General features: G+C 43.6%; 4 protein-coding genes across 7 annotated transcripts; 2 read left to right on the top strand and 2 right to left on the bottom strand.

The window, feature by feature from the left end:
* Window positions 1-779: 779 nt before the first annotated feature.
* Window positions 780-36,163, bottom strand: SLC31A1 (solute carrier family 31 member 1). Its single transcript, XM_028107893.2, has 5 exons — window positions 36,038-36,163; window positions 8,364-8,521; window positions 7,740-7,812; window positions 5,312-5,480; window positions 780-4,145 (listed from the first exon to the last, which is right to left on the bottom strand). Exons 2-5 carry the CDS (start codon window positions 8,454-8,456, stop codon window positions 3,944-3,946), a joined length of 537 nt encoding a protein of 178 aa, XP_027963694.1. The 5' UTR covers window positions 8,457-8,521; window positions 36,038-36,163; the 3' UTR covers window positions 780-3,943.
* A 205-nt stretch (window positions 36,164-36,368) lies between these two features.
* On the top strand, window positions 36,369-103,231 carry FKBP15 (FKBP prolyl isomerase family member 15). Of its 2 annotated transcripts, XR_003610045.2 has the most exons (30): window positions 36,369-36,537; window positions 47,586-47,701; window positions 53,328-53,412; window positions 53,865-53,934; window positions 57,848-57,922; window positions 58,255-58,353; window positions 59,965-60,114; window positions 61,114-61,182; window positions 62,367-62,513; window positions 65,063-65,205; window positions 65,690-65,747; window positions 68,887-68,994; window positions 71,146-71,248; window positions 71,714-71,820; window positions 73,722-73,836; window positions 75,130-75,239; window positions 75,541-75,648; window positions 76,247-76,341; window positions 77,200-77,302; window positions 82,414-82,585; window positions 84,777-84,913; window positions 86,457-86,612; window positions 87,168-87,320; window positions 88,281-88,403; window positions 88,982-89,089; window positions 89,363-90,051; window positions 91,091-91,187; window positions 93,442-93,622; window positions 96,465-102,151; window positions 103,049-103,231. XR_003610045.2 is itself a non-coding variant. In XM_028107695.2 (28 exons), the coding sequence occupies exons 1-28, from the start codon at window positions 36,485-36,487 to the stop codon at window positions 93,517-93,519; spliced, it is 3,627 nt and encodes a 1,208-aa protein (XP_027963496.2). In that variant the 5' UTR covers window positions 36,369-36,484; the 3' UTR covers window positions 93,520-94,063. The 2 variants fall into 2 exon arrangements, 1 of the variants encoding a protein (XP_027963496.2); XM_028107695.2 differs by lacking the exons at window positions 96,465-102,151; window positions 103,049-103,231 and having other exon boundaries at window positions 93,442-94,063.
* SLC31A2 (solute carrier family 31 member 2) lies at window positions 96,412-104,768 on the bottom strand. 2 transcript variants are annotated; one of them, XM_028107696.2, is made up of 4 exons: window positions 104,693-104,768; window positions 101,092-101,158; window positions 98,810-98,996; window positions 96,412-97,809 (listed from the first exon to the last, which is right to left on the bottom strand). In XM_028107696.2, the coding sequence occupies exons 2-4, from the start codon at window positions 101,156-101,158 to the stop codon at window positions 97,641-97,643; spliced, it is 423 nt and encodes a 140-aa protein (XP_027963497.1). In that variant the 5' UTR covers window positions 104,693-104,768; the 3' UTR covers window positions 96,412-97,640. The 2 variants fall into 2 exon arrangements, with proteins under 2 accessions (XP_027963497.1, XP_087874873.1); XM_088018747.1 differs by lacking the exon at window positions 104,693-104,768 and adding an exon at window positions 101,718-104,363.
* A 6,870-nt stretch (window positions 104,769-111,638) lies between these two features.
* On the top strand, window positions 111,639-112,196 carry LOC114212851 (chromobox protein homolog 3-like). 2 transcript variants are annotated; one of them, XM_088018850.1, is made up of 2 exons: window positions 111,639-111,804; window positions 111,878-112,109. In XM_088018850.1, the coding sequence occupies exons 1-2, from the start codon at window positions 111,639-111,641 to the stop codon at window positions 112,015-112,017; spliced, it is 306 nt and encodes a 101-aa protein (XP_087874976.1). In that variant the 3' UTR covers window positions 112,018-112,109. The 2 variants fall into 2 exon arrangements, with proteins under 2 accessions (XP_087874976.1, XP_087874975.1); XM_088018849.1 differs by having other exon boundaries at window positions 111,639-112,196.
* The last annotated feature ends 9,700 nt before the right edge of the window (window positions 112,197-121,896 follow it).

The raw sequence follows: 121,896 nt of genomic DNA, 5'->3' as shown, positions 1-121,896 counted from the left end.
CAAGCAGGGGGAGTGGGAGAGGGAGAAGCAGGCTTCCCACCGAGCAGGGAGCCCAGTGCAGGACTCGATCCCAGGACCCTGGGACCATGACCTGAGCTGAAGGCAGACGCTTAACCACTGAGCCACCCAGGCACCCCCTATAATATATATATATATATTTATGTATGTGCAAAAAGGTGGTTTTATTGAAGCACAGGGACAGAACCTGTGGGCAGAAAGCTGCTGCTTGTCATTTTTATTTTCAAATATTTATTTGACAGAGAGAGACACAGCAAGTGAGGGAACACAAGCAGGGTGAGTGGGAGAGGGAGAAGCAGGCTTCCCACCGAGTTGGGAGCCCAATGCGGGGCTCGATCCCAGGATCCTGGGATCATGACCAGAGCCGAAGGCAGACGCTTAACGACTGAGCCACGCAGGTGCCCCATTTTTATTTTTATATTTTTTAAAGATTTATTTGAAAGAGAAAGAAGGTGAGCAGGGGGAGGGGCAGAGGGAGAGGGAGAGAGAATCTTCAAGCAGATTTTCTGCTGAGCATGGAGCCCCACACCAGGCTTGACCCCTGAGATCATGACCTGAGCTGAAACCAAAAGTCGGACGCTCAACCGACTGAGCCACCCAGGTGTCCCAAGCTTGTCATTTTAAGTGGACAGGAGAGTGAGATGAAAACGATAAAGGGATCTTGCCATTTAAAAGACTGACATCTTAAAAACTTGTGGTAATCACCAATGGAGAGACCACTTATCCTGATGATCACTCTGCATGAAAGACATGCAATAGAATCACAAAATCAAAATATTTATTTTGTTCTTTTACATATGACACTGTTAACACATTCCTACTACAGCAATACTGCTCTCCAGGAGCTTACAATCTAAAACGGTCAACATTAATTGTAGACTCAGTGATTAAGGCATTATATCAAATGCAGACTTTGTATCTTTAGATGTATCTTCTGAAAGAAACATATGGAGAGAGCAGGATCAAAATGAAATGACATGAACGTGTAACCCCTGCCCCCTCCCCTTCCAGCTCCTTATAAGAAACCCCTTGTGGCTAGATTCCAAGCCCAGAGCCTCACAGTCTGAAATAGAATTCCAGACAGCCCTACCATAGAAGTAGTGAACAAACCTTAATTTCTAATTCCCTGGTGGACACAGAGCATTCCCCGTTTGTAGGCAATGAGGGGCTAAGTGTTCCTCCAAGTTCCTCCTTAGACAGCACCTAAGATTCTGTAACTGCTGATGTACCAGTAGGTAGGTACCCCTTCTAGCAATTCCAATAGGGCAATTTCTCCTCAAAATGTGCGTCAGGTCTCTACTAAGCTTTACAACTTCTGGTTGGTATCTCCACTGCCTCGGGAGGGCTAGGGAGATTTCATCAACTGGATACATGGGATTAAAGACTGAAAGAAAGGGAAAGGAAAGCAGAATAAGGGGCCAAAGAAATGGGGATACAGGCTTCTCAGAGATGTGAACAGGGAAGGAGGAAAAGAGAAATTTGGATCCAAAAGAACAAAAGTCAGGCACTAAATTCCAAATCAACAGGGATACAGAAATGAAAGTCAATGAGATCATTATCACAATCTAAGAGCTCAAAGAAAGATGGAATTTAAGCTTTAAATTTTTTCTCCTTCACTAGCTTCCTCCTTTGGCAACCTAATCTAAGAATTGCTGGAATTCAGGTTTTTCAGGACACTCTACCTTGAATACCTGAAGACCTATCCCAGACTGATGTTTCTCCATTGAGTTTCAAATTCACAGCACTTTATCTTAACTGGCCTTGATTTTTGTTACCTTACTGATATGGTCCCGTTTCTGAAAGGGTATTTTATAGCAGCTCAGGCCAAGATTTCTAGAGAGCACCAGGGTCACTTTTACATGGAGTCTTATTTTATTTCTCACAGTTTTATTATTCCTTGGCTACTGAGACAATAATTGGCTATTACACCTTCATTTTGGACTCTCTCACTACCTGTCATTCACTCCGCTCATGCAAAATATCAGTACCGCAAGGGGTTGGAATGAGAGAAAAGCACAAAACTCTAAATGTTGGTTCTCAGATTTTACCCTCGATCCAGTAAGCTCGTAACCTTCTCTTGGTTTAAAGCCATGAAAGTACACATTCCTTGCTCTCCAATATTTAACTGGCACCCATAGAGAAAGTACAAACTTCAAAACCACAACAGAAGCCAACAGAATAGTTGCGTGTTGTCTCATGTGCCCTGAGGCACGACTGGAGTCTAGCACCATGGTGGGCAGGATTTAACAGACCAGCACGGGAAGAGTCACTTCACATAGGGAGTCTGGACTGAGGACCAGACTGTAGTGTAAACTAACTGAACAGAATAAAAATACAATATGATTCTTCACTGAGAAAAAGAGGTTTTGGCCACATGTGATCTATCGAAACCCCCAAGAGTAACAAAGAAGTCACATAGAGAACGAGGATCTGCTTGGTGTGGACATGGATACTGGGGGCTGAGGAAAATCTGGTCATCAGCAGACCATACACTAAACCTCTCCGAAGCGAGGGTTGGGCTTTTGCCCTCCTGACCCATGACTGGCTGGTTTTACACTGCAGATCAAAGGTCTTCCTTAATCTTGGAGCTACTTCCAAGAAACCACAGACCTTTAAAAATAAAGACTGGTGATTTCATACATACTGATGAAAGTTACTTTGGCTACAGCCCTTGGGCACACGTACACACAGCTGGAGCTGAATACATGTTTGTGGAACGATTAAGTATTGACCAGCAGCATTTAGTACACGAATTAAGCTTAGACATACCACCTACCAATTGCCAATTCAAATTCCTGTGCCCAGTACCAGGTAGCTCACCCCACCAGGTGACACTTCCTTAGTTTAAAGCAGAGATTCTCAAAGCATGGTCCCCTGACCATCAGCAGGGACATCACCTGGGAACTTGTTAGAAATGCCAATTTTGGGGCTCCGGGTTGAGGCCCAGAAACTAGTGTTTTACCACTAGTTTTAACACTTGTTTTAACCAGCCCTCCAGGTGATTCTGATGCAGGCTAAAGTTTGAAAACGGGTTTAGAGGCCAACACCTGAAAACAATAACGAAAGAAAACAATTCACACTCTTGCTTCATTCAGCTGTGACAATCCAAGGTACCGAAAGTAAAGTATCAATGGTTTTATTTTAAAATATCTATTTCTATTTTTCTCAAATTGATTGTCATCTTTTCTTTTTTTGATTGACAAGTTCATTCTGATCAAAATGTTAAGTAGGAACACAAGTTGATGAGTCAGCCACCCAAGAATGCACACACACTTCTGCAAGCTCCAGGCTCATATTTAGTCTCAAACCACCTTTCTGCAAACTACCGCGGTTTCGGTACCACACATCACACTGAAAGGCACCATGTACCTCATACTCCTCGCATCCAAAGACTGCAGCTCACTTTTCAATGTTAGGTTTGGGTTCTGGGTTTAGTTGGGCAAGAATTTCCCTCAGCTGCCATCAATCCTAGCTGAAGTGACTCACTCTCCATCACCGGCCCAAGAAAAAACCCCACCAAAGTCACATAGTGTCTGTTAACCAAATAAAAACAGAAGACTACAAAAGGAAGCAGTGATCAAGTCATTGAACAGAAAGCGACCTGACTTGGACAAGAACATATAATTTGGATCTAGGATGATGGGGGAGGAGAGGACATCCCCTTAGGGAATCTCAGCTCATTAGAAACAAACGGGGAGGTTCTCACTTAGCTCAGAGACTGTAGGCTAAACCTGTGTTGGGGGGGGAGGAGAGAGAGAGAGAGAGAGAGAGTGTGTAAGGACATAAGGAGCTAAACCTCTGTTGAGCAGGGGTGTGTGTGTAAGGAGATAAGGAGCAAGAAGGGAAGATTGGAGTAGGAATCACATCTTTCAGTCTTGAACTGCTTCCCACTGCAATAGATAAGGCCGCACCAGGGAGTTTAACGTTAATGGCAATGCTCTGTGATGTCCACGACCACTGCCTTCTTCCAGCTGAAGAGGAAATATCCAGTGCCGGCCCCAGCGGCTACTGCAATGCAGAGGTAGCCGTTGTAGGTCATGAAGATGAGCATGAGGAAGTAGCTGATGACCACCTGGATGATATGCAGCACTGTCTGCAGGAGGTGAGGAAAGCTCAGCATCTGTTGCCTGGAGAGTAAACAGGGACACAACCATCAGGGACCCTTAGGAGTGTTCAGGCAGCTCTGCAGATCAGGATAAAGGGGGAGCAGTTGTGCTTGGGAGCTCAGCTTGAACTGGACTCCTTCACAGCCATCCTGGCAACTCATGGCTACTTGTGTGTATGTATGTTGTTTACGGTCCCTGGAAATTCAACTTGATAGGGCTGCCTGGATAATCGGCATTGGCCAGATACAGTTCTATGTCAGCAGGAGGAACCCTCTTTGAGAGGAGAGGAGAGGAGAGGAGGAAGGACTAATCCCCTAACTTACCTCTACCTTGGCTCCTATAAAAGGGAAGCCCTAAACCCTCCCCTACTTTATTTAAACATGTTCAGGCCTTCCACCTTGGCAACGTTCACATTCTAAAGAATGGAAATAGAATTGACGGTTGGGTGGTATAGTACAAAGTACTTAACCAGGGGTCAGGAGCCTTGGCTAGCCCCTCTGTCGCTCACTAGTTCTGTCACCTTAGGTTAAGTCAAACATGTTTGGGCTTTAATAAGCTCATCAGTTACAATGGGAATAAATAACATTGTGGTTACTTGAAAGTAGCATATTGATCTATAGGATTCCTTGAACTCTAATTTAGTTTAAGACCTACATTTCTATTAAAACTCAAAAATCTCAAAAAGTATTTGCCCATCTGTGGGAAAGCCAGTAGTCATCCAAATACTTGCATTGACAGAATACAGACATCCGTACATCTTATATTGTAAAACAAAATTAAAATAGAGCTGGGAGCATACAATTTGTTATAGGAAAGAATCAACTGGATTCTGTCATTCTTTTATACCTGACCTGAATTTCTTTTAATCTGCATATTATTATTTTGGCAAACATATTTTTTTCCTTTTTCAATTTGGGCAAATATTTTTAAAATATAGATTCCTTACCTTCTTACAGTGACCAAGGCTTACAATTTAGAACAAATGTTCATGCTCAGAAGCGTTCCTATCATTCCTTCTTTGGCCTGCTCATGATTCACAACCTTAGCCTCCAGAGACAGTTTTCATCAAGGTCATATAGAATCACTACGAACTCAAGAAGAGGACTGTTGCTAATAAAACAGCTGCTTTGCAGCTTAACTCATCCAGCTCTCCAGAACTTCTGTCTAGATCTGTTCAGTCTTCTTACCCAACGGTTTTGTGTGTCTCCATGAGGATGGTTCCATTTGGTCCTGGGACGGGCATGGAATTGTAGCGGATGCTGACTTGTGACTTGCGCAGCAGGCTTTCTCGGGCTATCTTGAGTCCTTCATAGAACATTGCTAGTAAAAACACTGCCACAAAAGCTCCAGCCATTTCTAAGTAGGGAAGGAAAAGATGGTGGTACAGTCACACATGCAAAATCACTAGCTGGTGTGCTGTCCAAGCGAGAGAGACAACATAGAAGAGAGCTACTCTCAATTTCCAAATACATTATATTGCTACCTCTCTACTTGCACAGGCAGACAGACAGACAGAGAGGGAAAAGAGTGAAGATGGTTTTCAATTAGTGAAAACCATTGTCTCCACTGGAGAACATACTCATTTTCTGATTATGACACAAAAAATCATCTGAACAACAATCACCTGGCTACCTGGTATCATAAATCAGCTTGTTATGACACAATGTAGAATATGCAAAAGGGGAATAAAACAACATTTTTGTTTGTTTTTATTTTTTTGTGACTGTGGTGATAGATAGATATATATATATGTTAAAGATTTTATTTATTTGACAGATAGAGAGCACAGCAGGGGGAGTGGCAGGCAGAGGGAGAGGGAGAAGCAGGCTCCTCGCTGAGCAGGGAGTCCTACGTGGGGCTCGATCCCAGGACCCTGGGATCATACCCTGGGCCGAAGGCAGACGCTTAATGACTGAGCCACCCAGGTGCCCATAAAACAACATTTTAAAGTGTTGACTACTTCCTTGAGCAAAGAGGAAAAAACTAGAGAGATAAATCAAGAAACACTCTTACAGAGAACACACTGATGGTTACCAGAGGGGAGGGGAGTGGGGGGGGATGAGTGAAATAGGTGATGGGGATTAAGGAGGGCACTTGTGATAAGCAAAGGGTAATGTATGGAATTGTTAAATCACTGTATGTTAAATCACTAAATACACCTGAAACTAACACAACACTATGTTAACTAACTAGAATTAAAATAAAAACTTAAAAAAAAATAAAGTGCTATTTCTTGAAAAGACATTTCAGGTTTTTTTTTAAGATTTATGTATTTTTAGGACGCCTGGGTGGCTCAGTCGGTTAAGCGGCTGCCTTCGGCCTAGGTCATGATCCCAGGGTCCTGGGATCGAGTCCCACATCAGGCTCCTTGCTCAGCAGGGAACCTGCTTCTCCCTCTCTCTCCCTCTGCTTGTGCTCTCCCTGTCAAATAAATAAAATCTTAAAAAAAAAAAGATTTATGTATTTTTATTTGAGAGAGAGAAAGAGCGAGAGCCAGGGGGTAGGAGAGAATCCTTAAGCCGACTCCAATGCAGCGCTCAGTCCTAGGACCCTGAGATCAAGACCTGAGCCAAAATCAAGAGTTGGACGCTTAACCGACTGCACCACCCAGACAGACGTAGTCTTTCACACTGTGAAGTGTTGGTAATGATATGAATATACTCAAACTGCTGATTTAACACACTACCTGAACTAAATGCTACCTCTTTCCCCAAATTGATTTGTGTGGCTCCAAAGATATACCTGATACTTAAAGCAGTCCAACTGACCACTGAGCTTGTGCAATTTGAATTTAAGGCATGCCCCCTCAACATTACAGACATACAAAAATGGGTATTAGTTACCCCAAAAGTAGGATTGACACTAAGATGAGCCATGTGAAGAATCAGGAATGATGTAGACCAGTTTGATATGCTAGACAGATCACTGGAGTAGGCAGGTCTAGAAAGTCTGGGTCCCTGTCCAATCTCTGACACACTCACACTGTGTGATTTAGGGCTAATCATTTCCGTATTTGAGACTTAATTTATCTGTAAAATGGAAGGATTGTACTGGATGATTAGCTCTCCACCTAGGGTTATTTTGTGGTCTGTTTACAAAATGCTTCTTATATCATTTTAACCTGACTATAGCCTTATGTCCAGGATCAATAACTTATCAAATAAGGAAGCACTCTGGAAAAGGATGAAAGGAAATGGATTTGCGAAAGACTCCTATCTGGTTTCTAAATTATTTTTCAGAAACTCTGAAACACACGCAAGTTATTATTATTTTTTAAGTAGGCTCCACACCCAGCATGGAGTGCAATGCAGGGCTTGAACTCATGATCCTGAGATCAAGACCTGAGCTGAGATCAAGGGTCAGATGCTTAACCAACTGAGCCACCCAGGCACCCCATAACATACATATATTATTCAAGGGAGGTTTACTGTAGGACCAAAGTAATTATTGTGTATCCTTACCTTCTAGGTAGTTAAGAGGAAGATGATTATGTATCACAACCATAAGCATTCAGTACTTATGGCAGGAAGAGGTGCTGGGTTTCCAGATTCTTTGTCACTGTCTCTCATGTGAGTGTCACCTCTGAATACCACCTGATGAGGGTGGCTTACTCACCTCCAGCTGTATTGATGACCAAACCAGAAAACAATAGCTCCACATTCTTGAAGCCGAAGTAGAAGGTCATATGCTGCCGGTAAACCAAAAACAAGTCAATTAGAGAGGATTGAAGATTCTAAATAAGAGACATTCACTGAAGTGGGAGACTTTCTCCTTCATTACTACCATACACACTCTCCACAAGTGTCTCCCTTGCTTTCCTTCCAACCTTTTCTCTCTCTCTTTTTAATTTTAATTCCAGTATAGTCAACATACAGTGTTATGTACATTTCAGGTGCACAATGTAGTGATTCAACAATTCTATACATTCCTCAGGGCTTATCATGGTAAGTGTACTGTCTTTTTCTCTTTTCTATACAAAGCATGAATACCAGAACTTAATTCAGAAAAGGGTCAATCCTGAAAGGAAAGAATACAGAAGAGTTCTAGAAATCATGATTCTGGTGGGACTCTGAAATTAACCTGCCACATGATCTTGGGCAAATCACTTGTCTTGTCTTTGTCTGTGCTTTTCCTCCTGGGTAAACTGACCTTTAAAGATAATAACCTGCCAGACCTAAAACTTGATTATTTCTATTACTCAAGTGGGTGTAAAAGGGTAGCCTCTCCTGTAGCACTCACCATCATCATGTTGCCCATCCCCCCGCCATGGGAGTGGGAGGCCGAAGTGGTTGGATGATGGTGATGAGGTATTGTTGTACTGTTGTAAGCCATGTGGCTTGTCTCTTTATGGTGGGAATGGTCCAGGTTTCCAGGAAAAGTTGAGTCAGCAGGAGATTCTTTTAAGAAAAAGAATTATACATAATAACTTCATGATATAAAACCTTGATTTTTTTTTAAGATTTTTTATTTATTTGTTAGAGCATGGGTGAGAGAGTGAGCAAGGGTACAAGCAGGAGGGGCTGCAGGCAGAGGGAGAAGCAGGATCCCTGCTGAGCAAGGAACCTGATGCGGGACTCGATTCCAGGGCACTGGGATCATGACCTGAGCCAAAGGCAGATGCTTAACCGACTGAGCCACCCAGGCATCCCTGCCTTGATTCTTTTTGAAAAACATTTTTTAAGTAAGCTCTACGCCCAACATGGGGCTTGAACTCATGACCCCGAGATCAAGAGTCACATGTTCTACCAACTGAGCCAGCCAGGTGCCCCTAAAATCTTGATTCTTTTTTTTTTAAGGTTTTATTTATTTGAGAGAGAGAATGGGGGGAGGGTCAGAGGGAGAAGCACACTCCCTGCTGAGCAGGGAGCCCGATGCGGGACTTGATCCCAGGACTCCAGAATCATGACCCGAGCCGAAGGCAGTCGCTTAACCAACTGAGCCACCCAGGCGCCCTAAAATCTTGATTCTTGGTAACTATTTATGTGGGATTTCATCCAATACGGATTACCTTTGGAGATTGTGGCACAAGGGATTTGCATCTAGGGTTTCAGAGACCTAAGCCTTGTTCTGCAAAGTAGTTCCTTTAATAGATATGTTCAATGTATGTTCAAATTTAAATCTAAGATAAGGAGAAGAAAAGTAGTTTCTTTGGGTTGCAGGAAACAATTTGTAATAGTGGACAAATTGATGCCATTAATGAAATTTAACTGCTCTAAGGCTTTCTAATCGTAAATGTCAGTAGATAAAATGCAAGTGCTTCAAATAATTCACCTAATTGGATGGTCTGTGTTCAATCAAGATATTAAGAATACATTTTCACATACAGGACAACCAGCCTACGGCTAATCTAAACTTGAATTGAAGGTCTATTACTGCCCTGGGCAAGCAGTGTGCTGAGAGGATACAATTTCAGTCCTAGCTCAGCATTAGCGCTAAGAACACTGAAAACAAGGTATAAATTGAATATTCTATATTAAATTAAGTCCAGACAACTGTATATATTCAGCCTTGTGTCTTTACTACCACATCACTGCTTTATTGCAAAAGTCCATCTGGGACATAAACCAAGGAGCAAAAACTCCTGTAGCTGGGGTGGGGGTGGGGAGTGGGAAGCCGAAGAGAGGTGTTGGTGGATTCTCTTTATGTGTCTTTTGACTCCAGTTTGTGGGGGAAAGAGTGCTTTAGAAATTCCCAGTAGGGGAGGGTGCCTGGGTGGCTAGTTGGTTAAGCTTCTGACTCTTGATCTCAGCTCAGGTCTTGATCTCAGGGTCATGAGTTCAAGCCCTGAGTTGGACTCCATGCTAGGTGTACAGTTTACTTAAAAAAGAAAAAAAAAATTCCAAGTAGGTATTCATGTTCATGAGCCTGAGTGTGCCTCTCACTCAATCAATAAATATTTATCAAGCTCCTACTATGTGCCAAACTCTGAGCTAAGTGCTAGTAATTCAGTGAGGAAGACAAACAAGGTACCTCATGGAAAGAGAAACAAGGAAGTAAACAGAACGATTTCATGGTCCATGAGTAGTGAGATGAAGGAAACAAACAGGGTGAAATGGCAACATTACTAAGAGGTGGAGAAGAGGCATACCTTAGTTAGGAAATCTATATAGATCCAAGGAGTCATGTATAACTTAAAAGCACAATTATTCAGCCATCTATTTTTCCCTTCTCAAACTCCCATCTCATGATTCTATGAGAGCAAGCTCAAGAAATAGGCTTGAATTTCCAGCAAAGGACAAGGCAAAGCATCAGTTAGGGATAATCAAAGTTCAACTGTGAATGTAAATAACTTTCATGCCAGACACTATATTACTTCGTAATTATAGAGCTTGACAATCTGGCATTATTAATACCATGGACATAAAGGACATATATAATAGGGTCCTTGTCCATAAAGTTTTTATAGCAAAGAATAAAAAACAACACACAAAAATAATCAACACGACAGCACCCATAAAATTTTAATGATGGGAAAAATGGTAAGTGGGCAGCAGTTTTCAGTTAAAGAATCATGGTAGAATGGAGAGATCCCCAGGATCTGAGTGATGATAGATTATGGTTTTTAAGCTAAGCAAATACAGCGAAATAAGTTAGCCAGGCGCCCCCATGAGCTCTGCTCTTTTGTCTTTTGTCTTTGCTTTTCAAGCCTCTCTAGACTTCACAGCCAACTTTGACCACTTGCTGCTGTCCAAGAGTTTTCTTTAACGTAGCTCCAGGTCACTGTCTCTAAGAACTGGGGTCAAGGTCTACAAAGTAGCTGTACTATACTTCTTATGGAATCAAGTTTCTTGATTTTTAAAGCAACTGCAATTAATGGAAACTGTGAGTTAGTAATGATGAGTGACAGGTGGAACCTCGGCAAAATTTTTATATTTACTGATTCACTGGATTTCTGGTTTTAGGACAAACTATGTGCACATGTTAATCCCAGGCTAATCTTCCTCTTCTTGTTTAAAACCTCCACTGTTCACTTCTCTTCTTATCCTTAGCCTTCTACTTCATCAAATTTACAAATTATTTATAAAGAAGAATGCAAACCAAAAAAAATCTGAATATATCACTCAGGGATAAAACTGGAAAACAACAACAAAAAAAATCTTAGGATTCCTGACTTTCAATCTACCAATAAAATCCACCCCCAATATTTAGTTACCAAGTTGAGTTTAGAGCTAGGTGGAAAAATTAGGAATATGGTATTTTCATTTACATTTTTGCCAGTTCAAAGGCAAACTGTTCTAACAGAATTTAAGAGGGACCCATACTGGAGAAGCACCTTTATATTGGAGAATGGAGTGAGGAGCTCAACAACATAGCTGGAAAACATCTGTCGAGGACTTTTGAAGGTGCTCCAGTTGTACAACCCGGGAAAGTCCCTCACCCTCTCTGGAGCTAGTAGATCATGGAGGATGCTGGGAGCATGAAGGAGATAAAAGGCTTAAGAAGCATCCAGCTGAGTGCATGGCAAATGGTAGTGTTATCATTATGTGGAATATGAGGGGATAAAAGACCTTAGATAAGGAAATTCCAATGAATAAACCCTGTGGGAGAAGACATAATCAAAATATTAGCTGTTTGCTTCTCTCCCACAAAGTCTTCAAGCCAAGACCATTTTCAGGGCCCTTTCCACTTATCCTGTCTCCTGAGACCACAAGGTGGCTATCCACACTCACATGGATAGTTCAGGACAGCTCTAGATCATAATGGCTCCTTCTTCTAGCATAGGAAACTTCCTGGAAATACAAGAGAAATAATCTAGGAATTGACTACAGAAAAAAAAAAAATCAAGCATGAGTGTCTTTTTTTTTTAAAAGATTTTATTTTATTTATTTGACAGAGAGAACGCAAGAGAGGGAGCACAAGCAGGGGGAGTGGGAGAGGGAGCAGCAGGCTTCCTGTGGAGCAGGGAGCCCAAGACGGGGGTCGATCCCAGGACCCTGGGATGAATGACCTGAGCCGAAGGCAGACGCTTAATGACTGAGCCACCCAGGCACCCCTCAAGCTTGAGTTTCTATGGAATTTAGTTCACATAGAATAGCCAAGAAGTTGATTTCTCAGGAAGGCTTTACACTCTTCGGTTCCTAGGGAATAATTTATCTCATCTTCAGTTGGGTACTTACGTCGGCTACATGTCAAGTTGTTTCTCTTGCCTTGAACACTATTAGATCTGGAAAACGGATGGCACATTCTTCAGTGCATGCCATGTAGCTTTGCATTTCATTCTCTCTCCTCCTTCCCCTCACTTAGTAAGAATTGTGCGGCATTTATACAAATAGGTCCCCAAACTTCCCTGTATTAATGGGTCTAATTCCTTCTCCGCTTACTTCTGAGGCTCATCAAAAAAGAAGTTTCCTCTATTCCTGTCCACCTCCCACCTCCCAACACAGGCACACTATAAAGCTTAACTAGAGGACCGGATTGTTTGTAGTCTAGCATCTTTACCAAAATAAACATGAGTTTATGAACAGAAGTTAGGAAATTGGCAAGAAGGCTGAATGCTGATGCCCATCCTGAGTCTTAACACTGACCTTACTTTTAATAGTTTATTCGAAACATCCAATTCTTTTTTATTTTCCTGGTGTTGCACAATGATGGATAAGAAACAGTAATCCATGGGGACTATGGAGATTAGACCCCCACAAAAAGACTACACAGAAGTGGTCAGACATCTGCCACGTGGTCCCTCTTCTCCAGCACAGACAGATAAAATCTAGAGCTTTACACAATTCTTTTGGAGACTACCTACAGTGTTTCCTGATAAAGAAGATTAGGAAGAAAGTTTTTCTTCTTACAATGATTAAGGTCAGGTTCCTTTTTAGATTTGTAAAACCATTAAACAAAGGCAAATCTGGGGGTTCCTGGGTGGCTCAGTCCTTGAGCGTTTGCCTTCGGCTCAGGTCATGATCCCAGGATCCTGGAATCGAGCCCCGCGTCAGGCTCCCTGCCCAGCGGGGAGTCTGCTTCTCCCTCTCTCACTCCCCCTGCTTGTGTGTTCCCTCTCTCGCTGTGTTTCTCTCTGTCGGATAAATAAAATCTTTAAAAAACAAAAACCAAAAAACAAAAACAAAGGCAAATCTATCTGGTTGCTCTTCTGCTCTCTGCAGTCATTACTTTTATTGGTGACATAAGCTTTAGGCAGGCACAGATAGGGAAAATTCAAGGTCACAGACAGTATACTACCATAAACACGGATTCATGCTTATGGACTATGTTCTCATGATCAAGCAACCAGTTCAACTGGACTAATCCTGCCTTTTGATGACCTGCGCAGGGTCAGCAGATATTCTGAGAAATAGCTCTGGCCTTGTTTCAAGTGTCCCTGTAGGTGAACTTTAAAATTCTCTTGATGGCTTTATGAATGCCACACTTATATTGTCCTTTGGGGAGGGAGGCAGTAAAGGAGATGAAGAAGTAAAGAGATATAATGCATTAATAAAATAGGGCTTAGGTGTCCCTCCGTCACTTGGCATTCCAACCCAATATACTTGAGTTGTTTAGAAAAAAAATAAAAAATAGAAAGTAGTAGCTCCCGGTAAATGGGAGGGGGAATATAATATGATGAACAGATAGGGGGAAGACCCTTCCCCTTGAAGGCTATGATGTTGTTCCACTCGACCCCTCTGCCCTGGCCTCACTCTGGTACTCCAAATTGACTGGCAGAAATTTGATAATAATTGTATGAATGTAACCACACAACTCTGGATATTGTAGCTGCCTTTCTTTGGCCTGTGTCTTTCTTGAGGTACAGTGATCATAAAGATACGTAATGTTACCAATTGTATTTACAAAAGGTAGTAGGTTTAGGCTTACATCGGTTCTCAGCCAGAATTGTCAAAAACTTAGGAAGTTCTGCCCCATTGATGTAAAGTCAGTAAAATGATGCAGTAGAGGTAGAGGGAAAATAGGTCAAGTCAATAAGAAAAAGAAGTGTAAAAGACCCTAAAATCACACACACACACACACACACACACACACACACTTCCCCCCAGATTAACTTTGGCAGGTGATGGGAGATGACAGGGCACTTGCTATGACTGCAGATTTATAAAGACAGTCAGAACTTTAATGGCCAGAACCCCACCACCATCACTACTACCACTACCATGACAAAAACAAAAACACTTAGATTTTTATCCTTTTCAAAATTCTTCGGAATGCCTGGGTGGCTCAGTCAGTTAAGCGTCTGCCTTCAGCTCAGGTCATGATCCCGGGGTTCTGGGATCGAACCCCACGTCTGGCTTCCTGCTCATTGGAGAGCCTGCCTCTCCCTCTTCCTTCTGCCCCTCTCCCAGCACGTTCTCTCTCTCTCACAAATAAATAAAAATCTTAAAAAAAAAAAATTCTTCAGTAAAACAAAGGCCACTGTTTTCCTTCTAACTTTTTGCCTTTGTTGATAATAAAAATAACTCCCACAATGAATTCTCACTTGTTTTTCTTCACGGCCATGGCGGGGCTGATACGAGAAAATGTTGATAGAACTGGTGAAGAATTAATGTTGTGATTATTTGCTGGTTTCAATATTATTTTCTTTTTCTTCACCATCTACCAAAGTGAGCTCCACTGCTTTGGACAGTCTGAGCACGATTCCCTGAAAGCACTTTTCATGGAAAGAAACCAAACTAGGCACGGTCTACACCCTCAAACAATAGCAGAGTCTATGTGACTGACTTACTCATATTATCAGACTGATGGGCTCCACCACAAGTAGCCAACAGTCATAAAGGAGAAAACTACTTCAAACAATTACATTTAAAACTTAAAGAGCCTTCATTTATGAGTGGCCAGTGATCTAGGCAAACAAGAAATGTGGCATGGACTGACAAGTTTTTAGAAAAATAAAAGAGCAGCTATGATTTAGTGAGAGTAGCTCTTTCACTGAGAAGTTCCTGACTAAGAATATCTATGTTAGTAAGAAAGGAGGGTAACTCAGGAGCTGCCCTGAGTTCATTCTAACTATCCACAGAAAAGACAGCAAACTTGTAATTTGATTCTAATCAGATTAAGACAAGCAGTTTGTTTCCAGATGCGGGTTCAAGGTCACCCCTATCATAAATTTCATCTTTCCACGTGTCCAGTCCACCTCATTAAGCTGCTCAGACTGAGCAAGGTAGATAAGAAGCCTGATGGGGCAAGACAGGTCCTGGAGAAACCCATTACATGGAGAATTATCCAGGCAGGGAGGCCTATCATTTTCAAGAGAGAGCACACTAAAGACAAACTTTAATTTTTTAAAAAGATTATTTATTTATTTGACAGAGAGAGAGAGAGAGAGCACAAGCAGGGGGAGCTGCCAGCAGAGGGAGAGGGAGAAGCAGACTCCCCTGCTGAGCAGAGAGCCCGATGCGGGGCTCAATCCCAGGACCCTGGGATCATGACCTGAGCCGAAGGCAGATGCTTTACCAACTGAGCCACCCAGGTGCCCCAACAAACTTAATTTTTAAAATGCCATTGTCCAATCTGTAGATCACTTATGCCTGTGGGCAAACATGAATGGACAATGCTATTACCATGTAAGCAACAAAATATAAAGGAAAGAGAACAAGTTTAAACATGAAAGGGATACAGGTGATAAATGCTATATTGGGCATTTATATTTTATAGCTTCATTTTCCTTAACTGTATAAACACTGAATTATATGATTAGTCAAGTTTCACCTAGAGCTAAAACTTAATTCTACATTTTTTCAGGTCAGGTTCCCTGAGAATAGAATGCTTCTCTATTCCGATCCTTACTACTGGATTGTAAGTTCTAAGTTTTAAGATGTTATTCATTTGAGAGCGAGCAAGCAAGAGCACAAGCAGAGGGGAGAGGCAGAGGGAGACGGAGCAGCAGACTCCCCACTGAGCAGGGAGACGGAGGTGGGGCTCCATCCCAGGATCCTGAGATCATGACCTGAGCTGAAGGTAGACGCTTAACCATCTGAGCCCCCCGCACGCCCTGACCCTGTCTTACTTATCGATGAATCACCTACATTTTCTAACATCCTGCACACAGTAGTAAGTGCTTGCCGAAATGAATTGTTTTTCTCTGCATTTCTTTCCTGGCAACTTAGACATAAGACAGACAAATCAATTCCTTAATCTGTTAATGAGACACTGGACAAACTTCAATTTTCTCTCTGCCACCTTAGTGAGTCTGAAATGCTCTATAATAATATTTGACGGATATGCTTAGAAATTATTCAATAGCTCTATATTAGAAGTAGCAAAACGTAGTTGATATAGAAGTAACATAGACAAGTTGAACTTTTTAAGACTTGGAAAGGAATTACAAATTCATCTAGTTCTACTTATTCATTTCATGGAAACCTAGAGTATGAAACCACAAAGTGCTTGGGATTATCTAACATTTACATGTTCTGGCCTCATTTGCCTTCATAGATACTTTTATGAAATATTTGTTTGGTGATGAGTGTGAAGAGATTGTAAACAAAACTCAGATCTGTTTTAAAAATGGACAAAAGGAAAAAAATATGGAAGAAAGGAATACATTGTTGACCCCAAGTGACCTGAAATGCCAAATCTAGATCCTTTATATGAACCAAGTCTCTAGGGCACTGAACCTAGAGTCTAGATCCTTTATATGAATCAAGTCTCTAGGGCCACTTTCTAGAAAGGGACAGTAGAGAAAACAGACCAAACTGTGGATAAGCCCAACCTGAAAATAATTTTATTCTGTGCAATCTACCGAATGAATAACTGTGTGGGACCTGAACAAATGATGGGGGACGAAGCAATGGCGCCTCCTTCCTATAAACCCAGCTGTTATCTTTTTTTTTTTTTGTAAGATTTTTATTTATTTATTTGACAGAGAGAGCACAAGCAGGGGGAGTTGCAGAGGGAGAGGGAGAAGCAGGCCGAGCAGTGAGCCCGATGTGGGACTCGATCCCCAGACTCTGGGATCATGAAGGACTCTGGGATTATGACCTAAGCTGAAGGCAGACGCTTAACAGACTGAGCCATCCAGGTTAACTCTGTTAACCTTATTTTATCTCCACAGTCTCTCTTCTCAGAACCAGAGGCACAGGGAGCTTAAGCAATCTGTCCAGTGTTATTCTAGAAAGCTGTGGAGGTAGCTTCGCTAGAACTTACCTATCCTCACTCCCCGCCCAGGACGTATTCTCTGTTAAACTTGCCTTGCTATTTACCCAGCGTCAGTTTTGTGTCCATTAAAGGTCACGGTTTTGATCACTTTTCCTATTCCCAAGTACATGAGAAGTTCACCCAGTTTGCCTGTGGTTTTTGCCATCAGCAATTCTAGTACAAACATGGGTTTTCCTTTTTTTTTTTTTTAAAGATTTTATTTATTTACTTATTTGAGAGAGAGAGAGAGAGAGAGACAGCATGAGAGGGGAGAGCCACCCAGGCGTCCCTACAAACATGGGTTTTCCTAACAGTACCCTCCACCCCATTTATCCCATGTGATACACTGAAGACAAATTAACCTACCGAAGGCATGGCTCTACTTATCTGCTCAAAAAATACCACTGCTTACCAATCTCTCCCTTGTCTATTAACTTCCTTGTTCTGAGATCACAGATCTCTAAAATAAAGGCCTCAACCTACCTTCCCGCCTGCACATACTTAGAGTTCCAGTCAAATGAGTCCAATAGCCAAAACCTGCACTGGACAAACCCCACGCTTTTCTGTCTGGTATCTTTGCTTACATTGTTTCTTCAATATCTATCTCCAAGGAGCCAGGTGCAAAAAGGCAAGATTCTTGCCTTTGTGGGGCTTATTCTAGGAAGAGGAAGCCCTCATTAAGTATGTAAACAAATAAATATGTGTAAGTATATACAATTACCAATCGTGATAAGTGGTACCAGGAAGTAAACGTGGTACTGTGGCAGAGAATAACAGAGAAATAACTAATTTAGATGCGGGGGGAGGAAAAAGAAAGAAGCACTCTAAGGAGGTAACTTCTTTTTTTTTTTTTAAGATTTTATTTATTTATTTGACAGAGAGACACAGCGAGAGAGGGAACACAAGTAGGGTGGAGTGGGAGAGGGAGAAGCAGGCTTCCCGCCGTGAAAGGAGCCTGATGCGGGGCTCGATCCCAGGATCCTGAGATCATGACCCGAGCCAAAGGCAGACGCTTAACGACTGAGCCACCCATGTGCCCCTAAGGAGGTAACTTCAAACAGACCGATGAATTATTGGAGCTGGGTGGAAAGGTAAGGGAACAGCATCCCTAGGCAAGAAAAGAACCAAGGGCATTCAAAGTCAGTATGAATAGAACACAGAGTCATTTTAAGGAGACTAAATTTTATTCTAAGGGCAACTGGCTGCTATTTAAGGGTAAGAAGCAGGGAAGTGATATGATCAGATTTATCTTTTAATTAAGTACTTTTGTTGCTATATAGAGTGGCCTTTATTTGCTCTTCTGCTCAAGTTCTTCTGTGAGGCATTCACAGAAAAAAAAAAATCCTTATGGAACCATGGGCTATAGTTCTTTAATTTGCCAGAAACCATAAAGGTATCTGTTAAAACTTTAGAAGCAAAAGAACCTTCTAATTTCTGGGTTATAAAATGGTTTGAGGGGCAAAACTGAAGAATATTCTACAAGAACTATCCTGGATTGTAAGAGCTTTTCAAATCCCATGGCACCCTTTGTAGGTGAGAGTTAAACTTACAGAATATTACTAAGAGCATGAGTTTGGAGTCAAATGGTATTCAAATCCTGGCTCTGCTAATTTCCAGCTGAGTGTCCTGGTGACACTTCCTATAAAAATTCTATGAGTCTTTAGGTTATCAGTAGGTACTGTGTATAGAGACTGCTAATGGGGCTGTGTCCAGATTTCAAAAGTATCTGGATAGATGATTCAAATTTGGTATTTACTCAATAAATAGAAAAATATGATAAAGGTAGACTAAGCTCCCTGAAGGACAAGAACAGCAGACTGTGAGACACACAGCAAGTGCTTAGTAGATTTTTACTGGATTATGCAATCTGTACCATGGAAACCTTCAACAGTGATATAAACAAACCCCACTTCTTACTTGTACCTCCTCAAAACAGTAGCAATAAAATCCAGAAGTTATGTGACTCTAGTCTTTATTCTCAAGTGTTTTGAGGACAGTGGAGAAGACATTAGACTGAGTCTAAGATCTGGATTCTGGTTCATCCAACTCTTTTGCTTTGTGTTCTTGTGGATAAAACACCTATCTCAGAGTTTCTCAATTTTGGCATTACTGACATTTGAAGCTGAATAACTCGTTGTTGTATGAGCTGTCCTGTCCATTGTAGTATATTTAACAATACCTGAAGCCTTTACCCGCCAAATGCCAGTAGCACCGTCCCAGTTGTGACAATTAAAAATGTCTCCAGACATTGCCAAAAGTCCCCTGGAGGGCAAAAATCACCCTACCTCTTTGAGAACTACTTTTGATCTTTGAGTTTCAGTATCTTATCTAAAACTCAGGGAAACGGATAACATCAGTCTTTCTCTCCTTCACGGTCATTATATGATCCAAATGAAATAATGAATGGGAAGAAATACTGAGGGGAAAAAAAGACCACATAACATATGTAAAAGCATTATTACTCAGTGAGTTATTATTTAAAGAGTTTATTTATTTATTTGAGCAAGAGAGAGAGAGAGAGCACAATAATGAGCAGGGGGGGAGGGTAGGCAGAGGGAGAAGCACACTCCCTGCTGAGCGGGGAGCCCGATGTGGGACTTGATCCCAGGGTCCTGGGATCATGAACTGACCCGAAGACAAGCTGCTTAACCGACTGAGCCACCCAGGCGCCCCTCACTGAGTTATTATTATTTAAAAATTTTTATTTAGATCCCACTCAGTTAACATATTGTGTAATACCAGTTCAGATGCACAATTCAGCAACTCAACACCCACACAGGACACCAGTGCTCATCACAGCAAGGACCCTTCTTAATCCCCATCACCCACTTAACCCATCCTCCCACCGACCGCCCCTCCGGCATCAGTGAGTTATCATTATGCTCTGTGAGTGCTCAATAATGAGGCTGAAGAAAACTACTCACATCTTGTTTATAGAATGCGTCGTCAGCCTTAAGTTAAGGCTATGTGCAGTCTAATATACCTTTCAGGCATTCAGTATTTGTGATTCTAAGTCTGGGCCCAGTAATTACCTCATTCACTTTTGTGGCATGTTCTCAGGCTATTTTCTGCTGAGCTACAACAATGTAGTGTGTTTCCAAACTTAATGGCATTTGAAAGATGGGCCTGGGTTAAACAGGAATGGCTACTCATTTTACAGACGGAAAACTGAGGTATACAAGGTTAACAGACAAGCTAAGGTCATGTGGCAGTCAGCCTAGTGGCAGTCTGAAATTAGAATCCAGATTCTGACCTCAAGTCTAGTGCTCTTTCTTTTACTTGTATCATGGTACTTTCATCCAATTATCTTGTGTCCCTGTCTCTTAGCACAAAGTCAGATATTTTGCTTTCTGGGTGCAATCTAGGAAAGCTGAGATAAGGAAATGGAGAGTGGCTTAGAAGAAATGTGGACCTATTTCTATGGGGAGGCACGTGTGGCTATTCCCTACTTTTGGGGTAAACTGATGTCCAGTTATCCAAGGCACTGCCAAGTCTTGAAGTCCCTGCCCACTAAGCTGTCCAGGAGGAACTAAGTCTAGCTGTTACCTACCTGCAGAGCAGGTGTGTCTTCCGATGCTTTCTACTGTGCTGTGGCATACAATTTGGGCTAAAATGGTTATCCTTTTTTTTTTTAAGATTTAATTAATTTATTTGACAGAGAGAGAGAGATCACAAGTAGGCAGACAAGCAGGCAGAGGTAGAGGGAGAAGCAGGCTCCCTGCTGAGCACGGAGCCCGATGCGGGGGGCTCGATCCCAGGACGCCAGGATCATGACCTGAGCCAAAGGCAGCCGCCTAACTGACTGAGCCACCCAGGCACCCCTACCTGCAGTATTCTTGACAGCTTGACTTCGACATGGCTCTTTAAAGTGAGAAAACACTCCATGTGGCCCGAGCTCCAGCCTGAGCTCTGATTCTTGAATCAGAATCACTTGAGATGCTTGGTGAAAAATGAAAATTACAGACCCCACTCCAGACCAGTGAATCTCCTTGCAGGGAAGGGGCCTCAGAATCTAGCTATTTATAAAGCTATATAGGCAATTCTTACACACTCTAAACTTTGAGAACCATAGTTCTGAATTATTGAGATGTACAACATAGATATATAGTACCCAGAATCTAAGGATTCGATGTTTAACAAGTGAGAGCTTAAAAAAAGAAAAAAGAAAAAAAGGAAGTCAAGATTCAGCCACGAACTAAAATAAAGCATTTGTTTATTGTGATATTCCAAAAGGGCAGAGAGCTAACCTAGCCTCACTTAAAATTTATCACCTGATAATCAAAGAAACTTCCGGGCTGACACTGAATTTAATACCAAACAGCTCATCTTTGGGATCTGAGGGGTTTTTGTTTTTGTTTTTTTACCTACTATGTAAATAAAATCTCTGGGTTCCAGATGAAGGGGAATGTATACATCTCCTGTAGTCTTACTTTTCTAGACTAGGTATGAACTACAGTAACTCAACTACCAGGAAGACAGACCTCAAGTAGGAAATGCATGAACAAAAAAACCAAACTATTGTATGAAGAAATTGTTGGATATATTTCCCAACATGATTAATGAAAGTAAGATTTGCTCCCAGGGTCTGTCCCTAACCATTAACTCCTGCATTTCTGAGGTTGGAAGGTCTGTCTGAGATCCTGAACAATCCCCCAAAAGCAAACAAAAAGCCACAAGTAGGAAGCTGTGGGCAGAAAAGGTATTTTCTTTCTTTTTTATGGCAGCTCTCCAAGTACGCCAGGCAGTATATTCATTCTCTAACTGGTAAAACTGTACCTACTGGTTATAGGCCCTTGGGCAAATTACTTAATATCTCTGTGCCTCAGCTCTAAAAATCAGAGTAATAAAAGTAGCTACCTCATAGGATTGTTTTCGGGACTGTTACAAGGAGCTCACTAAGGTGATAGCATAGTAGCTAAGAGGGCAAGTTAGTTTCCTCAAAGCTAGGGCTACCTGTAGCGCCAATCTCATGATGGTGTACGCAAATAGAGTGACCCTGGAATGCCGTAGTACACTGTTATTTCTTCATCTACTGTTGTCTCTAACCTTCGGTTCTCTGTCTTTGATTCGTCTTTTACCGCCTGCTCCATAGCTAACCTTTCTTTCTAACCTTTGCTGTTCTCATTTTGGGAGTGTTCGGGGTGAGCTAGCGAATCCCAGCCACTTAACTTCACCCACAGGGACGTCCTTCACCTATGCTGAATCGGGTGGTCAGTAATTTGCTTTAATTGGATTCCAATCTGCATCCATATTCTTTGAGATGTCTCAAAAGTTTCAGGCTTCTCTCTCCCTGTCTTCTAATTATAAAAATTGTGTTTTATGGGTAGTTTCCCCACCACCAAGAAATTCTCCAAGACCAGCTTGGTGTCGTACAGTTCAACTGAATTCTGACACTATCCAGAGACAGCAGCAGAGTCCACAGGTTAAGGGCTGAGTCCTAGAAGGCTGACCTTCACTTCAGATGCTAATTACAGACTCACTGCACTTCTGACTGGATATAAAATCAGAAGTCTCCACAACCCCTTCTCTTTGGGTTCAAGCAATTTGTCAGAGCAGCCCACAGAACTAAGGAAACCCACTTACTCAATAGATTACTGATTTATTACAAAGTATATTAAACAGTATGAATTAATAGCCTGATGAAGAGAGGGCAAGGTCCTGAACAAAGGAGTTTCTATCCTGGTGTTTGGGACTTGGCACAGTGGTACACGGAAGTGTTCTGGTTCCCCAAGCTGAAAGCTTTTTTTTTTTTAATGGAGATTCATAGGCACATACATAGGCCTATGTAAATAAGACACTCAAGGGAAATGCAAACACAAACTGGATGCTTGAAGATATTAAGGAATTATTGTTAATTCTTCAGGTGAGTTAATGGTATTGTATTTTGTTTTGTTTCTTCTAAAGTCCCCTTCTTTTAGAGATACAGACATGCATACAAATAAAATGTTTTAATATCTGAATTTGCATTAAAATTAGGCAGGCCATGGGAATGAATGGGGTATAGACAAGACAAGGCTGGCCTTGAGTTGATAATTGTAGAAGTTGAGCGATGAATACATTTGGTCTACTTATTTACATTACATAGGCACAGTTGATTAAATTATTGGCCATTGGTAACTAAACTCAATCTTCAGCCCTATTCTCCTCCTGGGAGGCTGGGTACTGAAAGTTCCAATTCTCCAATCACATTGGTTGGCTTTACTGGCAACCAACCTTAGAGGATGTCGGGGCTTTCTAAAAGTCACCTCATTATAGTTGGATAGAGGCCATGGAGGAAAGGGCAGGCAGGCTCACTGGGTAGGATATGAAGGTGGAGAGAGTATAATATAGTGTATGGTGGATCATTGAGGCCCCAGGCATATTTAGTGTTTTGATTTTACAACTGAAGAAAAACTAAATAAGATAACATACTTTATTATAAAAATTTTCAAATATATACAAAAGTAGACCGAATGTACTCATTGCTCAACTTCTACAATTATCAACTCAAGGCCAGCCTTGTCTTGTCTATACCCCATTCATTCCCATGGCCAGCCTAATTTTAATGCAAATTTCAGATATTAAAACATTTTATTTGTATGCATGTCTATATCTCTAAAAGAGGGGGACTTTAGAAGAAACAAAACAAAATACAATACCATTAACTCACCTGAAAAATTAACAATAATTCTTTAATATCTTCAAGCATCCAGTTTGTGTTTGCATTTCCCTTGAGTGTCTCATACATTTTTTAAGAATATAAACTTTACTTAAAAGGTTAATTGACTCAGGTTTATGTTCTTGATTTCCAACTAAATTAAAAACTGCTAAAAAAAAAAAGTCACCTCATTATAACATAACAAAAGACACCTTTATAGCTCACATCAATTAGGAAATCTCAAAGGTTTTAGGAGTTCTATGCCAGAAATGGGATGCAGACCAAATATATATTTATTATAAATCACAATGTCACACTTAAAAAAAAATGTTTAGATTTCTATAGTCATTTTACTAGGATTTTGGAAAGGAAAAGGGATTTGCTCACAACGCCATCTTGAGGGGCACCTGAGTGGCTCAGTGGGTTAAGCGTCTGCCCTCAGCTCAGGACATGAGCCCAGGGTCCTGAGATGGAGCCCTGAGTCCAGCTCCCTGGTGGGCGGGGAGTCTGCTTCTCCCTCTTCTTCTGTCCCTCTCCCCCAACTCACGCATGCATGCGCTCTCTCTCAATAAATAAAATCTTAAAAAAAAAAACCCACCATCTTGAAATGGAAATATGATACATTATGTTTTTGCCTATCCCATCTTTTCTACATCCTCGTTTATTTTTTTCATCTTTTTATTGTTATGTTAATCACCATACATTACATCATTAGTTTTTGATGTAGTGTTCCATGATTCATTGTTTGTGCATAACACCCAGTGCTCCACGCAGAATGTGCCCTCTTTAATACCCATCACCAGGCTAACCCATCCCCCCACCCCTACATCCTCGTTTATTAAGAGTAGGGAAGGGGTATTAATTCTGCCCCTTAATTCTAGGTTATAACATAGCACCATACACCCTGTGGTATTTCTGAAACCATAATAAAGGAAACTCTCTTCATGGTTAGTTGCTAGAAAGCTTATGGCCCTTTTACAAGTTGTCTAAATAACAGGCAGAAAGAAGCCTAGTGAAGCATCTACCTTAAGCTACCCAAAAGTAATCTTCCTTGGGAGCCTGGCATTAAAGTTTATATTTGAAAAGATGGGACCTACCAGATTAAGCTGCACGTTGAGGCCCTGTCATCCTCTTATCTGTGTAACTTGAGGAGTTATAGTGCACAAGGGAGCCGGGCGATCTCCTATCCCACAGAGTGTCTAAGTGCTTAAAGCATGGCCCATAGACAAGGTTCTTTATTCTAAAATTAGAAAAGTCAACACTAATCCAATGGTCTCTTCTAAATGTACAACTTTATTTATAAGCCAGAGTTTGTATTCATCTAGTTTTCCCTTTTCCCTTTATGATTTCATATACATGAGATTTGTGGGAATAAAAAGATACATGTTTATTTTGAGCTGAATATTCCTGGGTTATTCCTACTGAGTATGTCTAACTCCACAGCCACCACTAGCATGTAGCTAAGTAAGTGAGGTCCAAATTTTTAACTGCAGCACAAAGAATGGCAGTGGGAGCCAAAAGGAATGTGAGTGTACACTTACTTACACACACACACACACCCACACACACACACACCCTTCTTGAAGGCAGTTTACTTGGCCTTTTGTCCCTTCCTGCATTGTATTAGGTGTGCAGAGGAGTGGGTTAGAAGGTGTTCACGCTATTCCGGGAAAAGGAAAGATATGGCACCTTGAGAGGGTAGACAAATAGAGGCCAGATCACTCTGACTTCTACCCAATCTCAATTCAACGAGTATTTATTAAATACCCTCTACCCCAGGGGCTAGAGGAAATTTAGAGATGAAGAAGATAGAGGCTCTGATTGAAAGCTATCTACAGAACAAATTTCACGAATGGCTTAAGGCACCTAGAGAGAGAATGATGGAGGTGAGAAACGGAAGGAAGGAAGGTTAGTAGGTCTGGTCAAGAGGTACGAGGGGATGACAGAATTCTGATCTGCTTTGTGGTCCCTAGCTCCTCAGAAAGACATCTGATTGTTGTGGTACCACTCATTTCACAAAACCATCACATTCCACCATCGTCAAAAACCTGGGAAGCCAGTGAAAGACACACACAAACAGACATCTAAGTTATGCTCTTTTTCTTGATTTTTCCACTTTTATTCCCTACATGGATGGACTGAATCCTCTATGTGATAAGTACTGGTAAAAGTAGTTAGGAGCCAGTCCCACTTTGTCCTGAATTTATACCATTCACCTTACAAATTAACTCCTGAGTAATAGCACACTGAACAGCACTAGAAACATCTACAGGATAGTGACGTAGTAGGTGACTTGTCAAATCTGCAATTCAACAGCATTTTGGTGAGTTTGCCTATACTTGGCCCTTACTTAAGATGTAGTTTCCGAATAACAAGAGATAAAAATGAAGATGTTTCAGGGGTGCCTGGGGGGCTCAGTAGGTTAAGTGTCTTACTCTTGATTTTGGCTCAGGTTTTGATCTCAGGGTCATGGGGTCGAGCCCTATGTCAGGCTCTGCACTCAGCGGGGCGTCTCCTTGAGATTCTCTCTCCTTCTCCCTCTGCCCCTCCCACACACTCTCATTCTCTCAAATAAATTTTAAAGATTAAGATGTTTCAAGAAAATGATACCTTCTCATTTCTTGCTGTTCATTCACATTTAAAATCTCATAGAATACCAGAACTAGAAGAGTGTTTAATTATCCGTCTGATGTACATACCCTTTGAGCCAGTAATTCCACCTCTAAATACAGCTGACCGTTGAACAACACAGGGGTTGGGGAACCGAGCTCCAAGCAGTCAAAAATCTGTGTAGAACTTTTGACTCCCTAAAACTTAACTACTGTTAAGCCGACTGTTGACCAGAAACCTTGCTGATGACATAGTCGATTAACGTGCTTTGTATCTTATATGTATTATATGCTCTATCCTTACAATAAAGTAAGCTAGAGGGACACCTGGGTGGCTCAGTCAGTTAAGCATCCACCTTCGGCTCAGGGCATGATCTCAGGGTCCTGGGATCGAGTCCTGCATTGGGCTCCCTGCTCAGTGGGGAGCCTGCTTCTCCCTCTGACTCTCTCCCTGCTGGTACTTGTGCTCGCTCACTCTCTCAAAAATAAATAAATAAACTCTTAAAAAAAAAGTAAGCTAGAGAAAATAAAATGTTATTAAGATCATAAAGAAGAGAAAATACATTTACAGTGCTGTACTGTAAAAAATCCGCCTATAAGTGGACTCACACAGTTCAAACCCATGTTGTTCAAAGATCAGATATATCTATCCTTAAGATACATTGACATATGTCAAATGTTATATGAACAAAGTTATTTGTCACAGGACTGTCTGTGATAGCAAAATATTGAAAATACAACATAAATATTCACTGATTGGGCATGGATTAAATAAATTATCATATTTCCATAAAATGGAATACTTTGCAACCATAAATAAGAATGAGGAAACTCTTTACATACTTATATAGAATGATCTCCAAGTTCTGAGATGAAAAAAAGCAGGTGTACTGTGTGCTAGCATTTGTAAAAAAAAATTCAATAGGGTCAAAAGTATACACATATTATTTATAAACACCTATACTATCTCTAGGGGTCAGGGCATAAGAAAGAGGTAACACTGTGATCCCTAGGAGGGGAACTGGTCAGATGCGGGGTGGGAGCAGAAGGAACATTTTTCACTAAATATCCTTTTGTATCTTTTTTGAATTGTGAACCATGTGAATATATTTCTTACTTTAAAAAATTACATTATCAAATACAACTCCCCTATTTTACAGGTGAAGAAACTGAGGCCCACATTATTAAACAATGGCATTAACATACTCTTTAGTCAACTGAACCCATAACATCTACTTTTCATATAAGGCTTCTGTAACAGTAGTCTAACCACTTACCCCAAACCTCCCATTTCTCCAGATGGTTTGCTGGGAAGCAGCTAAGCAGGAGGGATTTCTGAGCTTTACATATCCTGTTTTAGTGACAAATAACACAGAAGTTCCTGTTTCTCTTGCCCACTCTCACCTTTCTGTACAAAGAAGATCAAGTATACAACTACATTCTTCACAAAGGCCTTTAGCAAAGCTTTTATTTGCCTAGTTTGAATAGGACAACTCAAATTTGATATGTCAAGCAAACAAACTGAAAAGGTCTTTTAGTTATGCAATGATAGAAGGGCCTAAGTCCAATGGGGGAGTGGATCTCCCAGCTACTATACTCCATTTCTCCCATACCTTTGTTGTTGGCTAAGCCATATCCTGAAATCCAACAATCACAAGATACACTCTTTTGTACCCTCTTACTGGATCCTTTTGTAGTCTTGATACATTTCCAACATGCTAACCACGAGTGCTTTAGTGTGATTTTTGTAGATTTCAGTGTTTTGTAGACAGTGTGAGAAAAGTAGAAAACAACACTGGACTAGACATGAGAGGCCCTGAGCTATAGACACAAGTGCCATATATTAGCCACATGACATTAAGCAAATCACTTAAACCAACAAGTACTAGTTTCTTTACTGCAAAATGGATATAAAAATACCTGCACTCTGTCAGTATCATAGGGTTGTAAGGATCAAATATGTCAAAATACTTTCTAATTCTAAGGTACAGTAAGGATGAAATATAATTAGTAATGGTTTGCTTACTCATTAGATGACACAATTAATCTCTGAAAGGAGATGTCCAAGTCACACATAGGGCTCACTTTCATGTCACTTAAAGTATACAGCCTCTTACAGTTTGATTTAAAGAAAACAAGCTAATCAGATTAAGCATACCTCAGCAAAGCATTGCTTTAACTGCCTTCCTGTTATAATCAAAGGCAGACAAAGGTTCCCCTTGCTGAAAATTTCCTTTTTTTTTTTAAAGTAGGCTCCACGCCAATGTAGGGTTTGAACTCACGACCCTGAGATCAAGAGTTGCATGCTCTACCAACTGAGCCAGCCAGGTGTCCCTAAATTCTCCTTTAGTTACATTATACAGGATTTTAATCATCTAGATCATAATGTTATTCGTTTGCCTGTGAATGCTGGGAATTATTTTGGTGTGAGGCAGAAACTAGAAAACATTTTAACTGCTATTTTACTCCTCCCTCCCCCCTTTTAAAAAAAGATTTATTTATTTATTTGAGAGAGTGTGCACACGCAGGTGGAGGGGCAGAGGAAGAGGGAGAGAGAGAGAATCTCAAGTAGACTCCCTACCCAGCTTGGGCACAACATGGGGCTCGATCTCATAACCCTGAGATCATGACCTCAGCCGAAATCAAGAGTCTGATGCTTAAGTGACTGAGCCACCCAGGCGCCCCGCCTCCCTCCCTTTAATTAACAAAGGATGATTTAATAAAAATGCACTGAAAGAATGTACACAAAAATGAGAAAAGTTGTTTAATACCTCAGATTGCGGTTGCACAGTGTGTGCAAAAGTCTGGGCTAGGAATCAGAAGCCTGGATTCTAGATCGGGCTTTTGGGACTTACTATCTTTGTGACCCTGAGGAACTCACTCTCTTCATTCATTCACCCAAATGTACTGTGTACCTATGGAATGATGGAACTGTGATGAACCCCTACGCTCAAGAAGCCCAGTCTGGAGAAGGGATACATACAAATAATGAAAAACAGTATAAGATGTACTAAGATATAGATCATGCACAGGGTTGTGTGGGAGCTGATAAAAAGTCATCTGAAAAGGTAGGGGGGAAAAAGGTAGGAGAGAGAAATGGGGGCCTGTGGGTACATAGTTAGCAGCATGCCTTTGCCTTTGATTTTGAAAACCAAGAGACTAAGTTCTAGGTGCTCTAAACTGCTTCAAAATTGTGTCAACACTCAGCACAGTCTCATTAACACCTCTACTACTTATTTAGAGAAAGACTCAACCTGGCTGAAAAGGTCCTCTAACATTTCACTGGTTGCTAGATTTGCTCTCTATAATGTATAGATTCCCTCCAAATCATTTCTCCTTGTAATAGGTTTCCATCTCATTACCCTATACTGCATAATGTTCTCAACCTACAAAAGAGGGTTGTATACAAAAGCCTAGGGCCTTTGTGTAAAGGAAGAGGTAGGGTGGACCCTTCTCAACCCTTTCCTTTTCCGCAGCGCTTTGCGTTCCTAAGGATGGGCCCCTCCTCTGCTTGGGGATATTACCAAAATCTGAAATGCTATCACTCAAAGCATGGAACTTCAAAAGCATTTCCTTCCCAGTCCCTACTGTAAGCTTTCTTTTGGCATAAAAGGTTCATTTTAATGTATTAAGTATCAGACTCCTGATGACTTCTCATAGCAAACTACAGAAAACTTTTTGATTTTCTAAAAGGCTATATTATGTTAAAAGCTGCATGTGGGAGTACCCGCATCAACAACCTGCCCTGTCTTCTCCCCTCTTTCCCCCCAGTCATTCCTGGCTTGCCAACTTTTTTTTTTTTTTTAAAGTGGGCTCAAGGAGCCCACCACAGGGCTCGAACTCATGACCCTGAGATCAAGATCTGTGCTGCTTTACCAGCTGAGCCACCCAGATGCCCCCTGGCTTGCCAACTTTAAACGGCAGAGGTATCTGGGGGATGCCTGGTGACTGACTTATCTGACATCTTGCACTAGTTAAAGTCGTCGTGTCATTGTAAACACTTGCTTTTCCAGTGATAATAATGCCATCTCTTCTTTTGTAGCACTTCTGGTGAGGAAGGCACAAAGAGGAATCCACAGCAGAGCCCAGCTGGAAGTAGGAGGGGTAAAGACTCAAAAGTTCAGACACTCCGCAGAGTATGGCATAAATTGTTTTATTCCCATTCAGCCTAGAACCTTTTTTTCTCAATTCAAAATTGAGATTATAATCCAAAGAAAAACTGGATTGAAGTTTTTAAGGGCTAATACCTGTTTCACAAGTAGTGTTTACCATGCCTTATCTCATTCAATCCTCACAACAACTCCCCATTCTAAGGACTACTAGGAAAATGAAGTGAAGGTGCGCCTGGCTGGCTCAGTCAGTGGAGAATGTGACTCTTGGTCTTGGGGTTGTGAGTTGGAGCCCCACGCTGGGTGTGAAGATTACTTAAACATAAAACTAAAAAAAAGAAAGAAAGAAAGAAAGAAAGAAAGAAAGAAAATGAAGCAGATACTTACATGGGAAGCTTTTACTTTTTCGTCATATACTCCTAAACCACTTGAATTTTTTCATATCAATCATGTCCTTTAGAATAAATAATCCCATTTCCTACATGGCTAAGTACACACTTATCCCCTTGGCTTTCAAGGTGTTAGACAAATATGGCTCTGGTCTCCTTTTCAATTTTAATCCACTACTTCCCTATGTGTTCTGTTGTCTTATACTCTGAGCAAATGATCCCACAGAATTCTCTTACCTGACTTAAATGATAACATACTAACTAGGCTAGTCTCTAATATTATGGGATCAACACTTTTTTCTCTCCCTCAGGGAAGCTGTGTCCTTAATCAAGTGTCAGGTAGGTTTATTCATAAATCAACTTATGCCAGTGTGCTTATTAATGGAAGAGTATAATTTAATAAAGTATTATATAAAGCAATTAAGCATAAGTGACAAGAGGAAAACAGCAGCAGCTAATATTGAGTACTTGCTACTTGCCAGACGCTGTTCTGAGTGCTTTACATGAACTGACTCCTATAATCTTCACAAGAACCCTAGAAACTAGGTACTATCACTGTCCCTATTTTCCAAAGGAGAAAACTGAGCAACGTGCCCAAGACCTGTATAACTAATAATGGCAAAACAATTTGGCTCAGAGCTTAAGAATTTAGCTACTATACTATCATGGACTGTCTGGTAGTTGTTTCCATGAAAACCAAGTTGAAAGCTTTGGAAAGACTAGATAAAAATGAGTCACACAGATACATACAACTACTCAACTCTACCTTGTACATCAGAGTAGTAGCCATAAATAATATGTCAACAAATGAGCATGGCTGTGTTCCAATAAAACTATTTACAGAAACAGGCAGAAGGCTAGGACAAGGCTTGGCCCTCATGCTGTAGTTTATAGATTCCTGGGGTCCACAGCCCAAGAAAAGGGCTTATTTTAAAGAATGGCAAAAAGATGTTTATACTTTAAGTTAAGATCAAATGGTTAAGGTCTGTGTGTAACTAATATCTGTAGGACTCTCTGTTTTAACTTATTTTTTTTAGGGCGCCTGGGTGGCTCAGTTGGTTGGGCGACTGCCTTCAGCTCAGGTCATGGTCCTGGAGTCCCAGAATCGAGTCCTGCATCGGGCTCCCTGCTCAGCGGGGAGTCTGCTTCTCCCTTGGACCCTCTGCCCTCTCATGCTCTCTCTACCTCATTCTCTCTCTCTCATATTAAAAAAAAAAAACTTTATTTTTTTAGTTGGCCAACTGTTGGCCCTAATTGCATCAAATAAGAGGGTAACTCTCGTCGTATAAGAAATTTGTGCCATCTCGCCTGTCTTTGTGCCTTTGCCAAAGCCACCCCCTCAACCTGGAGAACCGTACTTCCTCATTTCCATCTGGAATCCCACTCTTCCTCAAAGCCTATTATCTAACCACACATACTCTTTCAAACTAGATATAATCTCTTCTTCCTTTGAAAACCTACAATAATTAATTTCTACTTATGGGACTGACTTTGCTGTGTCTTCTAGTATAATTATTCGTATACTTCAACTAGCCCTACTGCTCAAATATAAGCACTTTGAGGACAAGAACAATGACTTGCTCATTTTCCTATTCCAGGCAACACCCAGCAGTGCCTTACACATAGGTTTTCAGTTATTTCGTGAATTGTGTTCTGACATTCTTCTGTTTTCAGTGACTGAACAGAAAGAACACTATACCAGCTCCCCCAAACCTATATTCAATTCATATTGCTATCACCACACCTATCATCTCACCTGGTTATGACTTTAAACTTTAATTATAGTTTAATATTTACAATGCATTCACTAGTACAGATTAGTATGGGTATACCTGTATATAAAAATTATCATCTCTACAGCAAAATTGCTGATAATTTTTTTTAAAATTATTTGACAGAGAGAGAGAGAGAGCATGTGCATGCACAAGCGGGGGGAGTGGCAGGCAGAGGGGAGGGAGAAGCAAACTCCCTGGGAGCAGAGGCCCGATGGGGGCTCGATCCCAGGACCCTGAGATCATGACCTGAGCTGAAGGCAGATGATTAACCGACTGAGCCACCCAGTGCCCCCAAAATTGCTGATAATTTGAAAGGAATTGTTAAAATTGCCACTTACTGGTTAATCTTGGGTAATCTTTATATTTATTTAAATATAAAATAATTTATAAATACATTTAAAAACTGTGTATTTAAGCAAAACAAACAAAAATGCTTAACTCAAACTTGAGATCAGGACTGTGCTTTCCTTATCTCTGTATTCCCAGCAGTACTTAATAGATACCCAGGTATAAACCACTCCTTTTACAAAGTGTTTAGGAAGCCTGGCCTGAGCTCAGTGCGAGTTAGAAGGGCTGGGATGGTAATTCAGATTTCCTGATTCCTGGTCCAATATTCTAATTCAGGAAGACAGTGCCTTTTTACTTATTTGTTTAAAAACTTTTTTCCATTTTTAAAAATTTATTTATGTATGTGTTTATTTATTTACTTTTTAGACAGAAAGAGAGAGAGAGCACGAGTGGAGGGAGGGGCAGAGGCAGAGGCGGAGGGAGGGAATCTCAAGCAGACTTCCCCCTGAGCATGGAGCCTGAGATCATGACCTGTGCTGAAATCAAGAGTCAGATGCTTAACCAACTGAGCCACCCAGGCACCCCGACAGTGGCTTTTTATCTTTTTTTTTTTTAAGATTTTGTTTATTTATTTGATAGAGAAGAGACACAGCGAGAGAGGGAACACAAGCAGGGGGAGGGAGTAGGAGAAGGAGAAGCCGGCTTCCCACTGAGCAGGGAGCCCAATCGATCCCAGGAGCCTGTGATCATGACCTGAGCGGAATGCAGACACTTTAACGACTGAGCCACCCAGGTGCCCCAGACAGTGGTTTTTTAGATGTACCTAATCCTGCAGTTCAAATCCTGCACGACTGAGGAAGCCTCACCACTGTCTTTCCCTTTCTCATACTGCCGATCAGAACTAGCAGCTGTGTTCCCACAGTGGTGACCTGGGCATGCATATTTGTGGTGTCCCAATTGCCAAAAATGCTGATCCAGATTTTACGTGCCTGCCTATCTAAAAAGGCTACTTAAATACACTAGATGAAAACATCCCCAACTCAAGAATTCAGGATAAGCACTCAAATGATCTTTTAGCATTTTTAAAAAGGTACTATTCAGATGTTTCAGTGCTGGAATGACGATGGCCAGTATTGGGGAAAGGGGTTAGAAAAAGTGATGTCACTTAGGCAGTTCATTCTCTCTCTCCCTGAGAGATAGCCAAGTTCATATTCTAAGTTCATATTCATATTCTACCGCAAAGGATTCCAGTTCTAGTGCTTAGATTCCAGTTGCATGACTGTTTTCACACTGTCAGCCTTCACTGCTTTAACCATCTTAATCTGTAAAATGGACACAGGAAGCAGACAACCGCCCTGTCTCTCAGTTTAACAGAGAAATACTTTACTAACAAAAATCAGAGTTACATGTACTATTTCCAGCTATTCTATCCCCCTCTTCCGCTTCCCCTAGAGCTTTATTTATTTATTTTTAAAGATTTTATTTATTTATTTGACAGAGACAGAGAGAGTGAGAGCAGGAACACAAGCAGGGGGAGTGGGAGAGGGAGAAGCAGGCTTCCCGCCAAGCAGGAAGCCCGATGCAGGACTCCACATGACCCAGAGCTGAAGGCAGACGCTTAACGACTGAGCCACCCAGGCGCCCTCCCCTAGAGCTTTAAACAATAGTAAAATCATCTTCAACTAACAAAAGAGACGAAGCAACCCTGATATTTCACAGCTACTATAGCATTTTTATCTTTCTGGAAGGCAAGAGCCACTGCAAGGCTCTCTGAGTCACACGTGAAAAAAATCCCAAGAGCATAAATTAAGTAATGGGAATAAGGATGAATTCCATTACTCAGTCTAACAAAGAATAAAAATCCATTATGGTCAAGAAGGCATAGTGCTCTGTGACACAGGTGACATCAAGATGAATAAAACTGTCCCTGTCCTTGAGGAGCTTACAATTTAGTACAAGCACACAAACTATAATAACAAGCAGAACAAGGGAAGTACCAAGTTCTTTAGGAGGTGAATTACTACCAACCACTTCACTTCAATTTCGTGTTAACAGACTAAAACATCCAGGTAAGGGACACATGTTGTACTAACCTGATCAAGAGAAGCCCCGAGTGAAACAACTCCAGTTGAGATCTATGGAAACGGATACTACAGTGAAACATTATCTGCTTATCCACACCTTGGCTAAACCAAGCTTACCCAGAGATTGTTTCAAGAATTATACCAGGTTAACCAAAGAAATACTTATATAAGATACAGAGAAGGTGGAAACTGGAGACAGAGAAGTCCCCAACAACTGATGTTGACTTAGGTCTGTGGCAAGAAGACTATGCAAAACCCAGACCAAGATTGGGACTGGGGATTTTCCCTTCTAAAGTTTTCTCTTTGCCATCACTCACCCCCAGAATATCCCAGCTCTTCTGCACCTCATCTGCATAGGGAGGGGAATTCTCTCCAGATTTATGCCACAGTCTAGCAATAACCACTATGGAAGGACGCACAGTGTTTAAGAGTTGATAAGGTTCTTGTTCACCTATCAGCTTCCTAAGTCCTGAATCAAGAGACTAGGGATCCAGCTCCAGTCTGCCCTTTACTCTGTGACTTCGGACTAGTCATCCAAGTGCTATATTACTTCGTTTCCCTATTGCAAATTCTGGGATTATGAGGAGACTGGGATTGAATTGGATGACCTCTGAGGTCTAAAAGCTTCTTGACCAGCCGGCACAGAGAAACACTGGACAAAGAGCCCGTTGAATAAATAGCGAGGTCGGCCACAGGGGACAAGCGAGAGGGACGACAGGCCCGTTTTATAGACGGGGAAAGTGAGGCATCGAACACCCAGCCCCAAGGTCACTCTAGCTATGTCACTGTAGGGGCCCGGCCGAAAGCTCAGTTCTCCAGACTGCCAGTCCGGGGCCCTTTCTCCTTTCGCAGAGCGGAGAAGAGTCGCGTGGAGGGTCCTTGTCCCGGGGGAGAAAGGACTGTGCCCATGCCAGGGGTGTGGGAGGGGCGGTGGGTGCTTACCTTCCAGATCGAGTCTCGCCACCAGCACCTCCCTCTTAGAACCTTAACCCGTCACCACCCCACGACTCTTTGGAAGCCCCCTCCACTTCTGCCGGGCTCGACGTGTCCACGACCGCCACCGAGGCCGCGGATTCCCGCCCCTGCCCCGCCCCTGCCCCGCCCCCCGCCTCGTCGGCCAATCCTTGCGCAGGATTTCGGAGCTCCCTCGGATTTCACTGCCTCTGCAGGCTGGAGAAGCCTTACGTCACGGGCGCGCGTGCCCGCCAGGTCCTGCCATTTGCCTTTCCCCCCACCTTCTCCAGAGTCTAGACCCCTCCCAGCCGAGCCACCTTGCGAGAGTTCGTCCTGCCGGAAAGCAGCACGCCGCCGCGGCATTTCACGACCTCGGCGGTGAAAGGCCCGAAAACACTCTTGTTTTCCCCCTGCGGCTGGGCGAAAGGCACCGCGATGTTCGGTGCGGGAGACGAAGACGACACCGACTTCCTTTCGCCTAGCGGCGGGTGAGTGACTGAGAAGCGTGGGACAGAGGGCGTAACTGAGAGAACTGGGCAAATGGTTGGAGGGGTCGCTCTCATGTTAGACTTCTTTCCAACTTCCGGGTCCGGACCCCTGCCACATTCCGGTGCTCTACAGGTTTCAGAGTCCGGGCAGAGCTCGAAACTGTGCCGTGTCTGTCCACCTCGATTCTGGACCTGGCATGTCCCCTGTCACTCAGCCTGGCCCTGGGCTTCGCCTTTTGCCTTGTGGGTCAGTTTCTCCTTCTGTGAAATGGAGGTGATTACTGATGAGAACATCTGCCTCCAGAGTTTTTATAGGAGTCAGCTGGGGCTGATAGGAGACTTTCTCTTCCCTGTGGACAAAGCAGTGACACTTCAGAATTGGCCCTTGTGGGTCGCTCCCGCATCTTTCAAGGCCCAGCCCGGATGTCACCTTTTGGTGCTTTCCCTCCTCCCGCAGACCCAGGCAGAATGCATTGCTTTCTCTTCCTTATTCCCACAGCTAGGCTGATTACCTCTATCCTTGCAACACCGAACCTACTGGATTATGAACCCTGACAGAACAGGGACTTGCTTTTGCTGTTTGTTCATCTGTGTCTAGCGCTCAGCACAGTATGTCGTGTGTGCTCCGGAAGTGCCTGTTGAATGAATAATAGCTGTGAAATTGCACTTTAAAGCTCAAGGCCAATGTAAGAGACTGCAGTCACTATCCCTTGCCCCCAGTCATTATATATACTAGCCTGGGGTGCAAGACTTCAGGAGTCAGGGTTTTGTCTCTTCCCATAATCAGTTTCGCCTTTTCCCTCATGTTGTGTCAGTAGACAGCTTGACTCCTTTGACAGCTTGACTCCTTTGAAAGTGAGCTACCAGTCCCGATCCTTACAGAGGCCTTTCTTTGAACATATGTTTAACAAATCTTAAGAATGTACAGAGGAGTGATGAATACACCAACATACATTCCTCATCTTACTGCTGAGAGGTTACAAAAATTATTAAGCTGCTGTCCCTGCTCTCAAGTTGCTTCTGTTGGAGAGTTCAGTACAAGAATGACCATAAAATGACATCAGCTCTCTTTTGATCTTGAATAGGATCTTTTGACTTACACTGTGACTGGCTGTATATTACCTACCCTTAAGTCCTTTTTTCACCCTTACCACTCTGTTCCACCCCTGCTCTCACTTTAGATGGTCTATATCCACTGAGTTCCGCTTTGGGTTCTTTATGTTGCTCAGTTATTTTGGAGTTAAGCTATGCTTTGGTTCCTTTTTCCCCTATTCCACCCAAAACATTCACTAAAATTTCCACATAGTCCAGCCTGTTGCTGTTGACTGTGTAGTCACCTTTTTGATTTAGGCTTAACTCACCTATTTAAAAAAAAAAAATCTGATGAGCTAGCAAATAGATTCAGGTGAAAAATAAAGAGATGAACCCAATTTAAAATGAGCAAAAGTGGGGCGCCTGGGTAGCTCAGTTGGGTAAGCGTCTGCCTTCGGCTCAGGTCATGATCCCAGGGTCCTGGAATCGAGCCCCACATCGGGCTCCCGGCTCAGAGGGAAGCCTGCTTCTCCCTTTGCCACTCCCCGTGCTTGTGTTCCCTCTCTTGCTGTCTCTCTCTCTGTCAAATAAATAAATAAAATCTTAAAAAAAAATAGAATAAAATGCGCAAAAGATTTGAATAAATACTTCTCCAAAGAAGGTGTACAAGTTGCCAGTAAGTACATAAGAAGATGCTCAACATCATTAGTTATTAGGGAAATGCAAATCAAAGCCGAAGAGATACCACTTCACACCCACTAGAATGGCTATTATCAAAAAGACAATAATATGCTGGTAAAGATGTAGAGAAATCGGAACCAAATACAGGCAGAACTCACTGTATGGTAGTGAGTTGCTGCAAATGTGGCCATGCAAGATGAAACTGTACAAAGCAAGCTTAATAATTAATGGGAAAGATTACAGTTGTTTCATGGTCTTTAAAAATTTTGGTTGAAACAAACTGTACCTTGAGAATTAGTATTTTATTTCTGTTTTTTTTTAAGATTTTTTTTTTATTTATGGGGCGCCTGGGTGGCTCAGTCGTTAAGCATCTGCCTTCAGCTCAGGTCGTGATCCCAGGGTCTTGGGGTCGAGCCCTGCATTGGGCTCCCTGCTCAGCGGGAAGCCTGCTTCTCCCTCTCTCACTCCCCCTGCTTGTGTTCCCTCTCTCGCACTCTCTCTCTCTGTGTCAAATAAATAAATAAAATTAAAAAAAATTTTTTAAATTTATTTATCAGAGAGATCACAAACAGGGGGAGCGGCAGGCAGAGGGAGAAGCAGACTCCCCACTGAGCAAGGAGCCGATGTGGGTGGGACTCCATCCCAGGATGCAGGGATCATGACCAGAGCCAAAGGCAGATGCTTAACCGACTAAGCCACTCAGGTGTCCCTTATTTCTGTTTTTAAAAACTTGTCAAGAGGGGTGCTTGGGTGGCTCAGTCAGCTAAGCACCTGCCTTCAGCTCTGGTCATGATCTCTGGGTCCTGGGATTGACCCCTTTGTTAGGCTTCCTGCTCAGCGGGGGTCTGCTTCTCCCTCTCCCTCTGCCCCTTCCCCTGGCTCATGTGGCTTGTGCACAGGAGGTCTCTTTCTAATTATAAAAATAAGATCTTAAAAAAAAACTTATCAAGAAAAAAAGTCAAGGGTGCTTGCCTTCCCTTTGTACATCTTATGTGGATTGAATATTTCTTCTATACCTTGGCAAATTGTCATATTTCTAAGTTTGGATCAGCTTCTGACATTTTATCATTTGAGTTTTCAATGTTGTAAAGTACCTCCAAGAGTTCCTTTATTTTTTTTTTTTAAGATTTATTTATTTATTTATTTATTTGAGAGAGAGAGAATGAGAGAGATAGAGAGCACGAGAGGGCAGAGGGTCAGAGGGAGAAGCAGACTCCCTGCCGAGCAGGGAGCCTGATGTGGGACTCGATCCCCGGACTCCAGGATCATGACCTGAGCCGAAGGCAGTCGCTTAACCAACTGAGCCACCCAGGCGCCCTCCAAGAGTTCCTTTAATGTGAAGTTTTTTGCTATGTCATTTCTTCTGGGACATTCGTCATAACTACTTATTTATATTGATGTTTTCCCTCATTAAGTTCTGACTGCATATCTAGAGTCAAACAGCAGTGACGTTAATTGACAGTTTACCATTTCTTCTATAACTTCATTTATACTGTGACCCAAATTTCACTTCCAGCATTATCACATTAGTTTCTGTGCTGCGCTTTTATCTTTGTTGGCCAATTCTGTCTTTTGAATATCTGTTTTTCTAAAATGTCACATGGGTTTATCATTGGGAGACAAGACAGCACAAGCACACACTTTACTCTCTGTCTCTGAACTGAAAAACAGGTGTGCAATGTCCAATCACCAACAGACTGAAAGAAGTGACAGTTGGTCACTGATCATGTCCTTTATCTGTTATGTACTGATTTGTGGACTGAAGAGCTAGCTGCAAAGTTTGCACTTTATACATTTACTTACAGTTAATAAACCATTATAATTGAAATTTGAACTGTGTTGTTGAGGGACTAGTGTTTAATTAAAACGTTACCTGAAGATGTTGCGTATAGGAACTGTGCAAGCTGAGGGCTTCTTGTAGTAGAGCGGCAACTTTCATAAAACAGAACTACAGGATACGAAAGGGCAAATAAACATTCATAAAGAAGACTTTAACAAACATCTCCCAAACCTAGAATAAACTGGATAAAAAATTAGTAAGGATATGTTTTTTAAAAGGGGAAAAAGCTTTTTGATTTAATATTTTTTCATACCAGTCTGTTTTGTGTATGGCTGTGCCTTTTGGACTTTATAAGAGATACTTTAACAAATTTTTTTTTTAAAGATTTTATTTATTTGGCAGAGACACAGTGAGAGAGGGAACACAAGCAGGGGGAGTGGGAGAGGGAGAAGCAGGCTTCCTGCAAAGCAGGGAGCCTGGTATGGGGCTCGATCCCAGGACCCTGGGATCACGACCTGACCCGAATGCAGACACCCGACTGAGCCACCCAGGTGCCCCAACAATTTTTTTTTTTTTTTAAGATTTTATTTGAGAGAGAGAGATAGAGCATGAGCGGGGAGACGGGTAGAGGGAGACAGACAAGCAGACTCCCCACTGAGTGGGGAGCCCACAGGGTTAAGGTTAAGGACTCCATCCCAGGACTCTGAGATCATGACCAGAGCTGAAGTCAGACACTTAACCGACTGAGCCACCCAGGTGCCCCTATAAGAGATAACTTTATTTTATTTTTTAAGATTTTATTTATTTGACAGGGAAAGAGAGAGCACAAGCAGGGGGAGCAGCAGGCAGAGGGAGAGGGAGAAGCAGGTTCCCCGCTGAGCAGAGAGCCCAATGCGGGACTCGATCCCGGGACCCTGAGATCATGACCTGAGCCGAAGGCAGACACTTAACCAACTGAGCCGCCCAGGCGCCCCTATAAGAGATATTTTAAATTCACATTCTTCCCTGAGTGAAAATATTTGGGAGAAGTCTGTAAATGAATGTCAAAACTCCCAACTTTTATGCAACAAGCAGTCTGCTACTGACTGAAGATGACAGGGTAGATAACACCAGTCATGTGTTCTTTTCCAGATTCTTGGCCTGAGATAGTTCTTGGTGGCTCAGCTATGCTGCCTTTCTGAGCAGGCCCATCAAAGACATGAAACATTTTAGTTCTAGGTGTTTAACTGTGCTCCTAGGGCGCCTGGGTGGCTCAGTTGGTTAAGCGTCTGCCTTTGGCTCAGGTCATGATCCCAGGGTCCTGGGATCGAGTTCCATATCGGGCTCCTTGCTTTGCAGGGAGTCTGCTTCTCCCTTTGTCCCTCTCCCCAATCGTTCTCTCTCAAATAAATATTTTTTTTTAAACTGTGCTCCTAAACATAGACGGTAGCTAATTGAATGATAAAAGGCTTAGTAGACAAAGTTGTACAGATCACTTATTTTTGTTCCCAGTAATAACTAGAGAACCCAAATCAAATTTAAGATTGAGAATATTGAAAGTTTTACCAACGGTCTCTGATTCAGCTATTCCTTCTTTGTTTTTTCCTGAGGAAGTAGAACATATGACAGTAAGTGTTGCAGCTGCTTTCCACTTCCTCTTATAACTGTAATTTGCTGTAAATATACTTATTAATTTTCAAGTATTTTGACTTGATTTCACTTAGGCTATTCAAGCCTGGTAGAAGTGGGAGTAGTGCCTGGGATGGCTGTTGAGATGATTGATAACCTGTGTTCCAAGTTTCCAGGCCTTTTCAAATCCACCATGTTTAACCTAGAAGTAGTAATCAGAAGGCTTGCTTCTTTTTTTTTTTTTTTTGTCTTAGCTCTTTTCCTCTTAGCTCTTTTCCTGCCATCATGACTTTGAAGTGAAGAAATATTTGAATGTCTGCTAAGTGTATGGTACTTCGTTTCAGCTGATAGCATTTTATAGTTGCAGTTCAGTTTGTGCATTGATTGATCATGCTTTCTCCCTTATAGGGGTATCTGAGTTCAAGTGACATACCAAGGTAATAGGATATGTGCACATGTATATAAAACATATATTCTGTGCCAGGTCCCATACTAAGTAATAAATATACATTATCATATTTACTTTTCCCCACTAGTAGGTAATTTTTACTATTATACACATTTTGCCATGGGAAATTAAGAGTCAGAGAGGTAAGTTGCTCAGGATCACACAGCTAAAAAATGAAAGAGTCTGGATTTGAAGTAAGGCAAGCGGATTTCCCGTAGGTTGCCATGTGCCCATTATTATTATTGTAGAAGTAGATGTTTGATGCCATAGTTTATAAAAGAAATACTTTAACAGCAAAAAGAATCCCTGTTTTTTAAAATACAGTAATACAGTATAACTGCTATGTGTTACCGTTTTTTTTTTTTTTTAAAGATTTTATTTATTTATTTGATAGAGCACACAAGCAGTGGGAGCAGCAGGCTGAGGGAGAAGCAGACTCTCCACTGAGCAGAGAGCCTGATGCGGGGCTCGATCCCAGGATCCTGGGATCATGACCTAAGGCGAAGGCAGATGCTCAATGACCAAGCCACCCAAGTGCCCCTGTTTTGTTGTTATTGTTTTTTTAAGATTATTTATTTATTTATTTGACAGAGAGCATAAGCAAGGGGAGCGTCAGGCAGAGGGAGAGGGAGAAGCAGGCCTCCCACCGAATGGGGAGCCTGACGCAGGGCTTGATCCCAGGACCCTGGGATCATGACCTGAGCTGAAGGCAGATGCCTGACTGAGCCACCCAGGTGCACCTGTGTTACCGTTTTTGATGAGAAGAGAAAAGGCGTACAAAGCTAAGGTTAGGTAAAGACTTTGGCAACTAAATGCATTGGCTAACATTTATTTTTAAAATGAATTACTGCTGGGGTGCCTTGGTGGCTCAGTCATTAAGTGTCTGGCTTCAGCTCAGGTCATGATCCCAGGGTCCTGGGATCGAGCCCCACATCGGGCTCCCTGCTCTGCGGGAAGCCTGCTTCTCCCTCTCCCACTCCCCCTGCTTGTGTTCCCTCTCTCTCTGTGTCTCTCTCTGTCAAATAAATAAAATCTTAAAAAAAAATTAAATGAATTAATGCCATAATGACTTTTCCTGTGAATTATAGAGACTTGAGTCCAGAGTTAGCAAGCCCATTCTTGCTAACATAGAGAAATGTGTACATTTGGGAAGTGGAAAAGATAATAATTTACAAGAAACTTATGCCCCTAAGTCTATATAGAGTTCATTTAAAAATATTAATAGAAAATAGAATGGAGGGCACCTGGGTGGCTCAGTTGGTTAAGCATCTGCCTTGGGCTCAGGTACCGAGTCCCACATAGGACTCCCTGTTCAGTGGGAACCTGCTTCTCTCTCTCCCTCCACCCCTCCCCCTGCTCAGGCATGCTCCCGCTCTCTCTCAAAAATAAATAAATAAAATCTAAAAAAAAAAAAATAGAATGGGTCTGAAAGATAATTGGATTGACCTGGCTTTTGGATTGATTTTGTAGTCAGCAGCTGGCTGGCCTTTAGAGCATCTATGGAAACATAGTTTACATATGACACTTTTATCTTTCCCTTGAAAAGAACATAGCAGCAAAATGAAAACAGCAAATCCAATACCCATATCCGTACTGAAGCTAACAAGAACATTCTTTTCTTATCAATTATCTGTGCATAAACTATTATCTTTTTTTTTTTTTAAGATTTTACTTATTTATTTGACAGAGAGAGAGACAGCGGGAGAGGGAACACAAGCAGGGGGAGTGGGAAAGGGAGAAGCAGGCTTACTGCTGAGCAGAGAGCCCGATGCGGGGCTCAATCCCAGGACCCTGGGATCATGACCCGAGCCGAAGGCAGACCCTTAACCAACTGAGCCACCCAGGCACCCCTAAACTATTATATCTTAACTAGGTTCTAAGTTTTGTAAATTTTTCACTGTATTAAAGGCATTGCCCAACTCTCCCAGAATCTTATTCTTTTTTCTTTTTTTAATATTTTATTTATTTATCTGAGAGAGAGAGAGAGATCATGAGTAGGGGGGAAGGGTAGAGGGAGAAGCAGACTCCCCGCTGAGCAGGGAACCCGATGCAGAACTTGATCCCAGCACCCTGGGATTGCAGCCTGAGCCGAAGGCAGACGCTTAACCGACTGAGCCACCCAGGCGCCCCCAGAATCTTGTTCTTTTAGGGAATCTTCCCAGATTGCCTCGGTTAAAGGAGAAATCTTGGTTTCCTCTTAATTGTATTATCATTTGTTTATGTCTTATTTAGGTCAGCACTGATCTCTACACTTTTAATCTCACTTAACCTCTTAGTCCTTTAGAGGAGGCATTGTTGACCCAATATACAGGAAACTTAAAGGAAATTTACAGTACACTACCTTGAGAAAACAGGGTAATAGTTTCAAATCATGTTAAATTTATTTTGCAAAATGTTAGTATGTATCATACATTAAAATTGTTGGGGGAAAAGGCCCCCAAAAGTTGTGAAGTTTCAATATATTTTTTTAAGGTTTTTGTTTTGTTTTGTTTTGTTTTTTTAAGTAATCTCTGTGCCCAGCGTGGGGCTTGAACTCACAACCCCGAGATCAAGAGTTGCAGTGCTTTACTGACTGAACCGTACAGGCACCCCTCAATATTTACGTTACCTAATCCAAAGATGGCTTTGGAGAAGAGGAGCTCAGAGCTAGACTAGACTTTGAGTTCATTTATTGAGCCTATTATATACCAGACCCTAGGCAAAATAGAGTCAAGTGGTAATTATAATAGTCAATTATCATGTTACATAATAACTGATTGAATAACTTTTATTAATCTATATGGAGTATAATTCCATACAACAGCTACTTGTTATATATCTTATATTACAGTTTGCAATTATTTATTATGTAATGCTTAATACCCTTGTTAGAGTATGTAAGCTCCTTGAAAATAGAACTCAGCTTTGCTCATCAATATATACTCAGCATTTAGCACAGCGTTGGATACATATTTCTTGAATGAACAAAGTGAACTCCAGTGGGAGCCCCTAAGAAGATCATCTAATCTAGACTTTGAGATTAAGGGCACTTCCAGGGGAGAGAGAAAACAAGAAGAATGTTTCAGGCAGAGTGAACAGGATATCCAAAGGTTGGAGATTAGAAAGATCTTGTCTTACTTGAGAAACTAACAGTTCTGTGTAGCACACAGTTGGAGTTGAGAAATGGCCAGTTAGGAAGCTGGGGAATTATGGAGAGGTGAGGTCTTGAAGGACTTTGTAAAGCTGTCTTGTGGAGTTTGGATTTTTATCTTGGTGATATTGAGGTATTATTGAGGGTTTTAAGGAGGAAAGAGACTTGATCAAGTTTGGTTTTTAGAAAGATCACTGTGGATGCAGTGTGGAGAATGAATAAGAAGCAGGCAAGACCAGGACAGGGAGATAAGTCAGGAGGTTGTCGGAATAATTCTAGTTAGATAGATATGATGGTGACCTGAACTAGGCAGTGGCAGTGAGGATGGGGAGAAATGGATGGGTTCAAGAAGTATTGAGCAAGTAAAATCAAATGGACTCAGGGATTGGTCATGAGCACCAGAGGGAAAAAAAAGCCAAGGATGTTGCCCAGATTGCAGTTTTGGTTGTGTATGTTTGCAGAAAAGAGTTAACACAGGAGATGTGACAACATCATCTTTAGAAAGTCCTGTTTACAAGGTTGGCACTTGGCTGGCATATGGGAACTTGATTGGTAAACAGTTCCCCACACAGATACAAAGCTTTCCATAAATGAGATGTGGCTCAGTGTGCCTAAACTGTACAAACAGTAGGTTTCTATTGAACCTTACCTTCTTTCTGAGAGTGTAGAGTTTTGGTTTATGCTAGAGGGTTTCTGTGTGACCAGCCCCCAATAAAAAACCTGGGGCAGAGTCTCTAATGAACTTCCTTGGGAGACCGTACTTCATATATGTTCTTCCAACTCTTTGCTGGAGGAATTAAATGTATCCAGTGTCACTCCACTGGAAAAAGGACTCTTGGAAGCTTGCTTTTCATTTCCTCTGGACTTTGCCCCCCCATGTGCCTTTTCCCTTTGCTGATTTTGCTGTGTTATCTTTTTGTTGCATTACATCTTAGCCATGAGTACAACTATATGCTAAGTCCAGTGAGTCTTGGCAAATCACTGAACCTGGTGGTGGTCTTGGGGACCCTGATACAAAAAGTATTTTCACCAGGAGAAGAGAATACAAGAGTGAGAGCAGGTTTTACTGGGGCAGTGGGGATTGAAAGATACGAGTTCTAGTTTGTTATGTTGCATTTGTGTGGCTGGTGGGATATCTGTGTTTTCTGACACTCAGGAGCAAATTTTGGGTTGGGGATACAGATTTGAGCATTATCAGCATTTGGATAGCACTTGATACCAATGTAAATGAATTAGATTACCAAGAGTGTGAAATCTCAAGGGTCGTGAGAGCAAGCCCCATGCTCAGCAGGGAGTCTGCTTAAAGATTCTCACCCCCTCCTTTCCTCCATCCCTCTCTCTCTCTCTCTCTCTCCCTCTCTCTCTCTCTCTCTCTCTCAAATAAATAAATAAATAAGAAAATAAAATAAAAGGTTGGGCAAAGGAAGAAGAGCCCCAGGAGTTAAACAAGGAGCCAGAGACATGGGAAGGCAACAGGAGAGGGATCCCATTAGCATTTATTGATGTCTTACTTGGGCCAGTCCCTTCTCCCACCCCTGCAAATATCCCCACAGAAGTCAAGGGAAGAGTTTGTTTGAAGAAGAACAAATTAGTTGACAGTGTAAAAAGGGCGGCATGAAGGCCAAATAAGATAAGGACTGATAAACTGTGTTTAGTAACAAAGAGGTTGCTGGTGAGCTTAACAAGAGCAGTTTCATTGGAATGGTTGGGGCATAAGATTCATTGCAAGGGATGGGAGAGAATCATTCTGCCTGTTAGATGAAATGATAGGGCCATGTTTGATGCAGTAAGTTTGAAGTACAGTTCTATTTCAGTGTAATAAATGAGTAAAAGGTAGGAAACTATGACTTGCAAGGCAAGAATTTATAGTTTGAAGAGACCAGAGAGCATCTGCTCAATTTACCAATCACCTCAATTTACATATGCAGAAACTGAGGTCCAAAGTAAATGCCTTGACCAAAGTCCTGTGGACAGGCAAGGTCAGCTGATGGTGTTTAGATCAGAAATACAATTTTTTTTTTTTAAGATTTTATTTATTTATTTGACAGAGAAAGAGCCCAAGCGGGGGTGGGGGGGTGGCAGGCAGAGGGAGAAGCAGGCTCTCTGCTGAGCAAGGAGCCCCATGCAGGACTTGATCCCAGGACCCTGGGACCATGACCTTAGTCAAAGGCAGACGCTTGACTGACTGAGCCACCCAGGCGTCCCCAGAAATACAATCTTGATTTCAAAGACACTTAGCTGTCATTTCCGGTATGGTGGGATATGCAGTCAAGGAGGTATTTGTTCAAGATTGGAGGTGGACAGCTTTTATAATGATTCCAGGCTTGAGATATGTCAAATGAAATGTCATTTTCATTTTCTACTAACAGTGCCAGATTGGCCTCTCTTTTTGGACTGGATCAGACATCTGCTGGCCATGGAAATGAGTTCTTCCAGTACACAGCCCCAAAGCAGCCTAAGAAAGGCCCAGGAGCAGCCACAACAGGTAAGTGAAGAGGTTGGGAGTGGTCCCTAACAGGTTAGTTGGAAGGATAAGCAGCCTTCCAGAAGTGACATGCCAGGTTGTCCATCCTCAGTCTGGCCAAGTTCACTACCAGTGGTGCATTCCTCTCTAAGCTCTGATATCCTGAATTCCAGCACCTAGATAGTACGCCCTTTGTTGGAAGCTGCGGGAGGAAGGTCTTAGGCAAACTCTTTTGCCCCATGTGAACAGCACTCTCTAAAACTGCCTGAGGCACTGTCCAGTGTTTTGGCGAGAAGAAAGAGCTGCTTTTCAATTCTTTTACCTGGATAGGTTAGATGTATGCTGACAGTGACTTTTTCCCAATTGGACAGTGATGCTCAGTGCTGTATCCCCTGTACCTTTCATCATGATGGAGACACATTGAATGGACATTTGTTGCATGAAAGGAGAGAAAGGGGCAACTAATATTTCTAAAATGCCTGCTTTCGGTCTGGTTTCAGGTACTTGCATAAATTGCCTTATTTAGTTGTCTCAGCAGTGCTGTGAAATAGGGAAGACTACCACCAGTTAAGAGGCTCGGAGAGGTTCAGGGGCTTGATCAGGGTCATACAGCAGTAAGTGACATAGTTGAAATTTGAACCTGACTTGACTCACTCCAAAGCTTTTTCCTCTACACTTTTGCTATCTTTCTGTAAGAACCTGAAGAGGAGTGGGGGACTGATAGAAATAGTCTGAGCAGAACAGGTGGTAAGGGACGTTAAATTGTTTGTTGAGTGAAGATGAAAGTATCGAGTGCCTTTCACATGTTGGGCACAATGCTGGCACTGAGGGTTTGTTAGATTATTGAGAGTCGAAGAGTTGCAACAGATATCATATGGCTCATAAAACTAAAATATTTACTCTTTGGCCTTGTACAGAAAATGTTTGCTGTCCCCTGCTCTAAATCTTACCTGTCACTTTTGGCAGCTTTGCTATAAATTGCTGTTCCTGTTCTCTAAGCCATGACCAGGCCAGATTTCTAGTAGGCTCTGCCTTTACATTTCCTCTGGCACAGCTCTTCATCAGCAGTGTGTTTCTGACTCAGTTTAAAGCGGTTGAGTTAACGGATGTGGGTAAAAATAAACAACCTCAGTCCCCAGCCAATGAGGTAACTTGATTTTGTTTTATTAGAAAACAAAAACTATGAGTTAATTATACTTTTAAAGGGGAATTATAGAGGCGTTTCAACTTAAAAATTACCTATACAGTCTTATGTAGGCATTTACAAAGAAAAAATAAAGTAGCGAGATAGGAGATCCTCTCTGTTCAAGGGATATTTGTGTAAGAAGTCTTTGCGGGGAAGGTGACTGCAGCATAGTTCTTGAATCTCTTCAGATTTCAATATAAAAATAGAGCAGATAGAAAAGACAAACCTATGGGTAATATTTACAACAAATCCAGTTGGAAAGGTATCTTCATGAATATCCCAAAATACAAGCAGGTCTGGACAAACCACTAACAGCTCCAAGGCTTGTGTGTTATCAGCATTTGCATGGGAGAAAACAGGGTAGCAATGGGTTATCTAAATCTGAGCATGGAAGAACCCCAAAACAGCCACCAGATGTTCATGGAAAATATGGCAGGTGAAGCTGAAACTGGAAAGTGTTTTGCCCACTCTAGTTGTGGGTAGGTACCAGGGGTTGATAATGGGGACTGAAAGAACTAGAGCAGTCTTGCTCCTGTGAACTTTTTTTTTTTTAAGCAGGCTCCATGCCAAAGTGGGGCTTGAACTCATAACCCTGAAATCAGGAGTCACATGCTCTACCAATTGAGCCAGCCAGGCATCCCACTCCTGTGAACTTTTGAAACTCATCCCCTAGGGTGACCTTCTAGGACAGGTCCCCACACTCAGAAGAACCAGCTGGGAATGGAATTAAAATTGAGGAGGATGGGGATATAATAAAAGTGAAGGAGAAAAGATATAGATAAAAGTAGGGCTAGAAATAGAATCAGGAAGTCTCAGGAGGAAGCCACCATATTTTTGAGCTCTATTCGAAAGCAACAGAAGAGGGAGTTCCATGCAGTTAAGAAAGCCACCTTGAACCCTACCTCCTTCTAGAAGTTCAGAAAAGCAAATTTCGCATTAAAATGAGCAGTAGGAATTTACCAGAATCCAACTCCATGTCAAGTAATGAGAGAGCAAGAAACAGAATAATATCCTTACAGACAGTGAGAGCTCTATTCTGTGAGAATGTTTCTTACTGAATAGATCAGAAACTACAACCACCTGTTAACATTAGGAAAATAATATAAGACATGAAATGAGAACCTAAATGAGATTAGAAAATCTCAGAAGTAAGTGACAAGACTCAGGAAAGAATTAGAGACATGAGAAAAATTTCAGAAATGAGGGCTAGGGGCACCCGGGTGGCTCAGTCGTTAAGCGTCTGCCTTTGGCTCAGGTCATGATCCCAGGGTCCTGGGATCGAGCCCCACATTGGGCTCCCTGCTCCACAGGAAGCCTGCTTCTCCCTCTCTCACTCTCCCTGCTTATGTTCCTTCTCTTGCTTTGTCTCTCTCTGTCAAATAAATAAAATCTTAAAAAAAAAAAAAAGAAATGAGGGCTAAATGAGAAGGAACACAAGAATGAATAAAAACAGCAGGTTATACCTGAAGAGAAATAGAAGGTTAACAAGAGGACATTGTTAAAAAATAAAAAATTTAAGAGATAAAAATGTTCCAAAAGAAAGCGTGACAAATATTAAGGATGGCAAAGAAGATTCAACACATGGAGAGAGAGAGAGTGTGTGTGTGTGTGTGTGTGTGCGCGTGCGCACACGTGCACATATGCGCTGCAGAAAAAAAAGGAAGGGGAAAAGAACAGACACTAACAACTGTAATTCAAGAAAACTTTACTCAGGGGTGCCTAGGTGGCTCAGTCGTTAAGTGCCTGCCTTCGGCTCAGGTCATGATCCCAGAGTCCTGGGATCGAGCCCCGCATCGCATCGGGCTCCCTGCTTAGTGGGAAGCCTGCTTCTCCCTCTCCCACTCCCCCTGCTTGTGTTCCTGCTCTCTCTCTCTCCCCCTCTGTCAAATAAATAAATAAAATCTTAAAAAAATAAAATCTAAAAAAAAAAATCTTACAAAAAAAAAAAGATTTGTAAGTACATATTAAAAGAAGTCCTTGGTGGGGCATTCAGAATCTGCAATACTGATTTCGGAGAAGAAGGGCTGCTAAGCCAATGAGAAGATCCCATCTGACTTACCCTTCTAGCAAATCCATGAGCAACCTTCCATTTCCAGGGTATTAGATGGCGAGATGAGAGCGTACTGGGAGAAGCAGAACTAACCTGAAGGAGGATGCTAGGCTGACCTTGTGGAGACAGTGTTTTTCCTCAGTGTTTCACACCTGTCCTGATAACCTGCCTCTGGCCTTAGTTACTTTTTTTTCTTAAGAGCTGGCTTATCAGGAGAAAAGTTTTATTGTCATGTGACGTACAACTGGCTGGACAGTACTGGTTGAATTGACAACTATGTTGTAGGTTTTTGTAAAATAATAAGGAAAACATGAAGACCAGACTAGGACAGCAAGCAAACAATGTAGGTGGGTATTCATCAAAACAAAACAAAACAAAACAAAACAAAACAAAAGGACCAGTACAAATCTATAGAAAATGTTAAATCTCTGCTTCACTGTAATCAATAAATGCAAATGAAAACAACAATAACATGGCATTTCCCTTTTCCCTACTGTCCCTCTTTCGTTGGTTAAAGTTTAAAAAGATAGTCTCCTGTTGTAGGCAGGAATGCAAAGCTGGCATATTCACGCTGCTCCTGGGGCTGTAAACTGGTGCAACATTTCTCAAGGATGTAACAAAACCTTAAAATGGTTTACACTCCTTCACCCCATAATTCAAGTTTTAAGAATTTATTTTAAGAAAGTAATTAGAGATACATACAAAAATGTATGTTTTCAGGATGTTCACCACAGCATTATTTATAATAGAGGAAAATTGGAAACAGTCCAAAGAAATGTCAAATAATAAGACATTGGATAAATTCTGGCCAAGTCATAATACAGTATTTTTTGTAACCACCAAAAAGCATCTTTAGGGTTATTTTATCTTTGTCTTGGAGACTGTTTTTTTTTTAATGTTTTTTGTTTTGTTTTGTTTTTTTAAAGATTTTGTTTATTTTATTTGAGAGAGAGAATGAGAGAGAGAGAGAGCACATGAGGGGGGGAGGGTCAGAGGGAGAAGCAGACTCCCCGCCGAGCAGGGAGCCCGATGCGGGACTCGATCCCGGGACTCCAGGATCATGACCTGAGCCAAAGGCAGTCACCCAATCAACTGAGCCACCCAGGCACCCTGTCTTGGAAACTGTTTTAAAAGAAAAACTAGTACTAAATAAGAAAAGGAGGTTGTCAAATTATATCATAAATTTTGTTTAAAAACTATAAGAAAAAAAGCTGTGAAGTTTATGTGTATTGAAAAATGACCGGGAATAAATGCATCAAATTATTAACACTTATTTTTAACTGGTGAGACTACAGGTCATTTTTATTTTCTTTATCCGTTTCTGCATTTGCTAAGTTTTACGTATTATAGAGTACATGTACTCTGTAATCAGGAAAAAAGATGTGTCAGTATTGTTAAAAAACAAAATTCAACTGCATAAATTTTAAAGATCTTTTTGGCTTTATTCAGTGACTCATGAATTGGGCAGCATCCCATCTAACAGAAAGGAGCTCTGAGGAGTTGCACAAAATGACTTTTATAGGCAGAAGGGAGCAAGAACAAGGAAGTTAAAGTAGGCAAAACGCAGGGTAATTATTGCAAGATTGCTTTCCTCAGGGGATGGCAGGGGTCTGTCATGTAGATGACCTAACTAGTGCCGAGCAGGGAATTCCTGATTGACTGGTTTCAGATTCCATTTCAGGGAGAGCCGAAACTGTTAAGTAAGTTTCAGTTTAGTGACATCTGTCAGTCTCAATTTGGTGACTGGGACTTAGCATAAGTGACTCCATCTTAAGCCTGTCATCTTGTTTTTAAAATACAAAAGGAAAGAAAGAAATCAAACAGGGATACTTTTGAAAGTAAGTTCTTGGTTTCCATGTCTGTGCCAATGTTCTTACTATTCTTCCATCAACACATTCATGTGGTGAGTATAAATGTGCAGTTTTCTCTAAATACACTGTTTTAAAACATTAGTGTTACCCTGAATCACTGGAAAAGTGAAGTAGTGAATATGATCTGAATATCATCATTAATTTTCTAGCCTGAAGTAAGGGGAGGAGAAGTAATTTTATTTATATTAGAGCTGGCAAAATACTGGAAAAAGAAAAGAAAGTACATGGAATATGACCTCGCTTTCTGGGCAGGGCCTCTTGTCCAGCTCTGAGACTTGTTTGGCGTGGAACCAGAGTTGGATTCTATCCTAGGCTCGCTGCTATCATCGTGTCATCGCACTTGGGTGCTTAGAGCTCCATGTCCTCATCCCCAGATGAGGTCATAGGGCTGTTCTGTGGGTCAGATAAGGACAGTGGCCATGAAAACATTGTACCACTTAACTGTAAGATGTAAAGGAGAATTTTGAAGCTGCTTCAGTGGTTAAAAATCAGTTTTAAGAAAGACATGAATGCCATCTTTGTTTTCTTCTTCATCTTTAGGAAATCAGGCGCCAGCAAAAGCAGCCCCCACTACAACGGGCACCTCCACCGTACTGGTTGCAACAGCAGTTCACGCGTATCGATAGTAAGTGGCTCAGAAGGAGTGCTTTCTGAAGTTGGTGTGCGGTACTGGCTTAAGCTCCTGTCTTTTCTCGATAAACCTCTCTTGGTGGCCAAAGGAGCTACACAGTTAGGCTGCACAGTCCTTCCACAGGCAGAGGATCAGTAATGCTCGTTAACATTTCAGTTAGAGAATTCTGCACATACGACTTTGGAGAGCCATTGTTTTGTAGGCGCTCTCTAGGAAGTGCTTGTACCCTCAACAACTGCCTTCTTCAGCGCTCACTCCACTGAGATACTATGAATAGATATTTAGAGAGTAAAGAAGTTGTATAAGAGCTTTAAATTATAAACTGTTTGCCTCTATCCTTTTCTTGAGGCTGAATGACTAGATTCCCAACTCTGTGGCAGAAGACAAAGCTGGTTCTACTTAGTTTAAGGAAGTATTAATACCTATTATTTTTCTTGCTTCTGTAGCACAAATGGTCAATATGTAAAGCAGGGCAAGTTTGGTGCTGCAGTCCTGGGGAATCACACAGCCAGAGAGGTGAGAATGCCCCCATGTCTTGTGTACATTCAGGTGTCCCACATCGTACTGATGAGTTAGTTTTTACCTTGACTCGCCCAGTGTCTCATGTGTCAGAGGATTAGAATGATTGTTCGTTTTGAATGTGAATTTTTAATATGAGGTACGTAGTAACATTGATAGTCATGTCTTGCTCACTATTGTGCATTAAAACAAATCCAACCATGCAAAATCTTTTAAGTTTGACCTTTGTGATATGGTACTAAAGACTTTGGAGAGTTTTAGAGCAAACCATTTACCAAGGACATCCCTTTGTTAGGTAATGAAAAACACTTAGTGTTCTACTTAGAGCATTCTGTCTTTATGCCTGAATCAATGACCGGTGTTTATCCTTTGAAAGTTTGACAGTGAGGTGGGCAGTGGATCATATGGCATAGTATTGGTTTGGGTCAAAAAGAAATGTGGCTAGAAGCCCCAAGACTTGATTTCTTTATGTGGGTTGTATCTAGCTTCAAATTCTCCAGAGGGGCGCCTGGGTGGCTCAGTTGTTAAGAGGCTGCCTTCAGCTCTGGTCATGATCCCAGAGTCCTGGGATCAAGCCCCGCATCGGGCTCCCGGCTCAGCGGGAAGCCTGCTTCTCCCTCTCCCTCTCCCACTCCCCCTGCTGTGTTCCCTCTCTCGCTGTGTCTCTCTCTGTCAAATAAATAAATAAAATCTTAAAAAAAAAAAATTCTCCAGAATGTTTTAAACATTGTTGAGAGAAGCATAAGAAATTCTGGCATTTCAAAGGTCCAGTGATCTAGAGGTCATGCGCTTAAGATGCTCTGAGACACAGATAAGATGACCTGTTCAGGGTAACTAATGTAATAGACAACACTCATTTGTATTAAAAACAAACAAAAAACTTAACTGTGGAAATTTGGAAACACATAAAAAATTTGTGGAACTCGAATAATGAACCCCCAGAAACCCATTCCTAGGCTCTAAGAGTTATTAATCTTATTTCATCTTGATTCAGCCTGTCTTCCTTCTTCTGCTCAGATTATTTTGACTATATCTCCAGCATACAATTTTAGATGTAAATACTTTAGTATATATCCCAAGGATTTTTGTTTCTAACATAACCATTATCCAATTATCACCTAAAAAACCCCACAAAAAATTTTTTTTTCAGATTTTTATTTATTTATTTGAGAGAGAAGGAGAGGCAGTGAGAGGAGAGGGAGAAGTGGGCTCCCCGCTGAGCAGAGAGTCTGATGCGGGACTCGATCTCAGGACCCTAGGATCACGACCTGAGCTGAAGGCAGACGCTTAACAACTGAGCCACCTAGGCATCCCTAATTTTTTTTATCTCATTCACTACCAGCTAGTGTTCAGATTTACCTGATTGTCTCTTTTTTCCATTTTGTTTTAATCAGGTCTAATAAGGTCCATACATTGCAATTGGTTATGTCCCTTAAATCTTTCATTCTCCCATCCAGAGGTAAATGATGTCTAGTTGTTCCTGATTTTGTCATGTAGTAGCCATCCATGATTATTATCTGGATGTATTAATTCATTAGGAGTTGCCATTTGGATTTTAAAAATCTGGTATCACGACTTCACCACCAGTAGGCTGTAGTAGGTTGTGGCAGGCAGCAGTTCCCACTGCAACAATTATAAAAAAGATAAATTGCAAAAATTATATTTAAAATTCACTTGAGAGCTGTGGAAATGATGAGGACTAAATGAACTAAAATTTCAGAGAGGGAAAATCCATTGAGCTATTTCCTTCCCTGAGTTCTTTCGCTGATATGATGCTTAGGAGTGGCATGGCATGGTCAGGAACGGCCCAATCAAAGAGGCTACTGAGGGGAGGAGACACCGGCAGACACTAGAGGAGCTCCAAGCACAAGATTGGTTTTTCCCCATGGGACATTTGCAGAGTTCTGGGATGGTGCAGAAGTCCAGGGGCTATGCCAGAAAGGCAGATGGAAACGTCTTCATCTCATGGTGCACAGGAGATAAAAGTCCTACTATAGGGCTGGTACCTGGAATAAGCAACAGCAATGACTTTCGTCTCAGTACATTTGCTAGATTTTGAACTTCATGGGGAGGAGGCTAAAGAACTCACCTCAGAGGGGTGCCTCGGTGGCTCATTCAGTTAAGCGTCTGACTTCGGCTCAGGTCATAATCTCAGGGTCCTGGGATGGAGCCCCGCATCGGGCTCTGTGCTCAGTGGGGAGTCTGCTTGTCTTTCTGCCCCTTTCCCCACTCCTGCTCGCTCATACGCTCTCTCTCAAATAAATAGATAAAATCTTAAAAAAAAAAAAAAAGAATTTAACTCAGAATCTATGATGGGCAGAACTTTCAGGACCAAGCATCATATCAGAGAACTTCTAGGCTCTCAACCAAAAGCCAGGGAAGATAATAAATACTTGAGAATAGGGGCAGCCCAGAAGTGGACCAACTCTTCATAAATCTCTGATCCTTCCCCGAGCAGTTCAGTCTATGATCAGATTGAATTGAGGTTTCAGCCCCTCATTCTATCTGCCTAACATAGGATAAGGAAAGTCTTTTTTGGTGCAAGATTGTATATGAGCCGACGTATTCCTTCCCTCTTCTGTGGAATTGCATTTTAATCATTTGCTTAACTATGATTGTGTGTGTATGTGCGTGCGTGTGTGTATGTGTGTGTGTGTAGTAAATATATATGAAACATAATATTTGCCATTTTAACTATTTTGAAGCACACAGTTCAGTAGCATTATTACATTCATGATACCGAGCAATGATCACCACGATCTATTTCCACTTTTTCATTACTCCAAACAAAAAAATCTGTAACCTTCAAGCAATAACTTCCCTTCCTGCCTTCCATTATTTCCTGGTAATGTCTAGTCTCCTTTCTTTCTCTATGAATTTGTCTATTGTAGATATTTCATATAAGTGGAATCACTTATGGAATCTGGCTTATTTCAGTTAGCATAATGTTCTCAAGATTTATCCATGTTAAAACATATATCAGAACTTCATTCCTTTTTAGGGCTGGATAATATTCCACTGTGTGTATGTAACACATTTTATGTATCCCCAGTTGATGGACACTTCTAGTTGTTTCCACCTTTCAGCTATTGTGAATAATGGTACAGTGAACATTGACATACAAGTATATGTTTGAGTATCTATTTTGGGTTCTTTTGGGTATATACTAGTGAAATTGCCTTGTCATATGGTAATTCTTTGTTTAGCTTTTTTCTTTTTTTTAAGATTTTATTTGTCAGAGAGAGCGAGAGTGCACGAGCACAAGGGGGGAGCGGCAGGCAGAGGGAGTGGGAGAAGCAGGCTCCCCGCTGAGCAGGGAGCCCCAAGTGGGGCTCAGTCCCAGGACCCTGGGATCATGACCTGAGCCGAAGGCAGATGCTTCACTGACTGAGCCACCCAGGCACCCCTATGTTTAGCTTTTTGAGGAACTGCCAAACTGTTTCCACAGTGGCTGTACTATTGTACATTTTCACAAGCAATAGATTAGGGTTCTGATTTCTCCACTACCTTGCCAGTGCTTTATTATTTTTCCTTTTTTAAAAATGGCCATTCTAGTCAGTATGAAGTCATACTTTTTTATGGTTTTAATGTACATTTTCCCTAATGACTAATGATGTTGGGCATCTTTTCATGTATGTGTTGGCCATTTGTAGATCTCTTGTCACCCTCAAACCAGTGAAAACACTAACAAAATAATTGCTAATTACAGTAAAAGAGTTAAGTAAGGCTAAGATGAGAAGAGATGAAAATGGATAGTGAGAAGATAGAATTTAAAACCTAAGCTTTAAGGGATCAAGTGAGTTTTGAGTTTTATGCCTATGAAGCACAACCCCTGACATCTTAGTGATGATTTTGTATTTCCTTTTAACTTCTGTTTTCTTTTTTTTGGCCCACCTTTACTTGAGTACAGTATAGGATTCTTCTTTATATCAGTCAACAGCAGTCAGTTACTGTTGCCAGGATTCATCTGAACTTTGAGCTAATGGTAAGACTTCCCATGTTGGAATCATCAGCTCCTTTGGGATGGGTTTATAGGAGAAATTGGTCTGTATGTACCTGGCGGGAATTAGATCTACTGCTTCAGCCCCTGGACAACAGAGTGGATATCTTAATAGAGCCTATCGAGAAGGTCTCTTGGCTGCATTCTGGGAAACGGACCAAGGGGTGGTTGTTGGAGGGCAGGAGGGAAGGAGAAAGTTCCCTATCTCTCTCTCTGGGTCCACCTGAGTCAAGGCCCTTCTCTGTGAGTTTAAGCAGTCAGATTTTTGCACTCTGCTGCCAGTCGTTGGGTTATCCCAACATTTCTTCTTTCCCCAGGTTCGGCCCAATAACTATAGCACTTTTTATGATGACCAGAGACAAAACTGGTCCATCATGTTTGAGTCGGAAAAGGCTGCTGTGGAATTCAATAAACAGGTAATACCATCTTACTCTTACTAGCCTGGATTTCCCTTGATTTTAGGAAACTATATGGAAAATTCATAACCTGCTATGTTTTGTTAGTGACAAGCATTAAAAACCCACTAAATTTGTCACTTGAGCTTATTGTATTTCAAAGGGATAATAGGAATACGTACTGAAATTGCTTGAAAATGAGACTTTAAGAGAAAAAAGACTTAATGCAAACTTCTTTAAAACATTTTCCACTTCATAAATTAAGGAATAAATAAAACTGTCATTTAAAAATAGTGTTTTAAAAATATTTTTACAAAGTTAAATGATTCTTGTAGAACATTTAGAAAAGCATTTTTTTTTAAAAATCACTTGAAATCTTACTGCCCAAAGTAACCACTATTAATATGTTTTCTTTTTTTCTATGTGTAGTGTACGTAAGTAGGTATACCCCTTTAAGAGTTCAATATCTTGCTATGTATATATATTTTTAACAATGTATAATGTGTCTTTTTCCACCTCATGAAAAATTATTTGGAAACATTTTTGAAATTTGCATAGTATGAATGTTCCTTAATTTATTTAACCATTCCCTTACTTTTAGACATTTAGATTGCTCTCCATCTGAAATAAATGATACTATAGCAAGCATTGTTGTGTATAATTTTGGGTCCTTTTTTTCCCCCTGATCATCTTCTCGGGCTAAATTTCTAGAAGTGGAAGATTGGGTCAAAGAGTCCAAATATTTCTTGGTTCTGTAGACAGTTTGGCATACTGCTTTTCAGAGAGATTGTACTATTTCATATACATATCTGTTCTCTCACTATGCCTTTGCCAACATTTAGAATTACCTTTTTTTTTTTTTTTTTTAGTCTTATTTGTTTGGTAAAAAACGACATCTCGTTGCTTTAGGTAGCATTTATTTGATTGTAATAATGAAACCTTTCTTTTAAGAAAATGTGTAGCAAATTTGTAATGTAGACTATGTTAAAAAATTGATGGTAAAGTAAGTATTCACGAAGATGTGTTTGACTCTTTTGTCTAAGATTTGTGCTAAGATGATAGGACTGTCTGTAGGTGGTGGGCATGCGAATCTGGGAATGTAGCATGGTTTTATAAAGGGCCTTTTTTCTAGTTTACTGTCTTAGAAATGCCTTCTGAAATTGTTCTGGAAGCTCTCCTTTCTTTCGTGGGTTCCCAAACACTGAAACAATAAAATCCTTATAGTAATGCTAGCTAATGGTTGTTGTGTACTTACCATTATTTGCCAGGCACTGTGCCAAGGACTCTATTTGTATTTAGCGCAATCTTCATAACTACCCTAGGAAGCATGCAGAGTTTTTAATCTCCATTTTACAAAATACCTGTATGAAATAAGGTTCACAGAAGTTATTTGGCTGAGGCCACAAGTTAATAAGTGGCAGTGCCCAGATCTATACCCAGATGGTCTGACTCCAAAGCCTTACTCTTAGGCACTTTGATTCCTGGCAAGATTACTGACTTTGGAATGGTTTATTTCTAAACAATGTAATCAGTTTTGTTAGTGGATACCACTGTTTGGAAACATTAGCAATAATGGAGTGAATATTTACTGAGCTTACACTAAGTTTATGCTGCTTTGATTTCATCTCGCAGGTGTGCATTGCCAAGTGCAACAGCACCCCCTCCCTAGATGCAGTGCTCTCCCAGGACCTCACTGTAGCAGAAGGCCCTGCTGTAGAAGTTGGAGATTCTTTGGAAGTGGCCTATACCAGCTGGCTCTTTCAGAATCATGTGCTGGGCCAGGTAAGGGAATGTAGCCTACAAGTTCATTTGTAATTGAAATAGCACTAGGACTATTCATATGTAAGGTGTTATTACCATGAATTGCTGCTGTTGGCAAATAGAAATCTTTTAGGAACCCTGCTTTGGCTGCTTCTGGGGCGTAGTCATGAAATGCTAACAGGTTAAATCTGCTCAGTGCCACTTTGTCTCTTCTATTTAGAATGGAAACCAATTTCCTAAGTATCATTTTTGGTAATTGTTCATGTGTATGTCTTGTCTTCCTATATCAGTTTTAAACTTGAATTTATTCTTATGGGATTAGGTCTTAAAACTTCTTTTTAGAACTTCCTCATAGTTGTTTGTTTTTTGTATAATACTATAAATAGAGTGGACTTGTGTCTTAATATCCTTAAGTTCTCAAAGGTAGTATGATATAGAAAGAGCTTTAAAACAAATAATGCAACATATGTTAAGAAAAAAGAAGAAGAAGACAGCAGGAGGGGAAGAATGAAGGGGAGTAAGTCGGAGGGGGAGACGAACCATGAGAGACGATGGACTCTGAAAAACAAACTGAAGGTTCTAGAGGGGAGGAGGGTGGGGGGATGGGTTAGTCTGGTGATGGGTATTAAAGAGGGCACGTTCTGCGTGGAGCACTGGGTGTTATGCACAAACAATGAATCATGGAACACTACATCAAGAACTAATGATGTAATGTATGGTGATTAACATAACAATAAAAAATTAAAAAATAAATAAAATCCAGTAAACACAGGCCACAAAAAAAAAAAAAGAAAGAGCTTTAGACTATGATTCAAAAAAATATACATTCAAGTCCCAATTTAGCCTTGATGTGAGTGAACATTTCTCTTCAGGTATTTTAAGAACTAACCCCCCCCAGACCCCCCGCTGTATATTTGACATTCCTTATTCCAGGAATACTGTGCTAATCTGTACTGACTATTACATGATTACTCTTATTTTTGAAACTGGTTGACCTCATTTACTTTGATCAAATTGCAGGTTTTGGCCTCTACTGCTAACAAAGATAAGCTGCTTCGCCTGAAATTAGGATCAGGAAAAGTCATCAAGGTACTGGCTTGACTGTGTTCTTATATGGCTTTATCACTTGTGGTAGGCTTAGTTTATATTAAATTTGTAAAATATCTAACCTGGGTGTATTTTCTGAGTCTGGGAAAGCTTGGTTAAAAAGTAAGAGGAGAAAAATGTTTACATTATCTGGGAGATTACTTGGGAAATTTTTACCTATGAGAATATATTGAAGATGGTGACATTTGTTTAATCCTTACCCTTTTTTTTTCATCCTGTGACTCTGAGGAAATTATTAAAATTATTAAATCTTCCGTGTAGCCCAATAGGGGAAGAGATGAAACTGTTTCTTCTAGAATTGTATCATAATGGGTGATTCTTACCTGTCTGAGTTGCTTTGAATCAGCACTTCCCAGTCATTGTGGGAAGCAACTACCACACAGCAGGAGGAACCCTGGGATTGGAGTCTGGGACTTGGCTTCACGTTGTGAAGCTTTTCTTTACCAGCTGTGCAAGTGCTTTGTAGAATAAAGAGTATTTTACACACATTGGGTATCATCATGTCAGGACCTCTTGATGCTCTACGAAGCACTCATTGGCAAAAGTACTCATTGCCATTTTGCATGACAGAAAAGTTTTCTTCCTAGCTTTGTTTATGCCTTTGTTTATGTTTCCCAGAATCTTTTGGAGATTTCTTTCTGTAGATCATAGGAGTTAAGGCATGAACTTTAAAGCCACACAGATTGAGTGTTTCATCTTGGCTTCACAATTTACCAGTGATCTGATCTTGAGTTAGTTGCTTCTCCTCCCTCAGCCTCAGTTTTCTTACATGTAAAATGGAGATAATGCTCCTAATCTTATGAGGTTATTTTAGGGTTTAAACAATATAATGTAAGTAAAGCACTTACCAGAGTACTTAGAAAATGTGTTTAATGAATGGTAGCTTTTATTTCTCTTTTAATACCATTGTCCTATCCTCCAATTTCTCTCATCACCTAAGATAAGCATATTTCATCTAGCCCTGGATATGCTGGCTTTTACAAGGGAATAGAAGCAGTATTCTAGATATTCTTATAACCAAGAGGGAATTATAGTTGAATTTGATGTCTCTCAGGAGGTCCAAACCTGAAACTGTGGAAGAGAGGAGCTTAGTATCCAGGACTTCATTTTGTCTTATGAGGAGGCTTGTGTCCTGAGGAGCTTTTCCTCTTCTCTGATTCCTGAAGGCCTGGGAAGATGGGATGCTGGGCATGAGAAAAGGAGGGAAGCGGTTGCTTGTCATCCCTCCAGCCTGTGCTGCTGGCTCGGAAGGGGTAATAGGATGGACTCAGTCGCCGGACTCAATCCTGGTGTACGAGGTGGAGATTAGGCGGGTGAGTGGAATAGTGCTGTTTTGTGTTTGATGAGTCCTTTTTGCCATTAAGTAAAATGAATAAATATATATGTTTGAATAACAAATTCAAAGACTTTCTTTCTTTCTCTTTTTTTAAGTAAAAATGGTATAGTTGGAAAGGGCAACGGCTTTGGAATCTAAAGACCAAGGTTTATGTCCTTCCTGGCACCCTATTTAGAGTCTAGAAGAGGTGGTGACTGAACAAATGACTTTTCTACACTAACCTTTTTATTCTGTCTATAAAATAGTGATTCCTACTCAGGGCACTTGCCTTTGCCTTAGTAATTCCGTGGCTATAAACTTCTTGTATTGCTATGTTCATATAAGTATGCAAAGATATCTGTATGTACATAGAGATACATAGTTTCCTCCCTCTGCCACATTATTTGTAATAGTAAAAACTGGAAACAATTTAAATATCCATCATTAACTGGTTAAGTTAAGGTCTTTCACGGAGTAGGCTTTTATGCAGTTCTTTAAGAATATCCAAAATCTATTGTTAAGTGAAAAAAGGAAGTTGCAAATCAGTACATATAGTATGATCTCTTGTGTGTATACAAATACATGTAAACATATAAAAATACTTATATATAAATAAATAATTTACGCAGTCATACACATGTAAATGTTTGTGTATCCATACATATAGATACATATATGCACATATATTCATAGAAAATTGCTGAAAGTGTTAGAAGAAATGATTAAAAGTGTCTTTGGGGAATGGTAATGGAGTTAAGAAACTTTTTCCTTTTTATTTTTCTCCCCTTATTTTCCGTTAAAAAATGTTATCAAGGGATGCCTGGGTGGTTCAGTAGGTTAAGTAGCTGCCTTCAGCTCAGGTCATGATCTCAGGGTCCTGGGATCAGGTCCCGCATCGGGCTCCTCGCTCAGCGGGGAGCCTGCTTCTCCCTCTGCCTGCCACTCCCCCTGCTTGTGCGCGCGCGCTCTCTCTCTGACAAATAAATAATATCTTTAAAAAAATGTTATCAAGAGTATACACAATTTTCTACAATAAAATTTGTAACAAATTGTGGTTAAATAAATTAATGCTCCCCTCCAAAAAAAAAAAAGACCTTGTTTGCTTTACACTGTGTTTGTCAGGTCCAAATGTGATAGTGGTTGTGACTATAAACTACAAAATACAGTACAGAAAATAAATATGGTTATCTTTATTGTGGCAGTTATTTCTGCTGCAGCCAATGATCTGCTTTTTTTCTCAGTGGCTCTTTCCTAATTGAACGCCCTTATCTCTCCTGGGTCAATCCAACCCTCTTTTACTCATGGCTTTTAGCTGCCTCTTTCAGAGCTTTTAGATCTTATCTCAATTTTCCATTGAGTTTGAGGAAGTCATGAATGGTTTTAGATACAAACCAATTTGAATCGATCAAGACTGACATTTTGTAACCGTAAGGAAAAAATACATCATTGCTAATGGCAAGATTGCATTCCATTGTATATATGCACCACATTTTCTTTATCCATTCATCAGTCGATGGACACTTGGGCTGCTTCCATAGTTTGGCTATTGTTTAAGATTTTTTTTTTTATTTGAGAGAGAGAGTGCACATGAGAGGGAGAGCACAAGCTGGAGGGAAGGGCAGAGAGGGGGACAAGCAGACTCCCTGCCAAACATGGAGCCCCAAGTGGGGCTCTATTCCAGGACCCCGGGATCATGACCTGAGCCAAAGGCAGGTGCCTGCTTAACCAACTGAGCCACCCAGGCACCCCTTGGCTATTGTTAACAAATTGACACACTTATTAAATTGACCAGGCTGCTACAGAATGATAATACCCAGTGTGATGAGTGTCGAGAGAACATTACACACTACTTGTGGAGTATAGGGTAGTTCACCCTTTGTGGTGTGAAATTTAGTGGTATATACCAAATGTCTTAAAAGTGAACATACCTTTTCTCTCAACTATTTAATTTCTGGGAATTTATACTTTGGGAATGATTATGTGCAAGGATGTAGATAGAAAGTTATTCATTGAAGTATTGTTTGTGATGTGATAGGAAAATTAGGAATGAACTGTATATCTAACAACCAGGAATTGGTGAAATATATTTTGTAGCAGCATAGGTATTTAAGACTTCTGTTCCCAAAATCTTTTAGAGACTTTCCTGTAGATAATGGCAGGTATGGGCATGACCCTTGAAGTTAGACATAATGTTCAGTAGTTACAAATGATGTTGTAGATTAATAATTTAGTAACATGGAAATATGTTACTGAGTGAACGAAGCAGATCACAAAACAATATGGTCCCTTTTTAATAAAAAATACACAAACACACACAAAGACATAATATAAGTGTGAAATACTGCATCTCAAATTCTAGCAGTGTTATTTTGTCGTGGTTGGATTGTGGGTGATTAATTATTATTATTGGCTTATCCACATTTTCTAATTTGCTACAAGGGAACAGATAATGACTTGTGTAGTGAAGAATAGGTAAAAGAAAGGAGGGTGGAGAGGGCAGGGTTCCTTTTTTGTAGCCTGTTCCACCTGTGGTTGCTCGCTCCCTAGGTCAAGTTTGCCAGAGATTCTGGGTCTGACGGGCACAGCGTTAGTTCCCGGGATTCTGCGGCCCCTTCTCCCATACCAGGTGCTGACGGCCTCTCTGCTGACCCTGTTGTATCACCACCCACATCGGTGCCTTTCAAATCAGGGTAAGATCCTGGAGTTGTATCATGCTCTTTTATTGTCCATAAAAATCCTTAGAGGGATTCAGAAATTGGGATGGTTGCAAACTTAAATAATTTTAAATAATTGGAAAAAAAATGGGATGAGAGAAATGGGGAAAATACTAGCATCAAGATTTTTCTGACAAAGGATTAATATTCATAGTCTTTAAATGCACTAACTTGGATGTGTATGAATACCTGCTGAACTCTGGAAGAAAACTGGGTAAAAGGTATAAACATAAAATATATACCCAAGGGAAAAATGTAAATAAGAATTTGAATGGGAAATTATTCATTTTCACCAGCTTTCAGAGATTAATGCAAACTGAAGAATGGTTATGATTCTGTATCACAGCCATCGAATTGGCAAATGCTTTCAAAAACAATTTGTTTATCCAGCATAATCGGGACTTACGATTATAGATTTGGGATTTTTTTTTTAACCTCAGTATGTCTTACTTGATTTCAGGGAGCCGGCCCTTCGTATCAAATCTAACTCCCTCAGTGAACAGCTTACAGTAAATTCAGTGAGTATACAAGTCTGTCTCTCACCCCCAGTCTACTGAGAAGGTTTTGTGTGCCTTGGGGTAGGGTAGGTTAGAGCAAAAAAAAAAAAAAATCTACTTTATTAATTTCCCCTTACTGGAGAGTTAGTATAAATTAGCTTCTGCATGGGCTGATCTGGGCTCAAATCTTTATTCTTGTAAACTTGTGGCCTTGAGAAAATTATCTAACTTTTCTGTTCCTCCGCTTCTTCATGATTAGAATGGAAATAATTCTCACAGCACCTTTTGTAGGGTTCTTGTGATATGTTCACAAAGCACTAAGCTCAGAGCCTGCATAAAGTATGACTTCACTAAGCGTGAAGATTTTATACTCGAGGTATTTATGAGATTTAAATGAAATCATGTGTGTGAGGTTTTTAGTATCGTGTCTGGCTTATTGTAAGAGTTCAATTAACATTAGCTCTTGTTATTATAATAACTGTTAACACTACATACCTTCACACTTTCATTCTCTTAGATGAATTCTGCACTAATTCACCAACTAGTTGACCCTGAGTTGGTCTCTGGGCCTCTGTATTTCCCTAACTGTAAGACAGGAAGACTAGCATACAGTTGTAGTAAAATTTGGATTTGAAAGCCTTTGGGAGCATGTATGCTGTACTTTGCTGCTGCCCTGCCTGGTTCATGAAGGCATCTGAGTTTGCTGCATGAGCATGAGGCGAAAGCCCTGTGGCTTTCCACCTACCACTTTGGGAAACAGGATGATTGCTTGGAGTGAAATTGATTACTTTCTCTCCAGCCCTAGTTTACTTGTTTATATTCAGCCCAAAGCAGGAATTATTAAGCAAATAATTGATCTGGTATGTGTAAAAAGTGATCTCTGAAACCTGGAAGGTTAAGCCAAAGAATTAAGAAAATTAAAAAAACTATAATCTCAGATCTTTGAACAGTCACAAAATTTGTTTAGTATTGGTTCTATGATACTTTCTAGACAGAGCTACTTTTGTCACCCATTTCTAAGCTTGAGTAACTTCCAGTAGGCTAGTGGTCTCCAACCTTTTTTAAAATTTTTTTTCTTGTTACAGTTTTTTTTTTTTTTTTTAAGATTTTATTTATTTATTCATGAGAGACAGAGAGACAGAGAGAGAGAGAGAAGCAGAGGGAGAAGCAGGCTCCCAAGGAGCTGGGAGCCCAATGCGGGACTCGATCCCAGGACCCTTGGGATCATGACCTGAGCCGAAGGCAGACGCTTAACCATCTGAGCCACCCAGGCGCCCACAGTTTTTTTTTTTTTTTTTTTTTTTAATTGAAACAAAACTCACCATCTTTTTTTTTCTTTTTACATTTAAGTTTTTTTTTTGAATAGGTAATTGCATTCCTAAGGTTCAGTTATTAAAACAATATAACAGTATACATTGAAAAGACTTGCTCCCACCCTGACCCCTGGGTACTCCATCCCGTCTCACTCTCCTTTTAGGTAATTGCTTTTATTAGTTTCATATATATTCTTTCAGTGTTTTTTTTTTTAAAGATTTTATTTATTTATTAGAGAGAGAATGAGAGGTAGAGAGCATGAGAGAGAGGAAGGTCAGAGGGAGAAGCAGAAGACTCCCCACTGAGCAGGGAGCCCGATGCGGGACTCGATCCCGGGACTCCAGGATCATGACCTGAGCCAAAGGCAGTCGCTTAACCAACTGAGCCACCCAGGCGCCCTCTTTCAGTGTTACTGTATGCAGATGGAAGCAGATAGGAATGTATATTTTATTTCTCCCTCCTTTCACAAAATATAGCATAGTATATATATCACCTACCATGCCTTCTACATATTACAATATATGTAACAGTATCTTTCCATGTTAGTGTACAGAAAGCTTCCTCTTTCTTTTTTTTTCTGTAGATTGCAGTATGCCATTGTGGGGTATGGTTTATGTAACTAGTCCTCTTTTGATGAACCCAACTTTCATTCTTTTTTTTTCTTTTTTAAGATTTTATTTATTTGACAGAGAGAGAGACAGTGAGAGAGGGAACACAAGCAGGGGGAGTGGGAGAGGGAGAAGCGAAACAGGCTTCCCGCTGAGCAGGGAGCCCAATGTGGGGCTCGATCCCAGGACTCTGGGATCATGCCCTTAGCCGAAGGCAGACGCTTAACGACTGAGCCACCCAGGCGCCCCTGAACCCAACTTTCTTTGAGTATGTGCTTCCAATCAGTCAAGAAAAACTGAGCACACACTCCCAGTATCTATTATCTATTTATAAATTATATATATACTGTCCCTCCCTGTAAACAAGCTTAATGTCTTACGTTTACCACAGATTAGAGATAATTCAAAAATAGAGGTTATGATCATCTCTCTTTTTTTAAAGATTTATTTATTTAAGAGAGAGAGCACGTGTGCACGTGTGCATGCGCCTGTGAGGGTGTGGGGAGAGGCAGAGGGAGAGAATCTTCAAGCAGACTCCCTGCTAAGCACGGAGCCCAACATGGGGCTCCATCTCACAACCCATGAGATCAAGACCTGAGCGGAAATCAAGAGTCAGTCGCATAACTGACTGAGCCACCCAGGTGCCTCATTATCATCTCTTTTTATACCCAGTAGACTATCATGTACACTTTCAGGGGTATATACTCTCCACTCTGAAGGCTGCACTTTGGACCAGTTAATGGATACAGAGGCTTCTAGCACAGGGGCTATTGTGTAGTCAGTGCCAAGTCAGAGTTAAATGAACGTGAATTTGGAACAAAGAGCTCCTGTTTCCTTCTTTCCCCAAATTGCTTCTGAATATCTATCTGCTGAATTGTTCCCAGGGTTTTCAGAGGGTACTGTCATCTAAGATGCCTCCTTCCCTTGATCTGTACTTAGTTTTTCATCTGGAAAATGAGAAGAATTATGCCTGGTGGGGAGACTTGATTGAAATGGAATAATACATGTGGAACCACTTTGTCCATTCCAACATATAGGGAATTATTTTTACTGTTATATTAATTGTGACCCATGTATGCTTCTTGGCAAGAAATCTTTAATTCTCATTTTGTAGAAGAAATGGCTTCAAATAGATATAGCAGGGGGACTTGTTGAAGGGTTTGATGTAAGAGCCAAAGACATAGAGCTAAAGTAGTGAGCTTTGATTGTAGTGATTTTTGTGACTTTTCTCTTTTTAGAGTCCTGATACAGTCAAAGCCAAGTTGATCTCTCGGATGGCTAAAATGGGCCAGCCCATGCTGCCCATTCTTCCACCACAGTTGGATTCCAATGATTCAGAAATCGAGGTATGACCCCTGGGCTGTGTTAGAATGAATAGTGCAGACGTTTCTACATTGTGTTCTTTTGGTTAAGATTACTACTTTTTCTGCCTGTAACCCAGAATCATCATGTAGAAAGCTTATATTCAAAATGGTATAGGTTGGTATTGGTACATGTGTTTCCACGGTGATTAGCACTTCCCCTGAGAAATGGAAGCAATCCCACACATCTGCCACAAGAACGGGGAAGTTTTTTTTTTTTTTTTTAAAGATTTTATTTATTTATTTGAGAGAGAGAGGATGAGAGATAGAGAGCACGAGAGGGAAGAGGGTCAGAGGTAGAAGCAGACTCCCTGCTGAGCAGGGAGCCCGACGCGGGACTCGATCCCGGGACTCCAGGATCATGACCTGAGCCGAAGGCAGTCGCTTAACCAACTGAGCCACCCAGGCGCCCATGAACGGGGAAGTTTTAAGTAGTCCATATAGCCTTCTACTAGGTTCTCTACTGTCAGTAAAAATCACACTTGAGGCAGCATGGTGCCCAACCCATAAAAGATGCTCAGTTCATTTTGGTTGACTGAATGTTCAGATTCTTTTGGGAAACATTGGTCTTCCCACTGATGTTACCTGTCACTAAAGATTGCACTGTTGTGTCTCTTGGCTTTGTATATGGTGTGATTGTTTTGAAGTTCGAGAATTTTATTGCAGTGAAATCTATCAGTTTTTTCCCTTTGTTTTTTGCTTTTGACATTATGCTTAGAAAGCCTTCTCACTTTCAGGTATTATAAACATCACGTGTTTTCTAAAGATATTATTTCGTATTTAGATCTAAAATTTTAATCCATATGGAATTTGGTGTATGATACGAAGTAGCTCAGTTCTAACTTAGTTCTTTTCCCATTGGTTAGTTCCTTATTGAGTAAAATCATCCTCTCAGTTGAATTGAAACACTTAACAGAGATTAACAGAGACTGATTTTTAGGATTCTTTGACTTTGATGTAAAATAAAGCAAAGGTGATGCTCTTGAAAAAATTTTCTAGCATAGGCTTTATTTTTCGTAATTTTGTTTTATTTCTTCCTGGAAAAGCTGTAAGTAGATTTAATATTTTAAGGGTAGGATTTCTGGGGCCTCTTGTTATAGGATTGATTTTTAGCTGGTTCTGGAAATTAAATTTTAATAAGGTAATACTGTTAATAAAATTTGTAAGTGCTACTTATTCATTGTAGAATGATTTAAATTGCAAAGAAAGAAAAATATATTTAGCAAAAAGTGCATTTTTCTTTATATATTATTGCTTTGTAACCTGATTTTTCAACTTAGTATCATGAATATTTATGTTAATACCAATATGAATAACATAAATAATACAATTAACATAAGTAAATAAAGCAAAGCATTATTTCCTTTAAAGGCAACTCAGTGTTCAATTTAGAGCTGCAGCGATAAAAAACTGGCATGCTTTTCCAGAAGTGCATAATGCGTTTTGGAGAATATCGGGGGCAAGGGGAAGTTCTAAAGTAAAAGAATGTCAAAGAGATTTCCGCCTTTGAACTGTAGGATAGCAAGTAAACTGTATGTTGTGCCCCAAGTTTTTCTTTTCCTTGTATGAATTGGGAAGATGTTTAGTAACTTTGTTTAGAATTATAGTAGAGACCAACATTGCTTTGACTTTTATGAAAAGAAAGAATGGGGAAAAACACTCTAAAACTGCATTATCCAAAAAACATGGTAATGAGGCGCAGTGAATCTTGCTCTGTCTCATTTTCAGTGAGTACCTTGAGGTGTGTGGAGATGATTTGGCAGAAGAGAAGAGGCTGCACTATTGCTTGGGTTTCCTTGCAAGAGACCCCCGCTTCTCTGGGAACAGACTAGGTCAGGTTTAAGGTAGCTGCTGGTTTGGAAAATGATACATTCTGGAGAGCAGTCACTTTAGCTGCTTCAGTCAATAAAACATCAACAACTTGGAACGTTCAAGGAAATTACATATACTTAATTATTTGATATGATTTACAGGGAGAAGGGATCTCCCCACAGCCCACACCCTAAACTCTTGCCTTTCCTTTCTCTTCTTTGCCTAAAAACACTGACTGTAAGCAGGTTTAGGGTGGACAGTCAGCCTCGGTCTCCAGCTAAGGACCCACATACATAGTCACCAAAATGCCCTTTCCTGTTTCAGGATGTGAACGCTCTGCGCGGAGCTGCACAGCCTGCGGCAGCTCCGTCCCTGCAGCCCTCTCTTCAGCCAGCGCATCCAGCGCTTCCGCAGATGGCCGCACAAGGTAAGGGGCCTCTCCAGCTCTGCAGATTACCAGAGTTATCATCCGGGTTCCTTAAGTTATCGGGCTGCAGTGTATTAGTACTGAGACTGGACTAGAGTGTAAAACTTGTCAGTTTGTCCCTGGGTAGGGCATTTTCCACCCTGGAGATGGATTTGGTCTGTGTGCTTTGTCTCCTGCCATGTGGCATTGCCATGTTCAGAAGCATGCTCTCAGCTAATGAGACACTTCCCTGTGTGCAATTGTGCACTTGTCAGCGGATGGGACCGTAGGTCTGAATCCCATGTGCCCGAGAACCCCAGGTTCCTTCTACTAGTCTGCTCCTGAGACTCCAGTAGAGTTGGTTTCGGGAGAGCAGGTGAGGAGAGTGGTCAGGTCTGAAGCATGTTGCAATATGTAAGATTCTAGTCCAGACTTTTACCAAGAAACCAGAGTGGATGACAGTGAAAACTTCTTGCTTTATTGTAGCACCTCAGCCATCTGTTTCTGGCCTCCAAGCGCCCTCTCCTGCCTTAATGCAAGTTGCCTCTCTCGACTCGCACTCCGCTGTGTCTGGAAATGCCCAGTCCTTTCAGGTAATGACGTTTTTAAACCATATCAGTCATAGGCGGTAATTTATTAGGTTCTTGTCAGTCTCTCTCCTCCCTCCTGCACACTTTGTGCAGTAGCAGTTCCCCACATCAGAATTTGTCATTTTCCCCCTTCCTGAACCACCACCACCATCTCATCTTTAAACCAGACCGAGGATTACCTCCTTTACAGGTTGTTGTAAAGCCGAAAGGTAAGAACAGGCAGAGCGCCAGGTACAAGGCCTGGCACATAGTAAAGGCCCAGTCAGTGTTTGTTTCCTTTCCTTTGCACACAGGTCGCCTGCAGGGGGTAAATGCAAGTCCTCTGTTCTTGTCCACTAGCTCGATAGGCTAAGGTTCTGCTCTGTACGTAGCAGAATGCTTGTAGCTTGAGGGTATATGGAAACAAGGCCTGGCACATAGTAAAGGCCCAGTCAGTGTTTGTTTCCTTTCCTTTGCACACAGGTCGCCTGCAGGGGGTAAATGCAAGTCCTCTGTTCTTGTCCACTAGCTCGATAGGCTAAGGTTCTGCTCTGTACGTAGCAGAATGCTTGTAGCTTGAGGGTATATGGAAAATACAGCCAACTCTGCTTCTAGTTATCCTCCAAAAAGAAAGTAGGTTTTTTCTGTTTTCACAGAAGGTAGTGGCAGCAACCTGCCTCTGCTGTTTGCCGGGGTAGTGGGCTCTTTCTTCTGTCCGACACACTGGGTGCATGAACATACTCCCAGTGATAGGAGGGCTTCACTTCCTTGGTGATTCTTAATGGAAGGGTGGCAGTGATGGTGAGCGGGCTGTGCCCCATTGGGACAGGGTGTATTCGAATTTAAAAAAGTCCCACCTTGCCCTCTCCTTACTCCCTAGTGGACAATTCTATCTTATAGACTAAGCTGTGTTTTTTTTTTAATAATGGATGGGTAGTTTATCTGTCCCTGGAAATGAACTGGATTTCCTTAACTCAAGGAAGAACAACAATCATCATTTAAAAGAAAGCTGCTGTTTATTGAGCATTTACTGTCTGCTGTGCACTTAATTTACCAGCTGTGAGGAACTTTACCTATATATCACTTCATCTAGTCCACACAACAGCCGTGAGTGGTGTTACTCTTTTCATCTTATAGTTGAGGTGACCAAGATTCAGGGGAAAATGAGAGCTCTTGATCACAAGAGCATCAGAATCTTGCAGGGGAGAGATATCCTTTGGAGACTCATGGATTTACTTTGGGATCTCAATGAACACCTGTCCTTTGATCCCAATGGAAACTCAGCCGAGTGTCTTTATTTATTTATTTTTAAAGATTTTATGTATGTATTTTTGCATGCATGCATACACGAGAGAGAGAGAGAGAGAGCGCGTGTGCGCGCTCGTGTGCACACTTGTGGGCGGTGGGGGGGCAGGGGCAGAGGGAGAAGCAGACTTCCCACTGAGCAGAGAGCCTGTATCAGGACTCCGTCCCAGGACCCTGGGATCATGACCTGATCCAAAGGCAGACACTTAACTGACTGAGCCACCCAGGCGCCCTCAGCTGAGTCTCTTTAGATTTACAATTTCTTAGACCATCAGTAGGCCTAACAGCTGGAAACTGAATTCCTACTTAATTAAATCATAGTGGCAGAGGACTGGGGAGCAACCTGAGACAGCCTTCCCTCACTTTCTGGGTAGGACTTCAGTGATCGGGCACCTGTGTCTCTGGATGACACAGAATTCTGCTGCAGTGCCTACCCCGTACCAAATAGATCTCATCTGTCTCCAGCTTTTTTTTTTTTCCTTTAAATTTTTTTATTGTTATGTTATCATCTGTCTCCAGCTTTAATAAATTTGCATCTCCTTCCAGCTTAATCTCTTTATTCCATCAAAGACAGATTAAGCAGAAAAGAGAGCCGTGAATATAACTTGGCATTTTCTCAGCCCTATGCAGGTATGCAAGCCTACGCTTATCCTCACACATCAGCCGTCACCTCCCAGCTGCAGCCTGCCCGGCCCCTGTACCCCGCTCCGCTCTCTCAGTCTCCCCATTTTCAAGGTAGGCCGTGGGCCCTCAGTGTCTCGTCTTCCACTCTTGCTCTGCTCTCCTTCCTCCCACCCCCTTTCCATTTTCACTCCAACAGATCTCTGCTTTTTTTTTTTAACAGCTTTGTTGAGGTGAAATTTATGTATCATATAGTTCATTCACTTTAAGTGTGTAATTTAAGGATTTTTTCAGTAAGTTTACAAAATTGTGCAACCTTCACCGCAATCCAATTTTAGAATGTTTACATCTTCCCCCAAAACCACTTCATGCCTACTTTCTGTTTTGTTTCTTGCATTTTCTCCTGTCAGCCCTTTTCCATTGCTCTGTCAGTGTGGCTCTGTAGCGTTTCTAGAAAACAATGAGAGTGAAATGTTGGGGGAAATTGGGAGAACGCATGGTAACTGGGTGTTCAGTATAAGTTACTGTTCTCCATCATTAACACCCCCCACCCCTAGGAAACTGTTGTTAACAGTTACTTGGGTAACTTTTCAGATATCTTTCATGCATGTACCAGTGCATAAAAAGCACATTGATATAAAAAACGAAACAAATTGTAATTTTATATTAAAAAACAAAACAAAATAAAATGTAAATAGCTGGCATGCTATTCTACCTTCTTATTCTGCAGCTTATCTTTGGCATTAGGATAGTGGTAGGAAGGACCCAGTATATCCTACAGCATAATTTATGGTCCCGGGTTGGTAAGGGTTTCATGGTTGCTACCTTTGTCTGGAAACCCTGCCACTTGTCTATCTGGGAAACCATCAAATTTATCATCTCTGTGAAGCCTTCCCTAATTGTGACTGTCACTTCTTCCTCTCCTCCCACAGACATAACTGTGTATATGTGTCACCAAAGAGTTAATCTTGCTTTTCTTTGTGGTCCTTTTGTACTTTGTACATGGTCCATTTTTTGCACTTAAACACTCTGTCGTAATGATCTGTTTACATGTGAGTCTCCCCACCAGACTGTGAGCTCACCAAGGGCGGGAACCGGGTTTCATTTGTTCTGAATCCCTGGTGCCTGGTACAATACCTGGCATGCAGTTGGATGAGTGGAGAAGCAATCTGAGCTGTTAGTGCTATGGCGGACCAAAATGGGCATTCTTGTGCTCTGGACCAGACCATACCCCTTGATGCATTTTGCAGGAGCAGAGCTTACTTACTGTTAGCTTTGGCACCCTTTTGCCTCTATGTCCTCTATGTCTTCTCCAGACAGTGTGAATCACCTACAGCATTTCCTACTATTTTGGGATGTTCCTCCGCTCTAGTTTCATAAGGTTCTTTTCGGCTTATGTCTGTTTAGGATCCAGTGACATGGCTTCATTTCTCATGACTGAAGCCCGGCAACATAACACTGAAATTCGAATGGCTGTCAGCAAAGTGGCTGATAAAATGGATCATCTAATGACGAAGGTGAGTGAGTCAGGGTTGGGGCTGTGTTGAAAGTGGGGGAGTGAACGGGGTACAAGCAGGGAGCAACCAGGGCTATAGGTAAACTCTTCCTTGGTTTCCTGTATTCCTAGTAGTTAGTAGTTATTTCCCTAGAAGGTTAGTTTTTAGTTTGGAATCCAGTTGGCAGAAGAAAATTCTAGCTTATGTTAGAGATTGTCTCAGAAAATTGTTAGGCCCGTCCAAAAAGTGGTCAGATCTTGGGTAAATTATATTTCTCCATTTAAAAATTTCTCTCAAAGTCTTTCTGTCCCCACATTTGTAGGTTGAAGAGTTACAGAAGCACAGTGCTGGCAATTCCCTGCTGCCTCCCAGCATGGCGCTTACAATGGAGACAAGCATGATTATGAGCAACATCCAACGTATTATTCAGGTGAGGGGCATCGAGAAGAGAACACAGCCTGGAGGTCTTGCCTCCTTCTCCAGAATGTGCTACTTTCTAAAACCTCTGCTGCACAGAGAGCATGTGATCAGTGCTACACTGAGTTGGGAAATTCTGGAAAATCTATTACGGCCTAATTTGGTCCAAGTGACTTATCAGTATAGAGTCACAAGGAAACATTTCTTTTGGACCATATTTTAGAATTTTGCCTCATTTAATGGCCATTTTTTTTTTTTAAGATTTATTTATTTATTTGAGAGAGCAAGAATGAGAGAAAGAGAGTACATGAGAGGGGGGAGGGTTAGAGGGAGAAGCAGGCTCCTTGCCGAGCAGGGAGCCCGATGCGGGACTCGATCCCGGGACTCCAGGATCATGACCTGGCCATTTCTGTGTTTAATCTATTGGGCATAGTGATTTGTATCCATCAGGTATGATTTGATGTTTTAAATATTATATCGATGTGGACATAAATTCTGGTTTTTTATCTCAAAATTTGTAACAGTATCACCTATCAGTTCAAGTTGATTCCTTTATATCTGGCACTTTTCTTCTAAAAACTTAAGTTATACATTGTATATTTTGAATTTAGGAAAACGAAAGATTGAAGCAAGAGATCCTTGAAAAGAGCAGTCGGATAGAAGAACAGAATGACAAGATTAGTGAACTAATTGAACGAAATCAGAGGTAATGACAGGTATGGGGCACTGGCTAGGATGGACAAAGGGTTTCATTTGTAAATGCCCAAGTTAGATAAACATGTTTTTTTAGGGTAGTTTATGCGTACTGCTGCTATTTCTGTTTCCTGCCTGTCATGTGAATTATTGTTTGTTTTCTGAGAGGCATTCCGATAGAAAGAGCGCAGTAGGCTGTGATGTCAGGCAGACCTATGTTTGAATCCCAGCTCTGCTCCTCTTTTGTTGTGTGGCTGTGGGTATTTACTCCTCCTGGCCCTCCTTTCTTCATCTGCAAAAGTGGCGTTAATACTTAGAACACTCTTAGAAAATACTGTCAACTCTTCTGTCTACTATGTGGGCTATTTCATCAACCAGAACTTCAGTGATTTCCATATAAAACCCAAACGTTGTGTAATTTTTCTAGATCCTTCTAAAGATTTTGGCCGGGGGGAGGGGGCATTGTGTGGTCAGGGTAACGTGTTATAGCAAATAGCATTTCACTTAGCAAATCATTCTTCCATGGTTCTCTCTTCTAGTGTCTCTTGTCTCCCACACGGTGGGGGGGGGGGGGGTTGGTGGGGGAGCTGGGGGGAGAAGTGCTTTCTTTTCTTCTCCCCTCTCCTCTTTCATCCTTTATTCCCCCTCACAACACATGCTTCCAGTTCCTTTTTTTCTTCATTATGTAAAGCAATTCACTTCTGGCCCCGGTTCCTACCTCCAAACTTGATTACTGCAGATCTAAGGAAAACAAAATGCTTTCAGATTATTTTTTCGAAGGTATAGAGCAATGTTGTGAGGACTGAATGTGCGTTGGTTGTGTCTGGTATACATTTGGTGCTTGATAAATGTCTTTTCCCCTATTTCACAGGTATGTTGAGCAGAGTAACCTGATGATGGAGAAGAGGAATAACTCACTTCAAACAGCCACAGAAAACACACAGGCAAGAGTATTGCATGCTGAACAAGAGAAGGTAAAGTAACTAGGGAGAGAAAAGCCCATTAGGATGTGTAGAGCTAAGGAGTGCTTCTGTGTACGTACTTATCAATCTGCTTTTCAGCAAAAACTTTTGCCATCATTGGGAACAGAACTAGAAAGCTTCTAACAGATTTTATTATATCCACCATCCAGACTTCTGTGTTTTTTTTTTTTTAATAAAGATTTTATTTACTTGCCAGAGAGAGAGAGAGAGAGAGAGAGCATGAGAGTACAAGCAGGGGGAGTGGAAGGCAGAGGGAGAAGCAGGCTCCCTGCTGATCAGGGAACCCGATGCGGGACTCGATCCCAGGCCCCTGGTATCATGACCTGAGCTGAAGGCAGACGCTTAACCAACTGAGCCACCCAGGCATCCCTACCCTTCTATTTTAAAGTACTCTTTGCAATGAGTTGACTCAAAAACTATCACCGATCTTAGTAATTTGGTTAAGGTGAGGATTACATTGTTTATTAGCAAATGAAATTTATTCTCTTGACCCAATCAACAGAAAATTCCTCTTATGCCATATAACAAACACTTTAGTGAAATTTAAGATTGTCTAGCGTAGTCCTCCATCTGCATCTGCCAGAGCATTTTAGAGTACTGCTGTCTGGCTTCGGTCCGTTCAGAATGAGGCATTTCTACCAGTTCCTGTGAGTAGCTGTAAGGAAGACCCTAGTGGGTCTTGGGCTGGGCTAGGCTGATGCTGATGCTCACTCCTCCCATTGCTGCCCCAGTGACACCGTTTATCTGGAGTGGAGTCCTTCTGGTTTGGGCTACTGCTCCTTAGCTGGAGATCTTGGCCCAGCCATCTGCTGTTATCTCACAGGTTTTAAGAAATAGTTTATATTTTGTATTTGGATTTTTCCTGAACATTGGAAGGTGAGTGGAATGCACTTTATAACCCATGGAGTTTACTCCCTTTCTCACAGGCCAGTAATGCTGAGGATTCCTTACTTAGGTCTCATGCTATTATTATTGTCTGTGTTCTCTTAGTCATAGTGTCCCAGGAGGAAAGAGCTCCGACCCCTTATCCTCCGATGAGCAGTGCCTTGCCCTGCATAGCCCCGACCCAACATGACCCCGATCCTTTCTCACTGCTACTTTCTACCATCCCTCGTTTGTTGAGGCTGACCCCTCCGGCCTGGATCAAGGTCAGCAGCCTGGGACGCTGCCGTCACTGAACAGCACTGGAGTCACTTCACTCTCCATTAACCATATTTTTTACTATTTCTCCTTCCTCTACTTTTATTTTCTCACTCTCATTTACTTTTTTTTTTTTTTTTAATCCTTAGGCCTGGCAGGGACACCCAAATACATTGTTTGGTTGAGCTGTTAGACCAGTTATTCGGGTCTAGCATGATTACTAGACCTTGTTCTAGATCAGTGGTTCCCACACACTAGTCTGGCTGCCTCAAGATCACTTGATGTGCCTTATTAAAAAATACATATTCTTAAACTTCACCTTGAGATTCTAATTCAGCATCATGTAGCCAAGGGCTGAATCTGAACTTTTCAAAAGCTCCTTTAGATTCTGACGCACAGCCGGCTAGGAGTCATTGCTCTTTATTAGTGGTTTCTTTTGCCTCAATCCTGTGGATGTGGCAGCTGGGTGCCTTTGTTTTTAGGAACTTCCCCATGTGATTCTCGTGTTGAGCATCAGTGGGGGGAGTGTGTGTGTGTGTGCCACTAAAATTTTATTTACAAAAACAGGCAGCAGGCCAATTTGGCCTGTGGGTCAAAGTTTGCCAACCACATGAGTTAGCTTATTAGTCCACCCACATGATTTTTTTTTTTTTTAAGATTTTTTATTTATTTTAGAGCGCATGTGCGAGCTGGGGAAAGGACAGAAGGAGAAGGAGAGACTCTCAAGCAGACTCCGCGCTGAGTGCAGAGCCTAGCTCGGGGCTGGACCTCATGACCCTGAGACTATGACTACTGAGCCGAAATCAGGAGTCAGACGCTCAACCGAGTCACCCAGGAGCCCCATACTGATAAACAAAAATGGTTGGCACCATGCCTGGCACCTGGTAGATGCTCTGTGACAGCAGAACGTGCAGTAATGACAACAACAGTGAGAACAGCTCTGATCTCTTCAGTCCCCACCAGGTTCTAGGCACCATGCTTCCCACATATCTGTCTGAGAGCATCTTCTGGGCTGAGTAGCGCTGTGCTTGATGAGTTGGGTACCAGGTATCACACACCTCGCTTGGCTGCTTTGATTTCAGTGAAACTTTTCAAGGCTTGACCCTTCCTGCTTTCCTTTCGCTCCGCTTCTTTCTTACTTGATAGTCGTCCCTATGAGGGCTGTCCTCCTAAAGGGAGATCATCAAGGTCTTTTGATCCCTGGAGGCAGCTCTCTGCCTTCAAACGCAGCTCAGAGAGTTTTGGCTGAGAGCTCAGTGGACATTTGGTGAGTGGAATTCGTTATTTTTCTCTCTGACGGGGTTAGTATTTCCACATAAAACCCTGGACTGACAGAAGAGCTGTTGGAGGTCACCTGGGTTGACCTTCCTGTTTTACAGAGGGCAAGCTGCGGCCCAGGGAGGGGCAGCAGCTCGCGCAGGGCCTCACTGCCAGTCAGCTGTGTCCTTTTCCTTTTGTCAAATTGCCATTTTGTTTTGGAACCGTTTTCCTGCTTCTCACTTGAATGCTCCTTTTTACTTGTTTTTCTAAACTCTTGGTTCTCCCTGCCTTTGCTTTCCTTTCCTGTTTACTCGTCCCTTCGCTCTTTTCTCTGTGCACACAGGTGTGTTTGGGTGAGAGTATTACTTGTCATGCTTCTAATAGGCCTTTCCACGTAAGGCCCTGAGATAAATAGAGCTTTTGAGTGACCTTTCACTCTGCTTGTCCTTTCGGGAGAGAGGGACCAGCCATCCCACTGCCTCCCCTCCAGTGACCTTCAGCCCTTCCCGTGGTGTTAGCTGCTGCGAGGCCTTTGTGAGGGGCCCTGGCTCTGATATTTGTGAACTCTGGAGCTGCAGACAGACACGAAGCTCTCTGGGTGCTGTGGGAGCTCAGGCCCCGTTAGGCCATGTGCGTCAGGACAGTGACTAAAACTTTTATTCTCTTTGGGGCAGATGAAAACCCCTCTTCTATCTGGAACTTCTAGCTGCCGTTGTCCTCTGTGTTTAACAGGTAAAATCCTAAGGCTACTGAATAGCAAAAGTAAGTATCTTAGAGCGCACTTGAAAGGTCTCATACTGTTAAAAAACTACTCAGACACTTCCTGAAGCAGTAAGGAGGACTTTATTCAAGGCTATTGCAGTAGGAGAGAAAGATTGGGCTCCACTCCAAATACAATAAGGGCAGATGGGGGATTCGTAGCTAAGGAGCGGAGTGAGGGGTCGGTGCTGGAAAATTACTCAGAGAAGACCTCACGGGTGGGAGGGATTCTTGCTAAACTGACCTAGTAGCATTCTTGCTAATGACTGGCCAAGGACTGGGGTACCAGAGATCGAGGATGAAGAACTTGTTCAGATATCAGGGGGAGGGGTGCTCTCTAAACGGACGTAGCAGGATTCTTGCTAAATCTAGGCCGGGCAGGCCACAGATAGGATGTGAGGCCAAGGTCAGGGGCTCAGAGGAGCCTGACTAAAGTTTGGTCAAAGAGAGTCTTTGCCGGTGGACTCTCAGATACTCATTCATAACCTCTTTCCTTTTATCTTATATATACTTTTTTTAAAAGATTTTATTTATTTATTTGACAGATAGAGCCAGAGAGCACAGGTGGAGGGAAGGGCAGAGGCAGAGAGAGAGGGAGAGAGAGAAGCAGGCTCCCCGCTGAGCAGGGGAGCCCCGAAGCGGGGCTCGACCCCAGGTCCCTGGGATCATGACCTGAGCCAAAGGCAGATGCTTACCCATCTGAGCCACCCAGGCGCCCCTTTTATATACACTTTTAATTTGCTTTATTTCCTTCTTGTTTAGCAGAGCCAAAATACTAGATTTTAAATGGAAGCTAGCAAACCAGTAAAGGCTTTGAAACACTTAAATCTGCAGGGGCATAGGGAATAGCCTAAGAAGGGACAAGTGACAGTAAGAAAGGAGACAACTGTAAAGGCACATCAGGTACAATAGCATAAGAGGAGTAATGGGAGAAGCAGCATAACAGCGTAGAAGAGACGGTCCAGCCCCATAAATACTTGGCTATCCAAAAGTCAAGACTGTTCACCAGAAGAGCAACTGTTCACTGCCTTTCTTATCATCTCATTTCTCCTCATTTGTACGGGAGCCCATCAGTTCAGGTGACAAGGATGTGGTATTTGTCACTTGTTTACCGTTCGTTTTATTGATCATCCTCTTAATCATCACCCTTAACCACACAGAGTATCATTAGAGGGTTCTCCAGGGAGTCATTGTGGTTTCATCAGATGTTACTTGAGAGCATAGAGCTTCTGTGAGGCCAGGTCAGGGCACCATTTGCAGTACGTGGAGCACGCAGAAAACTGATGTGTGGCCGTGTTTTGTTAGCTCTGTTCTTCCAAGAACCCCCAGAGCAGTCACTCTCAGGTAGCTGAGCTTTCCATCATACTTCCACGGGTAGTCAGGACCATTAGGGAGAAACTACAGACTCAGACGTTGATTGCTGTTGAAGGCATTCAATTTAATTTTAAAATATCCTTTTATGAAGAAAAATACATGTGTATCCTAGAAAAGGTAGAAAATGGCAGGAATACCATTTCTCATGTATCAGATTGGTAACATTGAACAGGGGACTGTGGCTCTGTCACAGCACCATTCTTGATAGCTGCATATGGGATACGTGTATCATAATTTGCTTAAGCCCGTTTTCCAGCATTTTATTTTTCCATTCTTTTGCACCTGTAAACAATCTGCATCGAATATCTTGTAGCAAAATTTTTGTTAAGTTTGCCCAGTGCTTCCTAAGGACAGATTTCCCTGCTTCCTAAGGACAGATTTCTGCAAGGGAATTCCTGGGTCAGAGACTTGGCACGTATTGAAGGCTTGATTTTGGCTTAATGCAGGTTGAGGGTGCCTTAGCTCCCTTCCTACCAGTTCAGTCAGCATAGAGTGTGTGAGGCTGGGTCATCACTTGGAGACAAGGGACACCCATGTTTGAAGTGGCGTCATACTTTGTTACTGTTCAGGCCAAGGTGACAGAAGAGTTAGCAGCTGCCACCGCTCAAGTCTCTCGTCTGCAGCTGAAAGTGACTGCTCACCAAAAGAAAGAAACAGAGCTGCAGATGGAGCTGACAGGAAGCTTAAAGGAGACAGACCTCCTTAGGGGCCAGCTCGCCAAACTGCAGGCAGAGTTCTCAGGTACGTCCTTGGAGGGGCTGGGACGTTCACCATTTAAACCTAAGGAATTAAACTGAGAGGCACCTGGGTGGCTCATTCAGTAGAGCATGTGACTCTTGATCTCAGGGTTATGAGTTCAGGCCCAACGTTGAGGGGTAGAATTTACTTAATTAAAAAAAAAAAAGACCAGGGCGCCTGGGTGGCTCAGTTGGTTAAGCGTCTGCCTTCAGCTCAGGTCATGATCCTGGAGTCCTGGGATTAAGCTCCATGTCGGCTCTGCTCAGGAGGGCATCTGCTTCTCCCTCTGCCCTCCCCTACCCCCTGCTCGTGCCTGCTCTCACACTTTCTGTCTCTCTCTCTCTCAAATAAATAAATAAAAATTAAAAAACAGTTAAACTCTGTCCTTCCTTCAAATCCATTTGGCTTGGAGCCCTTGAAGTTTTTGAAGGTCTGAGGCAAAAATGAAAGTAGACTGGTATAAACCTACACCATTGCTTAACATAAAGGACTACTAAAGAACTGACTGTTCATCTGAAGTTGATTAGTGACCACTTTCCCACTTTGCTTGGCAAGTGTTGTCCTCAGTGTCTTTGGTACTTGTGTTTGGCTCATGGGCCTGGAAGAGTTTAATGTCTTCCTCTAACTCATGACTCAGTGGAAGTTTAAGAAAGAAGTACTTCCTGAGGCGGCTGCCTCCTTCCTAGAGGGTGGATTCCAACCCTTCAGCCTGGCACTCGAGGCCCCTCCAGCTTGGCTTACTTCCTCTTCTGTTGCTCAGTTCATCTCGGCTCTGGACATACTAGCCAGCCTGCTGCAGCTTCAGCCCATCCTGTGGTTCTCGTCTTGCTTTTTATCCATGCTCTTCTCTGGACTTGGTGTGTCTACTGTCACCAATATTTGCCTCCAATTCTCCAAAATCTCTTTCAGAAACTTTCCTGTTTTTTTTCTAGAACGTTTGATCTCCTTTAGAATCCTTTATCTCTGAGTACATTATTATGACCATTATCAGAGTTAACCTCAAATCAGCAGTATTTATATGTCTGTATTCCCTTCTAGAATACAAGCCTCTGGAGGCCAAGGATGGTGTCTTGCTCATCTTTTGCAAAGTCCTTTTTTTCCAAGTTAGCATTTGTTCAGTACCTGGCATAAAGGTGCTGCTCAAGACACAGGGACTCGAATAGAAGAGTTGTGAAGACCAGCATGTTGATGCATGCACTTTGGTGTGTAGAAACAAATGTGGAAGGCACAGATGGGACCAGGGGGCGGGGTGTAGCTGGGGCAGCAGCAGAATTGGGAAGAAGCTAAGTTTGCTTGCCTGAAAAGAGCTAAAAACACTGATGTAAGTCGGTAGAGTGATACCTTGAGGATAAACCCCTTCCCTTTTAGAGCATCACCTGGGTTCACCTGAGGGATAGGCTTAGATTCAAATGCTGTACAGGTATCTTTTTGCTTCTCTGGTGCCCTATACCTCAAAAGCACCATAAGGGTCTCAGAAGTTTTCTGTACAAACTTCATTTTAATGCGTTACTTTTTTTTTTTTCTCAGATTTCATTTATTTGACACAGAGACACAGCAAGATAGGGAACACAAGCAGGGGGAGTGGGAGAGGGAGAAGCAGGCTTCCCGCAGAGCAGGGAGCCCGATGCGGGTCTCTGTCGCAGGACCCTGGGACCATGACCTGAGACGCTTAACGACTGAGCCACCCAGGCGCCCCAGTGTGTTACATTTTTAAGAAATATTGAGTAGCTTTATTTGAGCTTTTTTTTTTTTTTGGTGTTTTAAAAGGAAACTCTTGGTAGAATGTCCCAGCTACCAAGAAGGATGGGAGTATTTTACCAAGGCGGTGAGACAGGGCCTGGACTAACGCTAAATAAAGATCTGTTCAGTGTGTTGAGGCAGTGGCTGAAATGGGATTGTGGCAGTGATACATTTTGAAAGTGGCTTTGGACGGCTTAAAACGTTTCTTTTTCATTTTGTGTGTGGAGAAGGGGACAACACACATACAGACACGAACATGGGTTGGTAGGGGAGTTGGTTCATGACCTCATCAGCCTTTCTCTGGTCAGGGAGGTGGTACTGAAGGGAGTGAGGGGAAGGCGTGTACGTGGTCGAGTCAGGAGACCATAGGGTGCAGCCTGGGAGGAGCGGCCAGGATGCCAGGTGCCCCTGCAGCTCTCGTTCTGCAACCAGTCTCTCTGCTGTTTTATCCCAGAGCTCCAGGAAACCTCAGAGCAAGCTCAGTCCAAATTCAAAAATGAAAAGCAAAGCCGGAGACAACTAGAGCTCAAGGTGATATCCCTGGAGGACGAGCTGGCTGATCTTCGAGATGAGAAGGAATCTCTGGAAAAGGTAGATTCTACACCCAGAGTTTCTCTGTTGGACCCAAGTGGCCAGGATTAGTTGTTGAATAAACATTTTTGCTTTCCTTTTAAAAATTACAGTAGCAGGTGCTCATTGTAACAAATACAAATAATACAGAAAAGTATGAAATAAAAAATAAAATTTATCTTTTTTCCTCTCTAATCTCAAGCATTAGAGATAACAACTATAAATAATGTATGATTATCCATGCAATTTGTTCTTTGTATAAAACATATGTACACACATACTTGTGCATACATGTATGTATACTGATCATTCTATGATAGGATAGTGTTTAATGCTTTTTCTTTTTTTTTCATCATGGACATTGTACTAATAAGAATGAGAACTTTCTGGGATGCCTGGCTGGCTCAGTTGGTAAAGCGTGTGACTCTTGATCTCGGGGTTGTGAGTTCAAATCCCACGTTGGGTGTACAGATTGCTTAAAACTAAAATCTTAAAAAAAAAAAGAGTGAAAACTTTCTCATTCCTTTTAACTACAGCATAGTAGTCTAGTGTATTGTGAGGTTATATCATAACTTACTTAACTATTTACCTACTGATGGGTATTTATATTTCTGTTTTTTCACAATTTCAAGCATTGCTGCTGTGGACATCCTTGTACTATATAACTATTTTTTGCAAATTCATTTGAGCATTTCCATAAAATGAATTGCATGAATTAGAATTGCTAGATCACTTTTTAAGGTCTTTTGTCCTCTTTCCTATCGTAATATTAGTTTGATTTATAAACATTACTGTGTATTAATCCTTTGTCGCTCATAGATGTTACAAATATCACTTAGTATTTATAGTATCTTTTGTCGTGTTAAAATTTTAAGGTCAGCCTAAACTATCCCCATAGAACAAAGTGGGAATATTTCTGTCTTTCTGTTCTGGAATAGTTTAAATATGAAAAGAGCAAACTTTCTGAGATTTCTATAAAACTCTCTAGTAAAGCTTTGGTGGCCTAGTGCCTTTTTAGGGGATAAATCTTGGTCTACATTTTCAGTTTCTTCTATGACTTTGTCAGGGTTTTTTTTTAAACCTAATTCCTTCTGATTTGGGGGGACTGTTTTCAGTTTTTCATTGTAAGAGAAAGCAGTACAGTGACCATCCATGTACCACAGTCTTTGTGAACATGATTTATTGCTTCCTTAAGATAAATGATAATTTGTGCAATTTCTGGATGTATTTTGAACATCCTTTCACAGTACTGCTAAATTGCCATCCAAAGAGAGAACACTCATTTATTTTCCTACTAGCAGGTATGAAAATGTCCACTTCCCTGTGCCCTTACCACTGTTAAGATGTTCCCTATCTCTTAATAGAGTGGTAGATAAAGAACTTCTTTTCCTTCTTGTCACAATTTTTGTCACTCAGTATCCAAGAATATTAAATATAGAAGAAAAATTAAACATTGAATTGTTTCCAGGAAGACCCAGGTCAAAAACTACCACCACTGTCACCATCTTCTGCATTTATCCTCTGTGAAACAGCTAGAGCTGATGATGGTTCTCTTATTCCCAAGAACCTCTCTGAAAGGAAAAAGAAGTCCGCTCAAGAGCGCTGTCAGGCTGAGGAGGAGATCGATGAAATCCGCAAGTCCTACCAGGAGGAATTGGACAAGCTTCGGCAGCTCTTGAAAAAGGCTCGGGTGTCCACAGACCAAGCAGCTGCAGAGCAGGTAACAGGAAACTGAAGCATTTTGGAAATGCGTCTTCAGGCCTGTTACCGTCCTTGAAGAGAAGGGATTTATTTAGGTAATCAGGCAGGGAGACCAGGGACAGTGACAGGACACACCTGGGTCTCTAGTTCATTTGACAGAGACTTTCTTCCTCGTAAGTTCATAAATTCATATTTGTGTGTCGACTGTTGAGTGAATTGGTGCCCTCAGTTTAGTCTCCTCTGGGGATTTTGACAAAACTGTTTCGTCTGAACCTGTGAAGTTTAGGGCCCAGACTCCGAAAAGATTACAGTATGGCTCTATCCTCTAGCGACCTGTCTAAACAGTCACCCATTTCTCTGGTTGGAGTAGCTTTTAGAATCCTGACCACCAATGACATCTACGTATCTATATTAAAAAAGTACATTTACTTTCAAAGTAATCAAGATCTTTCAAATAGTTGTGTCCCTATTAAATCTAGGCTGTTAGCTTATTCTTTTTGCCTTAGGAAAGATGGGCTTCCCTAGATGCGACTGTGCCCCCTGCCCCCATATGGTGATCGTGTTCTCTTGGCAGCTGTCTCTGGTGCAGGCTGAGCTGCAGACCCAGTGGGAAGCAAAGTGTGAGCAGCTGCTGGCCTCCGCCAGGGGTGAGCACCAACAGCAGTACCAGGAGGTTTGTGCGCAGAGAGATGCCAACCAGCAGAAGCTGCTCCACCTTCAGGAAAAGGTAGGCATTTCCCCAGGCGAGACAGCTTAGGCGGCCCAGTTAATTTGAGGCAAACGGGTTGGGTCTTGTAAATCCTTCTGAACCGAAAAGGTGTTAATAGCTTGAAAGCCAAAACACACTTGTTCAGCTCTCCAATTTATCGGTAATCTTTCACATACTGATTTCGGGAAGACAGGTCTGTGACCTAGAAAAGGAAAAAGCGACACTAGTGTTCCAGAACGTATTTAATTCCGTTATTTGATCATTTATGAAGCAAATATTTATTGAGTGATAGTCCAGATACTGTGTTAGGGAAAGGACTGCCCTTAAGCATCTTACAGTCCAGAAAGGGAGCAGGAGAGAAACAAAGATAAGCATGAAGTGTCGTGAGACCCAAAAGAGGAAGTGCCTGAGGGAGCAGAGCCAAGAAGGACCAGTAGTGTTGATGAGGTGAAGTGAGGTGCCCAAGGCAGCAGAATGCCCCGGGCAGAGGCATGGAGGTGGGGTGGGGCCTGCATCTGGTGGGTCACTGGCATGAAAGTGACAGAGATGGAAGATGGTTTAGGGTTATGGTATGACAGCCCCCCTATCTGGAGGTGATTTTCTTTCCTTACAGTATCTAGTTAAAAATCTTTGACTCAGAGATGATGAAGGCAGTCTTACAGGTGCTTCTAATGGCCGGTTTTCATATGTCTGTGTCATTGGACTTATATCCCCCCTTTTTCCATCATGCTCTTGAACCTGATAAGGAATAAGGCAAGTGACCTTGGTGGGGAAGAGGAGGTGAAGTTGAGACTGAGGGATGAGGAAAAAGAATGCCCTGAGTCGGCAGGCCTGGGGTGTGTGGGGGCGTATGGACACCAGCAGACCTACTTGAGGTTAACACTGGATGCTTAGGATGGTTCTCGACCTCCCGGTGTCCTGACTTTCACCTGGCAGTCCAGGCTCCCAAGGCCACAGCCCCAGTCTGTTGTTTTGCAGTGTCTAGCCCTCCAGGCCCAAGTCACGGCCCTGACAGAGCAAAATGAACAGCACGCCCAGGACCTGGAGACCAAGCCCCACGTGTCTGGAGTTGCGGCTGCTGCCGTTGACCCCTCAGAAAAGGTGAGTGGGCATTTCGAAGACACATCCCAGGTCATATCAAGGGATTGAATGTGCCTATCAGGCCTTCAGGAAGAATGTGGCCAATTTGTTGTGTTGGCAGCTTTTCTTCTGACTTTAGTGATACACCACTTGACTGGCTTCAGTAAAAATGAACTCTTTGGAGCCTATCACTTTGGTGAGAAACCCCAGAGGGCCCTGTCCTGGGGTTTTGACAGATAAGGGAAATGTCTCTAAATCAGCACAATGAGGAGCCTGCCCAGCATCTGCTAGCACCAGTCCTCATAGCCCGCGGCAGCTCGCATGGTGGCCTCAGCACGAGGAGGCATCGATAAACATGGGCCGCAGCTTGCCAGTCCTTGATAACCCTTCCAAAGAATGCTGTTCCTTATTTAATTTTGCCCTCTCCACAGTGACAGCCTTCGGCCTCTCAGTTCAGGACCAGCTGTGGCGCGTACTACGGTACCCAGAGGGCTTCCTTTCAGCCCTCCCAACCCCTCTCTGGCATTTACCTGCATCACTTAAATCACTTGATTTTGGCAGCATAGATTTTGTTTTGCTCTCCTCGCGTCTTCACGCAGGTCAAGAAGATCATGAACCAGGTGTTCCAGTCGTTGCGGGGAGAGTTTGAGCTGGAGGAATCTTACGGCGGCAGGGCCGTTCTGGGGACCATCATGAACACCATCAAGGTAGGGCCGGCCGGTGACTTTTGCACTGAAGTGGGAATCTTGTGGCTTAAGGGCCTTTTGAGGGATCATAAATCTAAAAGGTATTCAAGACTGTTCCTCAAGAACCAGGAAAAGTGGCATGATTTTTATCTGGAAAGATGAGGGCAGCCTCGGGCTAGAGGAAGAAGCTGGCATTCGACCTGCACGAGCAGCTGTGCTGTCAGGGAGCGAAGAAGTAGGAGTGTCTGCTGTTTTCCTGTCAGTGAGCATCTCCTCCTCTTGGCTTTTGAACAGATGGTGACTCTTCAGCTGTTAAATCAGCCCGAGCAAGACAAGGGACAGAGCAGCAATGAAGAAGAGGAGGAGGAAGAGGACGAAGAGAAGCCCCAGACACCCTCCTGGGAGCGCTCGGTCTCGGCCAGTTCTGGGCCGCCCCCAGCGCCCCTGGGTAGGGAGTCGCAGCAGTCCCCCGTGGTGTCAGCGGAGCAGGCAGTCCAGGAGGCTGTCCCCCTGCCCCCTCAGGCCCTCTCTGCTCCCCAGGATGAGGTACAGGGAAGGGAAGGGGAGCCCGCAGAAGCAGAGGCGCGCTCAGAGATAAAAGGTGATTCTCTCGCACCCGAACTGGCTTGTGTCCCCTCCCGGCGACCTCTGGGGCCCCCAACTTCAATTCCCCCTGAGCCTCCGGGCCCTGTGCTTGTGGACTCTGAGTGCGAGGAGACGCTTGCTGCTAGCCCATTGGAAAATGCCTACGTCGGGGAGCCAGAAGGCTCCACAAGACTATCCCTGACTTCACATTCCATGAAAGAGGACCCACTAGCCTTGGGGCCTGAAAGTCTAGGAGAAGAGCCTCAGCCTCCAGAGCTCAAGAAAGATGAGAATGTCCCTAACTCCACTGCTCCCTTTAAGGAGCTAGAAAACACAGAGGCAAGTTCACTAACTGTCGGAGCAGCAAGTGGGTCCAGCCACTCTTCTCAGCATGCCAGGTACGTCTTCCTGAGCAGTTTCCAGGACAAGGCAGCTGTATGTGGAGGTTGTGGCTGGTGTTTCCAGGGCTGGTAACTCATCCTCAGAGAAGGACTGTCTGATTCACTTACTCACTCATGTATTTGTTCAATAATGCCTACTATGTAAGAGGCTCTGTGGTCAGCACTGCAGTAGGTGGTAGGCAAGGCAGATTTGGTTCTTAAGGAGCTTGCAGTCTAGTGGGGAAGACAAACAAGTATTTATGTATTATAAAAGTATGCTTTAAAAAAGTGCTTAAAAAAAGAAATTCTCTATTCGTATAATAGAAAATAAAGGGGGAGTTACTCTACTTTAAAGATAGAATGGTTAGGGAAGGATTCTTAGAAGGTAATGTTTAAACTGGTACCTAAAGGATGGAAAGGAGCCTTCAATGCCAAGATTGGGAGGAAGAGATTGTAGAAAGCAGGCACAGCACATGCAAAGGCCCTGTGGTAGGAGAGGACACGAAAGTCAAGGAACTAAGGAGGGCACAGTAAGTAGGAGAATGGTGTTAATCTGAGATTGGAGAATGAAGTAGGGACAAGGCACGTGAGATTTTCTGTCACTCTTAGAAGTTTGGATTTTAGCTACCGTGAAAAGCTATTAAAGGGATTTAAGCAAAAAAGTGACATGGCCTGATGTATTAGTTTATGAAGATCATTCTGGCTGTAGGTCATGGAGGGAGTCAAGAGTGCTAGAGGCCAGTTTAGAGGCGGGAGGAATCCCTGGGCGATTAGCACAGCTGTTGGATTCTTTCTCCAGAGCTTGTGGGCCCTGTGGCCTAGAACAGGAACAGAAATAACACCATTTTCTTTTTTTTTTTTAAGATTTTATTTATTTATTTGACAGAAAGAGAGGACAGAAGTAGGCTCCCCGCTGAGCAGGGAGCCCAATGCGGGGCTCAATCCCAGGACCCTGGGACCATGACCTGAGCCGAAGGCAGCCGCTAAACCGACTGAGCACCCAGGCGCCCCAACAACACCATTTTCTATGACTTGATTTTCTTGATTTTTCCTTCAGTCTCTCAGGGGATGAAGAAGATGAACTATTTAAAGGAGCAACTCTGAAAGTTTCAAGGCCCAAAGCACAGCCTGAGGAGGAGGATGAAGATGAGGTGGTAAGGAAATCCCAGGCACTGCCCAGTCCTCACACCACCACCCAGGGGCCCTTCCCCACTGGCTCTGAGGAGAGGAGTGGAGTCTGTGGGTGGCCCACGCCCTGGGCTCCGTGTGCAGCGCCCTGTGGGAGCAGGCGTAGGGCTGGGAGGGGGCAGCTCTGTAAGCACAGTGGGGATGGGCAGATACCACTTCATTCCTGAAAAAGGATCACGATCTGTGTCCATGCAGGAATGATTTCTACTTTCAGTGAAGGAAGTTGGACTGCTTAGTCCTGCATTAGAATGCTAAGGCCTCAGATTGCCTCAGATCTGGTCAGAGATTATGTCTCTTTTATAATCAGAAGGGACTTTGAAGTTCTTGTCTTGTATCCTTATTCATAGACAAACTGAGGCTCAGAAAGATGATTTACCTACAGCCACAGAGGGAGCTAGTGGCAGAGCTAGGACCGAAGAAACCCCAGGCTTCTTCTAAGACTGCCTGTTTCTGGGCCTTTCCGCGTCCTCAGCCTGCTTTCCAAGCTACTGCCTTGTTTTGTCCTCACGACACCCCGTACCGATAGCATGACCCCGCTCTCCAAAGCTCCAAAGTGACGGCCGGAGGGCGGCTTGCTCACAGAGCCTGGATCAGAGCCCCGATCCTCGCGTCTGTTGTCCCCACGTGCGGAGTTAGGCTGTCCCTAGGACATCTGACTGCTCTGACGGGAATGTCACCAGAGTGAAACGTGGGTGGAGAACACAGATCAGCTTCAAGCTCAGCCTGTCCCAAGGACAGAACTGTGAGGTGATTGGGGGCACATTTTTCTCCCCTCATGTGTCAGCCAGAGTGGGTTTTGCTTTTGCCAAAACCTTGGGGAAATGGCTGTGGCCGAGCGAGAAGCCGGCTTGCGTGTACCGACGCCCTCGCCTCCTGCCTGCGCTCCTCTGCGGGGAGGGGCACCATCTCCTCCCGTTGGCCTTTCTTCCCAAGAAGTAAGTTTTCATTCAGGAGTTCTGAATATGAATTCTGCGCTTAGAAATAAAAACAAAAAGCCAATCGAGTATCCCAGGTGGCTGCCCTAAATATAGTTGGAATGTTCAGTTAGCAGTATATTATTGGTATTAATATGAATACTACCAAGTTAATTTCTGTTTCTGGGATACTCTGAAAACTTCACAGACATTCTCATTTAACACTCTATTGACCCAGTGAAGATTTTATCCTGTTTTATAGAAGAGAGGACTGAGGCTCAGCAAGATTAAGTACTATGCTCAAGGTTATAATGCTGGTGAATGCAGAGCCAGAACTGTAGCTGGAATAAAACAGAAGCACTGAGCCACCCTTTAATTCACTGCTGTCAGAGTTTAAAGATCATTTAGTTGAGGCCCAGAGAGAGGTACAAGGTCCGTACCAGGGACCCCTGACCGTATCATGCTGCCTTCTGTTTGGCCAGACCCTGGGCCAGAGTAGCTCAGAACGGGAAGCTCCGTGTGTGCCTTTCTCCAGCGTCAATCCCTGCTACCCCTGCGGGACCTGTTCCCACCAATCTAGAAGAAAAAGGCCAGGAGCTCAAGTCAAGAAAAGTGGGGGAGGGTTTCCTCCGTGGCCTGTTAATCTCCCTTTTCCTACTACCTGGGTGGAGGGAGCGAGGGAAGGGCCAGTGAGCTCAGAGGTGTTGGGGGCTGTGGCCCTGTGCTCCTGGGCTTTCATCATCTCTTGGATTCGCCACTGGCTAATGTGGCCAAGCCTCTGAACTCAGCCCTCTTACATGGTGGGGGCACGTCCAGAACCAGACAGGCCACCGTAGGCCACGACGTTTCTTCAGATGGAGCTGTATTCTTCCCAGCCTCCCTTCTTGCATCTTCTCTCTCCCCTCAGGGCTGCTCTGCTTCTCTCTTTCTTCCTCCCACTTGCATCTCTGCCCCATCGACCCTTCTTTTCCCACACGAAATGTGTAAGTCACTGCATGAGAAGAAACCTGTCAAATCAATACATGTGTTTCACAAATAAATGACAAAATTAGCCAGTGTTGGTCTTCTTGTCTGTGTGTTGGAAGACTGCCTCCCTTCTCTGCTTGTTTCAGCTTTATCTGGAAGCCCAGCAAACTTATCTGGAAGCTGGCCGCAGGCTTAGTCCTTTCAGTAAAACCCTAACCAACACCCTCCTTCCCAACCTGGAGCCGGGGAACAGGTGTCGGTTCGCTACACCTCACACAGGCGGGAGGGCTGTCTAGTGCAGGGCCAGGTGAGGACTGACTGCTCTTTCCTGTTTTGTCAGAGCATGAAGGGACGGCCGCCCCCAGCACCCCTTTTTGGAGATGATGATGATGATGATGACATTGACTGGCTGGGATGAAGACCCAGGAAACTGGTGCGAAGGTTTTCTCTACCGACCCTTCCCTAAGCATGATTTTGCACAGCCAGCCCTGTGTCTAGACAAGCCGCAGGGTGAGGTGAAGGTGAGCATTCTGAGGACAGCAGTGCGCATACCTGAGTTAGCCAACTTCTGAGCGCCCCGCCCGGCTGGTCCGAGAGGAGTGTGAGCCTGTCTTCACAATGTTGGGGTCCCGCCTCAGAGTTCCCTTGGGAGGAAGGGCTGGTGGGTTGCCTGCAGCCAGTCACCTACAAGAATCCTGCCCTCTTCCAAGCTTTTTATTCTCTTCAGTAACTCAGACTGATCTGCCTCCCGATGCTCAATTGTGCACCAGCAACGGGACCTGTCGTCTCGGGGGAGGTCTTCCCGGTGGAACCTAGGGTGGACTACACAGTCCAAACCCTGGTTCAGTTAACAGCCTTGCCTGCAGTCCTGGGACATGTATCTTTTCTCTGCCTTAAATCTGATACAAGAGGTCAATGAATATTTGAAATTAACAAAACTAAAATAAATGCAATGAAACCTGTCTCAAGCTTTTGGGGAGAAATGGAATTTGGCTCTAAGGGTGGCTGTGCTCCTCTCTGGGACTCTCAGGGTAGGAGTTGGAACAGACCAGGGTTGGTTCACATGCACGAAAGCACTGTGATATACTCCCTTTGCACCTAACCCTGGAACTCAGGCTTTCAAGAAAGTCACCACTCTGCTGTCCCAGCTCATCCTAGCCACATCCTAGCTTGGGGCACATGGTTATCTGAGAACTGGTCATACTGTCCGCTTGCTCTGGCACATTTGATCCTACACCCTAGGAAGCCCTGCATAGAAGGTGGGAGGGTCCCTACCTTGCATTGTTGGGCATCGTGGCACCTGACTGATTCTTCAGTTTGAGAGCAGCTTCCATTCCCTCTGGACTCGGGGCCAGGACGAATGCAGAGAAGAGTAGTGAGAAAATATCTGTGGTCATTTTATTTATTTCAGGATTTTCCAAAGACCATGCAACCAGTCTTGAAAAAGAATAATTTTAATAAAAGTGTTCTCTGGTTTAAAATGTTTATAAGAGCGGGTCCTGAATTCCGGTGGCCTGACCCCATCCTTTGTGAAGACAGATCCTTTGTGAGCCTGTGTGCCGTAAATAGGGCTGGGAGGCAGTAAGAGCCACTGTTTACTAAACTTTGTTGTTGAGCACTTTACACAGACTGTCTCATCTCCAGCAGCCCTTTGCATAAGACACTTAACCCATTTTATAGAGAGACCAAGGCTTAGAGAGTTAAATTAACTTGCCCAAGATTACACAGCTAGGAAGCAGGAGAACGAGAATTCAAATCCTGGCCAGCCTATTTGTCCACCATGTGACATCCATCACTGGGCTGGGGGAAGAGGGGCAGTGGTGCTTGTCAAAATCCAGGCTCCTGGGCCTCAGGCCGGATCTCCTGAAAGAGAATCTCAGCCCTGTTGGGGTAAAACACACAGCATGGGCTTTTCAGCCCCCACTGTCTGCGTTCACAGCCTCGTGGCACTGGGTGCCGTGTGGCCTTGGCCAGTTACCCTGTGAGCCTCATGCTCATCTGCGCTGATGAACAGACTCGGGGCAGGCTGCCTGGTGCTGCAGCCCAGCTCTGCCGCTCCTGAGCTGGGTGACTTTATTTAACTTCTCTATGCCTCAGCTTCCTTTTGTCTAAAACAAGGACAAAGAGTTTGTACCTGGTTGTGAGGGTTAAATAAGTTCATATTGTGAAGTGCTTAGAACACCGCCTGGCACATAAAAAGCACGAGATAGGTGTTAAATTTAAAAAAAAACTTCGGGTAGAAAAAGTACCACCTTTTGTGACTTGGCCGTGAAGAATGTTGAAACGCTTAGTCTAACCAGCTTCTTTAGAGCGCACACATTTTTTTTTAATTTTTTATTGTTATGTTAATCACCATATATTACATAATTTGTTTTGGTGTACTGTTCCATGATTCATTGTTTGTTCATAACACCCAGTGCTCCATGCAGAATGTGCCCTCCTCAATACCCATCACCAGGCTAACCCATCCCCCCACCCTCCTCCCCTCCAGAAACCTCAGTTTGTTTTTCAGAGTCCATCATCTCTCCTGGTTCGTCTCCCCCTCTGACTTACTCCCCTTCATTCTTCCTCTCCTGCTCTCTTCTTTTTTTCTTAAAATATGTTGCGTTATTTGTTTCAGAAGTACAGATCTGTGATTCAACAGTCTTACACAATTCACAGGAGCGCACACCTTTTTTTAAAAGCCCTCACCACATGTATTACCACTGTATCAAACCAGAGAGGTTGCCGATCACCCATGGAAGTGCTCATGTCAGCAGTGCCCCAGGGGAGGGAGCCTTAGCTGATCAGGATGTATAACTGGGTACGTGAGGCTCCAGCAACAAGAATGTGCTAGAGAAACCTCACCCCCCTCGTGCCACGGAGCAGCCTTCCAATTTGCTGCTTCGGTGGGGAGGTTGCACTGGTCAGTACTGAAGGGGTCACCTACTTTCTGTTACAGTTCTCACTGCAAATTAAAAAGTGGTTTTGATGTATTTTTGCTGCCACCCTCAGGGAGAGAAGGTGCCTTGCAGTCCACGTGGCAGCTAGTTGTTTTTCTCACAGCGGGCGGCACCCAGTCGGGACTCGGTGTGTGAATGTGAGAACGACTCCCAGCGAGGCTAGGCTGTGGGGTGTCTGCCTCAGGGCACAGTGTTTCAGGGCTGGCTACCCTGAGCACGGAGTTGTCTTCCTAGCAGATGGACAGACTCCGGCCTTGGACCGCCCTACGGCCAGCACTACCAGCTGCATTTGCCCCCTCAGCTCCTGCAGTGGCTACAAGGGTGGCATGTGCTTGCTGTTTGAGCAGAAACACAAGAATGGTCACAGATTGTTTAAAAATAATATTTATTAAAACGCCTATTTCTTTTTTAATTCCCAAAGCTTAAGACCGTCTTTCATCTAGCCCGTGAGGTACTTGAGCATAGACAGTCCAGTATCCAGCCGTGATGTTCCCTCCCTGGGTCTCGTGTTTGCTTCTCTGTCAAGTGAACCATCTGAAGAGTCCCATCTAACTCTACGGGTAATGCTTTGGTTTGACTGCTTACTGCGTCCTCAGTCGGCACTCCCCGTGGCTTACCCAGTATTTTCAGTGAATGAACCGTGTCTCCCCACCAGATGAGATGGGTGAGCAGTAGGTAAGAACTAGAGAATACGAAATACTGGATATCCAACAATTCTCTGTTCTGCATAAAAGGAGGAGCAGGATAAAAGGGAGCACTGGGGTCCTGAAAAGCACCCCAGGCCCCTCTAGACTGCCTTCCTCTGCAGGCAGTGCTGTCTGATGGGAGCAGCTCACCATCCAGAGGATAGGTCAGGGGCCTTGAGAACAGTCCCGCCCCTCGGCCTTGAATCTGCCGTCATGCCCCACAAGAAAGAGAAACAGTTCCCAGCAGACGCAGCTATCCAGCAGGAATCCGATGAAGTCATTTTGCTAAAAATTCTGTATTCATGTGCAAAATTGCGAACCAGGGGTCCACTGGGAAAAATGAAAAATCTTAGTTTGTCACCGTGATCCACAGAACAGACCATCTTTATGTGTCCCAGAGGCAGAAAGGTGAGAAAAAGGAGCCAGCTCGGTCTCCGTCCCTCAAAGACAGAAGAGGTCGGGAACTCTGAAGGTGCTCCTCTCTATAAGGCACAAATCACGAGGGCAGAAGGTATGCAGCTTTCGTGCTCTTTGTCACCCAGAACCCATCTCCCCGTCTTGAAGATCTTTGGAAATTCTTAATTTTGAGTCAGAGATAAGTCATCATGGGCTCAACAACCCTGCCCCCAGGTTCTGGTCTCTCCATTCTCCCTCAGGTCACAGCAGCTTTACTAAGGCACAAAAAGCTCATGTCCAGGCCCAGTGCAGGCTGGCTGAGGACAGAGGTAGCTGCAGGGGCCTCTGAACTCCAGGCAGCAAGTGCTGGCTTCAGCAGGACGTCTCCAGGAGCTGGGAGTGAGGGGAGCCAAACAGCCATCAGAAGAAACAGGAGACACGGGCTGGAAGTTCAATGTCTGCAAGAGGGGGCCCCAGGTCTCTCCAGCCCCCAGTGCCTGCATAGCCCTCACCAGCTAAACCATGCTGAGAAGCGGGTAGGCTAGATAGTAGCCCACAGCAGAGCCGAGGATCACGCCAAAGAAGATCCACGTGTTATACGACATGACAGCCAGCATCATGAAGTAGCCTATGACCACCTGAATGACATGGATTAGAGACTGGCCAAAGTGACAGAAAAACCACCTAGATGAAAAGGAGAGTCAAGTTAATGGTGGTAATGAGCTGGTGTCATGAATTAGAGCAGCTGAGTTACAGGACCAGCTTATTTATAATTTGTGTGCTTGACCCAGAAGAGATTTCTTTCTAAAGAGATATATGAGAAACCGTTGATAGGGGACAGGGCCTGTATAAGGAGCCTTGGGCAATCATGTCTCTACTATATTCAGCTCTGAGCTTCCTGGCATCCAAGGCAAAAAGGGAAAATGAGATATGTATTCTGTCATGTCTGATAAAGGATAATACAAAATCATCAGTAAGGCACGTATGTTTTTCTTTCTGAATCTGCTGTGGGAGGCAGTATTACAATGGAAAGATCAGCTCCTAGCTCTGCCACTTACTGTGGCTTAGCACAAATATCTTAACCTCTCTGAACTTAAATTTCCTCATCAGTAAAGGAGGAATAAGGATACCTCCCTTGCAGGCTGGTTGTGAACAGCAGAAACACCCGCGTAAGGAGCAGGCAGGCTCGGGAAGCACAGCTGGAGCTGGAGAGAGGGCAGATGTGGGACCCCACGCGGCTGCCTTACCAGACTGGGGTGGGAGGGGGGGAAGAGGGAGCGCCCCTGCCAAGATTGGTCCACTGCTGACAAGCAATCCTTACTATTTGTGTAGGGACAGCTGCAGATTCCATCCTGGGTTTGGAAGCCTTAGTGACCTAGGAAAGGCTGCTGAGATTTGGAGGAGGACTGGGTGGACACTCCTGTTGCGGGACTGAGGCCTGCATCAGAGTTCTGAAGATCTGAGCCTCCCGAGTGGCTCTTTGTAGGGCTCTGGCCTAGGCACCAGGAGACCTGGGCTCTAGCTCACCTCACTACTTACTCACTGTAAGCACTTTGGCAAGTCCTGGTCCTTCCTTGGGCCTCAGTTTGCTTTCTGTGAAGTGGGGCCAATGCCCTCTGGGCCCCGCCTCTCTCTCAGGGTCAATGTGAGCACGTTGCCCTTCCCCACACACTGTGCCTGTTACCTGAGGCGGGTTCTGCTGACCGAGGGTGAGTCTGAGCTGGAAGAATCCTGGTCTGTCTCCTCAGTGAGCTGGCTGGTGGGGATGGACATGCCCACTGTGGCCTGGTAGAGCAGCTTGGCTTTGCCAACCTTGATGCTTTCATACAACACGGCCAGGAGCAGGACCACCAGCACTGAAAGGGCCATGCCTGTCAAACAAAGCTGAGTTGCAGAGACCTGGCCAAGTAAGCACTGATCCCCTTCTGGCAGCTTCCCTCAGGACCCGGGAAGGTGGCAGCAGAGCGCCTCCACCAGTCCCTCTGAATCCATTCCATCTCCCTCTCTCTTCTTCCCCACCCTCCTTGGGCTCAGAACTTCACTGTCTCTTTCCCTTTCCGGCTCTTGGGATGGATGGCCTATTTTGGGGTATGGCTTTGAGATCAGGAAGAGAAACCAGGTCTGGAAGAGCCAGGGGCCGAGGCTGAAGAGGTCACACACCACTGCCCCCAGCGGCTCCCCCCGACCCAGGCGGCACAAGTCTCTGTCATGACTTCTTGTTAAGGAAAGGGCATGTACAGCAAGGTCCTGAGTAGGAGTATGTATAGGCAAAGTCTGGAAGGAGGGAGATCCTGCAAAGGAGTCATAATTACCTCAGCAGACTAGGATATAAAAGATTTTTATTTTCTTCTCACCTAATTTTCCAAAGTTTCTACTGTGTATATGCTTTTATAATAGTGGAAAACACCACTAAGTTATTGTACAGAAAACATGAAGTGCTTAGGAGAGCTGCTGTAAAATTAGCAGCTAATTGCTACTTCTGTTTTACAAGACAAGGAGGGCTACTAAATGGGCCAGCTATAGTTATTTTATTGGGCTCCCAGGAGGAAATCATCTACAAAAGATAGAAGGTGATATTTTAAAATATAAAATGACATGTAATTACATGCACGTGGTATGAATTCAACTGGGACCAAAGGACATACAGTGAAAGGTAAGTCTTCTTCCCAGCCCAGTCCCTAAAACCCCAGTCCTCTCCCCAGAACCTTTTCCTATACAGCTCTCCAGGGATACCCTGTGCCTGTGGGCCTTGACCTGTGCATGTTCTTCCGCATCTGACGTCATCCAAGTACACCTCGTACAGAGGTTCCCCTCCGTTCACACAGATCTGCCTTATTTCTGAGGCTTCACAGTATCTGTGATACAGTCTGTTGTCCAAGGATGGCCACCCGTCCCACATGTTCTTCTTAGAGTGTCAACACCCCTGCCATCAAGTGGTGGAGTCCATGTCCCCTCCCCTTTAGGCTGAGAAGACCTTTGTGACTTCCTCACCGCGCAAGGTGCAAGTGAGGCTCTGTGACTTCCAAGGCTAGGTCTTAAAAATCCCGTGTACTTCCACCTTGTTCTCTTGACACACTCACTCCTGGAACCCAGCTGCCCTGCCACAGGGGAAGCCCGGGCCACAGGAGACGCCACACGTAGTTATTCAGCTGGTAACTCCCGCCCCCCGCCCCCCACCCCCGTGACAACCAGCAGCAGCCAGGAGACACAAGCGTGGGGAAGCCTTCAGGAGGACTCCAGTTCCAGCCACTGTCTGATTGCACCTGCATGAGAGGCTGTGAGTGGGGACTGCTTAGCTGAGCCCAGTCAACTCGGAACCTCGAGAAGGAATACTACAATGACTGGGCTTACAGGGGTGGTAGGGGGTGGTAACCCGCTGTAGGGATGACCGAGCTTTATTTCATCAGCATCTGCAGGGCTGGGCACTTGGGCCATTTTTCCGTCCACTTTTAAGATAGTTATTTAAGTTGAAAAAGAACTATATCATGAATTTGGGCCCAGCTCTGCCTTTTCAAGTCAAAGCAACACCATTCTCTTGCAAACTGGTGTCTCATTTGAGGTCTAGCCGGTAGCAGCTGTTCTGGGCTTCTGAGCTGGTGCTGTATATGGCAGGAGGTAGGTGCTAGGAGGCCACAAGAGGCATTGATCTAGTTCTGGCTCACTACTTACCCTCTATGTGACCCTCTTCCCCTCTTTGGGCTTCAGTTCCTTCTCGTGTCATAGAGGCAAAAACTGTATACTGGCCTCTCTCTGGGCCTTGTGACGATCAGTGAGATATAGAGCCTTTTGTGATGTGAAAGGCAGTGCTTGGAATTATAAATGCATAGTTCCTGCTCAGTGTTTATGTAAGAGGAGTCAGGCTCACTTAAATGTCCCCAGAGTCCAACAGTGAAGGGAACCCAGGCTCTCCACTTCCCAGAGCTACAAGGCTTTCCAAGCTATAAGCCTAGGCTTCCCAATTCTTACCTGCAGGACTGTGGACACTCCAGAAATCAAACAGAAGCACCACCTCATTGGAGAAGATGAAATGCATCTGAAAGAGAAGGGAATTTGCATTTCAGGGGGCTTAAGGCAGTAAAAGTCATGGTCCCTAATGCTCTCCAGCAGCCACCCCTAAAGGCCTAGAGGAACGAGGTCACTGGTCTTAAGTGCTGGAAGGGCCACTGGTGGTCATCAGGACCAACTGAGGCCAGACAGGGTAGGGACTTACCCAAGGTCCCACAGTGGGTCAGCAGCAGAGCTATAATTGAGCTGGCCCTATTCGAGATGGACGTGAGGTATGGGGGTACCACACAGGTCAGTGTTCTCAGGTCATGCTGAGATGTCCCCTCTGTGCCCTCCAAACCCAATGGGGAAGGACTAGACTGAGAACTGACTGCCTCTCTTTCCCCGGGGTCCTAGTCATTCTGCCCTGGCCATGTGTATCATGGAGGGGCCAGGGGCAGCTGTCTCCACTCTACTCCACATCTGTGCGCTCACTCATTAAACATTTGCTGACCCCCTTCTGTGCCCAGCATTCTGGACAAAGGTTAACGTCTCTGCCCTTGATGAGCTCCCAGCCTTACAGAAAGAACAAAGGTAGATGCACTGACCGTGCCGCACCCAGCTGAATGCCCTTCTCAAAGAGCGCCTTGCCCGGCCTGTGTTTGGGGTGGCATCAATGGCTTTTTGTGCATTATCTCATTTCACAACCGTCTTCTATGTGACAGGGACAATTAGGCCCATCACAGAGAAAGGAAAACTGGGGAAACTAGGCTCAGAAGGGTCATTTGCTGAAGGTCACAGAGCTAGTAAGTTGGCAGAGCTGGGATTCAAAGCCGGGTCGAGCTGGAGGCCAAAGCGCTGTGCATTCCAGGATACCATGCTGCCTCTTGCTCACCAAGGAAAGACAAGAAGAGGAAGAGAGCCGGGTAGCAATCCTCAATACCCACACCAGGCTTAATGACTGTGTTTGGCAAGATTAAAGCCGGAGGGATCAACGTTAGTTCACCGTCTCAGGGAAAGGAAGGTCTCCTCCCATCACTGGGTAAGTAGAACCTTGGTCAGCAGCAGCAACTCTTCTCCAGCTAAGGAGATCCTGGGCGAGCGGGATCAGGTGATAGAAGCCTTTGCCTTCTAAGACAGGTATTAGAATCCCCAAGTGTCAGAGCTAGAGTGTCCTTAGGAATTTTTTTTTATTGTGATATAATTGACATATAACTTTATATTAATTTCGAGTATACAACAGGATTCGATATTTGTATATATTGTGAAATGATCACCAGTTAATACTGGTTAATATCCATCATCACACAAAGTCACAAAGTTTTTTCTTGTGATGAGAACTTTTAAGACCTACTCTCTCAGCAACTCTCAAACATACAATACAGTAGTATTAACTATAGTCACCAGGGCAGCACATCCCCAGGACACATTAGTTTTCTCAGAGGCTTTTGGTCCCCTGGCTTTCAGCTTTTTTCTTTTTCTTTTTTTCCTTGGCCAGGGATCACCAGCAAATAAAATCTTCCTTGTAACTCCACCATATAAAACCAGGGCTCTGAGTGAAGAGGGGAGAGCAGTCCAAACTCCGCTGGAACTCAGTGTGAAAAACACTGGTCTAGTCCAACTTGGCCCCTCTCTAACCCCATCTCATTCCCAGATGGGGAAAATGAGTCCCAACAGGAGAGGGATTTGCCCAAGATCTCATAAGAAAATGGAAACCTAGGCAGTCATTTAAAAATCATGTGGAAGAATTCTAAAATAAAAATAGATTCTTACTCCCCCAATGTGAGGGGGGGGTGTACTTGTTTAACGTAAAAGCTGAAACAGTACCAAAAAGAAAGCAGAAATCATTTTGAGTCCTACTATCCAGAAACATCCCTTGTTAAGATTTCAAAAAGCCTTTTTTTTTTTTTTTTAACATATAATGTATTATTTGTTTCAGAGGTACAGGTCTGATGGACAGGGGAAAGCAAGCACAAATCATCCTGTGAAACTCCGCTGACACTGGAGTTATGCTCATTCAGCTTCAGCAGAAGCCTCGAGCACCATCTCTGCAGTGGGGAAGGTGGCGGGTGTTGCACCATGCCCCTTCTCTGAGTTCACCTAATAAAGCAGTTGGCATGACTGGAATGTCCCCAACGGCTAGTTAATCAGAGAAGTTCCCTAACTGGCTTCCTTCTGTCATCCTTGGGCCTGGGCCAGCTGTCTCGGGGACCTCAAAACAGCTTCTGCTGTAGACTTGAACACCCACAAAGCAATCCAAGTAATTCAGCTGAGAAACACTGACTTTGGTTTTGCTAGGGGTGCAGATGCTGGAGATAGAGAGACAGATGAGACAAGTCTTCGGCCCTCGAGGAGTTAACCGTTTGCTGGGGGGAGAGGGAAGGGAACATTACAACAGGGTGAATGTGGTGAGTGAGAAGGAGGCACAGGGAAGGAAGCCCCCGGGGAGACACCTAACCCGGCCAGGAAGGCAGATGGCTAGGACATCTTCCCAAGCAGGAGGATCAGGAGGTGGCCAGAGGAAGACGGACAGTCTAGTATGTTCCAAGCTGGAAGTGCCCAGACAGTAGTTCTACCTGACCGGGGAGCGAGGAGTCCAGGAAGGATAAAGGCTCACCTACCCTTGCCTTTTTGCTGGAGAAAAAGATTCAAATCAGCACACCCTGACTTGGGGTGCCCTTTTCAATGAAAGGGCCCTGTGGTCAGATACGTAAGAGGCAGCGCCCTACTCTTGTTTCCTCACTTAGGCAGAATCTCAGCCTCCAGCCCCTGAGTCTACCTTATCCTCGCCTTCTTCAGGGCCCCACCCTGGGCAGGGAGGAGCTGCGGTGAAGAAGAGAGCAATCGGGGACTTGTTTTCTTCTTTATGTTCGAATCTAAGGTTACTTACACTTTGAGAAGAGCTCTCTCTTTTATAAACCCAAGAGTTCTGGGGGAGGTTAAGGGCCCTGTCCTGCAATGCCTGGCTCAGGAACTTCTCACAGGCTCTTCCCATCTGTTTCCCCTTTTAGAGGGCTAGCAGCAGGTGGGGGTGGCCGTTTGACTAAATGACCAGTATTGGCTTCCGGTATCTTAAATTCTATGATATTCACGGAATGAAGAAAATTATGATTTCTTCAAAGACCAAAGAGTCTTGCAAGCTATCATTCTCTCCACCCAGATGAATTCTGCCTAAAAAACCAGTTTGTCTGAAATGCTACTTCCTACCCAAATGTAGGGAGGATGGAAAGCAGCTGGACCTGGGGTGCTCTTCCCCGCCCCCCCCCCCCCGAGATTCAGACCACCAGCTCGCCAGGACAGGGAGCCGGCCCTCGGTGTGTGAAGTGCACGGGGACTTCCCTCCTGATGGGGGCCTCTCGGAATCTCCCCCAAGTCCCTGCGCCCGGGACAGGGGACCTCCGGTCAAGACTGTCTTCACCCACCGCGCCCCCGCTGCTCTTCGGGCCGGACTAACTCCCAGCAGGAGGCACGAATAAGAGAAAACCCCACAGCTAAGCCACCGCCGGCTCCGCCTCCCGCGTCCCCTCAACCCTGCTCCCGTCCACCCTCTCCGCGTGGCCGCTGACGGTGGCGCCGGGACTACCGCTGCCAGTCGCTCGGGACTCCTCGCTCCGAGGCCGTCTCGCCGCCGCCGCCGCCGCCGCCGCCGCCGCCGCCGCCGCCGCCGCCGCCGCCGCCGCCGCCGCCGCCGCCGCCGCCGCCGCCGCCGCCGCCGCAGCAATCGCGATCCGGGCCGCGAGGTCACATGGTCGGGGCGAGGCGGGCGCGCGGGCGCCCGGGAGTTGTAGTCCCCGCGTGTGGCCTCAGGCGGCCTGTGGCGCACCCACCCCTACCCAGCCAGCGGCGCGCCAGCGCGAGTCGCAAGCACAGCGCGGGCGACCACCTGCGCTCCGTTTGGCCCCTTACCTTGTTTTGCACTTGACTTGTCTTTGCAACTATCATTACAGTTTGTTGCTCTCCTAACAAACCCAGCGAAGATTAACATGTTGAGTGAAAAATTGTCAAGTCCATTCTATGGACAAATAGCAATAAATTAGGAGTAAATTAAATTATGCCCCCGGGCTTTAGTGTAGCCATTCTTTTTCTATCTTTCCCAGTCTGATAAGCAAAAAGCAACACACAGTTTTAATTTTAACTTGTATTTCTTTGATTGCGAGGGTGGTAAACTTTTTTCTTACTGGTATCTTGGTTAGTGTGTTGTCTCTCCATTTCACCCATCCAGTTTTGGTGGCTGGAGGGGGAGACTTTTCTGGTGGATGAGTGACCTTTAACAGTATTTCATTTTTAAATATACTTAGGAACACTTTGCCAGTCCCCCTGTGGGAAAGGGGAATCCTCAGGGAAACCTTACCAGAAACAGTAGTAGGGGACTTGAGCCTGGAGTATGACCTCAGTTCAAATCCTGAGTCAGCCAAGTACTGGCGATGGGACCTCAGGCAAATGGTTTTACGTTTCTGAGCCTCAGTTTCCTAGCCAATCAAATGAAAATAACAGAATCTATGTCATAGGGGTATTGTGAGGCTTAAATGAAGACCCGTATGTTAAATTTTCAGCACTGCACCTGGCAGTGGGACCTTGTTCAATAAATGATGGGCCTTGTCATCACCAGCACAAATGCCTCTGGACCGGAAACAGATTGCAAAAGGTCAAGACACTTGCTTAGGGTCACACAGCTTCTAAGAGCTTCAATCTGAAGGATAGTGGGGATTAGAGGGAAGTCAGGGATGGGGGCAGCCTCGGGGAGAGAATATGGGACCGAGACCATGACGAGGTCTGGGAGGGAGGCCTGCGGTGGGGGAGGCACTAGCCCATGGAGGAGGCAATTGGGAGAAGGGCTTATGGATATTCTTGAAGCATCTGGGCCCCAAGAGCTTGGGAGGGATTTGGTGATTTAGGTGGAATCATCTGGGGAAGTAGTAATAAGACTTGACCTTCACACAAGCAGGCTCTCATGCACCTGCTTACCCCCCATCTCCATCCCCCTATAGAAGGATTGATAACACAGCTTTATTCATTTGACTGTTTTTGTTGGCTTTGTCACAATCTGATGAACTTCACACTTAGTTCTAACTTCCTCATGTGTGTTATGCTTATCACACTTTAGTCCTGAAATTCTAAAGTGCCCCTTTTCTTTCCGAGGCACCAGAGACTCCCCTCCTCTGGCCCCCAGGCAGAGAATTTGGTGCCGACCACAGAATCCCAGCTCACAAGATCACACCAGAGTGGGCCAAGCCTCAGTCCATGGCAAGATTCTTTCTGGGTTCTGTGTTTTAACAATCCCCTCCTCCTGAGAAACAACAAAGAGCCCACGCTTTTCTTTCCAGCACACACCTAGAGCCCCTAGACAGAATCCTCAGTCAGGAAAGACCGTGCTGCCTTGGGGGTCACAGAGATCTGCAAGGGGCCCTTTAACTTGGGCCCTCAGGTCAGCCGTGGTCAGTTGGTAGAGGGGAAGTCTAACCGGTCATTTCTCCTTCCAACACTCAATAGAGGAACTTGAAGTCTCATAAAAAAACCTGCATGCGTAAAATGTTATTCCTGCAGAATATCTGACCTTGGTGTGCAGATAAGGCTGTGTGACCCCAAGAATGCCACCATCTCTCTCTGGGCCCCACCGAGGGGTGGAATGGATGACCTCTAACTGACCCTTCACATGCTGATGATCTGCGGTTATAAATGAGCTTGAGGTTGGAAGCCTCACTTTATGGCTAGGATTTTTTATTTTCTCCAGTAGGCTCCACACCCAACGTAGGGCTCAAACTCACAGCCCCGAGGTCAAGCAATGCATGCTGTAGCGACTGAGCCAGCCCGGCACCCCGATAGCTAGGGCTTTTGTTTGTTTTCCGTGTTGCTCCATTCAGCTAGCCTCCTCTGTTCTCTCACGAACCTTCTGTTATTTTATGTTTATGCTGTGAGCAGCATTACATACCTGCTGTGTGGGACACGGGGAGAGTCCACACATTCAAGGCTGGTCAGTGTGTGTGTGTGTGTGTGTGTGTGTGTGTGTGTGTGTGTGTGTGTATTTATGTAGTGGACTTTGTGTTGGTGAGACTGGAGAAAGCAGGATCCAGGCCATGCACAAGCTGAAGGCCATGTTTAAAGTCAGGAATTTATTCAGAGACAAAGGAGACCCAGCAAAGGGTTTTGCACTTATGCTTTTCTCCCTGCATTTCCCCCTTGTCACTCTCTTGGTGAGGCCTGCCCTGACCACCCTATTTAAAACTGCCATCCCTCTCGCATTCCCTTTCCTGCTTGCTCTGCTCTATGTCCCCATAGTCATTTTCACCTTGTGACATGCTATTTAATTTGCTTATTCCTTATTCCTTTCTCTCCACTCAAAAAGATCCAGGGAAACAGGGATTTCTGTATTTTTGTTCAGGAAGGCAGCCCCGGTTCCTAAAATAGTTCATGTCACAAAGCAGACTGTTAATAAATATTTATTGAATGAATGAATCCCAACAGGTTCATGGTTTGTGCTTCATTACTTCAGAGGAAGGAAGTGGTAGAAACCCAAGCAGCCTGTGAGACATGACAGTTTTGTTTCTCATGAGAGTTTGGGCGGCTTTGGGGGCAGCTTTTGGCAGAAGTGAGAAAATAATTTATGGAGAAGTTCAAGCAAAAGCAGGGCTGCCCTCCCCGCACCCACTGAATCCCTCCACCTAGAAGAGGGAGTGAGAACTGAAGGCCCAGAGCAGGGGCCTCTGGGTCCGCTTTTGGCAGACCCAACAAGAACGGCAGCTCGGTGGGGCTCAGCTGGTCATACCGAGGTACAGAAGTGCCTCCACCGTCAGGACAGGCCTGGAGGGAGGGAGGAATGGGGGGTGACAGATAATGGGTATGGGGTTCCTTTTGAGTGGTAAAAACACTCTGAAAATGGATAGTGGTGGTGGTTGCACAACTCTGTGACTATACTAAAATTTTATACCTTATAAGGATTATGTCTCAAGAAAGTTGTTATTTTTTTTGAAAGATTTATTTATTTATTTGAGAGAGTGAGAGAGCAGGGGGAGAGAATCCTCAAGCGGGGCTCAATCCCACGACCCTGAGATCATGACCTGAGCTGAAGGCAGACGCCTAATCGACTGAGCCACCCAGATGCCCCTATTATTTATTTTTTTTAAGGCAGTGTTATATATTAGGTCTCTCACTTTCAGGGCTCTGAGATACTAAATATAAAAAACAAAACAACCCTGAAGGATCTGAGGCCACCGTGTTGTGAGGAAGCCCAGGCCACATGGAGAGGCTACACATAAATGCTCTGGTTGGTGGCCCCCTGATCTCGCAGCTGTCAGCCGGCATCCCATGAGTGAAGCTGCCTTGGAGCTCCAGCCCAGTCAAGCCTTCAGATGACTATGGCTTCAGCAGACCCCTTAGTGAAATTGCATGAGGGACTCCAAGCAAGAACTGTCCAGCCAAGTTCTGTCCTACAAGATCTTGGACAAAATAAAATGGTGGTTTTAAATTTGGGGGATAATCTGTTAAGTATTAATAGAGAACAGGGACACCTAATAATCCAGCTGATTTCTTCTTCATCTCTTGGATTCAGTTAGTGGAGGTGAGGTGAAACCAGGGGTGGGGAGTATCCTTAACATTTGCTTTCTCTGAAAGTTTTTTTTTTTTTAAAGTAACCATTTATTTATGAAGGTGTCTTGCCACCACACAGGCTTTGAGACAGCTCACAGGCAGTCGAGAAAAGACAGAAAATAAGTGAGAGAAAAATTCACCATGATCAGGGGACAAAAGCAATAAAGTTCCCCAGAAGAGCCCACAAGGGGAGTGACATTAGCACTGAGCACATAGAGAGAATGCTCACCACTTGGCAGCTGTGACAGGGTTGTGGTGTAGGCTTCCAGGCCCTGCCCGGGGCCTCTCCAGCAAGGACTCTAGGGGTGCATCAGGGAACATGCGAGGAGAAGTCACACGTGGGCAGTTAAGCCCTGTCTTCAACCCTGGGGCTCTGCCCCTTTTGGAGGTTGTGAACTTTGACTCTGGGCCTGGTTGTTCTGAAGACTGTTGGTCCGAGCCCAGGTTCCTCCCTGCCTGAGACATGTCTGCTCGGGCTCTGTCACCACTAGGACTCTGAGATTTTTCTTTGCTCCCGAACTTGACCCTGCTCATCCTGGGTCATTGAGCACGCAGGGGGCAGCTCCTGGGGGTTCCTGTAGCCTGCTTCCAGGTTCCCAGGGAGCCAGCACTAGGCTGACTCTCTTTCTCCCTGCTGGGGCATTTCTCATGCTGCATCCCCAGGGCTCTGCTCCCCCACATTCCAGTAGAGATCCCCAAGGAATGCAGGGTGCACTTCAGTGCCTCTCCATTCATCCCCTTCTGGTGGATCTAAAGCTGCTGGGATGAAGGAGGGCATGGGCCAGCCAGCCTACCACGAAGGGTAGATTCGTTTCCTAGGGCTGCTATTAAAAATTACCACAAATTTGGTTGCTTAAAACAACACACATTGATTCTCTCACAGTTGGGAGTCAGAAGTCTGAAACTAGTTTCACTGGGATGAAATTAAGGTATCACTCCTTCCCAAGCGTCTAGGGGAGAGTCATTTCCTTGTCCTTCCCAGCCTCTAGTGCTCTTGTGTCCCTTACCTTGGAGGAACCTTCCTTCATCTTCAAAGGCTGGAGGGTTGCAACTTCAAATCTCTCTTCAAATCTCACCTTGCCTTCACTCTTCTGTGTCCAGTCTCCTGCTTACCTCTAAAGGACAGTTTGCAATTACATTTAGGGTCCATCCAGACAATCCAGGGTAATCTCCCCATCGCAAGATCCTTGATTCAATACGGTGTGCAAGTCTCCTCTGCCAGATAAGCTAACATTCACAGGGGCCAGGAATTACGACCTGGATATTTTTTAGGGCCATTATTCAGCCTATCGTAGAGAACATCGACATTTATAACTCTCCTGCTGTCTAGAAGGGCCTTTAGCCAACCCAGAGCAAGCAACAGGACGACGGACAGACGAGAAAGAAAAGACTGGTATGTTTGGGCATCATTGGGAAGGGCAGTTCTGTGCTGACCCCTTCATTCTCAAAGCCAGGGTCGAGGAGGGGAACACTGCCAAGAATTCTCAGGCACAGGCTCCTTGCTCTGCTCGACTTCACAGGGACTCTGACCTGAGTCGTCCTGACAGCCTCCTCCCATGCCTGCCGTGAGGCTGTCCATTCCAGCTGCCCAGGACTCCCAGGCCTGGGACCTCTGCCTCCTGCAGGAAGCTATGGGCTTTGAGAACTTTCCATCAGAGCTGCATGGAGCTTGGAGGACCAGCCCCTCAGACTGTCCTACAAGTGTAGGATCCAAAGGTATAAAAAATAGAGCTGTCTACATCCCACTCAGTAGAAGACAGCAGATTCACAAAATGATTTTTAAAAAAATTGTGGCAAAATAGACAACATAAAATTTGCCACTTTAACCATTTTTCAGTGTTAAGCACTTTCACGTTGTTATGCAACCTATCTCCAGAACTTTCCATCTTGCAAAACTGCAACTCTACCTTTTAAACAACAGCTTCCTGTTCCTCCCTGCCTCCCCACCCCCCCCACCCCGCCACCCGCCTTCAGCTCCGGGGAACCACCATTGTACTTGCTGTTTCTATGAGTTTGATTACTCCTATACATCATATAAGTAGAATCACACAATATCTGTCTTTTTGTGACTGGCTTATTTCACTTGGCATAATGTTCTCAAGGTTCATCCATGTTGGAGCGCATGTCAGGATTTCCTTCCATTTTAAGGCTAAATAACATTCCATTGTATGTATGTACCACATTTTGTTTATCTATTCATCTTGTCCATGGACTTGGGTTGTTTCCACCTCTTGGCTATTGTGAACAATGCTGCTTTGAATGTGGCTATACACACACAAATGCTTTCTAAAAGATTTTATTTATTTTGACAGCGAGAGAGAGCACAAGCAGGGGGAGTGGGAGAGGGAGAAGCAGACTCCTTGATGAACAGGAAGCCCGATGCGGGACTTGATCCCAAGACCCTAGGATCATGACTTGATCCAAAGGCAGACACTTAACTGCCTGAGCCACCCAGCTACCCACAAAAGCTTTTTCAAAAGTGAATGCTTTATCAAGAGACTTGACCCTGCATTGTCAGTTCTTACGGAAAGAGTCAACTAACCCCATCTCTCTTTCCCTGTGGAGGGCCCGTGCTGGGTGCAGCATCCTGAATGTGTCCCTGAAAATCTCAACTTAGCTCCTTGGATGTGGCTGGAGTTTGAGGCACGCAGGGCCAGAGACGCTGCAGACCCGGGACCCGGAGCAGCTCGGTGGCAGTGAATAATAGCTCTTCAAGTCTGCAATAAAAAATGGCCTCCAATGGGGCGCCTGGGTGGCTCAGTCGTTAAGCGTCTGCCTTCGGCTCAGGTCATTATCCTAGGGTCCTGGGATCGAGCCCCGCATCGGGCTCCCTGCTCAGCGGGAAGCCTGCTTCTCCCTCTCCCACTCCCCCTGCTTGTGCTCTCTCTCTCGCTGTGTCTCTCTCTGTCAAATAAATAAATAAAATCTTAAAAAATATTTTAAAAATGGCCTCCAATAAAACTACATTGCAAAAAATGGGAAAGAAACAAAATGGAAAGAGTAAAAATGTAGAAGAGGCAGAGCCTGAAGAATTTGTGGTGGTAAAAGTACTGGACCGACGTGTAGTGAATGGGAAGGTGGAGTATTTCCTGAAGTGGAAGGGATTTACAGATGCTGACAATACTTGGGAACCTGAAGAAAATTTAGATTGTCCAGAGTTAATTGAAGCATTTCTTAATTCTCAAAAAGCTGGTAAAGAAAAAGATGGTACAAAAAGAAAATCTTTATCTGACAGTGAATCTGATGATAGCAGCTCAAAGAAGAAAAGAGATGCTGCTGATAAACCAAGAGGCTTTGCCAGAAGCCTTGATCCTGAACGAATAATTGGTGCCACGGACAGCAGTGGAGAATTAATGTTTCTCATGAAGTGGAAAGATTCAGATGAGGCAGACTTGGTGCTGGCAAAAGAGGCAAATATGAAGTGTCCTCAGATTGTAATTGCTTTTTATGAAGAGAGACTAACTTGGCATTCTTGTCCAGAAGATGAAGCTCAATAATTGTTTGCATTGCTTTATATATATTTATATATATGACATGTGTATCATATATATAAATATATATAAATATCTGGGTCTTTGTTTTTTGATTTATTAGTGTGAAGAAATAACATTCTAATGAAAATCAAGTTTGATATGTTTGTTTTGAAGTAGTATTGGGTGAGTTGTTGGGTTTTTTTGCATCTATAGCACTGGTTACTTTGAACAAATAAAAGCTTTCTGTAGTTGCTTCCTTTAGCAGAAAAAAATATTTGAGACCATGGCATATTATCCCCCTGCATTAGAGAACACATTTTCTAAATGTTGGGGGAAATCTTCATAGTCGTTACTCAGTCAGAATTTGTGTTTAACTCCTATATGCCTAAGGACCATTCTGGATTTTTTGTTTATTTAGGGGGTTTTTGTGTGTATACTTAAAATACATACATAAATGGTTTTTGTTTTTGTTTTTTAATTTTTTATTGTTATGTTAATCACCATATATTACATAATTTGTTTTGGTGTACTGTTCCATGATTCATTGTTTGTTTGGTTTTTGTTTTTTTAACATTCACCAAAACAAAAACAGCATTTATAACCATGGATAAGCCCGTGTTTCCGGGATGCTATCATTTTCAGCAACTTAAGAAATAAATCACTTAAAGTTAAACTGAAGTTTTTCCTAAACGCTTAACCTTTCAAATTTTTAAATTGGACAATTTAAAAGCAGCCATATCAGAATCCATATCCATATCTACAGTCATATAAATGCAAGTTCATTTGCAAGATCCCTGAAAGGAAAATTTTATCACCACCAACAACCTCCCCACCCAAATGACAAAACTAGACAAGTCCTGGTGTGTTTTAATTAGGTAAGCAAAACTTAGTTAAATGGACATTTAAAAGTTCCTTCTAGTGAACCATTCCTTTTCAAAAGAAGCTGAAATCTCTGTGCTGTATTGACTAAAAGGTCATGATTCATGGAATGTCTAAGACTTTGTTCATGGAAACCTAATCATAATCAGATGGTTAGAGATGTTGGCAATTTAGCACCTGCCAGAATAAATGGGTGGACAGACTTTTATAATCCAAATTCTTAACCTGCATGTATTTTCTTTACCCCAACTCGTTCCTGACATGTAGGCTCAGTCTTCTCAGTATTTGAGTTACTGGTTCAGCAGAAACCAGGAAAAACAATAACTTTGTAGTCAGAATGTTATCCAACTGTATATTGTTTACTTTATTGTAAATACTGGTAAACAGTGGTCAATAAATAGTTTCATATTCAAAAAAGAAAATCTCAACTTAATCCTGACTGCACATTATTTCCTAATCTTAAGGGAAGATTAGGCAAAGCAAGCTTTCAGCGTGTTACAGAAATTTTCCTCTACAGCCGGTTTTCTCCCCTTGGTAAAAAAAGGAAAAAAAAAAAAGAAAGAAAAACCTGATTTTCATCCCCAGTAACCTTAAAACAAGTCAGACAGCAACATCTTGTTAATCTCCACTTGTTTATCTACTATGTATATTTGGGCCCTTAATGGATTGTCAATCAAATGATCACTTGATACTGGAGGAAGGACCCAATTGGAAAAACCATCCGCATTTGTTTACCTTATCTCTGGTAGTATAATAAAGTATTCATTTGAAACAGATGAAATTCCTGACATCGAATCACTTTTAACTGCCCAGATTGCAGTTTCACACAAGTCAACCAATAATGGAGCCAATTGCTTGTATCCGGTGGGAAAGGGAGCCAGACAAACCTTTTGGCTTTGACTCCGTTGCCTTGGGAGAGACCAAACTGGTTCTGTTCTGATAGAGTAAAAGTTGTTTTTCTGCCTGGGGGAAGGGGGGGGGGGTAGGAGTAGGAGGTACTGCGTTAAGCATCTGCCTTTGGCTCAGGTCATGATTCTAGGGTCCTGGAATCGAGCCCTGAATCAGGCTCCCTGCTTGGCGGGAGGCCTGCTTCTCCCTCTCCCACTCCCCCTGACTGTGTTCCCTCTCTCGCTGTCTCTCTCTCTGTCAAATAAATGAATAAAATCTTTAAAAAAAAGTCCAGCTCTGGTCCCAGTCTGAGGCACCAGTGGTTAAATTATGCATACCCAGCAGCAAATGTCTTTGAGGAGTGCCTGGGTGGCTCAGTCAGTTAAGCATCTGACTCTTGATTTCAGCTCAGGTCATGATCTCAGAGTCATGAGATCCAGCCCCACGTCTGTTTGGCAGGGAGTCTGCTTGCAATTCTCTCTCCCTCCCTCTGCCCCTCCCCACCTCATGCACACACTCTCTCTAAAATAAATAAATAAATCTAAAAAAGAAAACAGGAAATGTCTTTGAGACATAGCTCTATCTCTTCGGTTCTCTCTGGATAGGGAAGGTGAGACCCCAGTAGCGCATCAGCGTCCCAGGAGGAACCCCTTCATACTACATCCGTCTGAGCAGCCTGCATCCTAAGAGGCAACATGCTCAGACTTCAACTCTGCAGCTGCTGATCAGGGCTTAGGAGGATGGACAACTAATGCCATTTCTATCTTCCTTTGGTTGATATTCCCCACATACAAACTCTTCTTTTTTTAAGGGATTAACATTAAGGAATGCTTAATTTAGCCAAACAAAAAATGTATATAAATTTGGCAGTAAATAGTTGAAGCCCCCAGTGACTCAGAGGCAAATCCAAGGAATCAGATAAGCAGGTGATAGTTTATTCCCTCAACAAAGACACCTTGCCCGGTTTGGGCCTCAGATATTGCAGACAAAGAACCACATGGAGATTTGTAAGTCAGGGAGGGTTTTTTTTTTTGTTTTTTGTTTTTTGTTTTTTTTTTTGCTGTGAGTACTCAGAGGTCTGGGGTGCTCTGTCCCAAACATGCCCTCATTGCGGATGAGGGGTCACCTGTATGTGGATGGGGAGTGGATGTGTGTATGGAGAGTGTGTGGGTAACTGTGCATGTGTGTTTGGAGGATTTGTGATTCTGTGCTTGTGAGTCAGAATGAGGGGGCGAGTGTGAGTTTGCGCGAGCTAGCATGTGAGCTGAGATGCGCGTCAGTGCTGGAGTGGTGTATGCCTGTGTGGGGACACGGGTGTAGGTCTATGCGAGTGTAGCACTTCCGGTGAAGGGGGAAAGGGGAAGGGGTGCCGGCTCACTGTGGGCCGTGAGACACCCCCTGGGACGTCCACGTGGGTCACAAATGCTGCAGAGTCAATGGGCAATCCCTTACTTGGCAAACCCCAGGGCTGCCACTGCCCCCCACCCGAGCCAGGGTTGATTTACTACTCGCTTTCCTAGCCCCAGGGCTCATCTGTCCGGGTCCTACTCTCATACAGCTCGTGAAATTCTCCTCCCATTTCTTGTTGCCCTGAGACACACTCCTCTGCAGACCATCTCCATCTGCAGGTCCCTGCCTCGTTTGCAGAGGGGCAGACGAAGCTGTCACCTTCCAGAAAGCTGCCTACACATGTTTCTGTATAAATGGACCGAGCACAAGCACTGGGTAGAGGGGGGACCTCGTCTGTCTCTCTAGTCACTGAGAGGTGGCCGTTTCCAGAAAACTGTCATCCCAGATCTCTAGTCAATTCCAAGGAGCAAGGATACAGGTCTTTTTCCTTCAGAGAGATAAACAGCAGTGGACATCCCCCCCCCCCCACCCTGGACTGAGCCTCAGGAGGCCTGACTCCAAACTGTGCTGTCTATTGCCCTCAAAAATCAGGAAAGTGGGGTGCCTAGGTGGCTCAGTCGGTTAAGCGTCTGCCTTCGGCTCGGGTGATGATCTCAGGGTCCTGGGATAGAGCCCCACATCAGGCTTCCTGCTCAGCAGGGAGTCTGCTTCTCCCTCTTCCTCTGCCCCTCTCTCCACTTGTGCTCTCTCTCTCAAATAAATAAATAAAATCTGAAAAAAAAAAAACCAACTCAGGAAAGTCATTTCCCTCTGGGCCTCTGGAGAGGAAAAAAGATAATCTGTAGCACAGAATCTGTAAATTTCCTCCTTTGGTCAAGTTGTTAGCACACACAGTATCATAATGGTCTGTCAACTTGTCTGTCTCCCCAGCTCGAATGTTGCTACAGACTGTATTCCCTTCTCCACCCCACACAACTCATATGTTGAAGCACTAACTCCCAGGGCCATGGTGTTTGGAGGTGGGGCCTTTGGGAGAGAATTAGGTTTAAACGGGGTTATGAGGGTGAAGCCCCAGGATGGGATTAATGTCCTTATAAAAGGAAGACCAGGGCTCTAGCTCTCTCTGCGCTGTGAGGACACAGACAGAAGGCAGCCATCTGCAAATCAGGAAGTGGGCTCTCACCGGGACCGGAATCTGCAGGCACCTTGATCTTGGACTCCCCCGACGCCTCCAAAACTGCTAGAATAGACATCTGTTGTTTAAGCCACCCAGTCTATGGTATTCTTTTATAGCAGCCTGAGCTGAGTAATACAAACGTGGGGTTTTCTCCTGAATTTCCAGGGCCTGTCCGAGGTCCTGGCATATATAAAGGATGATAGTAACAGCGGTGGTATCTAGCAGTCATTGAGACTTTACTGTGTCCCCGATTCGATGGTGACCTTTCCACATGGACCATCTTTTCTAATCAGCACAATAACCAATGGCATGAATGTCATGCTGATCCCCATCTTTTTAGAGAGGCCATGTAGCTTGCTTGGGGCACACAGCTGGTCAGGGACAGACCCCAAGCAGTCTGATTCCAGAGGCCCCCTCTTAGGGGCAAACAAAATGGTCTTCCTTAGGGGGCCTGTCAAGGGGCTCAGTAAGAGAGGATTAATTATTGCTGGAGTGAAATAAGCTGTTCCCTGCAATTAAATTTCCTCCTTTTCTTGGCCTGTCAAATCTGTTTTCAGGGCTCGGTTTCCCTGACACCACACTGTCTTGTGGATTCTTCTTCTTCTTCTTCTTCTTCTTCTTCTTCTTCTTCTTCTTCTTCTTCTTCTTCTTCTTCTTCTTCTTCTTCTTCTTCTTCTTCTTCTTCTTCTTTCTTCTTCTTTCTTCTTCTTTCTTCTTCTTTCTTCTTCTTTCTTCTTCTCCTTCTTCTCCTTCTTCTTCTCCTTCTTCTTCTCCTTCTTCTTCTCCTTCTTCTTCTCCTTCTTCTTCTCCTTCTTCTTCTCCTTCTTCTTCTTCTTCTTAACAATATTTGGTGCTTTTTCCTCATTCTTGCCTTAGTGGTTATTGGTTTACTTCCTATCTGCTGTTATGGGCTCCTCCAAGATAGACCTGTGTCTTGCTTGCTTCTGTCCCAATCCACTATCTCTAGACGTTTCCAGGAGTGTGGTTAGGTGCTCACACAATGCCAGATTGACTGAATAACTAAAGGCCAAGGATCACTTCTTTTTTTTTTTTTAAAGATTTTATTTATTTATTTGACAGAGAGAGAGAGTTAGCGAGAGCAGGAACACAAGCAGGGGGAGCGGGAGAGGGAGAAGCAGGCTTCCCGCCGAGCAAGGAGTCCGATGCGGGGCTCAATCCCAGGACCCTGGGATCATGACCTGAGCCGAAGGCAGACGCTTAACGACCGAGCCACCCAGGCAGCCCCCAAGGATCACTTCTGAAAATGTTCCCAAAGTGACCATAAAATCAATACGTATAAAACCACTGATCTATAGAACCATATATGCAGAAGAGAATGTGTGAGTAGAATTATGGGGAAACACTTTTTCCTAAAGTGACTCTCACACTTCCCTCAATTTTGACTTTTAAAAATGATGCACAACTTAACAAGTTATTATTAATGTCTTCACTTAATGGGGCATACGCTTACACTTTGGTGAATTTTGACCAATATATACAACTGTAAAACCATCACCCCAAACAAGATAGAAACACTTCCATCATCCTAAAAAGTTACCTTGTGTCACCTTCTAGTTAATTCTTTCCATCACCTCCTTCTTGCCGTCTACAATTGCTCTGATTTTTATCATAGTTTATTTTGTCTGTCCTAGAATGTCATCTAAATAGAATCACATAGTGAATGGCCTTTTGTGTCTGGCTCCTTTTGGTAAACCTAAGGTCTCTGAGATTCATCCCTCTCATTGTCTACAGTTCTTTTTTTTTTTTTTTTCATTGCTGAGTAGTGTTCCACTGTGTGGACGTATTATTTCCTGTCAATCTATATTCGGGTTGTACGTGAAGTCTCATGTACAAGTAATTTTGTGGACATACGCTCTCATTTTTCTTAGGTACATACCTAGGAGTGGACTAGCTGTGTCAGGCTATTTTCTTTCATACCCAGAGGTCCTTTGTAATTGTTAGAAAAAAAATTTTTTTTTCCCAGAAATGAGACCACTGAAATGGCACGTCATTGTCCTAGGGCCTGGGGATTTCCTGGAGCACAAATGCTTTGTGTTCCTCTAACTGGGTATGTTGACACACTCTCCCCCGACACACTAGGCAGTATGTCCGGGGCTCAGAGCACGCATAGAAAAAAGAGAACAATGGAAGAGCATGACCACCCAGAGCTGGGTGAAGCTTCTCTGCGCATTTAGGGTGTGAGCCGAGCAATGGCAGACGCTGACATCACTTGGTGGGTGCGGCCCTTCGGAGGAGTGGCTTGGACAGGACTCAGCAGGAAGTCGGACCGTAGTTCTTGTGAAGACAGGCATTCTTTGCCCCCTGCACAGGGGTGCTGGGAGGGTGGGCTAGGCTAGAATCGGCCCGAGTCTGACCTCGGGAAACCGTAAAGCGCTGTGCAGTGTGAGACGGCACCAGGAGGAGACAGAGATTGTTTTGTGCTCTGATGATGGTACTTATTGCCACGAGGACTCAGCTGCCCCTCTTTCAGGGGACTTCCGGCTAGGGCAGACATACAGGGACAATAACTCTTTGTGAGCTGCCAGCTGGACCCGGATGTCCCTCCCCCTGGCATTCATCTCTGCGGGGGGGGCGGGGGGGGGACTGTCAGGCTCTTTATTCCTTTACACCTGCAAGAGAACCCTTCCCCAAATCACATCCACCTCCGCACCCTCCACACGATATGCTTTCTTTTTTCTTTTTTTTTTTTTAAGATTTTATTTATTTATTTGACAGAGAGAGACACAGCGAGAGAGGGAACACAAGCAGTGGGAGCGGGAGAGGGAGAAGCAGGCTTCCCGCCGAGCAGGGAGCCCGATGCAGGGCTCGATCCCAGGACCCTGGGATCATGACCCGAGCTGAAGGCAGATGCTTAACGACTGAGCCACCCAGACGCCCCACGATATGCTTTCAACTGTATCGCTGGTCTTTATCACCCACCTTGTTCTATGCCCACTTCTGTGGATGACAGAGGGTAATATTTTTTGAAAAGTCTGTTTGGGGTAGTTCTAGCCAAAGACGTCACGGGTAAATCTTAAATGGAGATGAAGGCCAGTGCAGACAGCTACATATTAATAGCTGTATTTAATGAGAACTTGCCTCTAAGTGGTCCCAAGCACCCTGTAAGCTAGGCGCTATTCTCATCCTTAGTTTATAGAAGGGGAAACTGAGGCACAGTTTATTTATTTAATTTTATTTTTATTTATTTACTTTTAAAGATTTACTTATTTAGAGAGGGGGCGGGGGGAGAGGCAACAGGAGAGAGAATCTGAAGCCGACTCCACACTGAGCACAGAGATCCACGCGGGGCTTGACCTCACGACCCAGAGATCACCACCTGGGCTGAACCCAAGAGTCAGCCAATCAACTGACTGAGGCACCCAGGTGCCCCTGAGGCACAGTTTAAAGAGAGGAACACAGGCTTAGTAGTCTTGGAACCTGAGGCCACTACCACAGCTACTGCCTGGTCCCATCATCTTGTCTCCTTATCAGTGAAGTGACAGTGAGGACTTATCCTCCTTTAATCTCTCACATCTTTTCCAGCACTAACATCCTGTGAGCCCGTGTCTGACTCTGGATGAATCCTGCAGTGTCCCTGAAACTGTTTACTCCTCTGTGAAATGGGGAGAACCATCACCCCGGGACTGGTCTTCCCCACAGGGCTGTGTGACAGCATCCTGTGAAGAGCTGAGACTCTGCGTGTGTGTCTCTCTTGTCCCCTCAAGGCTCCTGAGCTCCTAGGAAATGGTGGGAGCCTGTGACCAGCAAGAAATGAGGCCCTCCCTTACAGTTGGCCCATTCACTTCATTGGGAGAGGACAGAAGAAACAACAGAGATATGGGACATTTGGGCCTGACAGTGCCTTGAGGTCGTCTTGTTAAATATTTTCCATCTGATAGAGGAGAAAATGGATGCCAGCAAAGGTAGTGCTTTCTTCAAGGACCGCTAGAGAGCAAGGGAAGAGCTGGGGCTGCAGCCCTGGCTCACCGATTCCAGATCAGTTCTTCTGCAGACATCAAGAGGCTCGGCGAGCAGAAGAGAATGCGGCATCACTTCCTCGGCCCGGTTCTCTGCCTGGGTTTGATTCCCGTTTAGCTACATTTCAAGTGATTAATCGTCACCTGTAGCCGGTCCTGAAAGGAGACGCTGTTTTAATGGGTGTTGGCCACTGGGTGGCGCTGGTGTTCGCTTTCATCCGCGCTGGGGAGAAGTCTGACCCAGGGGGGCCGCAGCCAGGTAACTGATTACCCCCGTCCTTGCCTCACCCTAGGCCCCAGCAGAAGACTTTTTGCAAAGAACTGCAGCTTGGCCCAGACACGGACTTCCTGGAGCGCGGTAGGTGATCTCTCCCCACGGGCAGTGGGGCAGTGGGGCAGATCACATGAGCCAGATGATGGGTTAGAGGTGGCACCTGGAGTCCAAGGCCCCCCCAGTCCTGTCGGGCTTCCAGATTACGCAAGAAAAGGTGCTATTTTATGGTGCCCTGGGGAAACTTCTGCAGAACTTTACAAAGGAGTTTGGATACCCAAGCAGATGTTAATCAAAGCTTTAAGAAAAGGCAGATTATACACTTGTGACCCATTTCTTAAGAAAAAAAAAATGAAACCAAACATTTTTTTTTTAAAGATTTTATTTATTTATTTGAGAGAGAGAGAATGAGAGATAGAAAGCACGAGAGGGAAGAGGGTCAGAGGGAGGAGCAGACTCCCCGCCGAGCAGGGAGCCCGATGTGGGACTCGATCCCGGGACTCCGGGATCATGACCTGAGCCGAAGGCAGTCGCTTAACCAACTGAGCCACCCAGGCGCCCGAAACCAAACATTTGAAAAGAAGCCCAGGGCTAAATATATCTGTTAGGAAATTCTAGATAACCACGAGTTCTCTGGAATTTTAGCCATGAGGCTCTTTCTTGTGCAAGCCTTGCAGATAAGCTTTAATATGTTCTTTGCTCTCTGAAAGAGGAGTACAGAAACTCATTGAAAATGTATTTTGCGTCTAAGAAGACGAAGCCTACAAGTGGAACTTGCCTATTTCACCCTAACAAAGTCCGTGGGAATTTCATTATTCTCGTGTGAAGCAGCCCAGTGAGTGTGTCATGAGTCTGGGTAATTATACCCATTTCACAGATTGCGTAGAAAGTGTGAATGAATGTAAGTGTTGAAGCAAAGGATACGGGCCCAGGACTGTGTCTGATTCTGATCTCTCTGGAATACTCTCCTAAGCTTCCGACCTGTCAGACACTGATCTAGCATGAGATCTGAATCTCCAAAGGACACCACAGCGGGAGCAACACCCTACTTCTGCACTTTTGGAAGGTTGAGAGAGGCCCACTCCCCCATTCCTATACCACTTAGAGACCATACAGAATGACCTACCACCATCTGTGAAAGAAAGCAGTGTGAGCTCCTACCACTTGCACCAGGACCCTTCTCTGAGC

Source organism: Eumetopias jubatus, unplaced genomic scaffold (assembly GCF_037043125.1).
Source record: "Eumetopias jubatus isolate StellerSeaLion01/CBP00866 unplaced genomic scaffold, mEumJub1_p1.0 scaffold_15, whole genome shotgun sequence".
NCBI lineage: Eukaryota > Metazoa > Chordata > Mammalia > Carnivora > Otariidae > Eumetopias > Eumetopias jubatus.
The sequence above is the reverse complement of the archived record's forward strand: the minus strand, read 5'-3'. Positions and strand labels throughout refer to the sequence as shown.

What these genes read in the sequence shown, in the direction of transcription:
- SLC31A1 (XM_028107893.2), bottom strand. Translation starts at nt 8,456, where the DNA reads ATGGCTTACAACAGTACAACAATACCTCATCACCATCATCCAACCACT. An exon ending in GGATGGGCAACATGATGATG is followed by an intron (nt 7,813 to 8,363) that starts GTGAGTGCTACA and finishes GTTTACCGGCAG; the next exon opens with CATATGACCTTCTACTTCGG. An exon ending in GAGACACACAAAACCGTTGG is followed by an intron (nt 4,146 to 5,311) that starts GTAAGAAGACTG and finishes TTTACTCTCCAG; the next exon opens with GCAACAGATGCTGAGCTTTC.
- FKBP15 (XM_028107695.2), top strand. Translation starts at nt 36,485, where the DNA reads ATGTTCGGTGCGGGAGACGAAGACGACACCGACTTCCTTTCGCCTAGC. An exon ending in GAAATGCCCAGTCCTTTCAG is followed by an intron (nt 71,821 to 73,721) that starts GTAATGACGTTT and finishes GCATTTTCTCAG; the next exon opens with CCCTATGCAGGTATGCAAGC. An exon ending in ACCAAGCAGCTGCAGAGCAG is followed by an intron (nt 86,613 to 87,167) that starts GTAACAGGAAAC and finishes TTCTCTTGGCAG; the next exon opens with CTGTCTCTGGTGCAGGCTGA.
- SLC31A2 (XM_028107696.2), bottom strand. Translation starts at nt 101,158, where the DNA reads ATGCATTTCATCTTCTCCAATGAGGTGGTGCTTCTGTTTGATTTCTGG. An exon ending in GAGTGTCCACAGTCCTGCAG is followed by an intron (nt 98,997 to 101,091) that starts GTAAGAATTGGG and finishes TTTGTTTGACAG; the next exon opens with GCATGGCCCTTTCAGTGCTG. An exon ending in GTCAGCAGAACCCGCCTCAG is followed by an intron (nt 97,810 to 98,809) that starts GTAACAGGCACA and finishes CTTTTCATCTAG; the next exon opens with GTGGTTTTTCTGTCACTTTG.
- LOC114212851 (XM_088018849.1), top strand. Translation starts at nt 111,639, where the DNA reads ATGGCCTCCAATAAAACTACATTGCAAAAAATGGGAAAGAAACAAAAT.